This window comes from Anabrus simplex, chromosome 2 (assembly GCF_040414725.1).
Source record: "Anabrus simplex isolate iqAnaSimp1 chromosome 2, ASM4041472v1, whole genome shotgun sequence".
NCBI classification, from domain to species: Eukaryota; Metazoa; Arthropoda; class Insecta; order Orthoptera; family Tettigoniidae; genus Anabrus; species Anabrus simplex.
The window spans coordinates 715653594-715797772 of NC_090266.1; the positions used below are offsets into that span (position 1 = coordinate 715653594).

A 144179-nucleotide genomic window follows, 5' to 3' on the forward strand; every position below is an offset into this window, starting at 1 on the left:
AGGTGCAGCGACGTTGTGATGTTGAGATGGAAGATGCTAAGGCTAGTAGGATTTCAAGCATCGAAAGTGGATAGTGGATGTAACTAAGTGGGGGAAAGGTGGACTGACGAATGGGCGAGGTTGAAAAGAAGTGACTGGCCGGGTGCGACGATGAGAATTGTTGTTGGGATGGCGAACAGGTTGGGGTGGAGAGATGGAGGGTTCCACTTTATGGCGATGACGATAGATGTAAACGCCGTTGTTACTTAGGTGCTGGGCATCGGCGGCTCTCGGGACGTGTAGACAAACCATATAGGTTGGGCCGGATGCGTTCTTAATTCGGAAGACGCGACGAACTGGGACGCCTTCAGCTTGGAGGTGATGAAGAATGGCCCGTTCTAAGAGGGCAGGATCCACACCGCGGAACACACAGCTGGACATGGTGTGACAAGTTGAAAAAGGCTGCGTCAGCGGTGGTGGTGCGGAGGCTGCTAGTTCATCGGCAGGTGAAGATAACGAAGACGGTGCTGCGTTTGTAGACCCCGATGATTCAGCTGGTAGGTACTGATGCGGGGGTTGTTCCGAAATGGGGGAGGGATGGAGGGAAGAACTCATGAGTGGGGAAGGATGGTAGGTGGCAACAGTTGTAATTGGAACATAGGAAGGAAGAAAGAGGGGTGGATGTTGTGGTGGTCGTAGTAACGGCAGTGGTGATGGTGGTGGCGGTAGGAGGGGAGAAAGAGAACAATAACGGTTGTTGGGATGACTGTGATGTGGTTGCTGCGTCGTCAACATACGGAAGAATTGGTTCCACTCGGTGGTGCTGGCCGTTGAGGTAGACTCCGTTGGCGAGGATGCGTTGAAGGTGGCCTGGCCTGTAGAGTTGAACAAAAACACGACGTGCGGGAACGTTGTCTTGCAGTATTCGGGAGACGGTGTCAGCTGCGACGCCTTTCCATTGGAGTTGTGGTAGGATGGCGTGGTCTTGGAGAGCAGGGTCAACGTCAAGCATCACACAGTTATCCATGATGTCGGGGAGGCCGACTTCCAACTTGGTGTCTAGCCAATATGCTTTATTGGGTCGGCTGGGTGCGGTGTTAGAGTTGCGGCGTCACCCGGCCGAATCAAAAATAATTTGGGTTGAGGTAAGGAGTATACAGTCCACTGTAGAGACAGACGATGTGTGCCATTCTGTGTTCCTGTGCTCGTATCATGTCTGCACCTTATTACTCAAATTATTCTTATTCAAACAGTTATTTCATTCCTGTCCGGTAAGGGGCAGGCGGGCCACCAGCTAAACATGTAGCTCTTTGGCCGGTGAATGTTTCGCGAAATTATAGTCAGTAAACTTTTAAGGCTAGCGGCCTGGCAGGTGGTATCATAACAAGCTGGCAAAGTATGCAACTCCTCACATAATCTGATCTGATTCTAAATGCATCCTCCCCTGTGAACCATGTGGTCTTGCCGCGGTGAGGAGGCTTGCGTGTCCCAATGAAGCAGGTAGCCGAGCCGTAGGTGCAACCATATCGGATGGGTATGTGTCAAGAGACCAGACTAACGAATGGTACTGGCCTTCGGTTCGGAGGGTCTCGGGTTCGATTCCCGGCCGGGTCGGGGATTTTAACCTTCATTGGTTAATTCCAATGGCCCGGGGGCTGGGTGTTTGTGCTGTCCCCTACATCCCTGCAACTCGCACACCGCACATCACACTACTCTCCACCACAACAACACGCAGTTACCTACACATGGCAGATGCCGCCCACCCTCATCGGAGGGTCTGCCTTACAAGGGATGCACTCGGCTAGAAATAGCCATACGAAATTATTATTATCTCCTTGCATTCCTCCCTTTCTTCAATTTCTTCAACTTGAGATGGCATTTCGTGACCAACAGGTTGTGGTCAGAGTACTCGTCTGCTCATGGGAAAGTTTTGCAATAAAACACCTGGTTTCTAAATCTCTGCCTAATCATAATTACGTTTATTTTATACCTTCCAGTGTCTCCAGGTCTCGTTCATGTATGCAGCCGTCGTTTGTGGTGTTTGAATCAAGTGTTAGTCAAGACTAAATTGTGATTGGTGCAAAATTCAACCAGCCGGCTTCCTCTTCGATTCCTTTGTCCCAATCCGAATTCTCCTACTGTATTACCATCTCTTCCTTGGCCTAGCACTACATTCCAGTCTCCCATCACAATTAGATTCTCATCACCTTTTACATACTGTATTATATCTTCTTTCCCTTCATATATTCTTTCGATTTCTTCATCATCCGCTGAACTAGTAGGCATATAGTCCTGTACTATTGTGGTGGGCATTGGCTTGGTATCAGTCTTGACCACAATAATCCTTTCACTATGCTGGTCATAGTAGCGTACCCGCTGCCCTATTTTCTTATTCATTATTAAACCTACTTCTGTTTTACCCTGTTTGATTTTGTGTTGATAATTCTGTAGTCACCTGACCAGAAATCCTGTTCTTCCTGCCAACGTACGGAGCTCGATATCTGCAGTCGCTTAAGTGCGGCCAGTATCCAGTATTCGGGATATAGTGGTTTGAACCCCACTGTCGGCAGCCCTGAAGATGGTTTTCCGTGGTTTCCCATTTTCACACCAGGCAAATGCTGGGGCTGTACCTTAATTAATGCCACGGCCGTTTCATTCCTATTCCTAGGCCTTTCCTATCCCATCGTCGCTATCTGTGTCGGTGCGACGTAAAACAAATAGCAAAAAAAACTGCCAACGTACTTCAGTTAGTCCAACTACATCTAACTTCAGTCTATCCATCTTCCTTTTCAGATTCTCTAACCTACCACAGCGATTCAAACTTCTAACATTCCACGCTCCGACTCGCAGAATGTCAGTATCCATCTTCCTGATGATTGCCCCCTCTCGTTTAGTCCCCACCCGGAGATCCGAATGTGGGATTATTTTACCTCCGGAATATTTTACCTGGGAGGAAGCCATCATCAGTACATCATTCATACAGAGAGAGCTGCATGTCCTCGGGAGTTGGTTACGGCTGTAGTTTCCCGTTGCTGTCAGCCGTGTAGCAGTTAAGCCATCTTAAGTAGTATTATAAGACCATATCAGTCAATCAACTAGACTGCGCCCTTGCAACTTCCGAAAGTCTGCTACCCCCTTTTCGGTGAACCATTCGTTAGTCTTGTGATAGTACATATATCACACCCCCGAATTATATGTAGAAGTTATAGATATTATTGTCAGTATTCGATTTATTATTATTATTATTATTATTATTATTATTATTATTATTATTATTATTATTATTATTATTATTATTATTATCAGTATTTCATTTGTATATTTTGCCATTTATATTGGTAAGCTGGAAGATATCCACATATGTAGGTATGAGTAATTTGTTTTGCACGAGTGGGAAAACATTGCTTTAATAACTCTGGTAATTTGAATGAGTCATATGGCTACCCCAGTGTTTGTTGTGATGTACTTGTGTCGGGAAATTCATGAGTCATGTATATATCCCAGCCTGATGAGATGAGCTTGTTGTTGTATTAGGAAAGTTCGTTGACTCATCCGAGGCAAACCCCAGAGTTTGTTATTGTCTTGGGAGGAAGAATTAGTTCAGGGCTTGGTCTTGACTAGAGATCACTCATGATTGGTGGGCAAGCACCAATCCAGACGTATCATCTGAGAGGAGGGGGATGTTGATGTCTATAAAGGTTGATCATACGGCGGCAACCAGAGACATTGTAAGGGTGATTGTAAAGGTGAAGGTATGAAGGAACGACAACTGGCACACTGTACGGGAAGGAAGTGTTGCTGATACACGGTACTGGAGTGACACGGCTGCAATGGACTGGACTTCAAACGTTCGTGGAGCGTAGTCTTGTTATGTTCGTGGAAAGTGGCTGATTGTGGAGAGTGCTTGCGCATCAAGTATGGTAGCACTTGTGGCGGCCTAGCATTATATGTTGGTGAAAGCTATCTCAGACTTTCCATAAATTTATGTTGAGGATCGACAGACGTGTGTATATATCTTTACAACAAGTGTTAAAATATGTGAACACAGTAGTACAAGGTACAGTACCTGTGTGATGTGATAACTGCCGATTATGAGAATCGGTAAGTCGAATTGATATAGAGACAGTGAAGGGTATTTATCTTCATACATGTACATTGTTCATCGGACCATCTACAAATGGTAGCTTAGTTCTCGCTTTCGTTTTCCCACGATTTTCTTTATTATTGTTGTTGTTGTAAATAGGGAGTCTTCCAGCAATATTTTATGTGTGTATTATATGTATAATGTTGTATGTTGATGAGGTGCTCATGCACGGAATTTGTTAAGAATATAGTTAGCTATTTTAGAATCAGTGTTATTGATGAACCTAGGTGCAATTCCTACCTAATTAGTCGTTTTCAGGAGGTTAGGTAAGGCCTGCAGCAGATGTACCAGTACGCAGCATTATGTACACGCCCTGGGATATACAGTTTATCATGCTCTTATCTAAATTCGAGGGATCCATTCTGGTGAACTCTGGCGCCCATACTATGGACATTTTGGTTAATTATGCTTATTAATTTTATTACGTTTTTGAGTAATTTTATTTATATATTTTTATTCATGATTTTATTTATTATGGTAGCTATCAAAAAAAGTTACAGTCTGGTCTCTTGACACATACCCATCCGATATGGTTGCACCTACGGCTCGGCTACCTGCTTCATTGGGACACGCAAGCCTCCTCACCGCGGCAAGGCCACATGGTTCACAGGGGAGGATGCATTTAGAATCAGATCAGATTATGTGAGGAGTTGCATACTTTGCCAGCTTGTTATGATACCACCTGCCAGGCCGCTAGCCTTAAAAGTTTACTGACTATAATTTCGCGAATCTAGAAGCAAGACATAAACATCTCACTTTGGATAGTATTCAAATCCCTATCTGTTACCACGTAGAAAACGATGGAGAAAGCCCAAATAAGTCTTTTCAGCGCTTTAGCCCATTGAAATCCTTTACACTTTTAACCTTTAGCCCTATAGGCTATTGCAGCCCTTCAGCCCTTTAGTGTCCTTTAGCCATTTAGCCCATTAGAGGTCTTTAGATCTTTAGCACTCTTTAGCCTGTTAGTGCCATTTAGACCATTAGAGCCGTTTAGCCCTTTATCACCCTTTATCCCGTTATAGTCCTTTAGCCCTTTAGATTATTAGAACGCTTTAGCGCTTAAGTGCGTTTTAGCCCGTTGCAGTACTTTAGGCCATCTTTGCCCTTTAGCCATTTAGCTCAAATAATCTTGTCTAGTGGTCTTTGCATCAGCTCCCCAGGGTTAGTCCGATAAGACCAATAAGTCCTAAGTTACATGTTTGAGCCCCTGAGGTAGCTCGCCAGAGCAATATATAGCAGCCATCTTGCCCAGTAGCCCTTGCGTCATCTCCTCAAAATTAGTCCGTAAGACTAATAAGTTGTAAGTTAAAAGTTGTAAGCCCCTGAGGTAGCTCTCCAAATTTAGCCACATAATCGCAATATATAGCAGCCATCTTACCCAACAGCTCTTGCGTAGCTCCCCAAAGTTTGTCCGATAAGACTAATAGGTCCTAAGCTACAAGTTGTGAATCCATGAGGTAGCTCTCTAAATTTAGTCCCGTAAGAGCAACGTATAGCAGCTATCTTGCCTAGTATAGCAGCCTGGGATCGAATGTAAATCTGTAAGGTTAAGCTTGCAATCTTACGCCGTTGGCCCAGGCATCGAACTTTTTACTCCCCTGTGAGTTTAAGCCTGGGGTAAAATTCAAGCCTGTATATTTAATATTGTACATGTAGTCATCGTTAGGTTATGACGTCATGTGAGGTTAAGCAAGCACTCATAGCCTAGCCTCTGCGCTAGCTCCCGAGAGTTAGTCCCATAAAACTAATGTATAGCGTCCATCTTATGCCTTAGCCTTTGCGCCAGAAGCTCTATTTAATAACTATTAACATCGCTTAATACAAATGCAACGCTCCCCTGTGACGTGATAAGGCGATGAGCAGAGGCTGCCGCTGGCTGGTTTAGAACCTTCCCGTTTTAACTAACGGTGTTAAGTTGAGTATGCCGTACAAGAGCTAAAACAATGCAGGCTAGTGGAAAGCGCATGGAGAAAATGCTTTTAGGCATGCGTGAGGAAACGATGTCGTCATGGCTGAAATTTGACTCTGTATCAGGTGTTCACATATATTTTTGCCAGTTTTTGTGGTAAAGAAAACACTTAATTTTCGAGGGAACGTCATTTTTGTTTATTCAAAATATTGGCCACCGGCTTCTACACACTTCGCCCATCTTTCAGGTAAGTTATGAATACCATGGCAGAAAAAATGCTTGTCTTTTGCGGAAAATTACTCGTCGACCCATCTTGCAACTTCCTCGAAATTGCTGAAGTGCTGCTCTGCGAGCGAGTGCCCCATTGATGCGAAGAGGTGATAGTCAGATGGCGCCAGGTCGGGGCAGTACGGCGGGTGCGGAAGGATGTCCCATTCAAGCGATTTCAAGGTGCCTTTCACTGGTTTGGCCGTGTGAGACGGAGCATTGTCGTGTAACAAAATCACTTTGTCATGTCTTCTGGCCCATTCCGATGTTCTTTCGATCAATACGAGATTTAAATTAATCATTTGTTGGCGGTAGCGTTGTGCATTAACGGTTTCGCCGGGTTTCAAGAGTTCATAATACACAATACCGCTCTGGTTCTATCAGACACAAAGCATGGTCTTTTTGCCGAAGCGATTTGGTCTTCGTGTTGAAGGACAAGCTTCGCCAGGTGACAGACATGATTTTCTCCGCTTCGGGTTTTCGAAATAAGTCCATTTTTCGTCACCCGTTACAATTCGGTACAGAAATAATTTTCTTTCGTGGCGTTGAAGCAGCATATCTGAAGTGACTTTGCGATTTTACATTTGCGTTCATTCAGATCGTGTGGGACCGATTTACCGAGTTCATTGATCTTCCCCATTGCTCGTAAACGCCTGCCGATTGTTTCTTGTGACACATTTAATGGTTGTGCCAATTGCTGTTGATTTTTAGTTGGGTCATCATCCAGAGCGCGCCCTGCCTTTCACATTGAAATCACCACGTTTACATTGTCAAAACCATGTCCCACATGTTCTAATCGATGAAGCGTGTTCATCATATATTTCTACCAGCAAACGATGACTTTCTACAACCTTTCTTTTTTGATTAAGGAAGAAAAGCCATGCTTTTCACAAATGTTCTTTTCCAGACACAAACGTCGACATGATCACTCAACGATACAACACAGACGCTAGTGTTTGGCGAACTCAACTTGTGTGTGTTTGTAGGTTAATGTCAAACGAACAAACTGACGTATGTGTCAAATTCACACGCTGCGTACTGTTCGGTGTCGCTATTACTTAGTGAAACCGGAAAAGGCTTATGCATACTCCTGGTAACAGCTGAGATGCTCGTCGTTCTTTGGTAGAAGATTGTGTTGTAAGGTAAGAGGTGTGAAATTCACGTGCGTGTCTTAACATTCTTAAGCTGTGTTGTTACATCTTGGTGAACACATTGGAAAGCGAACTAAAGAGGTCTTTTACTGTTAGAACTCCGGAGGAAGAAAAAATAAAACAGCCTGGCAGGCCTACTGCAGATTAAGTGAGTATTATATTTATATTGCTATTTATTATATCCCATTATTATATTCCGATTTGTGCTTTTCTCTTACCCCTTAGTCCGGATATTTACGAAATAATGCAGTTCACAACTGATTTCTTGCACAAGCCGCCATGATCCTAATAGGCAATTTTCCGTTATCCTCCGACAGCCAATCTTACATTCTGCTTTGAATGTTTTAGGAATAATCTAATTGTTTGACACTATGTAGTATACAATCGGTGGATCTTACTATTAATAGTCACTGCTGAAATACTAACTAACAACATATACTAATAACATGCTCCCATTTACATTTGACTTTGACTTCTATTACAGTTTTGTGCTGGTTTGTCTTTTAGTGAGAGTAAGTGAAATTTAATATTTGTACAGATCTTGCCAATCCCTGATCAAACGCGTGTTGTTCATATTAGTTTAATATGAAGTCGATGTTATTGGTTCTCAGTGTTTGATAAGTTATAGGGTTAAAGATTTTGCTTACCTGACAGTTTCACAATTAGAACGCATCCATCAAATAATAATCGTTGGGAAAGTCAAATTATGCCTTATTGTGACGAATCATGTGTTTGTATGTTCACAGACCGCTGGATTTCAAAAACTACTTCATCACAATCATAATCATCATTCAGTGCGGTATCCTATAATACCGTACGATGTGACCCAAATGAACCTATGCACTCCTAAAATAACTTGAATTGTACGATTTTGATAAGATATTACAATAAAAGTCGTGGCAGTAAAAGAACGGTTTATTGCTTCAGAGTTATTTAAGTACAGGCATATACATCATTCAAATACGTATGTGGAAAGTGGACAGGAAATCAGGAGCTCTGGTTATAACGTGTTCAAATTCCATGAAGGAAAGCTTTCCATCCCCATCCACGTCAGATTCTTCCACCACTTTCTCACATACTTGGAGCATTTCTTCTGGAGTCAATTCATTGTGAGTTAAGAGACGCAATGTTTGCTCTAGGTCGTTAGGTCCCAAATGCTGGTCTCCATCGAAATCTACAGATAAGAATAAAATATATCACTGACAGCATTCATATATAAATTACATTCCACATCCGTGCTTGACGGTGTGATAGTTTTCTATGGATTATTTATTCAAAATATTATATGCATATTTAGGCATCAAGGGCTTAGGCAAATAGCATAATTAACACTGTAAATATTTATACTTAAACTATGGATACTAAATAGGTTGTGTAAAATCTTTGAACCATTGAAATATATATATAATATTTTCAGGTGTTTATAAAACATACTCATACTCATTCGGGTGTATGCGTAACTGGTTTGGGGAGTGAGAAGTAAGCTACGGACTTTGCTATCACAGTATACAGTAGGTGTCCAAGTGTGTAGTGGTTCGAATAGTTCTAATCGAGGAAAACAATGATATGACTACAGAGGGTAAACAGAATAACGCAAACACCCGGTAATGAGGAACATATTTATTTTACTATATCTATCTATCTATATATATAGACAGATAGTGTAGACCCACCCTAATTATTGAACGCAGCTTGAATTTGTGGAAAAATGAAACTGTTTTGGGTTGGTCGAGAAGATCTGACTGGCTCTCAGACATGTTTGTTTGAGCTTTATGTTTGAAATCGCACACACTGGTATGAAATTCATGTCGAAGTCACTTGCAAAGTGGGATTTGATTCCGTGTTTCTGTAAAATTTAGTCTCAGTCAATCGAATATGGGTTTTATTGCGTTTTCGTTATGAATGCGCAAAGGTCGAATTTTTTGCTTGGGTTCCTATACTGTAACGTTGGAAACGCTTCTAACACCTATAAAGTCATTTGAAGTTTTGTCACGAAGGTGTTTTTCGTGAATCAAAGACTAGGAGGTGGTTTGCAAAATCCAGAAGTTAGCATATCAGCTTATAAGACGTTGATATATTTTACAGTACACAACTCAGGAGTTAGACGAGACAGAAAATTCCGTAAGTAAGTTACTATTCATGAGGACTTGAATGACGCAAAACATGAGAAGAAATTGCATATGAAGCAAACATGTCTGTATCTTCGGTGTTCAGAATCATAACCGAGAAACTAAAACAAAAGTCGCTGCAAAATGGGTTCGTCATCATCTGTGTGAAGATCAAAAAGCAAATCGCAAGAGAATCGCACACTTACTTGAGCGCTATGAGACAGAGGAAGATCAGTTTTAAACAGGATATTTGCCATAGATGAAACATGGATTCGAGATTTTGTGCCAGAACTGAAGTCGCAGTCCTCCCATTGAAATCATTCTAACACTCCTCGGCCAAAAAAATGCCGTCGCCAACAGTCCAAGGTCATGTTGCTGATGATTATGGCTTATGACAAGAATGGAGTGAAGGCCACAGATAGAGTGCCCCAGGAAGCCGCTGTAGCAGGACGATACTACACGGACTTTCTGCGAAATGTTTTGCGATCAAAAATGAGCATTTGCGGTGCACACTCTGCATGTTAAGGCACGACCGCATGATGCCAAACCAATACGCAGAAGTTTGGAAAATTATTACGAATGGGAAATCCTTCCCCATCCACCCTACAGTCCTGACATGCTCCCACCCACCAGACATTGATTTGTTTCCAAAACTCAAGAAATGACTCCGAGGGGAAATGTTTGCAAACCATCGAGGAGACTTCTGATGCAATGACCTGAAATCAGACAGATCAAGAGAGATAGCGTTCTAACGGGAATATAAGACTTGCCGAAACGCTGGGCCGCTGTTATTGAGAAGAATTGAGATTACACCGAAGGTCTGTAAAGTAATTTTGTGAAATAAAACAAGTTTTGAACCATAATTTTACGGTGTGCTGAATTTTTAAAATGGCCTTCGTATATTCACAAGATACACGTCATCTAATTACCGCATACGATATATCATATATTAAGTAATTTTATTCGAGTAGCGTTCATATAAATATGTGACGAAGGTAATGTGTTGTCACAAGAATGCTATTCCGGATGAATTACATACCGAAATAACAGTATGGTTACCAATTGCAGTTCCCTTTGCGATTTTATATTTATTCTTCTTCCCGACTGTAACCGCTTTTATTTCTATAAAATGCACAGAATAGCTGGACGTACTATGGGTAACTGTTACGGACTAACCGTTTAACGGAATGTATTCCATATACCAAAAGAAAAAATGCATTGTGATAAATCGTAATAAAATTTCACGAGAAAGAGGTTATATTTCCATTATTTCGTCCATTATTTATGACTTCATTTGTTCATAAAAGTTTCCTGTCTTGAGCCTCGAAATTAAATGTAACCACATGAGAGGGGTATTAATATTGATTTCTACGTATCTATGGTATAATGTTGACGGGTATCGGAGGGCTAGCTCTACTTGCTGGATACACACAGGTCCTAAATTCGATGGTAGTTAACAATTTTTTGAGAGGTATACAATCAGCAGGAATGGTTTTGTCCAAATAAACCACATTTGACAGGACGTAATTTGCTTTTGGAGAATAAAAATGTGTCAGCACTAATATGATACTAACTGTTATTGTCAGGTAAGCTCGTTTGTGCAGGTTGGAACATCTTAGTCATCTTGTGCATGTGAGGTCTGTCTGGATATCGGGATTGTCAACATATCAAACCATCCGTGCATTGCTTATTTTGCTAGAACTCCAGTCACTTACACAGTTGTTTTCTCTTTTCAGTTTACATACTCCGAGACAATCTGATAATTGGAAGAGTTTTAGTTAGTAATACGCCAGTAAAGCGGAAGAGAGGAGAGTTCAATGAGGAATTGCTTTTCTCATTTGATACCAGAATCCAAGCATGCTATTTTTAGTTATGGTCTTTATTATTTTTTATTATTTAGTTATTTATTTGGAATAATGTGAATTGTTCCGTGTATTTCCGTGGTCCAGTAAGGGAAATAAGCGTAAGCGGCGATTGGATGGACAAAACATGAATCAATGTTTAAGTTTTGATAAGAAAACCTATTGAACATTTCTTTCTTTTCTTACCTTTTCGAACCAAAAAACAACAACAACGATATGACAAGAGGGAATATTGACAATAAATACAGGGATGATTATTAGCTATAGATAATTTACAATAAGGGGAGCAGGACCCCCATATTCATATGGCATTTAGTCTCACAAAAGATTAAGTCGTTGGCATTAAACAGGATAGAGAGGCACTAGCCCTTAAAAACTGAATTCTCCGACAGAGAGAATGTACAATCTTACATGATTCAGAGAAAGAAAGAAGCCGTAGATTCTAGTGCAAAGTTCCAACGAGGGAAATCGAGCCTTTAATATAACGTAAATGTTGTCAAAATATCAAAATGTCAAAATATCAAACCATCTGAGCATTGTTTATTATGTTATAACACCAGTCCCTTGCAGAGTTGATTCTTTTCAGTTTACATACTCCCAGGCAATCTTGTAACTGGAAGAGGTTTAGTTATTAATGCGCCAGTAAAGCGCTCTTAGTGCATAAGGCCCAAAGACGTAGTGGATAAGCCATACTACGTTGTGACTAAGAAAGAAATAAAGTCCAAGAAGAGGGTACAAATATTTAGAAATGAAAACTTAGTCACCAGAAAACAAGGTGAAGAAAGGTCTAGAACCCTGACGACAATTTACACATTACAAACGCCTTTCTTATGGGCCAGGAAATTACATTAATGTTCAGTGTCAAATACCTCTAAAACCTAAAGCAGACAATACTTTCTGGTCTGAAGACTATAGCAGCCATTATACTCGCTACTCATATAAAATAGGGGAGCCACATTCGGAGGAAGGATCGAAAGATGCAGAAAGTTTAAATGAGCCGAAACCCATACCACACGGCCATGAAACGGGGAAAAGAATGCAAAGGTAGATTAGGAAGTCCGAGAATAAAATGAAAATGGAGGCTGAAAATTCACAAGCACTCCAAGGGCACAAGGCCCAAAGAAGCAGCCATGCTACTTGGTGACTAAGGAAGAATGAAATAAAATCCCAAAGGAGGGTAGGGATAATTAGAATTTAAAACTTAGTCCACCAGAAAACAATGTGAAGAAGGGGAACGAGGGTACACACTTGTGCGTCCTTACATTTTATAAAGTCCCCATCAGGGGTGATTATCTAAAGTAGAAAGACTGCCTAGAAAAACCTACATTTAAAATTCACACGTAGAAAAATAATACACTAAATTAGAGTAAACCCAGTTCAACCTAACCGTTACATGCTAAGGGGGAAATCTGGAATCTTCCCTTTATTATACGTAGATTAATTTCACTTGGTTAGATGAAAGATCTGCCTTTACCTTATGCCACCTTTTTACGCCATCCCCGACTCTGCATCTCCCGAGGGAGACCTCCTCAGCCTAGATGAAAATTGACAAATTAGGATCTAAATTCACAGACGTTATAGTGAAATGAAATGGCTTATGGCTTTTAGTGGCGGGAGATCCCAGGACGGGTTCAGCTCGCCAGGTGCAGGTCTTTTGACTTGACTCCCGTAGGCGACCTGCGCGTCGTGATGAGGATGAAATGATGATGAAGACAACACATACACCCAGCTCCCGTGCCTGGGATATTAACCAATTATGGTTAAAATTCCCAACCCTGCCGAGAATCGAACTCGGGACCCCTGTAACCAAAGGCCAGCACGCTAACCATTTAGCCATGGAGCCGGACAGACTTTATGGTGAGGCTGGCTGACAATTCTAGAACAATGACGTAATATGTTTTCCCATTGGTGGAAACAAAAGTCATAAGGCATATTCTTATTGGCTGATAAACAATATAACAGTGGTGACAAATCCAGCGTAACAAATAAACAAATGAAGAGTGATAAGGATACCAAACTTCCGAACATAAACATTCTAGGTAAATTAGTCACAGTACACAACAATGGGTAGCACTAGAAATCGCCAGTAGATACATCTTTTTTAAATATAGTGAACTTCGTGGACATGGAGGTTTGATCAAACTCGGTTTGAGAGCAACATAATGACTTGGAATAGCGGCAGTTCAAACTCAGGGAGAGGTCTACTACTGGCACATGAATAACTGAAGATAGACGATAATGTGTTGTGAAAATTAAAATGATATATTGTACATAATGATGGAATGTTTCTTTAAAAAAAAAATTGAAAACATGGACACAAATAAGGCTAGTGAAGATCGTATTTTCAAGAATGCTGCATCATTAGGTTTAGATCACGACTAATCAATCAATCAATCAATCAATCAATCAATCAATCAATCAATCAATCAATCAATCAATCAATCAATCAATCAATCAATCAATCAATCAATCAATCAATCAATCAATCAATCAATCAATCAATCAATCAATCAATCAATCAATCAATCAATCAATCAATCAATCAATCAATCAATCAATCAATCAATCAATCAATCAATCAATTCTGATCTGCATTTAGGACAGTCGCCCAGGTGGCAGATTCCCTATCTGTTGTTTTCCTAGCCTTTTCTTAAATTATTTCAAAGAAATTGGAAATTTATTGAAATCTCCCTCGGTATGTTATTCCAATTCCTAACTCCCCTTCCTATAAACGAATATTTGCCACAATTTGTCCCCTTGAATTCCAACTTTATCTTCATATCGTGATCTTTCCTACTTTTAAAGACATCACTCGAACTTATTCGTCTACTAGTGTCATTCCACGCCATCTCCCCCCTGACAGCTCGGAACATACCACAAAGTCGAGCAGCTCACCTCCTTTCTCCCGTCTTCCCAGCCCAAACTTTGCAACAATTTTTAACGCTTCTCTTTTGTCGGAAATCACCCAGAACAAATGGAGCTGATTTCCTTTGTTTTTTTTTCAGTTCTTTAATCAAGTAATCCTGGTGAGGGTCCCATACACTGGAACCATACTCTGATTGCGGTCTTACCAGAGACTTATATGGTCTCTCCAATCCTTACTATGATGTTATATATGCACCAGGAATTCAAGGAGTCGACAGGATGGGCTTTGTATAAACGCCATCAAGCGATATTCAATCACATCTGAGAAACGTCTGTTCACCGAGTGTGTTGGTCGTGCGGTTAGAGTGGCGCAGCTGTAAGCTTGCATTCGGGAGCTAGGTGGGTTCGAACCCTACTATCGACAGCCCTGAAGACGATTTTTCCGTGGTTTCCCATTTTTACACCAGACAAATGCTGGGGCTGTACACTATTTAAGGCCAAGGTTGCTTCCTTCTCACTTCCAGCCTTTTTCTATCCCATCGACGCCGTAAGACCTATCTGGTCGATGCGATGTAAATGAAATTGAAAAACACTCCGTTCAAAGTTAACTTTATGTTTACGTATTATAAAAAGCACCTGTTTCAGAAACAAAACATTGCATATACTGAGTTGTTTCGCCATTATACATTACTTGAAACATTCCTCTCTCTTCACAGTCTCATCAACAAAAAGGTCTGTGGGTACTCTTTATATGACTTCAAGATATATATCTTAAAAAAAAGAACCATCTACGGTTTGACATGTGTTTACTTGTATGTTTACATATGAATTGGTGAAGATAGAATACATGCATAATATGTGCTCTTTTAATTGTTAGATATGAGAAGCTAATGAGTGCAGCTTTTGAAGCAATGTATAATATTATATTACCATTCATTCTTAATCCGTTGCGAAGTTCGCGGTATCTCCAAAGCTACCTATTATTGTTACGCTAGGAGCTTTACGTCGCACCGACACAGATAGGTCTTATGGCGACGATGGGATAGGAAAGGCCTAGGAGTTGGAAGGAAGCGGCCGTGGCCTTAATTAAGGTACAGCCCCAGCATTTGCCTGGTGTGAAAATGGGAAACCACGGAAAACCATCTTCAGGGCTGCCGATAGTGGGATTCGAACCTACTATCTCCCGGATGCAAGCTCACAGCCGCGCGCCTTTACGCGCACGGCCAACTCGCCCGGTTTATTGTTACGCGTTGGCGGGTTAGGTAAATAAACACAGAATACTGGCATTGTTAAACTTCTAAAATTTATTATCTTACTACCTAACTACTTACACACTAACACACAGGCATACGAGGACAACTTACACGGCACAGTACAGAACACAAATGACGTAAGTTAGTGCTTTTTCTTATTCCCATTGTTCCGTCACGCTAAAGGACTTTCAGCCTTTGTTCGCTAACACCTACAGTCTCACCCAGTCCCACAGTTACTCTCGCTGCCGCTATCGTAGTCCTCAGTCCACAGTTCGCACACGAGAACCTGACAGCTCGGTATGACGTACGCTGTCCGTTCTCCAGTAGAACTACGTTCACTGACCCATGCCCAGACCCAGTGATCTCCACCACGCTGCACCAGAGACACTACGGTCACTCACAGCCGCTGGCCCTGAGACTCACTTTCACGGTGGCAGACAGGCAGAACGAACACTCAGTTCCACGGACAGAACACTCTACAGACTGCCTCCTCAACTTCAGGCTGTCAACGTCCACAGCGACGCTCACTCAAACTCAAGTCTCCTCTCCAACTGGACTGAACTGAACCAACCCATGGCTTTTTTGGGGTGGTGGGGGAGGCGAAGCCCTTTTCCCCTGTGGTGATCAGCACAATCTTCATCGCCTCCGTCATGCTGTTAATTCTAAGAAGAGGAGGAGACAGCGAGGAGGATTGGGGTAATTGTTACTGTGGAAGTACCGACCTGTTAAATATGTTACGAGGCAGATTAGGTATTGCGTTGTGTGGTACTGGAGGTTGGTAGTAAGGGCCAGGAGAAAACCCCATAGGCGGAAATAAAAGTCTAAATGTAAAACGTGGTATGCAAAGGATATGGTCTGCAAAAGACCAGATAATGTTGAATGGGAACAGGTACCATGCACAAGTCATTATCCCGTTCCTTGCCAATCTCGTTATTCAGGGGATCAGTCCTCATAGGCACTTCTGCGACTAACGTGGGCCTTGTCAGTTATCAAGCCATGCTGCGAGAATTCCTAAGACCTGCTGCACAGATTGATCCCCTTGGGGTCCACGAGGCCACGTCTACCGAGGCGGGGACCTGCTGGATGGTTGTGTCTCACGACGCCAGGCCTTCTTATTCTCCGCCCAAGCCATGGCCCTGTATACCAGGCAACTGCGATAAGAGGCCGGATGGCACCCCGCGCATTTGGCGCACATCGCCCCTCCCTAGGAGCGGTGCAAGCTGTATGGTGGTGGACACCAGCACAGCGATTGCAGCGCACTCGAAGCTCACAACTAAGCTGACGGTGGCCCCACCTCATACAGAGGAAATACTGCAAGAGCTGTTGATGGGGCGTACAGATCTCACCTGACTGAAGCTTCCTGCTGAGGTTCTCTCCTGATTTGTCCCTTTTCACTTCCTCCCTGCGTGTATTCGCGGGTTGCGGCTGGGTGGCCTTCTCCAGGTGGGCCGAAGTCGTCTTCTTCCTGGTGCGGGCGCCTGCTTCCTGTCACCTGTCTCTTCTCGGTAGGGGAGTAGGCCGCGTCTTAGTAGCAGCGGTCCTCCAGGCGTGACCATGTGGGCGCTGGCTGCCCCGCTGTAGCTCCGTATTCTCCTTTCCGGTAGGCGCCGGCAGCGTGTGCTGGGTGGTTACGGTTCCTGGTGTGAGGCCTTAGCCTGCGTCGACTTGGCGAAACAGGGTCGCAAGACCTGAGCTGCACAGTGGCGACGCCAGGAGGCGTCCCCCTCCACCTCCGTGTTGGCTTCTTTGGCCTCTGTCTGAGCAATGGGAAACAAGACGTTACCAACCAACTTCTTTCTTCTGTTCCTTGTCCCTCCTGGGTGTCTGCGTGAAGACTGCTCTCTTTTGTTGGCCTCTTGACGGCACCGGCGTTGGTTCCAGGTACACCGTCCATATCTGGTGGATGCACAACCTGAAATATAATGGAGAGTTCGACCGCGATGTCGTCCAGACACTCCTGTTCATGAGACCTTATAATAGAGCCTCCCACTAGGAAGCTCTCTTGAAGTTCCCGGCGACCTTCTCTTTCCAATGAGAGGGGGGTGGCGCATAAAATCCAGGACTAAGTCCCTTTCATTATCTTCGCGGTACTGCAGCCTGTAGTAAACGATCAGCGCTTGGTTCGCCGGCTCGGTGTAGTCCGTGGAGAACACAAAGTCCACCTCGTACTCCTCCGTTCTTGTCATGGCTCCTCCGGAAATATATGCCCTGGAAGAGAAGCTGATAATGTGTACTTAAAAGGACACTACTTCAAACACACCTATTTTGACAATTGCCCTAGCTGTAATTAAAAGTACGGGAAGCTCTGCAAGGAAATTGACTAAGCTGAAAGCATGTACATCCTTCCGCTATCACGGTCAGTTTGCTCCTCCCAAACGCTGGCAAGTCCCGCGTGTCTGTTTACATACCTGGGCCGCCCTTCGAGATACATCGGGCACCAGAAGCCCACGGAAGCCTACGGAGACGGAAGGCTCTCTGTTCAACAGATCTCTTCGTTCCTCGTCATCACTAGCGGCTACAGAGACACACTAGATCTTTTCATCACTTGAATGCAATCTTTCAAGAATTACAGTCATTATTAGTTATTTAGTGTAGATTTCATATCACTAAAATCAGAATCGTCTTCAAGGTAACTGTGACGTGAAGTGATGTGCTTCATTGTCAAATAATACGAAATTCTGTATCAATATTCCCTCCTCAACAGTTGTGTGATTTATATCGTTAAAACCGAGCTCGATAGCTGCAGTCGCTTAAGTGAGGCCAGTATCCACTATTAGGGAGATAGTGGGTTCGAACTCAACTGTCGGCAGCCCTGAAGATCGTTTTCCGTGGTTTCCCATTTTCACACCAGGCAAATGCTGGGGCTGTACCTTAATTAAGGCCACGGCTGCTTCCTTCCCACTCCTAGCCCTTTCCTGTCCCATCGTCGCAATAAGACCTATCTGTGTCGGTGCGACGCAAAGCAACTTGCAAAATATATATATCGTGAAAAATAACTAAGTGACCCTTCATAATTTTATCTGGAGAAATTCAAGTTACGCCTTTCCTGACAGTTCCTCGAGGCCGAAATGTAAACTTTTTTCATTCGTCAATACTAACATACGACTTCCACTGATTATGACCGATGGTATGTGAAAGACCAACTCAGAAGCCACCTTCCAATTGGTTAGAGTATCCTGAATCTTCAGACAGTACGACTGCATACGTAAAATTCCATCACACATCTATCAAAGTCGACCTGAATCTTTCGAACAACTCACTATTTTGGACATTGCAAAACCATAGTTTGTCTTGAAATATCCAAGTTCGTTCAGTTTGTTACTCGTTCAGAAAACTGGCAGTGAAATAAAAATATAGGGTTAAGCATATTAGGGAAATTTTGTTAGTTGAAATTTCTTGTTGTCGCCTCTGTGGCATAGTGGTTAGTGTGATTATCTGCCACCCACCTCTCCTCCAGGTAAATGCCGGGATAGTACCTAACTTAAGGCCACGGCCGCTTTCTTCCCTCTTCCTTGTCTATCCCCTCCAATCTTCCCATCCCCCTCAAGGTCCGTGTTCAGCATAGCAGGTGAGGCCGCCTGGGCGAGGTACTGGTCATCCTCCCCAGCTGTATCCCCCTACCCAGAGTCTGAAGCTCCAGGACACTGCCCTTGAGGCGGTAGAGGTGGGATCCCTCACCGAGTCTGAGGGAAAAACGGATCCTGGAGGTTAAACAGAAAAAGAAGAAGAACAAGGAATTACACCGACAATACTAATATATTACAACAGTAGTTGCATGATTTCTTTGGAGCACTTTCAACTACATTATGAACGATCATCCACAGCATGATGCTGAGATTAATGTTCAATAAATTACCTCTTAAAATGTGGTTGAAAATATTCCAGCCTGAACATTAATTTACTATTATAAGACGGTCGTTAAGTTGATATAATTCCTTGTACTGTTATCATCACAACGCAGTGGACAGTAAGACTGAAAATTATATTATTAGCAGTTTTAGAACATACTAGAAATGTTGTCATTGTTCAGTTAATATCCTTTTGACCAGTCTATTGTGATTACTGCACACGTGGTATTTGAATAATGATCCATGGTTAACCCTTTGTTTACTGAATTATTATTTGTTATTACTTTTTGGACAAAAATTATAATACGGTTTACTGATACGTAGATTTAGAAATACAAACATGTATGAAACAATAAATACGTGAAATATTAGTAATTTGGGACTAAATGTAACTTGTGAATTTATAGTCCCGACGGGATTGACAGTAATATTCTCAAGGTGCATATGAATAACAAACAACTTTACTATCATGGTAGCCAAAAAGGAATTGTAAGCTTAAAAATTAGTAAATTTCATCTGACAGTAGAGTCCGGCTCCATGGCTAAAAATTGATTAGCACGCCAGCCGTTGATCGAATGAGTTCCAGGTTCACTTCCCGAGAAAGTCGGTGATTTTAACTTCCTCTTGCTTGGGGTATGGGTATTTGTGCCATCTTCATCATTAGAATTTATTTCAGGTAGAGTCCTATCCTCACGGACACGCAGGTCGTCTATAGGGCGTCAGCTCGAAAGACAAGCACCAGACCTCTGCTGAGGCCATGCGCCATTACAATTCTTCTTCTTCTTCTTCTTCTTTCTCTTCTTTCCGGTGAGGTCTGCTAAGGAGCACGTGCCAATTTCTATTCAATTCTTCATAATTTGTTGTTCTCTCTTCCGTTCCTTCCAATATTCCTTCATCTTTTAACTATGCTGTTTATTTCTACCCTTGGACCACTTAGCACCAGGTTTCTTGTTCAGTCTTCCTTGCAATCCTTCCATAGTTACTACTCTCTTTCCAAATATTTCTTTGTCCATAATTTCTTCTTCTCTTATATTATTTGTTTCTAAATCTTTCTTTACTCCTTGAATCCAGCTAGTTGTTGCCTTTTTGTCCCAAAAATACTTGAAAATCCTTTTTGTTATCTGGAATCATCCATTGTATAAATTTGTCCAGAAAGTTTAATCTTTTTTTTCTTATGTTCTCTGCTATGCTTTGTATGTTCCTGTATAGTTTTTGTCATTACATCTTAATTTCCATACTTCTGTTGTTTTCGCAGAGCCTAAGATTTTCTCATGATTCTCCTTTCTAGTACCTCAATTTTATCTAATCTCTAGTTTAGTACCAGGAATTTACTTGCTTATAGGCATTCTGGTTTCACCACTGTAGTGTAGAGCCTTTTTTAAGATTTTTAGATAGACACTTTTTGTTATAAAAACTCTTTGTGATACCATAGGCCTATGCTTTTTCCATCTTGTGTACCCTTTTTTCTAGTGCAGATTTGTCTAAACCATATTCTTGAATTATTTCTCCCAGATATTTGAATTTCGTAACTCCTTCCACTAAACCAATATCTGTTGCCAAAAATTTTGGGGCGTTCTTGGTGTTTGTAGTAAATTTTGCTTTTCTACGGAGATTCTCAAACCTGTCTTGTTGGTTATTGATTTGTGTTATTAAACGTGTTAGATTTGCTGACAATATAGCAGAATCGTCTGCTAATGCTAGGCAATATTTTCCAATGCCTTTGTTTCTTCTCTCCAAAGTTTCCGGCAAAATGTTACGTTCTTTAAGCTTTACATTCCAAATTCTTACAATTTTCTCTAGAACACAGTTGAATAGAAGGGGTGACCTCGCCGTACCCATGTATTGATCTTAATAGGTTTTGATATCTCATCCATAAATTTCACCTTTGAAATTTGTGTCAGTAAGTGTTTCAGGTATTAGGTTTGCCAATTTAGTTTTCCCTCCAAGTCCACGAATTGTTTTATCTATGGTTTCTCTATCAACCAAGTCAGAGGCCTTTTTAAAATCTAAAAAAGTCACAACAATTTCCTTTGAATTCATTATCCTATGGCGAATTATGGATTTTAAGTTAAATATTTGTTCTGAACAAGATCTACCTTTTCGAAATCCAGCTTGATACTCACCCAGTTGCTTGTTAAGTGATGTTTCCACTCTATTCACCAATATTTCTGAGAATACCTTGCATGCAACTTGCAGAAGAGAGATGCCTATCTAGTTATTAATCTTTTTTGTACCCTTTTGTACCCATTGGGCGTATTAGAGCCACTTTCCTTTCTTCTGAAATACTCCCTGTTCTCCAAATATCTTCAAAGATTAAATGCAGCTCTTCAATGATTTTTAATTGAGACAATTTTAAAAGTTCAGCTGTTATAGATCTTCTCCACTAGCTTTATTATTTTTCACATTGTTAATTACTTCTTTAATTTCTTCAGCAGTGGGTGGCATATCTTCTTCCAGAATCTTAGTTGTTTGAGATAATTTCAACTTATGGTCGCGTTCAAAGCAGTTTAGAAGTTGATCAAAGTGCTTCGCAATTATTTCACAATTCTCAGTATTTGCTTAGGCCAAGTTTACCGTTTTCATCTTTCAAGCATACGCTAGGCGCTTGATACCCCCTTTAATTGACTCTTGAAAGTCTGGTAGAAGTTTCGAGAGTTATTTTAAGAAAGCTGTCTTGGAGGTACCGTAATAAGTTGTGATTTTTCAAAAGATCTTTTAAACTCCCCTTATTATTCTACCAGTACCTTTCCTTTGCTGTTTGAATTGGTCATAGTGCCAGTCTTTCCAGAGGATTTCCACTTCTTCCATCGTTGAATCCGGAAGTGTCGCGTATTGTCTCTACTGATTTGGTTATAATAACAAAGCGACGGCTGGTACAGAGGTCGACAAAAGTATTCGAATCACATAATATTTTACGTTGTATGTACTGTATTATAAACAACGTAATATTTATTTAGCAGCATTGAATAAAAACATATAAACATTAACATTCTGGGTCTCGGAATCGAATCGTGCTCTCCCATATCATAACGATGCTTACGACTCAATTGTTGTAGCGTGTCGAGACCTTCCTAGAATGACTTTGATAATGCTTACTAAATGTGAGACATCTGCCGGTAGCGTTTCAGTACTTCCTTAACGCAACGAACAATTTCAAACCTTAGGCGAACGGTGTGAGAATTGTGAAATTTCACGTTACATTATTGCCTATCGAGTACAACAAACATAATTAATGGTGAGAAAAATTGTCCTTGTTACTGATATAAAGAAAATGGGTTGGACTGCACCATAATGATTTATTCTCCTGTTTACGCACATAGCTATACACATATAGTTATAACAAATATATAGGCTTAAATAATGTACACTCGAATGGTTGAACTGGGCGGAATGGGTCGATCACTCGATCAGATACAAAGCCATCGTTGACGCATGTATCTAACGTGCTCATCTGTTGGCTATGTTATTTTTGTAAGTTCCTCTGGAACTGTGTAGCAATTAACAATAATTTAGAACTATAAACGCTTAAAAGTAGTGATGTGCTTCAGCCCGTCTCGAGCTGCTCGAACAGATGACGCCAGAATTCGAGGAAGCTCGAGCTTTTGTACGCGCCGCAACCTAGCGCCTTGCTCTTATTAACACCCAGCAAACTTGAGAGGGATATGTAAGAGTATTGTGCTGGACAGTACCGGTACGTCCTCTTTACTGTTACTTCGATGTCTTTTGTAGATAATAAAATTTCGATCCATACCTATATGTCCGCCTCTGTGGTGTAGTGGTTAGCGTGATTAGCTGCCACACCCGGAGGCCCGGGTTCGATTCCCGGCTCTGCCACGAAATTTGAAAAGTGGTATGAGGGCTGGAACGGGGTCCACTCAGCCTCGGGAGGTCAACTGAGTAGAGGTGGGTTCGATTCCCACCTCAGCCATCCTGGAAGTGGTTTTCTGTGGTTTCCCACTTCTCCTCCAGGCGAATGCCGGGATGGTACCTACCATAAGGCCACGGCCGCTTCCTTCCCTCTTCCTGGCCTATCCCTCCCAATCTTCACATCCCTCCACAAGGCCCCTGTTCAGCATAGCAGGTGAGGCCGCCTGGGCGAGTTACTGGTCATTCTCCCCAGTTGTATCCCCCGACCAAGAGTCTGAAGCTCCAGGACACTGCCCTTGAGGCGGTAGAGGTGGGATCCCTCGCTGTGTCCGAGGGAAAAGCCGACCCTGGAGGGTAAACAAATGATGATGATGACGTATATATTGGAGACAATAAAAATTTGTGTTTGTGCGATGATTCGTTACAAATGCCTCCATCCGAATAAACCAACTGTCTACAAAAATATGTTGTTTGGGCCGTATAACCATTACACGTGTCGTAATAGTTACATATTTGAATGGTCCCGGGTTCGATACCCGGCGACGTCAGGGTTTTTAACACCATAAGATGTTGTCTTGTTTTATTTTTTCCAGATGGGCTCGAAAACTACTGGACCGATTGACCTGAATTATGGTAAAGGATTTAGCTTGAAATCTCGAGTCAATAGGCACGAAATTAGCAGAAGGAAACACGCTTAAAGCGAGTGCGCGAAAGGCATGGCTTTATGTGGGACGTTTATACCGTACTACCTGGCTCAGTTCGGTGGTATTTGAAGGTGCTCTAATACGACAGCCTCGTGTCGGTAGATTTACTGGCACGTAAAAGAACTCCTGCCGGCACCTCGGCGTCTCCGAAGACCGAAATAGTAGTTAGTGGGACATAAAGCAAATAACATTATTATTATTATTATTATTATTATTATTATTATTATTATTATTATTATTATTATCATCATCATCATCATCATCTGTTTACCCTCCAGGTTCGGCTTTTCCCTCGGACTTAGCGAGGTATCCCACCCATACCGCCTCAAGGGCAGTGTCCTGGAGGTTCAGACTCTTGGTCGGGAGATACAACTGGGGAGAATGACCAGTACCTCGCCCAGGCTGCCTCACCTGCTATGCTGAACAGGGGCCTTGTGGAGGGATGGGAAGATTGGAAGGGATAGACAAGGAAGGGGGAAGGAAGCGGCCGTGGCCTTAAGTTAGGTACCATCCCGGCATTCGCCTGGAGGAGAAGTGGGAAACCACGGAAAACCACTTCGAGGACGGCTGAGGTGGGAATCGAACCCACCTCTACTCAGTTGACCTCCCGAGGCTGAGCGGACAACGCTCCAGCCCTCGTACCACTTTTCAAACTTTCGTTGCAGAGCCGGGAATCGAACCCGGACCTCCGGGGGTGGCAGCTAATCACGCTAACCACTACACCACAGAGGCGGACTATTATTATTATTATTATTATTATTATTATTATTATTATTATTATTATTAAGTTGCTAAAACTGCACAGTGCACCATAATGGGGGTAGGGTATACTATTCACCAGACACCCACGAGAGGACTATTATAGAGGAATGCAGCACCGCCTTCCTTTATATAAACAAGAACGAGCCTCTCATACTAGCCGGTGATATGAACTGCAGGTTAGATCGTGAGTCCACAAAGACGAAACTCGTACTGGATTTTCTGGAAGCAGAGGGTTTATCCCTTCTCAATGATCCAGACAAACACGCATACTTCTCACATAATGGGAGCAGTACAAAAGATCTTGTCTTTTGAAACTTGAAGGGACTTCACGTCATGAAACAGATAGTGCTTCAAGATGTAATTATCAGAAAGCACTTACCAGTCGAGACGACTTTCCTGATGGACGTAAGAAACAATGTAGACTTCCACCCACAACGAGAGACAAATACCAGGACGATTGATAGTGACCGTCTAGTAGAGGAAGTAGCAAAAGCACCGGATCTACTAAACATGATACGACATGGAGATTTGAACGAAGTAATACGTAAAATGGAAAACTAGTTACAAAATTCAAACGAATTAGCAAGATCACATAAACGCACAGCTAAACCATGTTTTAATGCTACTTGCTATGAGGCAAGAAGAAATGCCATTGATGCTCTTCACGTGGTGACTCGTACAAAAACTGACACAAACGTACAGAAGTGTTCGACATTAAGGAGATTTTACAAGAAGATAGTTAAGGAAGCTAAGGAAGCGTATCAGCGTCAAATGGAAATCCAATTGGTAGAAAAGGCAGATGAAAACCCATATAAGGCTCTGTAACCGAGGCAACCAAATTTTCCTAGGCACATGGCAATGGAGACATGGACATCACATTTTGGCAAGGTACTGCAAGCAAGGGACTCCCGACCGATTAAGAAAAATATTAATGAAACAGATTTAAATATCCAGTTGTTCACAGAGGACGAAGTAGAAGCGGCCATTCTACAGAGTAAAGATGGAAAGGCTTTTGGTCCAGATAACATATTCAATGAACACCTTAAACAGAGCTTAACAGTGTTCAAAGCGGTTTGGACAGCCATTATGAATCAGTGCCTCATACGAGGATCCATTCCTGACAGATGGAGGTACGCCACTCTAAAGATGTTTTACAAAGGGAAAGGAAATACTGGAGACGCCGATGCTTATCGGGGTATCGCTTTAGAATGCATTCCGTTCAAGATACTGACAAAGCTTTTCGCAAATGGATTGACTGACCTCGTGGGCTGTAAAATACCTGAGGAGCAATTTGGGTTTCACAAGGGAAGATCTACTCTACAAGCAGTTAAGTGACTACAAGATGACATACAGGAAACGACGAGAAACCCAAAAGGAAAATTATATGTAGCTTTCACAGACTTTTCAAAGGGCTTTGACTCAATCAACAGATTGTTACTGTTGGAAAGACTAGAGCATGTCTTGGAAAGTGATTCACCTCTCTTAGTTCTGATACGAAACATACTCGAAGAAAACTACGTACAGATTGATGAAAATCTGACAAAATCTATCCCAATAGAGCAAACGACTGGAGTGCTTCAGGGGGACCCACTGAGTCCCATCCTGTTTAACATAGCGACCATGGACGCAATAACAACAGTAAATTCCAGGAATGTAAAAATATACGTTTACGCGGATGACATGGCGATTGCGTCATCATCTTATGCAGATCTGCAAGCACCGTTCAATAGATTAGTGGAATGGGCCGGCAGAAACAACCTCCAGCTGAATGCAAATAAGACAGTAGTTATAACATTCAGACGAGGGGGAAGAATTGCATCACATGATACAATATATTATGAGAACGAAAGATTAACGAAGGTCGCATCCTTTAAATACCTCGGAATGACGCTAATGCCTACAGGAAACACATTCACATTTCACATCAAGGACAAGGTCGCAACTGCGATAATAGCAATGCACGACATCTTACACATAAGGAACCTCTCAGTGGATACAGCGATAACGCTATTCAGAGTGAAGATCTCACCTATTGTGAGTTGCGGATTACATCTAATATGGGACCACCTTACTAAGAGCAATCTTCTGGAATTGGAGAAGATCAAGGCAATTTATCTAAAAAGAGTTCTCAGCGTATCTAAATTTACCCCCTCACGGTTGGTATATGAGCTGGTGAGAGAAAGGTTCTTTATATAGTATCTTCGAGAATGGATGCTATTACATTCTACACCTGTGTGTCAGAGTGCGTTAAAAGAACTACACGACAAGAAGAAAGAAATATGGAGCACGTTTTACACCACGGATGCTATGATGACTCAAGATTGGCAACGTCCAAATTACGACCTGCGACATATCATGACGCGATTCGCAGTGTATGGATTCCATCACAAAATATGCGATAAGACAAGACATCACGATCCTACTAATGACTGTGCTTGCAAATTGTGCAAGGAACAATGTGATCGGTACCATCTTCGAGAGTGTACGGAAAGAACAACGTCGTTGACTTCATTTTATAGTGAATGAGCAATGTAAGATATTGTATTTATTTCTTGGCCATTGGCTGCATTAAATTCTATTATTACTCTCTCTTGTAAGGCATCTTCACATATTTGATTCCACCAAGGTTTCCTTTTAGATTTGACTAGTCCAAATATTTTCTGGGCTGCATAGGTTATTTCTTTAGATAAATCTTGCCACTTCCCATGATGAGATACTTTTATTTCTTCTTGAAATGCTTCCAATGTTTCTTGTGTATCTGAAGTCTATTTGTGTTATATTTGTTTACTCTTTCCCCTCTTCTGTGTTTTCTGTTAGGTAAGAATTTTAGTTTGATTTGAGACAAGTAGTGATCGGAATAAAATTATCTGCTTCTTACTACCTTGACACTCATCATTTCTTTCATGTTTCTTATGGATATAGACATATGATCCAGTTGAAATTACCTAGTAATGGATATGGAGAAATCCATGTTTTAGCTTTTCTTGGCAGTTGTTTCAAGAAAGTTGGCATTACCTTCAACTGAAAGTTTTTACAGATTAGTAATTAATCTCGTTCCATTGATGTTTGTTTTTTGGTGTGCGGCGTATTCTCCCATTATTGGTCTATGAATTCTCTCTCTTCCTACTTGGGCATTGAAATTTCCAAGTAATATCAACACATTTGATTTTGGAATATTAGATAATTCATCATCCAGGAGTGTCCAGAATTCCTCTTCTTTATTTTTGTTCTTTTTGTTGTCTTCATTTATTGGTGCACGACAGTTAATAAAAGTCAATTTTTTATTTTTGCCTTTAATTGTTAAAAGAGATATCCTTTCTGAGCGGGGTATGAATTCAATTACATTGTCTAATAATTTTTTATGGACGTAAAAGTCTGTTCCCAAAAGTGGCATTCCTTTCAAAATTTTAATCACGAGCTGCCCCGCTGTAGCTCCGTTTTCTCCTTTCTGGTAGGCGTCGGCAGCGTGTGCTGGGTGGTTACGGTTCCTGGTGTGAGGCCTTAGTCTGCGTCGACTTGGCGAAACAGGGTCGCAAGACCTGTTTTGCACTGTGGCGACTCCAGTGTGCGTCCCTCTCCACCTCCTTGATGGTTTCTTGGCCTCTGTCTGAGCAATGGGAGACAAGACGTTACCAACCAACTTCTTTCTTCAGTTTCTTGTCCCTCCTGGGTGTCGGCGTGAAGACCGTTCTCTTTTGTTGGTCTCTTGACGGCGCCAGCGTTGGTTCCAGGTACACCTTCCATCCCTGGTGGATGCACAACCTGAAATATAACGGAGGGTTCGAACGCGATGTCGTCCAGACACTCCTGTTCATGAGACCTTATAATCAAGCCTCCAACTAGGAAGCTCTCTATGGAAGTTCCCGGCGACATTCTCTTTCCACTGAGAGGGGGGGGGGGGGTGGCGCATAATATGCAGGACTAAGTCCCTTTCATTATCTTCGCGGTACTGCAGCCTGTAGTACACGATCAGCGCTTGGTTCGCCGGCTCGGTGTAGTCCGCGGGGAACACAAAGTCCACCTCGTACTCCTCCGTTGTTGTCATGGCTCCTCCTGAAATATATGCCCTAGAAGAGAAGCTGATAGTGTGTACTTAAAAGGACACTACTTCAAACACACCTATTTTGACAATTGCACTAGCTGTAATTAAAAGTACGGGAAGCTCTGCAAGGAAATTGACTAAGCTGAAAGCACGTACATCCTTCCGCTATCACGGTCAGCTTGCTCCTCCCAAACGCTGGCAAGTCCCGCGTGTCTGTTTACATACCTGGGCCGCCCTTCGAGATACATCGGGCACCAGAAGCCCACGGAAGCCTCCGGAGAAGGAAGGCTCTCGGTTCAACAGTTTTCTTCGTTCCTGGTCATTACTAGCGGCTACAGAGACGCACTAGAGGGAGACCGGCACATCCCACTACAAGACTCTCCTTCCTGAGTAAAGGCGTAGACGGCTGCCAAAAGCCCAGCAGTGAGATCAATCGCTATCCAGTCCAGGATCGGCTGCTCCTCCCCATGGCCTATGAGAAAATGGTGGATGCGGAGGCTTTCCGCAATGCCAGACATCCTTGAGTATAAGATGATGAATATATTCAACATCCTTTTTCTTGCTTATAGACACTCCTTCAGGCCATAGTGAAATTAACTTTGCCGTATGAATGCTGTTTGATGGTCTTCTATGCTGTTTGCTCTGAATATTATGAACTTGAGTGAAATCTGTTTGTGAAAGGCTATTCTTCATCTAAAGTGCAAACGGTTTGGTCCTCTCCACTTTAATCTCACGAACTGTGAGTAAGTTGATTTTGTTCCCCTCTGTGTTGATCTTACTGATGGTGATCACTTGTTCATCATCGCCTAACATCGAACAGCGAGGCTTGGCGACGTACCAGCAGCGAAGCTGCAGCATAAACGTACCCTTATATATCCGGGCACCAGAAGATCGCGGAAGCCTCCGGAGACGGAAGGCTCTCTGTTCAACAGACCTCTTCGTTCCTGGTCATCACTAGCGGCTACAGAGACACACTTCATTTTTCCATCACTTGAATGCAATCGTTCAAAAAGTACAGTCATTATTACTTATTTAGTGTAGATTCATATCACTAAAATCAGAATCGTCTTCAAGGTAACTGTGACGTGAAGTGATGTGCTTCATTGTCAAATAATACGAAATTCTGTATCAATATTCCCTCCTCAACAGTAGTGTGATTTATATCGTGAAAACCGAGCTAGATAGCTGCAGTCGCTTAAGTGTGGCCAGTATCCGCTATTAGGGAGATAGTGGGTTCGAACTCAACTGTCGGCAGCCCTGGTTCGAACTCAACTGTCGGCAGCCCTGAAGATGGTTTTCCGTGGTTTCCCATTTTCACACCAGGCAAATGCTGGGGCTGTACCTTAATTAAGGCCACGGCTGCTTCCTTCCCACTCCTAGCCCTTTCCTGTCCCATCGTCGCATTAAGACATATCTGTGTCGGTGTGACGCAAAGCAACTTGCAATATATATATATTGTGAAAAATAACTAAGTGACCCTTCATAATTTTATCTGGAGAAATTCAAGTTACGCCTTTCCTGACAGTTCCTCGAGGCCGAATATGTAACCTTTTCTCATTCGTCAATACTAGCATACGACTTCCACTGATTATGACCGATGGTATGTGAAAGACCAACTCAGAAGCCACCTTCCAGTTGGTTAGAGCATCCTGAATCTTCAGACAGTACGACTGCATACGTAAAATTCCATCACACATCTATCAAAGACGACCTGAATCTTTCGAACAACTCACTATTTTGGACATTGCAAAACCATAGTTTGTCTTGAAATATCCAAGTTCGTTCAGTTTGTTACTCGTTCAGAAAACTGGCAGTGAAATAAAAATATAGGGTTAAGCATATTAGGGAAATTTTGTTAGTTGAAATTTCTTGTTGTCGCCTCTGTGGTGTAGTGGTTAGTGTGATTATCTGCCACCCCCGGAGGCCCGGGTTCAATTCCCGGCTCTGCCACGAAATTTGAAAAGTGGTACGAAGGCTGGAACGGGGTCCACTCAGCCTAGGAATGTCAACTGAGTAGAGGTGAGTTCGATTCCCACCACAGCCATCCTGGAAGAGGTTTTTTGTGATTTCCCACCTCTCCTCCAGGCAAATGCCGGTATAGTACCTAACTTAAGGCCACGGCCGCTTCCTTCCCTCTTCCTTGTCTATCTCCTCCAGTCTTCCCATCCCCCTCAAGGTCCCTGTTCAGCATAGCAGGTGGGGCCGCCTGGGCGAGGTACTGGTCATCCTCCCCAGCTGTATCCCCCTACCGAGAGTCTGAAGCTCCAGTACACTGCCCTTGAGGCGGTAGAGGTGGGATCCCTCACCGAGTCTGAGGGAAAAACGGATCCTGGAGGTTAAACAGAAAAAGAAGAAGAACAAGGAATTACACCGACAATACTAATATATTACAACAGTAGTTGCATGATTTCTTTGGAGCACTTTCAACTACATTATGAACGATCATCCACAGCATGATGCTGAGATTAATGTTCAATAAATTACCTCTTAAAATGTGGTTGAAAATATTCCAGCCTGAACATTAATTTACTATTATAAGACGGTCGTTAAGTTGATATAATTCCTTGTACTGTTATCATCACAACGCAGTGGACAGTAAGACTGAAAATTATATTATTAGCAGTTTTAGAACATACTAGAAATGTTGTCATTGTTCAGTTAATATCCTTTTGACCAGTCTATTGTGATTACTGCACACGTGGTATTTGAATAATGATCCATGGTTAACCCTTTGTTTACTGAATTATTAATTTTTATTACTTTTTGGACAAAAATTATAACACGGTTTACTGATACGTAGATTTAGAAATACAAACATGTATGAAACAATAAATACGTGAAATATTAGTAATTTGGGACTAAATGTAACTTGAGAATTTATAGTCCCGACAGGATTGACAGTAATATTCTCAAGGTGCATATGAATGACAAACTACTTTACTATCATGGTAGACAAAAAGGAATTGTAAGCTTAGAAATTAGTAAATTTCATCTGACAGTAGAGTCCGGCTCCATGGCTAAAAATTGATTAGCACGCCAGCCGTTGATCGAATGAGTTCCAGGTTCAATTCCCGAGAAAGTCGGTGATTTTAACTTCCTCTTGCTTGGGGTCTGGGTATTTGTGCCATTTTCATCATTAGAATTTATTTCAGGTAGAGTCCTATCCTCACGGACACGCAGGTCGTCTATAGGGCGTCAGCTCGAAAGACAAGCACCAGACCTCTGCTGAGGCCATGCGCCATTACAATTCTTCTTCTTCTTCTTCTTCTTCTTTCTCTTCTTTCCGGTGAGGTCTGCTAAGGAGCACGTGCCAATTTCTATTCAATTCTTCATAATTTGTTGTTCTCTCTTCCGTTCCTTCCAATATTCCTTCATCTTTTCACTATGCTGTTTATTTCTACCCTTGGACCACTTAGCACCATGTTTCTTGTTCAGTCTTCCTTGCAATCCTTCCATAGTTACTACTCTCTTTCCAAATATTTCTTTGTCCATAATTTCTTCTTCTCTTATATTATTTGTTTCTAAATCTTTCTTTACTCCTTGAATCCAGCTAGTTGTTGCCTTTTTGTCCCAAAAATACTTGAAAATCCTTTTTGTTATCTGGAATCATCCATTGTATAAATTTGTCCAGAAAGTTTAATCTTTTTTTTCTTATGTTCTCTGCTATGCTTTGTATGTTCCTGTATAGTTTTTGTCATTACATCTTAATTTCCATACTTCTGTTGTTTTCGCAGAGCCTAAGATTTTCTCATGATTCTCCTTTCTAGTACCTCAATTTTATCTAATCTCTAGTTTAGTACCAGGCATTTACTAGCGTATAGGCATTCTGGTTTCACCACTGTAGTGTAGAGCCTTTTTCTAAGATTTTTAGATAGACACTTTTTGTTATAAAAACTCTTTGTGATACCATATGCTTTTTCCATCTTGTGTACCCTTTTTTCTAGTGCAGATTTGTCAAAACCATTTTCTTGAATTATTTCTCCCAGATATTTGAATTTCGTAACTCCTTCCACTAAACCAATATCTGATGCCAAAAATTTTGGGGCGTTCTTGGTGTTTGTAGTAAATTTTGCTTTTCTACGGAGATTCTCAAACCTGTGTTGTTGGTTATTGATTTTTGTTATTAAACGTGTTAGATTTTCTGACAATATAGCAAAATCGTCTGCAAATGCTAGGCAATATATTCCAAAGCCTTTGTTACTTCTCTCCAAAGTTTCCAGCAAAATGTTACGTTCTTTAAGCTTTACATTCCAAATTCTTACAATTTTCTCTAGAACACAGTTGAATAGAAAGGGTGACCTCGCCGTGCCCATGTATTTATCTTAATAGGTTTTGATATCTCATCCATAAATTTCACCTTTCAAATTTGTGTCAGAAAAGAGAAAGTGAGACCATTAAAGAAAGTGTGTATTGTACATACCGTAAAGGAGAATATGAAAGAATTGTCGCATGGGGACCGGGACAACAAGTCGGGACCCAGGGGAGACCCGCAAAGCACCCCGCACGAAGCAAACCCCCTCGAATACCAGGGAAACATGAGACAAGGAGATTATCCTTTGCAACGTATCCCGGGCGCGTATGTGAAAGAAGATATTACAGAGTTGTACAAAGAGTGATACGGCATATATTACAAATAGTGAGTAGCAGGAAGTGACGGGTTCAGTGAAAAGTGGGAGGAAGGAACGGGATAATATTGTAGAAGGAAGTAGTATAGATTGTAGACAGGTTAATGACAGATGTGGCCAGTAGACGAAGAAGGTCCAGTATCGGAAGAGGCGGCAGAGTAAAGGTAGTGTACGAAGTAGGGGCAGTGGTGTGTTGCGGTGGAGGGGTGGGTGGGGGAAGCGGGGAGGGCGAGAAGAAGTGGTGGTGGGAGAAGAACGGACAGGAGAGGGTTGTGAAGAAGATGGAGGACGTGAGGAACGGACGAGCCGCGGCGGGCAACGAGAGGGCTCCACACGGTGGGTTCGCCCTCGAAAGTGGACGCCGGAGGTGATAAGATGATCGACATCAGCAAAGGAAGAAAGTCTTAGGCGAACCATGAAGGTCGGACCATCTATGTTGAAGATTCTGAAGACCCGGCTGACGGGGATGCCCTCCATTTGCAGTTCACGCAGAATGTCCTGGTCGGTGACGGCAGGGTCAATCCCACGGATGACGCAGCTCGGTGATGAAAACTGTTGATTATCCGAGGGAGAAGAGTCTCCGTTGCGGCGGGAGATGGGCGGAGCTGCGACTGCGGGATTCATCAGATCAGCAGGGGGCAGGGGAGGACAGGGGACAAGCGAAGGTAGTGAAGTAGGTATGGCCGTAATAGGCGAGGAGTGACTATACGTAACAGTGGAGGAAGAAGAAAACTGGGATAGGTAGGTAGAGGTATAGATGGTGGCGGTAGTAGTAGTAAGAGTGGGCGAGGTGTGACTGATACTAGGAGTGAAGGGGAAGTCGGGAAGGGAAAACATTTGTTGTAGCAGATGCTCCGGAGTAGGGACCGCTTCTTGGGAGACATCAAAAAGACAGATGCCGTTGGAGATGATTCCTTCTAGCGGTCCTGGATAACGGAAGAAGGCCACGACGTCGGGAGAAGGTTGACCGGAGTGGCCATCCTGAAGGCGAAGATCTGCTTCAGCGTAGGCTCCGCGGCGTATTTCATCACGGATGGCAGTTGGAGAATGAGATGTGTCTACGTTCTTGATGAGACACGTATACATTGTGTTGGAGGGAGGCGACAGCCAACTAGGCGTCTGCCCTTGCGATTGTTCTTAGGCCGACTGAGCAGGAGCTGAGAAGAGCGCCAACCAGCCGAAAAAATGCGTGGACATACGTAGGACGAGGGATTCAAGCATACGCTAGGCGCTTGATACCCCCTGTAATTGACTGTTGAAAGTCTGGTAGAAGTTTCGAGAGTTATTTTAAGAAAGCTGTCTTGGAGGTACCGTAATAAGTTGTGATTTTTCAAAAGATCTTTTAAACTCCCCTTATTATTCGACCAGTACCTTTCCTTTGCTGTTTGAATTGGTCATAGTGCCCAGTCGTTCCAGACGATTTCCACTTGTTCCATCGTTTTACTAAATCCGGAAGTGTCGCGTATTGTCTCTTCTGATTTGGTTATAATAACAAAGCGACGGCTGGTACAGAGGCCGACAAAAGTATTCGAATCATATAATATTTTACGTTGTATGTACTGTATTATAAACAACGTAATATTTATTTAGCAGCATTGAATAAAAACATATAAACATTAACATTCTGGGTCTCGGAATCGCATCGGGCTCGCCCATATCATAACGATGCCTACGACTCAATTGTGGTAGCGTGTCGAGACCTTCCTAGAATGACTTTGATAATGCTTACTACTTGTGAGACATCTGCCGGTAGCGTTTCAGTACTTCCTTAACGCAACGAACAATTTCAATCCTTAGACGAACGGTGTGAGAATTGTGAAATTTCACGTTATATTATTGCCTATCGAGTACAACAAACATAATTAATGGCGAGAAAAATTGTCCTTGTTACTGAGATAAAGAAAATGGGTTGGACTGCACCATAATGATTTATTCTCCTGTTTACGCACATAGCTACACACATATAATTATAACAAATATATAGGCTTAAATAATGTACACTCGAATGGTTGAGCTGGGCGGAATGGGTCGATTACTCGATCATGTACAAAGCCATCGTTGATGCATGTATCTAACGTGCTCATCTGTTGGCTATGTAATTTTTGCAAGTTCCTCCGGAACTGTGTAGCAATTAACAATAATTTAGAACTATAAACGCTTCAAAGTAGTGATGTAGCTTGAGCCCGGCTCGAGCTGCTCGAACAGATGACGCCAGAATTCGAGGAAGTTCGAGCTTTGCTCGAGCTTTTGTACGCGCCGCAACCTAGCGCCTTGCTGTTACTAACACTAGTGATGGGCTAGCGACGGAATCGAGTAGAATCGAGTAATGTGCTCTTTGAATCGGTATACTCGACTCCAGACTCGAGTCCAAGCATACTAGTGTCGCTATCTGTGGACATATCTTAGAACTATAATCTATTGTACTGGATTGCACGGCATTCAGGGTCACCCACATAATATTTTTGTGATGTAGATTGCAATATGTTTACTGCTGATGATTGGTTTTATTGAGTCATCGGTCGTCAATAATTTGATTGTTACGATAATTATTATCATCATAGGCAAAATATTTATGACTTACTAACAGACCGTCAACTTGAAAGATAGACACGTAGGACCGAATATGAGCGTAGGATGGGGACAATTTCCACACTGTGGTGGGGACCTTTTCTAATGTCGATAACAGCAGCGTTCTATTATTATTGATATTATTATTACTTATATTACTGTGCAGCCTGGAAGTAGCCACCAGGGATTTGTTGATAGCTATGAAATATTATTCCCGCGACGTCCTTGTAGGAAAACGTGTAATAATATTGTGCGAAATAATGACAATATTACTACCAGAGAATTTATTGCAAAGATACATGTGTAGGGCGTTCAGAAACATACAAATGCTGTAGTATCGCTCATTGTTATTGTCTAACTCGTTGGCTGAATGGACAGAGTACCAGCCTTCGGGACAGAAGATCCCGGGTTCGATTCCCGTCCGGTTCGGGAATTTTAATCGCTTCTGATTAATTCTCCTGGCTCGGGGACTGGTTCTTTTTGTCCGTCCCAACACTCTCCTATTCATATTCACACAACACACTACACTACAAATCACCACAGAAACACAAAGTTCGGTTAGGGGCGCGCGGCTGTGAGCTTGCATCCAGGAGATAGTGGATTCGAATCCCGCTGTCGGCAGCTCTGAAGATGGCTTTCCGTGAGTTCCCATTTTCACACCAGGCAATTGCCTGGGCTGTGTCTTAAATAAGGCCACAGCCGCTTCCTTTCACTTCCTAGGCCATTCCTATCCCATCGTCGCCGTATGACCTATCTGTGTCGGTGCGACGTAAAGCAAATAGCAAAAAAAAAAAAAAAAAAAACAAAAAAAACCTGCTTATATCCCGCCGCTATATTTCGACCTTCGCTCAACTTCTAAAGACTACACTCGGTTTTGTTCCTTTGCACAGTCATGTGTTGCAATGATAAACGTCAAAACGGAGGGTGTATTTTGTTCATTGCGTTCATTGTTTAGCTAGAACAGAACCACATTCTGTCTGATGATTTGCTTCGTGTACATACATCACATTCCGGACGCCTAATCTTAATACCCTACATTATATCTGCCGAAAGTATGATGTAAGTATAACCTATTCACCTGTCCCCCCGGATGATTGTAGACAGTGAAAAAAATGAAATGGCGTATGGCTTTTAGTGCCGGGAGATCCCAGGAGGGGTTCGGCTCGCCAGGTGCAGGTCTTTTGATTTGACACTCGTAGGCGACCTGCGCGTCGTGATGAGGATGAAATGATGATGAAGCAACACATACACCCATCACCCATGCCAGGGAAATTAACGAATGATGGTTAAAATTCTCGACCCCGCCGGGAATCGAACCCAGGACCCTGTTACCAAAGGCCAGCACTCTAACCATTTAGCCATGGAGCAGGACACCGCGACAGTGATTTTAAATAATAATAATGTTATGAGTTTTACGTCCAACTACGTACATTTTTATGCCGAGGTGCCGGAATTTAGTCACTCAGGAGTTCTTTCATGTGCCAGCAATTCTCCCGATACGAGGCTGACGTATCTGAGCACCTTCAAATATCATCGGACTAAACCAGTATCGAACCTGCCAAGTTGGGCTCAGAAGTCCAGATAACTATGCTATCATTATTAGAATAGATGGCATATTCAGTAGAGTGGGTGAGAGGCACCGTGAACGGATATTTTCATACTTTATTATGCGTGTATAGTTGTAGTATTATCTTTCGCAAGTCATCATCAAATTCAGATTATTTATTTTGCTCACTCATTAAGAATATTTATATCGTACTGGTCTATCGCAGTCCCATAAAACCTCGGCGACCACCTGTACATTATGCTCCATCCATCCAACAGCGGGCGAGAGAGCGAACGTGTGACCTCATGCTGTCGTCGAGTCTTCGCAAGCGAAACGAGCCCGAGCCTGGACTCGAAAGAGTCGAGTACCGCGATTCCAGGCATCACTCGCGCACATCACTAACACCCAGCAAACTTGAGAGGGATATGTATGAGTATTGTGCTGGACAGTACGACTCTCAAGACTCTATATTGACAGATGGGGTGTCGTTAGCACATACTCTTCCACGCTCTTTTTTCGGCTGGGTAGCCTATCTCATCACTGACTCAGCCGGCCCAATCAACAATAATTAGGCAGACGCCTCGTTGGCTGTCGCCTTCCCTACCTCACTATGTATGTTATCCTGGTTAAGGGCGTGGACGTCAACTTCTCGGATTCCTTCATTCTCCAAGAACTAGATATTGGTGCCTCCTCCATACGTGACGTTGTTCGCCTCCAAGATCGCTCTTCAGGTCAGCCCTCTCCGAATATCCTGGTCTTCTACAAGGACTGGCGTGAGGCCCTGGATCGGACGAATGACGGTGCCTACATCAATGGTCGTCGACATAATGTGGGCTATCCTCCAGACGAAATAATGGCAAACTATCGTACTCTCCCTGAACCACTCCAACCAATTCCAACCCTTCCTTCTCAAGAAGCTACGCAGTCCTCCTCACTCTCCGTCTCCTCTACGTCTAATCCCGTGACCACCAGCATGCCTACCACTATTACTACTCCTACTATTACCACCACCACAACTACTGTTGCTGTCTGCTCCACATCCGTCTCCCTTCCAGGGACAACTACAATTGTTCTCTCTACCACTTGTCACCCGTCTCCTATTATGTCTACTACTACCACCTCCCCTCCTTTCTCCCTCCCTAATCCTTCGTTGCCAGCTGCCAGTTTTACTGATACTTCGGTTCTTGCTTCGCCAGGTCAGACTGCTGCTTCTCCCACTCCCCAACAGTCTACTACTCACAGTTGTGTCATACGTGGCCTGGACCCTACCATCTCTGACCAGTTTCTCCTGCAAGAACTACGTCTGGCTGGCGTCTCTGTTCAACGGGCGTTTCGGATTTACAATGAAGATGGCCCGACCTATATGGTTCGCCTTCAACTCACCACAGCAGCTGAAGTGGACCGTCTCGTCACCGATGGAGTTCTCTTCCGAAGGAGGACATATCGTGTGGAACATTCCCGTTCCCCTCCCCGTCCTATCCTTCCACCACCACCTGATCCTTTGCCCGACAGTCCCCGACCCCCCCTCACCCCCCCCCTTCGCCAGCAGTTAATCTCTTTGCCTCACACCCAAACATCATACTCCCGCCTCTCCAGATCATCGAACTTCTTCGTCTCTATGCAACTTCCCTCACCAATATGACTACTGCCCTCTATTACCTTCTCTTACAGCATTACCCTAATCCGTCCCCACCTCTCTTCTTCCACCCTCCCAATCTACCGTCTCCATTCATGTAATCTACTAACATGTTCCTGTAATTGTATTCTGTACATCTTGTATATCTATGTATTTCCTTTTCTCATCTGCGCGCCCGATATACGTCGTCATGTTAATAAAATTCTCCTCCCGTTTCCTCAGGTATTTGTAGGGGTCTTGCCTGGGAGGGATGCTTTGCGGGTCGCTCCTGGGCCCGGCTTGCTGTCACGGTCTCCTCGAGCCTCTTCCATTACAGTTTTCTTTTTCGGTATGTACGACACATACAACTCTAATGTAATTTTCTCACTTTCTTCCTTTCCACTTGGCCTAAGAGCTACTAGTTTAGCTGTGGCCCGCGCACCTCAATTGCAGGTGGGAATGAAATAACTTTTTGATGATGATGATGGACTGTACCGGTACTGAAATCTCTCTATTAAATATAAATATAAATAATAATGACTAATGGAATTTGGGAGCCATAAATATACAAATAAATAATTCTTAAACTTTGCCGGCTGTTGAAACTCATCTTCAGGGTCGTTGCCTTGTGACAAGGAGATCTGAATCACTTGATACCTAAAAAATTAATATTGGAAAAGGAGTCCATCTGGTAATTTCCCCCACCCATAGAAATTAAACAGAATATATATAAATCTCATACAATTTACTTAGTCAATTAAACCTGTATTTACCTAGAAATCCGAGCAGAGCTCGTCGTGATACACCCTTGAACATATATAACAAAATAAAGAGAATATTGATATAAATAATAAATGTCTTAATTTATGAAATAACACTCTCTCAATAACTGGTACTCAGTTTATTCCGCAACGCAAAATATTCACACGCAGTCATGACTCATTTTTCAAGAATGGACTCCACTTTGCTGATGGCGTTGGTATAGTTTGAAAAGGCCCAACACGTTACCTTACGTAGACTCTCCGTAGAATTATATATGGCTAACATTCATAACCATAGAATGTTGTTACACTCCAGCATCTTTCTCCCTGGTTCCTTCAACAGCAGATCTCGAACTCCCAACATGGCATGGGACATCTTCCCACAACTCGTACAAAACACCTCTCAGATTACCACCAGTATCACCTCTGCACACTGCCAGCTGCAACTTCCAACTACTGACGCGTGCTTGCACCACACTAGCCCAAGCCAACACAACAGCATCTTAAAATAGCCCAGTTCCTGGAATTTTCCACCTCAGCTCCGTCAACACGTAAACCCCCGCTCGGAGACTCGTCACGTACACAACCGGGAGATAAACTGAGTGATCGAAACACACTAGTCCCAAATAAAATATAGAGAGTATCCATAATAACGAGAGTTCCAAAAAGAGTTACTAAGCCGCGACGGCTAAATACACACATAATTGAAATATACACATGAATAAATAATAATAATAATAATAATAATAATAATAATAATAATAATAATAATGACAATAATAATAATAATAATATCTGACCGGGGTTTGTCAGGTTACAGTACGTCCTCTTTACTGTTACTTCCGTGTCTTTTGTAGATAATAAAATTTCGACCCATACCTATATATTGGAGACAATAAAAATTTGTGTTTGTGCGATGATTCGTTACAAATGCCTCCATCCGAATAAACCAACTGTCTACAAAAATGTGTTGTTTGGGCCGTATAAATACAGGAAAAGGAAACCATTACACGTGTCGTAATAGTTACATATTTGAATGGTTATAAGACTAAAAATGTATGATATCTTATCTTCAGTTGTTAAGACATTCCTCGCTCGGCTGCATGGTGCAATGCTTAGCGTGTTGGTCTTTGATCCCAGGGATTCCGGGTTCGATACCCGGCGACGTCAGGGTTTTTAACACCATAAGATGTCTTGTTTTATTTTTCCAGATGGGCTCGAAAACTACTGGACCGATTGACCTGAATTATGGTAAAGGATTTAGCTTGAAATCTCGAGTCAATAGGCACGAAATTAGCAGAAGGAAACACGCTTAAAGCGAGTGCGCGAAAGGCATGGCTTTATGTGGGACGTTTATACCGTACTACCTGGCTCAGTTCGGTGGTATTTGAAGGTGCTCAAATACGACAGCCTCGTGTCGGTAGATTTACTGGCACGTAAAAGAACTCCTGCGGGACTAAATTCCGGCACCTCAGCGTCTCCGATGACCGAAATAGTAGTTAGTGGGACGTAAAGCAAATAACATTATTATTATTATTATTATTATTATTATTATTATTATTATTATTATTAAGTTGCTAAAACTGCACAGTGCACCATAATGGGGGTAGGGTATACTATTCACCAGACACCCACGAGAGGACTATTATAGAGGAATGCAGCACCGCCTTCCTTTATATAAACAAGAACGAGCCTCTCATACTAGCCGGTGATATGAACTGCAGGTTAGATCGTGAGTCCACAAAGACGAAACTCGTACTGGATTTTCTGGAAGCAGAGGGTTTATCCCTTCTCAATGATCCAGACAAACACGCATACTTCTCACATAATGGGAGCAGTACAAAAGATCTTGTCTTTTGAAACTTGAAGGGACTTCACGTCATGAAACAGATAGTGCTTCAAGATGTAATTATCAGAAAGCACTTACCAGTCGAGACGACTTTCCTGATGGACGTAAGAAACAATGTAGACTTCCACCCACAACGAGAGACAAATACCAGGACGATTGATAGTGACCGTCTAGTAGAGGAAGTAGCAAAAGCACCGGATCTACTAAACATGATACGACATGGAGATTTGAACGAAGTAATACGTAAAATGGAAAACTAGTTACAAAATTCAAACGAATTAGCAAGATCACATAAAATCACAGCTAAACCATGTTTTAATGCTACTTGCTATGAGGCAAGAAGAAATGCCATTGATGCTCTTCACGTGGTGACTCGTACAAAAACTGACACAAACGTACAGAAGTGTTCGACATTAAGGAGATTTTACAAGAAGATAGTTAAGGAAGCTAAGGAAGCGTATCAGCGTCAAATGGAAATCCAATTGGTAGAAAAGGCAGAAGGAAACCCATATAAGGCTCTGTAACCGAGGCAACCAAATTTTCCTAGGCACATGGCAATGGAGACATGGACATCACATTTTGGCAAGGTACTGCAAGCAAGAGACTCCCGACCGATTAAGAAAAATACTAATGAAACAGATTTAAATATCCAGTTGTTCACAGAGGACGAAGTAGAAGCGGCCATTCTACAGAGTAAAGATGGAAAGGCTTTTGGTCCAGATAACATATTCAATGAACACCTTAAACAGAGCTTAACAGTGTTCAAAGCGGTTTGGACAGCCATTATGAATCAGTGCCTCATACGAGGATCCATTCCTGACAGATGGATGTACGCCACTCTAAAGATGTTTTTCAAAGGGAAAGGAAATACTGGAGACGCCGATGCTTATCGGGGTATCGCTTTAGAATGCATTCCGTTCTAGATACTGAGAAAGCTTATCGCAAATGGATTGACTGACCTCGTGGGCTGTAAAATACCTGAGGAGCAATTTGGGTTTCACAAGGGAAGATCTACTCTACAAGCAGTTAAGTGACTACAAGATGACATACAGGAAACGACGAGAAACCCAAAAGGAAAATTATATGTAGCTTTCATAGACTTTTCAAAGGCCTTTGACTCAATCAACAGATTGTTACTGTTGGAAAGACTAGAGCATGTCTTGGAAAGTGATACACCTCTCTTAATTCTGATACGAAACATACTCGCAGAAAACTACGTACAGATTGATGAAAATCTGACAAAATCTATCCCAATAGAGCAAACGACTGGAGTGCTTCAGGGGGACCCACTGAGTCCCACCCTGTTTAACATAGCGACCATGGACGCAATAACAACAGTAAATTCCAGGAATGTAAAAATATAGGTTAACGCGGATGACATGGCGATTGCGTCATCATCTTATGCAGATCTGCAAGCACCCTTCAATAGATTAGTGGAATGGGCCGGCAGAAATAACCTACAGCTGAATGCAAAGACTACAGTAGTTATAACTAGAGCTGGGATTTCTATGTAATTACATATTTTGTTCCTTGCTATTTAGGTGCTGGGAAAAGTCATATGTTCACGAAACACTATATTAGGGTTATTATTACTGAATTTCATTTTACATATTTTTTTATGTTTGTGGGTATTCTACATATTCTTAGTGATACTACATAAAATTACATATTTTAGCGTTTTCCTGTTTTCATATATAATAAATTGCTGAATTTAAGTTTCACACTTAATGTGGGGCTGTTGTCTGTTCTCTCAACAGGGTGATTATGGTAATTATGAGCGACAGGTATTTGAGAGGATGATAGGTGCAGGTAGAGACCCTTGCGAAATAGGTTATTCTAAAGGTTCCAATTAGCTGCAGGAAAACTGTTACTTTACATGTGCCAGTCTTAAATCTTTCGTCCCTTTTAGAGTTAATTGCTTTACAACTAGCCACTTTCATGTTGGAGTTTCCAGGAATATTTTTCTAAGCACATTTCTGTGACCTCTTTGTTATGTACTTAGGAATTTCCAAATCTGTTGTTAGAGCTGTCTTCCTTTGAAATGTCTCAATTAGGTTTTAGTTTCTTTTGAACAGCTGAAGAACATACTGTAGTTGATGAACATCAGTTTCCTCTAGAGTCAATATGGCACCAGTAGCGTCATCGCTGGCTTCAAAGTTAAAATCATGGATTGCAGTTGACGAGTCCTTTGCAACTGATGGCAAAGTAGTGATTTGCCAAGCATGCAACAAACATATCGCATGTTCCATGAAATCCCAGCTTGAGCAACATGCACGAAGTGCTCTGCATAGAAAAAACCAACAGTTAGGTCTACAAAAGAAACAAATCCTTTTAACACAGATGCAGCCTTCACCTTCAAGTAACCCTTTTTATAAAGACTTAACGCAGTGCAATGATTGCAGCCAATATTCCATGGTATAAACTTGAAGTGCCTGAATTCACATCTTTTCTGGAAAAATACAGCAAGCAATATGTTCCTAACCAATCAACACTACGCAAGAATTATCTTCAAGTCTGCTACGACGAGGTAATGAACAACATAATACAGCATATAGGAAATTCTTTCATATGGGTTGCTGTTGATGAAACAACAGATGCTAAGGGTAGATTTATTGCAAATCTTGTGGTGGCGAAGCTACAACCTGACAGCGCCTCAAAACCATGTTTGATCTACTGTAAAGAGCTAGACTATACAAATCACTCAACTATTGCGAGAGCTCTGTGGCTGACTGAGATGAAAGAGGAAAAGGTATTAGTGATGTATTCTGATGATGCAGCATATATGCTTAAGGCTGCAACTGCTTTGAAGGTGTTTTATCCCAATATGCTCCATTTTACATGCTTGGCTCATGGACTGCAACGTGTTGCCGAAGATATTAGAGCTAAGTTTCCACAAGTGGATAGATTCATTTTCAGCAACAAAAAAGGTTTTTCTAAAAGCTCCACGAGTGCTATCTTACAAACAACAATTGTCAGAGATACCACTGCCGCCGGAACCAGTGTTAACGAGGTGGGGCACATGGATAGAAGCAGTTAAATTCTATAGCGAGCATCTAAATGCTATAAAGACTGTGGTAGATTCTTTTTATCCTGAAAATGCTGTATTAGTGAATCACAAACTGCCTTTAGTGACTCCAAAGTGGTCTCCTCAATCACCTACATCAGGGGCAACTTCTGCTGGCTTCCAGAAACCATCAAACGTCTAGAAACATTAGGACTGCCACTGCAAGATTCTATTGCCATCATAGAGGATGCTATTGAAAAACTAAGTGCTGTGCATGGGGAAACTGGTGCAAGTGTATTGAGTAAATTGCAAAACGTGTTGAAGAGAAATCCTGGTTATTCAACATTTCACAGTGTGTGCCGAATTCTAAATGGAGATGACGTTGATCCTCCCGAGGACATTTCTCCAGCGAAAATTCCTCTCCTAAAATTTGCCACAGTTACATCGTGTGATGTTAAAAGATCTTTATCTGCATATAAGAACATCCTAAGTGACAAACGCCTTTCCATGACCCCAGAGAACATCGAAAAATACTTAATAGTTCACTGTGCTACAAAATTTAAGGAATAAACGTGCTTAAAGTGTTGAAAATAATAAGTTTCTATTGAATATGTGTGTGATATATTCATATAATATGACTCCAAAGAACACTGAAAAATATTTAATTGTTCACTGTGCTGCAAAATGTAATATAAAGCGTGTTTAGTGTGTTGCAACTGACAAAATGGCAAGTTTATATTAATTATATGATATTACATATTTTGCCCATTCTACATATTTTGCTACATATTCTGGTGCTTTTTGCTACATATTTATGTACATATTATGCCACTTGATACTACATAAAAATCCCAGCTCTAGTTATAACATTCAGCGAGGGGGAAGAATTGCATCACATGATACAATTTATTATGAGAACGAAAGATTAACGAAGGTCGCATCCTTTAAATACCTCGGAATGACGCTACAGCCTACAGGAAACACATTCATATTTCACATCAAGGACAAGGTCGCAACTGCGATAATAGCAATGCACGACATCTTACACATAAGGAACCTCTCAGTGGATACAGCGATAACTCTATTCAGAGTGAAGATCTCACCTATTGTGAGTTGCGGATTACATCTAATATGGGACCACCTTACTAAGAGCAATCTTCTGGAATTGGAGAAGATCAAGGCAATTTATCTAAAAAGAGTTCTCAGCGTATCTAAATTTACCCCCTCACGGTTGGTATATGAGCTGGTGAGAGAAAGATTCTTTATATAGTATCTTCGAGAATGGATGCTATTACATTCTACAACTGTGTGTCAGAGTGCGTTAAAAGAACTACACGACAAGAAGAAAGAAATATGGAGCACGTTTTACACCACGGATGCTATGATGACTCAAGATTGGCAACGTCCAAATTACGACCTGCGACATATCATGACGCGATTCGCAGTGTATGGATTCCATCACAAAATATGCGACAAGACATCATGACCCTACTAATGACTGTACTTGCAAATTGTGCAAGAAACAATGTGATCGGTACCATCTTCGAGAGTGTACGGATAGAACAACGTCGTTGACTTCATTTTATAGTGAATGAGCAATGTAAGATATTGTATTTATTTCTTGGCCAATGGCTGCATTAAATTCTATTATTACTCTCTCTTGTAAGGCATCTTCACATATTTGATTCCAAGGTTTCTTTTTAGATTTGACTAGTCGAAATATTTTCTGGGCTGCATAGGTTATTTCTTTAGATAAATCTTGCCACTTCCCATGATGAGATACATTTATTTCTTCTTGAAATGCTTCCAATGTTTCTTGCGTAATTGAAGTCTATTTGTTTTATATTTGTTTACTCTTTCCCCTCTTCTGTGATTTCTTTTAGGTAAGAATTTTAGTTTGATTTGAGACAAGTAGTGATCGGAATGAAATTATCTGCTTCTTACTACCTTGACATTCATCATTTCTTTCATGTTTCTTATGGATATAGACATATGATCCAGTTGAAATTAACCTAGTAATGGATATGGAGAAATCCATGTTTTAGCTTTTCTTGGCAGTTGCTTCAAGATAGTTAACTTCAGCTGAACGTTTTTACAGATTAGTAATTAATCTCATTTCATTGATGTTTGTTTTTTGGTGTGCGGCGTATTCTCCCATTATTGGTCTATGAATTCTCTCTCTTCCTACTTGGGCATTGAAATCTCCAAGTAATATCAACACATTTGATTTTGGAATTTTAGATAATTCATCATCCAGGAGTGTCCAGAATTCCTCTACATTATTTTTGTTCTTTTTGTTGTCTTCATTTATTGGTGCATGACAGTTAATAAAAGTCATTTTTTTTATTTTTGCCGGTAATTGTTAAAAGAGATATCCTTTCTGAGCGGGATATGAATTCAATTACATTGTCTAATAATCTATTATGGACGTAAAAAGCTGTTCCCAAGAGTGGCATTCCTTTCAAAATTTTAATCGCGGGTTTACCTTTAAAGATTCGATAATCTTTCTTTTCTGTCATATTCTCATCCAGAAATCTCGTCTCTTGTACTGCTAAAATTTGAATTTCATTGCAATCTAAAAGTAGTTCTAATTCCTTCTGTTTACCAACCTTCAACAAAGAATTTACATTCAAAGTGCCTGCAAAGAACTTCTGTTTAAACTTAAGTCTGTATAAATTCCAAGGATGCTCCGACCCATCCTTATTGCAGAAGTTGGGACTCCCGAGAACCCTAGGTCCCCATGCATTGCATAACGCAATGGTAGATTTCTCCTCCGAGCTGCCAACTGAGGTAGTGCTTTCTTTCAGCGGCTTTTCCATTCTGAAATTGAAATTGTGTGTTTCAAGGGAAGGAATAACATTCCAAAGTAAAATCAGATTGTTAGTCTGAAATGATATTTTATTCGTGGTTGACCTCACTAGGTTTTTCCGCCCTGTCTGTCGTTGAGAAATGAGATTCTTCTTCCGCATTTGAGACCGTTGACCGTCTTTCCCTTGACCTCAGTTGAGCCGCGAGTGCTTATTTGGCAATGCCTTGTTCACACCTGTCCTGCATATCTACAGGAACTTCCCCTATCTATCAGCCATATGGGACGCGCCGCGCCGTGTCGGGGTCGAGGCCCCCACCCCAGTGTCTTATACAGGGTTACATTTAGCCCCTACGCAATTCAGAGCCAAACTCTCACACAAGCTAACCAGGCACGGGATTATTATTATTATTATTATTATTATTATTATTATTATTATTATTATTATTATTATTATTATTATTATTATTATCTAACTGTGGTAGTAACAGTACTTGTAACTGTAGTAGTAATTATTTAGTCTTATTTCAGCAACTGATTGATTAAGTATAGATTGCCATTCTTACGAAATCTGCAGTAAAAATCCTTTCTTGCTTTTCATCATTATGGATCTCTACAGAAAACGCCACCTCACTATCATTACTAAATTCACTAGGAGTACCTACGTCCTTTGGTATATTTTCCAGCTCATATGCTATATCAGTTACTTAGTTACAGTGGTAATAAATATATCTAAACACTCAACTGCTGCAATAAAGTAAAAGAGTAAATTGTATTTGGCACTAATGCCATTTACCATGAATAGGATGTCCAACAACCTAGGAATACTAATGTAGTTAGCAAATTTCAAACATAATTGTTACGGAGATATCCGTGGTAGTTAGAGGTGAAAGAAGGTGCGGGCTGGAATAGGTCTCAACTATAAAATTAAAGTTAATTAAAAACTTTAACAAATGTTATATTTTCTTTTCAAAATCAACAAATAACAGAGTATAACAGGTACCAAGTAGCAGATCAACAAATTAACAAATTACAGTTCGTTACCAGATTTGGGCTTCGAGCCCCAAGTTTAATTTCTGAGCTCTCAGCTCACAACCACAATCGCTAAAGGGCAGAAAACCCCTAAGTACAAGGAGCAATTGCTCCTAATTACAATGTTAAGGAAAAGAGCAGACCCCCTCTCAATTTTACAAGCCTATCGAGGGCTACAACAAACTTCACTTCTATCTGCCCTTGAGGCACACAAGGAAACAGGGGTAATTAATACCCAACCTACGGGGCCTTCGCATGAAGAAAACAAAACATCAGGTTAAGTTACTGGCCCAAAGTACAGAAGGGATTGGAGGCGTGAACTTGCACTCCTAAATACACTTTTAAAACCTAAGTGGCTCTAGGCCGAAACACAGGGGCTAATCCCAAGCTAAGGAGGTGACCCGTATGAGAAACTTTAATATTTTAAGGAAGAGAAGAAACGGTTATGAAAACGTAGTCACCTCAATTTCCAAATGAAGGGGAGTTCGAGAGGGTAAAGCACTCTCTATCCCCGCTTTACAGTAAAAGAAATTTATAGGTTTTACATAGACAGAAAATAAATTACATTTTAAAAAGGTAGGTTACATACTAAAGGTTTTGAACCCTCCCCGAGAGTTAAACTGCTGAGCTAGCAAGAAATGAAGATGTTAACAGGCCATTACCTTGTAGAAGAACTGTTGCTTGAAGATAGAGGCGCTTCCCGCCCCCTGCTACATTTCCATACACACACTAAGTTAGATGTTACTGAAGTGGCACCGAGACAAGAAAATCAGCAGTTTTTATACTCTCGTGGAACATTCGAGACCTTTCAGGAATGAGTAGACACACCCTTTCGCTTTTATTGGATAGCTTAGAGCAACATACCTATGTCGAAGAAGACGTACATGATTGGTTGGAAATAAATTAAAGTAATTTGGGATTGGCTAAATTCAAAACAAGCGGAAAGAAAGGATAACTGTTGCCAACCCACAAACCACAGAACAAAATTTCGTAAAAACAAAACTTGGAAATACAATCTTTCTTCAGGAGAGTACATTCCTTTACACCAGAGTGCGTTATCATAGTTTTTGGTCGAGACATCTGTTAGAGAATGTCCAAACTTCTTGATACGGGGCAAACAAACACAAATCGAAATAGACACAGTTCAGAACACTTCAAAATTGCCAAATTTACAGTAGTGACATCTTCCGAGAAACCGTTGAGTTAATACCGTTTGTTAAAGTTCAGGATTTCTCCTGTAGAGGAGTTTCAACTGGCGCAATATTTGAACAAGCGGCGTGGAGGGGTACCGCCCGGTACAATAATCTCAGCCACTAATTGTTGTCTCTGGTACCTGACGGGACTTTGATGTCCCCAGTATTTCATAACACCAGAATTGCACAATGCTACATAAAGACTAAGTTCATAGAGAATAATTTGTAAGTTTACGTATTCCTTTAGTGGGAAAAATGTTAGCTTGTCAATTGAGCGGTATAAATCATATTAAAAATCAAATATTCTTTGCACTCCAGCATTCACCAAAATGGCTCCACCACTACTGCACATGCCACACATTTCAGCTAGATAACTGCTGTATATCATTCGTGAACGATGCTGCCTTCTGTTACTACATTCCTACACTATCTCTAAAGAAAACTGATAAGTCCCGTCAGGTTTCCAGGCAACGTGCAGTTTCTGCAGTGACTTTTAAAAGGTGGGGCTTTAAAGTCCCGTCAGTAAACAAAAGTTTAAAGTGGTTTTCGAGCAAGCCATGAAGGACCTCAGATGGGTGGAAGGTAAAGGTTTCCACTGTCCGTAACTGCGGCCGCAAGTTAATTACAGTGTTCAGCGCTATGCCAGTCATCCTTGCCCTCAGATACTAAACTGGGACTCCGTTTTGGTGTTTATAACTATTAGGTTATTCCTTCTGTTGAAACTAACTTATGAATAAATGAACGTAGAAACTACCTGAAAAAAACCCACATGAAAACAGAATTATACCTGAAAAAGGAACAACTTCATTGGTGTGGGCTAAGTGAACTTCAGGGCCATGTGTCTCCCAAGAAGAGGAAATCTCGTTTCTAATTTTTCGACTACATAAAAGGGAACCGAACCTACGTCCTTTCGGGTGAACCGAGCGTGCCTTGACTGCCTCGGCTGGGCAGCCCCTAACGATCGATGTTATTGTGATGTTTTCTTAGTGGTGGCTGGTTTAAATTTAGATGATAGTGACACTACTACTACTGCTACTACTGTTACTTTTATCGACCCCTCTATAAGGTACGGTATACATGGAAGGCAGAAAGTTGGACGTTTCTCTTTGGAGACACAATCATTTGTTCTTCTTATACACTTCTAGGATTAATTTGGGTTCCCTGCCCACTTCGTTTATCGTTGGTTGTACGTCTTTCTGGTATTAGAATCGGCACTAATATGGATGTGGCCCAGTTTTACGTCCAGATGCCCTTACTGCCGCCAACGCTACGTGCAGGGTTATATTGCGTGTTCATCTGGTAGTTACTAGAGTGGTGAGTTGTGTGAATATGAGGAGAAGTGTGTGGAGATAAACAGAAATATCCAACTCCGAACCAGGGGAATTCACCATAGAAAGTTGAAAATCCTCCATCTGGCCGGGAATCGAATCCTGGGACCTCTGAACCGAAGACCAGTACACTGACAATTCAGTCAAGGAGGTGGACTTCGTTGATTATACACTATATTGTATTCCATTCTGACATGGATGTGCTTTAATTTAAATAATTCCTATAAGTTAATGTCAGCAGTTGAGTTCTGAAGAGATCACCCAGCTTCTTTATTTACCAAAAGAGCAGCCCAGTATTCTCTGAACATTCTTCAACAAATTGCATGGGCTCAAAACGTGACAAACCGTGTTTACAATATTGTGATCCACATAATTTTCTACGGGACCATGTACGGATATTAAGTCTTTTGCATTATGAAGGTTTATCTTATCCCAGGCAATTCCAACTCAGCGTCTGAGGGCGAGAAAGCCCTACGATACTGCCCTATGTCAGCTCAGGGCTGATTCACCTCTCCCCCGACCCCCTTATGTTCTCTGTCGTTGTAATAATGGTGTTATAAGAATGGACGCGTTGGATTGCTTGTTTTGCCTTTTTTAGCCGACATAAAAAACATTTGAGTGATTTAAATGTTTCTTCGCAAAGCAAAAGATGTGTTGATTGGTGATTTCTGGGATAGAGTTCGTGATTTTAAGATAAAACTTTAATTAGGCCTATTCGATAGACAGTTACAGGAGAAATGTTTTGAAGAACTTCCATCTGTCATTTGTCCTATTGTAACACTGATAGTTAGTATGAAGCCCTTAGTCAACTCGACGATAGTTTTTTACCAGAATTAAATATGTTATGACCCCCTTTTCCGTAAATTTTGTGCTGGCTCCAGTCACATTTCCAACATAACTCATAAGGCTTCAAAGTAGTACAGTTTTCAAAGATAGGTACTATATAATCAAGGCAATTTGGTGGATTTCATAAAATCTTGGAACAAAAAGAATTTTCGCGTACCCACGCATTGTCATGCAAATGAGTTATTATGTTTGATACTACATATCTTTGCAAAAACATATTCTCAGTCTTGAACTTGGATATTACGATCGAAGCTGGGTCACGCATTTATCCTGCTCAAACAGTTTTCTCTGACATAATTAAGTTGGTAATGATAATTTCCTGTGGTTTTTGCTAGCCCGGTGGAGTCTCTGTAAGGCAGACCCTCTGAAGAAAGTAGGCGGAATATGCCATGTATGGTAAACTGAACGTTGTTCTGGTGGATGGCAGTGTTGTGTGTGCCGAATGAGGGATGTAGAGGATAGCTTAACCATCCAGGCAACGAGCCAAGGGAATGAACAATTTAAGATTAAAATCCTCAACACGACCGGGAATCAAACCGGGGGCCCTCTGAAACGAAGACCACTACGCTGGCCATTCAGCCAAGGACCCGGCCACTAAGTTAGTGAAATCAAAGAAATGTTAAGTGCCGTCATAAATGCAGAAAAAAGAGGGCAGTTATATTTTGTTGCATTCTTTCTTTAAAGGCGGATTTTTGTAATTCTGGAATTCTTTCTATGTACATAAAATATGCCATCCATACACCCCACTCCCCTCCAACTCACTCGCTATCTGTCTCCTTCGGGGCTCACTCTCAGCCCTGAGAGCTCGAGAACCCTTAGCTAAGAAATGGGCTGCCCACTTGGAATATCATGTTTTAGTCGGCCGCGATGGCCCTGTTACAAATAACATACTGTTTAATTTTATTGTTTTAGCGATCCAGTTTAATGCAGGACAACGCAATTAGCACACACACACATACACACACACACACACACGCACATATGTATGTCTCAAAAGCAAAGAATAACGGCCGAGTGGACTCGTCGTGCTGACCACACGACACTTCATAATCTGCAGGGCCTGCGGGCTGAGCAGCAGTCACTTGGTAGGCCATGGCCCTTCGGGATGTTGAGCCATGGGATTTGGTTTATATATGTGTTACTGTAAAAGTAAGAAGATTGGTAAATCCTAGAATTTACCGGTAAAACCGAATATTTACCATCGCAGTGTGGTAACAGTCCGAGATTTCTTATGATATGCATAGATTTCGAACTTTTTTCAAGAGTCGTTGGTAAATCATAGGATTTACTCGTGTGAACTGGTAAAAGTTGCATCGAAGATTCCCACCTCCGACGTGCAGGTTTCTTTGTTGAAAATTTGTTGTTCTCAGTCCGCTCACCGCTGCGTAGCTTCGGTCTGTGTCGAGAATCTTGCGTGCGTATACGGTCATCTTAGCGACTCGTATGTCCGACTCGTTGGCTGAATGGTCAGCGTACTGGTCTTCGATTCAGAGGGTCCCGGGTTCGATTCCAGGCCGGGTCGGGGATTTTAACCTTCATTGGTTAATTCCAGTGGCCCGGGGGCTGGGTGTTTGTGCTGTCCTCAACATCCCTGCAACTCTCACACCACACATAACACTATCCTCCACCACAATAAACACGCAGTTACCTACACTTGGCAGATGCCGCCCACCCTCATCGGAGGGTCTGCCTTACAAGGTCTGCACTCGGCTAGAAATAGCCACACGAAATTATTAAAATTATATAGCGACTCGTATTAGTAGTGTTGTTTTCTGTGTAGCTTTGGATCAGAATGAGTGATGTTATGCGTAAGATATTTTGTGAATTTTAAGTGAATCTGTGATTAAGAAGGATAACAATTTTTATGTAACTGCTCAGTGATATAATATTCTGTTAAGTGAACTAAAAATTGCAAAACCCGTTGCCAATAAAAATTCTGTTCACTACAGACGTTTGAAGCGATATGATGTTCTCAACATCGGAGGTGAAGAGAAACTCATAGTACCAGCGTCTGCTGTAAAGGAAGACATTCGTTATTACGTTCGTTTTGATGAACAGTTTAACGTAATAAACGAGATTCACATTGTTATAGGCCATTTCGGCCGAACTCGGATGATTATGGAACTGAATCGTAAGTACAGGAATGTGACTGTTGAGGCAATCGTTACTTATTTGGGGTTACGTGAACCATGTCAGAAAAAAAAAACACTGGAAAAGGGTGTTGTAGTGAAAACTGTCATACACAGCAGTGGCGATTTCTGGTATAGCGCAATGGAGCAATGAATCTCCAGTTTATATCAATTTGTACCCAACTACGTAATTTTCATAACTCCCTTGTCAATCTCGAAGCTCTTGCTACGTTCATCTATCCGTAATATACTCGTACTGGCTTTCAGTTCATGCGAGCTGCGCAAAGTCCGTGGCTGGATACTCGTCTGGAATGAACCCCCTTGCAAGGCGATCTCTCCGTCCGTACTTGGGCGAAGGGAGTGGCGAGGTGCTGGGGGGCGTCGGTCAGCACTAAAGCAAGACCAGGATATCGCAGAAACGGATATCTGTGCTTTACGCATGCGCAATATGCCACTCTCTCAAGTCCCTCCAAGTCGTGTTGTTGGGGTATGTGCCTGTCATCTGTTGCCCTTACGGGAGTTTAACTAAACAGCAGAGAATAGTGCATGCAACTAGCGCTAGTGTTGAAAAGCATCATTACTGCCAAAGGTCACATTAAACTGCCAAATTCCAATCATATCTTGTCCCAAATATATCAATATCTACTAAACATATATTCATTTACCTTCTTTGGAATAAAACTTAAAAATCATTGAGGCAAAGAATAGCTGCAAGATAATACCAAAGAAAACTTTTAAATATAGTTATTACTATTCCCGTGACAACATCGGAAGCAGAAAGGTGTTTCTCAACCCTGAAGAGAATAAAGACTTTCTTGCGCAGCACGATGATCGAGGATAGACTTAATGCTCTTGATATGTTGTCAATTGAAAGGGACTTGGTTGGTGACTCTGAGGACTTCAATGAAGCAGTTTGCGTCCTCCAAGGAGCGCAGGATGGATTTTTTGTATAAGCTGTCTGCATAGGGTAAGTTGATTGTGAAACATTTCTTATTTTGCATCTGATCAATTTCGGCATGTATTGTCTGATTCCCTCGTACGGTATTTGATTTTAGAAGGTTACGGCCCACGACGGAAGAGGTAGGGGGGAGAGGGGGGAGAGGAGAGGTTGGGGGCAACATTTTTCCTTCTGTTGAACCCCCATTGATGAATGTCGCGCGCCGCCACTGATACACAGTGAAATGAATTCACGATGCCAAATCAACTTAATCGACATGCAGGCAGTACCAGACAGTAAGTCGAAGTTCATACTTGTATACCAGGATCATTTGACAAAATTTGTTATCCTCCAAGCACAACTTCGAAAAGGGCTGATGAAGTACAATTTCAACTTTTGGATATTGTCACCACCTTCGGTGCCCCAAATATCCTTCATTCTGATAATGGTAGAGAGTTTGGTAACAAAGTCATCCAAAGTTTATGTGGGATGTGGAATGATATAATGATAGTCCATAGGAAGCCGAGGAACAATCAGTCTCAGGGATCAGTCGAAAGAGCAAATCAAGACATTGAAAATATGTTATCAACGTGGATGGAAACAAATAAAACTTCAAAATGGTCTGAAGGGTTAAGGTTTGTGCAAGCTATGAAAAATAGGGCTTATCATGAAGGGATCAGATGTTCACCAATTGAAGCCATGTTTGGTGTACCAGTGAAAATGGGCATTGCCATATCAGTTGTTCCACGTGATGTAATTAAAAATATATGCACTGAAGAAGATTTAGAAACAATGTTAAACACTACAACGACTGACTCACAAGAAAGGGAAGATGGCGGTCAAGAAATTGATTCCAGTGAATCAAATGCTGGAACAGAAAGAATGCAGGTAGAAAGTGCGGTTGCAGCAGGTGAAGAAGCACCAGAGAGACAGGATTTGACGACAGTTCGCCGAGACACCGGCACCAACTGATGGTTGTGACGAGACGCTGAGAACTTCCAACAGTGTTAATAAATTGGAGCGGGTCCGAGAGGCTGACAAAGAAGGTCTTCAATTGCTAGCAAAGAAAGTGAAGAACCCTCATGTAACAACATTCCAAAACCTTCAGTCGGACAGAATGTGAGAATTAAAGTACTCGATGTAGGCCGGACAAAAATTGATGCAAAATCAATAATAGCAGTGGTGATAAATATTCAGGATGACGAATTTTATAAACTTGGTACCAAAGCTGGCAAACTGAAGTCATTGTACACTAGGAACCAATTTACATTGCGCAAGGAAAACTTTATCAGCGTCGAAGAAGTAGGGAGAGAAGAAATTAGTGTACCGGAAGTGGTTGTCAAACTATCTTTTGTTGGAGTATAAGCTGGACAATGGTTTCAAAAGTGCGATTGTTTAAAAAGTTTTCAAGTAAACACTGCTTGTGCTAATCATCTTCCATGTTATGTAATTCTAAATGCACAGCAACAGTCAACCTTGCTATAACAAAAACATTCACAAGGTAACATTTTAAAAAGTATAATTATAATATTTTTCCTAATTTTAATACGGAATTTTGTTCATAAACATCACATTGGAATGTAAGAATATTTATGTAATCTGTACAAACTATTTCAATGATTGCTAAGGTGATTTGCTGTCCGACGCGTTGGCTGTATGGTCAGCGTACTGGCCTTCGGTACAGCGGGTTCCGGGTTCTATTCCCGGCCGAGTCGGGGATTTTAATCGCTTCTGATTCATTCTTCTGGCTCAGGGACTAGGTGTATGTGTCCGTCCCAACACTTTCGTCATCATATTCAGACAACATACTACACTATCAACCACCGCAGAAACACGCAATAGTGAAAACATCCCTCCATAAAGGGTTGTCGTCAGGAAGGGCATCCGGCCGTAAAACAGGGCCAAAACCATATTTGCGACGCAGTTCGCACGCGCGACTCCACAGGTGTGGGAAAAACGGTAGGATAATAAATAAACAAACAAATAAATAAATAAATAAATAAATAAATAAATAAAGCTAAGGTGATTTGCTATTAGCCTTTTTAAATAGATCCAAAACCAAAAATGAAAAAAATGAGTTAACATGCACGTGTAAAAGTGAAGAATATATAAAGAATGACAAATTTTAATAAAATAGTGGTTTTTAATGAATATGGTTATACCATTTCGCATGGGTAAATCCTTAGATTTTCAAACGTCTCGTGGTAAAAGTTCGAAATATGTGCATATCATAAGAAATTTCGGACTGTTAGCACACCGCGATTGTAAATGTTCGGTTTTACAGGTAAATTACCAGTCTTCTTACTTTTACAGTAACATATACACACATACAATCATTCTAGGGAATGGATGACAGCAGTTCCCTAACTAGTGGCTATTTACAATATCTCTGTCCTCCTCACAGGAGGTAGTCCGGCTCGCCGGTGTACCTGGGATGGGCGATAATCCTGATTGACAGGCCTCACATTCATTTCGCATCGCACGCTCAGCCGCTTCATACAACAGCTGCACGCAGTCATGTTCGAACACACCGTCTGTTAGGAATCACATCGCACGACGACCGTTCCTTGTCTCTGGTAACTTACGCAATCAACACAGTGAACGTGGCTGCTCCACACAGTGAACCACTCAACAATGACAACTAAACAGCGGTCACATAAAAGCAACAACTCAACAGTGCCAACCAGCACTACAATATTCCTCACGAAAACGACAGTTAACACTGCTCCCTTTCTACTCACACCAACTGTTCCTCACACTGGCACCACGTCGGTACACACACAGTACAGTACTTCACGGCAGTACATTCCAACACTCTGACACTGACTCCGGAGGGACACCCAACACACCACTTCCAACAATAGCGATCTCATACAACTGCTGTCCAAATACCCTACACTCACTGTCTGTTCGCGGTGAACCTGTTTTATGTCTCCAGTGATGAGAATATTCTTGTTACACCTTCCAGAAGATCCAAGAGAAACAAGGCGAAGAGAACAATAGATTGGAGAGGCCATCACTATGCCCTCCGGCTGGGAGCTCCCAGCTAACTCATTAGTTCCTTGCTGGAAATACGAAAGGGTGGACGGGTACAGACAGAGGGCTGTCACATATTGGCCTATTCAAGAGCTGATCGTCACGATCAGTTACCTTCTCAGCTGTTCCGCGATAAGGTGCCAATCGGTCGTAGCGTACCACCTTCATCTTGAATCTTGGCATACGTAGTATCCAATAGACGACGTCATTTATTCCCTTCAGAACGCGGTAAGAGCCTTCGTGCGCCTTCTGGAGCTTAAAAGACAAGCCTCTCTCCCTAGGTCGTTCTGATGATTTCTGGTAGTGTCCGCTCGTCGGTCATACCTTAATTCGGTCGCTTTCCATTCTCGAACTCTTCGGAACAGCGGCGTGTACATCTTCCAGTCTATTTGTCAGATCAAAGCAGTTCTGGTCGGTTGCGCCAGTTGGTCATCAGGTCGGCTGAACGCCAAATCCACCGGGAGGCAGTTCTCTCCTTCAAACGGCATTCTTCCGGGTGTCCACCCCGTTGTCTCGTGGTCTGTAGACAGGTGTGGCAGGGAGAACAGGGGAAGATTGCCATCTCAGTCCGTCTGCACTTTCTTCACGGCTTCAGTTTCCCTCGAACTTCACGGTGGTCCTTTGACAAGGAGCTTCGTGCTCATCCTCCGTCTCGGAGCAGAATTGGTTGTCTTTTGGACATGGTCTTCGGAACAGAGCGTTGATCTGAGGATTGCGCTTTATATCGTGGAGATCTTCCGCAATCTTTCTCGGTACGGCTTCTGTCTTCTTGTGGCTTTCTTCCGTCTTCTTCTGACCATCTTCTGGCCATATTCCATCTTCCTTCCATCTTCCATCTTCTGGTTTTCCTCCATCTTCTTATGACCTTGTTTCATCTTTTTGGCCATCTTCCTCCCTCTACTGGCCGTTTTATGTCTTCTGCTGGACTCCTTCCATCTTCTTCACGTTCTTCATCACCCCAAAGGGCGCATTTAATTGAGCCTCTGTTTCTCTTTGTCTGGTTTCTGGTCTCAATGGGCATGCAATACTTACCACAAGAAAAAACCTAACGATTTATATATATGTGTACTCATTACTCACTGGAATACTCCCAGTGGTGGTAGAATCCAACAGTATGTGGACCTCTGTTTCACGTCGACTGCAACGATGTGTCACACAGGGGGTCTATCTCACTTCTGCTACTACTCTTGTTACGAATAACACGCTGCCTATTTTATAGATCTAATCTAATGTAGGTAGACCCAATTAATACACGCACACACATACACGCGCGCGCGCATATACCAGGTGGCTCGCGAGCGCCGTACTTTCTACTTATAAATGTCGCGCATGCAAAAATGATGAATGGGATGTCTATTAACTGATTTTCACAGGGGCACTACTGCCAGCAGGCAGTTTACGTCGGGATATGAAGAGATAACAACCGGACGGTCGCTCGCAGCATGTTCCTCAGCGCTATCTGTCTAATGCAACCCCTTGGATGAGTAAACCTCGTTTACGATCGCATTGTAGTAGGCTGGTGTATGTACTAGTGTACAGCAGCACTATATTTGTTGTCTGCATATCGGCAATGACTAGTCTGTTCAGCAACGACGAACACACAGACATCATTTTAATCTGTGGAGAATCTGGTGAAAATGCAGCCGAAGTTCCAAACAGATGTCTGCCTTCTCCATGCGCATTTCGCTGAACAGTATTAGTTTTTGTTTCATACAAACAACTCTTTTATAGAGTGGAATGTCTACACGTGTATAAATTAATAAGTTATTCAATTTTGTTTTCTGCACCTTTGGCGCATTTACAAATGCACCCTGTTTTGGAACGTGTACAGTAAAATGACTATTTGTTTCACAACATCCAAAATACAGCACGTTGTAGTACTCCTTCTAAAACAAGTGATTAGGCATCCCATGCATCACTAGTGCATGCGGGACAGTCGTAAGTAGAAAGAACGGCGCCCGCGAGCCGCCTGGTACGTATAGTCTATATACAGGGCGTGTCTAAAACGTACTGTGAATGGGCCGATATCGCAATGGCAACGTGTGGTGACACTGTGTACATACGCGTGTGAATTGACAGACATCTCGAGAAGCCCACATAGCGTTAAACACACGGAGCTGAAGCAGGTTGGTCTGCTGCGGCTAGTCGAACGTAGTTAGTGTGAATATTCTTGTCATAGTGCAATGGAGCAAAGCATGTTGTAAATGGGGAAGAACAGCGATGGTAGACGCATGCATCCGTACTGAACATAAGCTGTAGGCAGAAAGTGTGTTTACGACTGGTTCAAACGCTTTCAGGGATTGACAGGAATCTCTTAATGATGAGCCACGTTCTCGAACATCCACAGTACTTCCCGCATCTGGTGACTATATATTTCTTTTTGTTTCCCCGTCTCAAGGGAATCCCGAAAGGCGCACATTGTGCTGACATACCAGACATCCAAAGACGTGTGGCATCAGTGATGATACACCGGGCGAGTTGTAGCGGGGCGCAGCTGTAAGATAGTGGGTTCGAACCCCACTCTTAGCAGCTCGGAAGATGGTTTTCTGTGGTTTCCCATTTTCACACCAGGCAAATGCTGTGGCTGTTCCTTAGTTAAGGCCACGGCTGCTTCTTTCCCATTCCTAGGCCTTTCCTATCCCATCGTCACCGTAAGACCTATCTGTGTTGGTGTGACGAAAAGAAAATTGTAAAAAGAATCAGTGATTCGATCGATTCCATAAAAGGTTTTCGTTGCCAGTTTCCATCTGCTGTATACACGTTGCCAAAAGTGTACTGTGACCAATGGAGAGTACTTTAAAGGCGACTATAGGTATTTTGTTTCTAACCTGTTTCCTTTGTATTATGGTATCATTCACGGTCATTTGTAGATGCACATTTTATATGCACACAATTGTATTAGAGAATGGATGAAAACAGCCCTAACTAGTGGTCATTTACAAAGTCATTATCATCTTCACAGCAGGTAGTCCGGCTCACTGGTATACCTGGGACGGGCGATAATCATTATTGACAGGCCCTACATTCACTTGGCTTCGCACAACAGCCGTACGCAGACATGATCAAACACACCGCCTGTTAGCAATCACATAGCACAACGACCGTTCCTTTACTCGACTTAAGATGAGTCCCGTAATTTACGCAATCAGCAGAGGCAACTCCATTAATTCACAGTCAACGTAACTACTCCACACAGTGAACTACTCAATTCTGACAACTAAACAGCGGTCACATATCAGCGACAACACAAAAGTGCTAACCAGCATTACACTACTCCTCACGACAACGACAATTAACACTTCTTCAACTCTACTCACATTAACTATTCCACACACTGACAAGCGCGTTGGTACACACACAGCACTCAGTACTCCATGGAAGTACACTCCAGCACTGACTCCGGAGGGACATCCATCTCACCAGCTTCGACGATAGCGACCACATATAACTGGTGCCCAACGCCCCTACACTCACTGTCCGTTCGTTGCGAGCCTGTTTTATATCCCCGGATGATAAAGATCCAGACTTTGCGGGGTACGGTCGGAATGAGAACATTCTGATGAAGCCTTCCAGGAAATCCAAGAGAAAGAAGGCGAAGAAAACAATTGAGTGGAGTGACCATCACTGTGCCCTCGGGCTGGGAGCTCCCAGCTGACTCACTAGTTCCTTCCAGGAAATACCGAAGGGGACTAGAGATTGAGGGCTGGTACGTAACATTCTCCACAGGAATAAATTCAGACAGTTACTTTTCCGACCTCAGTGACACAGTCGGTTAGTTGTCCTTTTGTTCCCGAGTTACTAAGGTCAGTGGCGTTTAAGGAAGTATACATGTGACAATAGGGTGTCGTTGGCTTCCAGCCCTTTAAAGTCCACCTCCATGGCTAAATGGTTAACGTGATGGTCTTTGGTCCAAGCGGTCCCAGGTTCGACACCTGGCCGGGAGAGGATTTTAACCTTCATTGGTTTATTCCGATGTTTCGGGGGTGAGTATGTATTGTGGTCTTCAGCATTAGAATTCGTCATTGGTAGAGTCCACTCTCAAAGACGCACAAGTCGGAAGACCTGTACTAGGGGTCTCTGCGGAAGCCGCACGCCGTTATTATTATTATTGATTAATAAAGAATTCATAATTCTTCATATGCATTAAATACCTTGGGTATGCCCGGACGAGCACTGCCCAAATATATGACCCACAGATATTAAAATGCTAAATGATCAGCGTGGTGACTTCCTCAGCCGTAGTGCTTAGCCCTCAAGAGCTGAGTCACTGCCTCTCATAAGAGTCAGCACCTCAACTGACATCACGAGGCTGAACTGACATTGTTCTAACACTCAGAAAAAAATATAAAATCCTCTAATGTGTTGAGAATCGAACCAGAGCCCTCCAAATAAGAGACACAGGAATTACCCATACGACATCGGGGCGGTGGTGATTCAACGCAGAAAAATAATTCGGAATTAAAACCATATTTTCTTTCATAGTACTTTCTTCTGAAAACAAATTTTCATCTGTGTCACAGATAACAGAAGGAAACAAGGCTGCATAATTATTGCTTACCATAAATCTTGAAGGCGTAGAATACTTTAATGTCCCTTGGAGCTTGCTCACTGAACACAGATAGCAAATCCAGGAAATCTTCGAAGCTCAAGTTTCCTTTACCGTCCCGAGAAAATACTTCACATATTCTTTGCCGGAATGGATTTTCCTGTCAACAAACACAATTTAACCAACAAGAACCTCAAAATAATAATAATAATAATAATAATAATAATAATAATAATAATAATAATAATAATAATAATAATAATAATAATCACATCATCATCACCATCATTATCATCATTATCATCATCACCACAAACACAATCCGACGCATGAGTTATGCAAGTGTTACGTAAGGTTATATTAACAAATAACGAGCCCTTTCATTTATTAGTTTTCTTTTTGTTTACACCTCTGAAAAGTGACATTTTAAAAGACGATCCTGTAATTTTGCCATATGTCGATGCTTCTGTTTCAAATTTAAATGATGTCAGAATGTCTGAAGAGTAAGGAGTGTGATCATAGTACACGTTGCAGATAGTCATGAGGGCAATGTGATAAAGGTTACTGAGACAAATCAATAAAAGCTTGGTCTGGCCGGAGGGAAGCTATTAACAGCCACTTCGTTTCGGACAGACTGTAGGAAAGCAGATCAGTGCATTCGAATACAGTAATTCTTGACATTCTGATCACACGGGGATTCATGTAAATACTGCTGTTTGCAGAATCCTAATGTAACGGGGGGCGTACTGTGTAGGCTATTACAGAAATTGGGATTTCACGGAACTCAGGGAAAACGCCTCACATTCCACAAACATTTGAGTTCTTAAAGAGAGAGGAAGTACATTTTACAGGCAACTGAAAGTTACGTCAGAAAATAATTTCATTGGTATCTTTCTGATCAACGAGAGTAACTTAGATCACTAAATCGTTTTGATTTTCAACATCTGTTTATAGTTTGAGCCCACTCTTTGCACTCTTTAACAGTAGAGTAGCCAGGATCGGCCGATGGGGGTTCATAGTTACAAAATGATGAAATAACACAATGAAGGTGCGTGTGCGGTGCACGCATGATTGGTTTGTCATTACAAGGACACTGACAAGTGAATTCTGTTGATATTTAGACTGCAGTACACTACAAAATCTTACTTTAAAATACAGAATAAGAACAATACGATTAAGGTCAACAGGCATGTTTAATAATAATGACAATAATGTTATTTGCTTTACGTCCCACTAACTACGTTTACGGTTTTCGGAGATGCCGGAATTTTGTCCCGCAGGAGTTCTTTTACTTGCCAATAAATCTACCGACACGAGGCTGACGTATTTGAGCACCTTCGAATACCACCAGACTGAAGCAGGATCGAACCCGCCAAGTTGGGGTCAGAAGGCCAGCGCCTCAACTGTCTGAGCCACTCCGCCCAGCAAATGTCCGACTCGTTGGCTGAACGATCAGCGTACTGGCCTTCGGTTCAGAAGGTCCCGGGTTCGATTCCCGGCCGAGTAAGGGATTTTAACCTTAATGGATTAATTCCAATGGCACGGGGGCTGGGTGTATGTGTTGTCTTCATCATTATTTCATCCTCATCACGACGCGCAGATCGCCTACGGGAGTCAAATAGAAAGACCTGCACGTGGCGAGCAGAACCCGTCCTGGAACATCCCGACACTAAAAGCCACACGACATTTCATTTCAGCCCAGCAATGGTATGTTTAGTTTACGATCGAAAATCCAAATTTAGAGGCTTCTTAGATAGAAGCTTCAACATATCTGTTGGTTCTACAATTTTATGTCTCTGAATGTTTATTTAGGTTAATTTTTATTGTCAGTTTATTTACTTCTTTTGTAAAGTTTCCACGAAGGGGTATTACCTCCAGTAACTCCCCTCGGCTACATCCCTGCTCCTTGGACATAATTCACTCTGCATAGCCTAGGTACATAATCCCGTATTTTTCATTACAACACATGCAGAAGGTTTCATCATCTGTTTCATTTGCAATGTTTTCCTGATGTTCATGTCACTACTTAGTTTCAGAAGTACCGGGCTTGTCAAAACTGAGTTTCCGCAAGGTAGATCTATGGATTTTTATTTTATTTTGAGCACCTTCTTTGCTTTCCTGAACTAATTTGTAGGAGTGGCAGTGATTTCTGCGGAACTACTTTTTTTAAACCATTTCTAAAAGCAGGTATTTTCTTGTGTCTGATAAACGGGTGTTCTAAATTATTTGGTTCAGCGATTTCAAAGGGTAGTCTTCGGACTTCAATGCCTGAAATTCCATGTACCATCTCTAACAATACTGCATTTTCTCCGAGCCTTTGTCTCCAATTCTGGCGTGAAAATTCGCTGACATCGGCCTTTGTTTCAGACAACTGGCCGTGGAAGGTATTTGCTTACACGTTATTGGAGAGTTGTGCTAGATTTTCCATATTTCTTTGTCACAGACATAATTTTTTTTTCCTTTTATTCTCAAATGGCATTTTTTAGTGTAACCTGACTAAATCTTTCATGGGTTTTCCTTCTGTATACACGGACCATTGTAGCATATAGAAAAAAGCAGAGCAATCTCCGTACAGCCATGAAGGCCCTTGGATGGGAGGAAGGTAAAGGCTTTCACTATCCGTAACCTCGGCACTTGATGGGGTAGAGTGCTTAGCTCTACGCCCGACCGCCTTTGTCCCCATTACTCATTTATTGTATAGGCTGAGTGACCCTCAAGGCAATGTCCACTTCCGGAAGTGGAAATCTCGTTTCTTAAGTGTTTAGATTTCCTGACGGGGAATCGAGCCTACTTCGTTCTGAGTGAACCCAGCATGCTTTTACCGCCTCGGCCAGGCAGCCCTTACTGTAGCCTATACCTAACCGAAATAAAAACATGTAGGCGGTATTTTTTAAAATCGCCGAGTAAGAATATTCAAGCAGAACACTTCGCTCGGAAGATACACATTGTAGGCTATATTGTAACAATCGCGACTTTACTGAGGAGCAAGTTCGGCACCAAGTTACGACCATGCCCCGAGCAGGATTGAGAACTGTAACTGTTGTCCTTGAGAAGAGACTAAAATCTACATAATGAAATACATAGTTACGTAAGGTGTAACTCTCTCTGTACGCTGACACCAACAACCAGAAAAAACTATTGTTTTTGAAATGAAAAGTTTAACTTGCTTGACAAAAGTACTAGTACTGGAAGAGGGTGTGTTCTGTTCGACACAACAAGTGGCCACATTCTCGCAACTGGCTAGACCCAGTTTATTCAGGGTTCTCAAGATAATGCCCATAACCAATTTTCCTCTTAAGCCGAAGATGTCTCTGCCTCCATTACCTATAAACTCGAGAGGCAGGATTGTTCATTTCCTTCCGTTGGCAAACTTTGAAATGGTTTTGCATTTAGATTTGATGATAACAATGCGACAGTGATTTACGCAGTCGCGACCGATTACTTCTCAAAATCCCAGCCCCATTTAATACTGATTACACACAAACGAGAAAATACCACAGTAATAAAATGCTTTCAGGCAAAATTATTTTATACACGTTGCTGATGACCATGACTTCCAAAACCCCTAAAAATCAAACTACAACAGCAGTGATTTTCTTATGAACTACGTTAAAACTGGAGAAGATGAACTCTGGAAATTGTATGAAATAATATGTCCGTACTGATGATGATAATAATAATAATAATAATAGTAATAATAATAATAATAATAATAATAATAATAATAATAATAATAATAATATATTCTAGTAGGCCTACGTTAATTTCTGAAACAGTTTCCATAGTGATTTTCATTATTAATATATTAATCTGTGGAGGCATACTATCGGAATTACTACAGAGTGCGTCCTTACACGTAGTTCAGGAAGCATCTCGATCTTCTCACGAGGTACGTGGATTGTTACAGGTTCATTACCCGTCATGCACTTGGGTACCAGCTCCGGACTCACCTCTCGGAATCGCTTATGCACCCTGAAGAAGAAAAATGGTTAGGTAAATATGTATGGAGAACCTCTATGATCACAAATCACCCTGTAACGGAATGATAGTAAACAAATAGTCTCTTTATTTTTTGTGCACATTAATAAAGCAGTAAGGAAATGAGGTACTTCATTTTTTATATCATCTTTGTCTAAAATCTATAGGCCAATGAAGGATAACGGGACAGAGATTCGAGTTTGAGTGAAATTTTCTAGGTTAAGGTAAACATATCTGACAGCTGTTGATGACGTCAGTTTAGTAAAATTGCTAAAGAAGGGATACTGCACATCATGTTAGAGAATAATGGTCTACTTGGAAAGTAAACACGAAAACTAAATCCGTGACCAAAACTATCATTAAGGCCCTTGGTCTATCAAGATAACTGCTACGTTTCTAGATGGCCCACAGATATTGGGGTGTCACGTGATTGGCATGATGACTTCTGCAGCAGAATTACTTGGATTTCTTGTCTGAGATCACTGCTACTCAACCCGCTTCCGCAGTTTAGCTATTAGCCGCCGTCATCGGAAGCCCGCATTCGATTCCCGGTACTGTCAGAGATTTAAAGATAGCAGGAGAGCTGGTATGTGGCTAAAATGTCACGTGCGGCTCACCTCCATTGTGAGGGTTGGTGGGGGGGTGTCTGAAAAGAGCTGCAACACCTCGGGACGAGGGCACAAGTCTACTTTACAGCCCCTCACATCAAACTAACTTCGATGTGAGTTGATCACATAAGGCTGAGTGAACTCTGTCCAGACCAGAATACATATTCCTGACCGAGTAGACAATTTAAACCTGGGGCTTCTCCGGAGAGTCTACCCGTAGTATGGACTAGTTAGGTGAAAATGAAGTAAACACAAATAAAATATGAAGATAGCCTAAAGTTGGAATACAAGAGGACAAATTGGGGCAAATATTCATTTATAGGAAGGGGAGTTAGGGATTGGAATAACTTACCAAGGGAGATGTTCAATAAATTTCCAATATTATTGAAATCATTTAAGATAAGGCTAGGAAAACAACAGATAGGGAATCTGCTACCTGAGCGACTGCCCTAAATGCAGATCAGTATTGAATGATTGATTGAAAATTTACTCGTAGATCATAATAGCCTATATCTCCTGTCCCCATTTGATACAGACTTCTTCGGGAGCAGCACGCTTTTATCAACAATTGACATGTGTTCCGTTTATGATACTGGAAAGCGCTTGTCTTCCTTATAACAGGAAAGTCCCGAATCATTTCTGTTCCTAAAGATTTAAAAATAAATGTCTTATTACAATTTGCTTTACGTCGCAAAGACGATGGGGTAGGAAAAGGCTAGGAATTGGAAGGAAGCGATCATGGTCGTAATTAAGGTACATGCCCCGGCATTTGCCTGGTGTGAAAATAGAAAACCACGGAAAACCATCTTCAGGGCTACTGACAGTGGGGTTCGAACCCGCTATCTCCCGAATGCAAGCTGATAGCTACATGACTTCCACTGCACAGCCACTTGCTAGGTATTCTAAATATCATATTTCCTTAGATTATTTTCCATATCGATGGCTTTCTTTTCAAACCTCGTATTTCCCAATGCTCTTCCTACCCATTATATTCATTAATACTGGTCACGCCTCCCAGTCACAAATTTATATGCAGTTCATCAGAATAATTTTCGTTGTCTTCATTTTCCTATGCTAATGTGTAAAGGAAAATGAACGTAGCTACTGCTGAAGTGCATAAGTTCGCCATGAAAACAACAACCCTACAGTACGGTATGGTAAGGTCCATGTACTTGATGAATTATTCTTTCCGGATAAGGCCAAAACTCTGTGTTCGTGCCTATCCTAGTACATTCATCAATTACTATACCTTTTGAGGAAAAAAGTGAGGTTATAAAAAAGTGATAACGCTATTTCTTTTATCTGTGAATGAAGATATATTCTCTTTGTTAAATTAGAGGACAAGGTATCAACTGATATACTGTACTTTCACTTAACAGTACGTATTTACGTTGCAACGATTTGGGTGTTGAAGTGCTTTATACGAAAATGCATATGACACCAGAGAACTTCAAATCGATTCTCCTATTGATTATCTGAAGTGAAAGAGATGTAGTATAGCAGTTTGGCGAATCATTATCAGAATCATTGTTATGAGAGTTGAAATTCGTGACAAGTTTATGTTTCTACATTTCTTGAACGAGATACCGGGTAGGCTATTATATTTAAAAGTGTATGGTAACAGAAAGGTCATTCAAATAAAGGTATTTCTAAAACAAGTATTGATTTACGGGAATAAGAATTACCTCCTGGAATAATTTACTATATCTACACTAATTCGATAAATTTCCAACTTCTTTGTAATCATTGAAGACTAGGTAAACAATTGATACGTAATCTGCCACTTGGACGATGGTCCTAAATTCAGGTCATTGGTGATCGATCGAATGATTGATTGATTGATTGATTGATTGATTGATTGATTGATTGATTGATTTACCGACTGTTATTTTAGAATGTAATCCTGTATGTATGTTAAGTGCTCAGCCCGGAGGCTGGTTTGATCCTCAAGAGTTCCATTATCAGCTGTCCTAGTTGGCATAGGTATCACTGAAGAGGCGTACTAGGGAAATGAGAAGTGAGGTAGTTTCACGTTGCATTCCTCACTGAGCCAGATGTTGCTATTATATATCAGTCTACCTAGTCCACTAAAATGAACGCACCAACTGACCCTATGAGCAATATATTCACCCCATCCATGACAGGGACTGGCTGCATAAGGAATGGCATTACTAGCATCACTCATACCTCGGTCACTTTCATGTTGTCAAAGCCAAGGATGAGACTGAGACAGGTTAATGAAAGTAACAAAATTGCTCCAACCCATGCCCGAATATATAGTGCACTGGGAACACTAGGTCTTGCCAGCAAAGGCAATCCTATATTAGCTATTTCCTGGACCATACTAGTTCATACAAAAGACATATTTTGAATTTTCCACATATTGTTTATCTAAATATGGGCAATTTCTAGATAGTGTTGGTCTATTACCCAAATTAAAGTATTATGTTCGTTATTACTGACAACTTAGCAATTCAATACGATAATCAGAAGGTTAAGTTTATATATCACAAGTTTGTTTACATTCAGCAATCTAACGGGAACATTTGGAATTGCTTCTCGATAGGGGACTTGCTTGTCTCGTGCAACTCCCTGAGACTGATACTAGCGGGCGTGCTACATGATGCTATACACCAGAGGTGCTCAGCTAGGCGCCCGCTGAGGCTAGCCCAGTGCGGCCAGGCTGGCGAGACGTAAATGCGGGCAGCTTACATAGTAAGCATACGTCGCAGGGAAGCGAGAGAGCGAACACGCTTTGCAGGAAAGCGAGGGAGCATTGAAATTCGATTGTGATTACGAAGCTCTTCTCCACTACTCACTGAAGTGCTGATTGGGATACATCATTTAAAATAAAACTCTATTATCGAAACGGAAAACTGACCTTTTCAAGATATTCCGGTTTAATTTATACTGCACTCGATATAAACCGTCAGATTTATTTTCTTGTGTTTATTCATTCAAAGAAAACTGACACGTTGTAATGTTTGGGTTACCATCTTCAAAGGTACAGGGTTTAAACGTACAAGCTACGATTTACAATTCATTGCACGGGAATGACAGTATTTCCATTAAAAAAGTAAAATTCTTGTTATTCATTAAGCAAAAATTAACGTAATTGCATAATGCAACAATTTCTTTTGCACAGTGTTGTAGTGTTGTATGATTCTCTGTACACCGAATTCCTGAAAATAGTATTTGAAATTTAACAGGCGGCCGGCGATAATAGCCAGTCTCTAAATAGTGAGAGGGAATTTCATCACGAGTGAGGACACAGATATTTACTATACAAGATTAAAGTACCGGTACAACAACAACAACAGAAACATATCTACCAGGTAGATGTACGGTATGCCTTCAAATAAGTAGCCTCATTGATGTTATTCCCGGTAAGCATGATTGGATTGTTGGTGAGTTTATCAGATAATTTAAGCCCAAACAACCACAAGCCACAGCTTATGCACCTTAACTCCGTATTATATCAAAACTGTTTCTAAAGCAGCTCTTAAAGAGTAATAGTGAAAATTGTAATTCATTACGTACATTATACAAATATTTGAGGTTGTAGGCCTAACTCTTTACTGCATCCGGTCAAAATACATAAACTGCAATGAACATACAGTAAATAACTTTTTTCTTAAAACATAAATTGAAAATGACGTGGTTTTCTGCCCTTTTTTTCATTATTTTCTGCCTCCATTTCAAACTCGGGTATCGCATCAGTGATCTAGAGTGACTTGGAAAACTTCGCCCAACCTTCACGGCCTGTGACATAGCCACAACGTCACTGTGGATAAATAGCATACGCTGCGCTCATCGCCTGCCAGCCCGCCCAAAGGGACGGAATACACAGAGTGAACACCTCTGCTATACACCGTGGACAGGCTTAGGCTCGTCCAAGACTGAAACTACATTGCGGCGCGCTGTGCGCCAGAGTTGCCGTAGTAAAGCAAACCCCCTGAGTTTGATTCGAAGACGGCAGAGTTTATTGGTCCGTTACGAAGCGTTAATACATCGAACGGCCAAAGATGGTTGGTTTTAACACATTTTAGAGTATATGTTAGGTTTATTAAACTACAAAATGGGAAGAAATGGCGATAAATGAAGTTTAAAATTATTGGAGTTGTGCAACACTGCAACAATACCACGCACCGCCCTGGGTAAAATCTAGTCTTCACCTTAACCGTTTCAAGAATATGTTTAGAGAAGTTTGACAAACATGGTACTCGCGGCCACATTCTCCATTCACTGGCGGTGATGTGAGGTTTTCCTCAAGATATGTCTCCAGAGTATTGTGTGTCCAAGACGGAAGGTCGTCCTCTGGTTTTGTCATTTGTAGGCTTATGCCTTCTAATGTATTTTTAAAAATAACCAACAATGATGTGTTCAGATGTTGCTTTTATATGGCCTCAAAGCATGCCTTGAACAACATCCATAGATATCCCCGCTATTTGGTTACTCTGTTTTCATGTGTACATGCTTGTGGCCAGAAGATATTCAAAAAGTAGTCGGAAAATTCCATCAAAATGATAAACTGTTCTATGAATAGAAGGATGTTATAGCAGGAATAGTCCCGTTTTTCAAATTCATGAACTTGAAAGGAAATTGTAAAAATGAAGCCAGTCAGTGCAACAACGTATACAATATTTCCTGTTATAAATTATATTTTGTTGGTTAGTTTGTTGTAAGATTTGGATTATAATTGCAGTGTTTAATTCCATTGAAATATTCTTCCTTTCTTTAAAATGTGTTATTTCTCGTGTGAAACATATTGTTATCCATAATCCTTTATTTCTTGCCATACAATTGGTCATTCCATACCTTAACTTTGCATCTGGTCTTATCATTAATTGAAATATAAGCAATTATGCAAAATTACCACTTCATATGGATTACTCTGCATCAGTATTTTGATCACATAAAGCTTATAATAGAATTGTTAGGCCATTAAATCATACGCACGTACATTCCTACTAACGCGCACATACCACCTTTAAAGAGTTTTATGAATTTTCCGGCGTCGTAACGTCTCCGAAACAGTGTTTCTTCTTACAAACTATGAAAAATGATGCAAAATATAGATCAGCAAATGTTAGGGCGCATTACGAAAAATTTGTACTGCTTATGATCCTGTTTGAACTAAAGGGTATTGTTTGGACCGCTCTCATACGGTAATCGATAACTCAACTCAACATATGACGATGAGATTCCATGGCTGTGATCAGGCTGATATGGTGTAAGGAAGGTATATTTAGACTATCTGAATAATAGCCAATATTTTTTGAAATACCTGGTGTTTGTGCAGTTATTTTAGAAATATAGTAGACAGAAGCTCAGTGGTAGTGCGTGGGCGCCTGGACCCGAGATGGTAGATACCTGCCACAGACCTGCTCGGATTTTTGGAGGGATCTCTTGAGACACAGTTAGTGTTTATCCGGTAAAATTCAAATGAAATGAAATGAAATCAAATCAAATCAAATCAAATCAAATCAAATCAAATCAAATCAAATCAAATCAAATCAAATCAAATCAAATCAAATCAAATCAAATCAAATCAAATCAAATCAAATCAAATCAAATCAAATCAAATCAAATCAAATCAAATCAAATCAAATCAAATCAAATCAAATCAAATCAAATCAAATCAAATCAAATCAAATCAAATCAAATCAAATCAAATCAAATCAAATCAAATCAAATCAAATCAAAATGTCTGCAACAGGGTAACTTTCCGTAGTTTCCCATTTTCACACCAGGAAAATGCTGAGGCTGTACCTTAAGTAAGGCCACGGCTGCATCCTTCCCACTCCTAGCCCTTTCCTGTCCCATCGTCGCCGTAAGACCTATCTATGTCGGTGCGACGTAAAGCAACTTGTAAATAAAATAAAAATAACTCGGTAACTGAAGACACAGATTATTGTTTTTCTTATTATTATTCGCAATGAAGAGATTTTTTTTTTTTTGCTAGTTGCTTTACGTCGCACCGACACAGATAGGTCTTATGGCGACGATGGGACAAGGAAGGGCTAGGAGTGGGAAGGAAGCGGCCGTGGCCTTAATTAAGGTATAGCCCCAGCATTTGCCTGGTGTGAAAATGGGAAACCACTTTCACACCAGGCAAATGCTGGGGCTATACCTCAATTAAGGCCACGGAATGAAGAGATAAAGGCTAAGATAGGAACGAACTTGAAGGATGAAGGTGTATTATACGCCTTTGGGAGTGGGAACATGTTAAGCGAATGGAGGAAGAAAGGCTAAAAGGAATGGATTCGGCCATAAAGTGCAAGAGAAACAGAGGGAGATCAAGGCGACGATGGTTAGACTAAGTCTTTAATGATTTAATAAGAGGTGTGGAACTACAGGAGGCCACATAACTAGTTGAAAATAGATTATTGTGGAGCACGTACTTAATTCACAGATGCTAGCAGACTGAACGCTGAAAGACATGAGTCTATAATGAATATGTATGTTTATTGTTATTATTAGGCACAAAAGAGTTATAGTCGTAAATACAACTTAATAATAATAATAATACATATGTTTCTAGCGTTTAACGTCGCACTAACACATCGAAGGTTTCCGTCGACGCAAAGGTGGGAAAGGCAAGGTAGCGGCCGTGTCATCAATTAAGGTACAGCCCCAGCATTTTCCTGGTGTGAAAATGCGAAACCACGGAAATCTATCTTTAGGGCTGTCGACTTGACGGTGGGATTCGAACCCTCCATCTCCCGAATACAAATTAATAATAACAGATAGTGTTGAAAGTCCCTTCAGCAGCTATTTATCTCTAGAGATGCTGGAGTGGAGGGATTTTGACCAGTAAGTAAATGAAGTAGACTCATGCTCACGTCCCGAGGTTCGTGGAGCTGTTTTCAGGCATACATCCAATGGAGGTGAGTTGCATGTACTGTAATTTAGCCACATACCATCCCTTCTGCCGCTCTTCAATACCGGAATCGAACCCAGGGCTCCGAGGAAGCAGTTAACAGAACAAACCGTGGAGGCAGACTACATTTAAATATAGTACTGGGATTCGATTTCGCAACTGCGATCATAGCAGGCGTTGCTGTGTTATATAAATGGAACATTACATACAAAAATACAAACAAGGGAAAGAATTCTACTTTTTATACAACAGAGATTTTATACGTTAAGTGTTTTTTCTCAAATGTTTTGTCCTGTAACTTATCATTAAAATATAAACACGAGCAATTATATTTTTGAATTATCCAGGTACAAAATATATTGTTAAATTTTAATGTGGGAGACGCAGTTACAGTGAGGTAGGAGTAGATAATGTGTCCTGGACCCTGACTGAGAAGAAGGGTGGTTATGTAAAACAAAACAAAAATCCACAGCATGTTTCCAGTCATTTGACCGGGTCAGGAATGGAATGAATGAAACCCCCATCTAGCGGCGAGGATAGGAATTGTGCTGGCTGTCGAAGCCTGTCGCACTTCTCTGGGGCCATTGAGAATGGTATTTATTTATTTATTGTATAACTTTTAGTGCCTAGGGTATGCGAGGACATATTCGGCTCACCTGATGCAAGTCTTGACGCCCATGGGCATTTTGAGCGTTTGGATGTGGAATGATACTGATGATAATGAGGTAGGGAGGGGGGCGAAACCCGGTGTCGGCACATAGCCTTCTCCTGTCGAATAACTCCAAGGGGTCTGCTCAAGGCTTCATGTCACCTTCCGACTTACGAATCCCCATATGCACTCACTCCATATGAACACTGCGGAAAGGTTTGGAATTGAATCCAGGCTTTTGGCACGCAATTGTATACCACCACCTCTCCTACCCCGCCGGCCAACATTCTCCTAGTAGGGTGAACGTGAAGTTGTTCAATCAAGATGTCACTACCTCAGATTTAACCGTTACTTTGTTATTATGTCGATGAGCAGCACTCCTTTAGTATTTGGAATTGAATAAATGTACCGATCCAGATTATTTACTGATATCAAAGTGGATGTCCTTACATTAAGAAAATTTTTGAGAGAAGTTTAATATGACTATCTTTAGCTAAAGCAAGTGATTGACTCAAAATGATCCCTGCTCCACAAATGGCGACGGTACAACGGTTAGTTTTATAGTATTATAACGTTATTAATAGGTGATCTTTGATTAATAGAAGCTGTATTATCGCTAAATTATCTGTTTTCTTCTGTCTTGAGGCATGACATAAGATACTTGGGTCTTTCGTTCTTTCCGCAAAGTGTGAGGCGGCAAGTGTCTGATGTCACAGGGATATCACTATCTGGTAATATTACTCCTTTTTGTTCAGTTCTGATATGTATATACAGGGTTCATCAGAACTATACTTACAAAATATCAGGGATGCCCTTCGTGTTATGTTAAGAAAGATGGTGCAATTATTGGATTGGTGGAGAAAATAGTTCTTTTCTAGAAAATGAGGTTACTTTGTTATTGACGAACTTGCCGTATTTTCTATGCCAGAGAGCCAGGTGCTGCCTGCTGCTGTGCGTCAGAGGTGGGAAGGGATGGTAAGGGAAGGGAAGGGAAGGGAAGGGAAGGGAAGGGAAGGGAGGGGAAGTGGGAAGTGGAAGACAGAGATAATGTTCGATGCGAATGCACAAGTTTCCCATTCGTAAAGAGCCAGCCGCTGCCTCCAGCTGTGCTTCAGAGTTGGGAAGGGAAAGGAGAGGAAGTGGGAAGTGGGAGACAATAATGCTGGGTGGGAATGCACAAGTTTCTCGTTCGTTTCGTGTAGTCGCTTCCCAGCTCTAGTAGGCTCAAGTAGACTGCTATACGAACCCCATAGAAAGAGGAGATGAACTTGTACCAGGAATACAGGTAGCTTTTCAGGTCATTTTCGACACACCACACAGCTTTAACATAGTTCAAATGTCACTACTAGACCGTTGTGAACTGTGCATCGAAGTGGGCAGGGGGCATGTTGAACATGCACTGTAATCAAACCATTGGGAGTTTTGTTTCCTTCGTTCAGTTTTTCATTCCGCTTACAATGTTGTGTGTGAAGGAATACACAATCGTGGGGTGGTAGCGTTGTGTCTTCGATCATGTTAAAATAATAAAGAACTTTACTGCGACCAACAGACGAGAGAAGAAACGATCTGGTGCATTCCTTGACTGACAAGTGTGTCTTAATTACAGTGTGTTCTTGTACTGTGTGTGCAGTTATGGCTGTTTAATAAACGAACTGTGGATATTGCCTGTAATAGGCAGGCGAGTCGAACGAGGAAATTTGTGCATACGCGAGGAGCATTACCTCCGTCTCCATCATACACCCCACTTCACCTCCCTCGCCTTCTCTTCCCTGGAGCACGGTAGCGGCTTGTGCTCTGGCATAACAAATACGATGAGTTCTTCAAATTTGAATCGCGCGTCTGGAAATAACAAAGTAACTTCATTTTCTGCCAACGGCCGTAGCCGTGTTGAAACACCGGATCACGTGAGATCTCCGAAGTTAAGCAACAGTGGGCGTGGTCAGGAGTTGGATGGGTTGCCACGAACTGTTGGTGGGGGGTCATGGAATGGAGGAGCGGAAAGGAACTGGCCACCCTACCGCACGTAAACTCCGGCTCAGGAACACCTCTGCGGAGGTTCGGACCTGCCTTCGGGCAGAATAACCCTTACCTTACCTCCATTTTCTCGAAAAGAAACATTTTCTCCGCCAATCCGATTGCACTATCTTTTTTAACATAACACGAAGAACATCTCCTATTTTTTTTTGTCGGTATAGTTCTGATACACTCTGTATATCTGATATCTAACTTTTCTAAAAAAATAAACGGAGCAACTAATAACGAAATCATGCATGATAAACCTTAACATCATGAAGAAATATGTCCGCGTTTTCTGCTTAACACTGAAGAGGCTATTCAGGTGTCTAGCATGACGAGGAAGTCACGGTCGAGCACAAAGTGTTAAATAATGATACTGAACATTCCTGTATGGAACAATATGTACAAATAATTTTATAACTGATGAATAATTTAAATACGGTAATCTATGCCTATTATACCCCCTTTTTGCATCACGTCTGATCTAAACCGAAAAATTGAAATTTATTGTTACAAGGAGTCCTCAACTTATTATGATTCTTATAATAAAAATATTTTTAGCATCATGGAAGAAAATTAGGAGGAAAGGGAACTATTTCTACAGTTACTCTACTTGGACCATTACATTTTTATTTCAATGCACGTTTCTGAAAGTGATATTTTTATTTTCTAAAATAAATTAAATGTTTAAAAGGATCGTAATGAATCTATCTTTTAATTATACAGTTCCTTACGTTCTCTGGCAACAAGAAAAATAGTGGTTAAAAGTGTCGGAAGTAGATAATGGGGCATGTACAGTCACTCAAAAAAGGAACGAGCGCGTGGTACTGTATAAATTCCTCGCAAGTACACTTTTCACAGAAACAAGTGAACCTATAGATATAATGTTGGGGTATCCATAGGGTTTGTGTCGCCATGGGAGGTGAACTATAATTTGATAATAATTACAACTGAATCTGATAAAATATTTGATGTGAAAAACATGCAATTGGCATGAGCTCATTCCTTTGTTGACCGACTATACATTCGCACACGATAGGGTTTATTAGAAGATATTTATAACTCCCATGGCTATTACAATATTTCGGCTGACAGGGTCCTTCGTTATTTAAAAATCATTTGCTATATCTTACTGAGATGGTGTTAGTACTGTTGTAACTGCAATGTAATTATTGGGACAGGATTAGGTTAGGTACTGTATTCTGAAACTTGAAATAAGGCACTCTCACAGCAAGCCGCATAACGGAACTACAGTACTTATAGAGCCATCAGACACTAGATAACCATGGATCACGCAGTAACAATTAAGGAAGTCATTTTCTTACCTCAGAATTTCCTTTCGAGTGAAAAATGTGCAATCCTGAAAGACAAATATCAGTATCAAAAATTATATTTTAATAAGGTATAAATATATATTTTACAACATTTATATCCAATAAAATATTGCTGAAAATTGAACCCTATTAAAAATATATTGAATAGAAAATAATTGTTGGTAGCCTCTCCTTAGTTACTACTGGCTTATAGACTAAGAAATATGGGAATAAAATCTTCCGACATTGGGTTTGGAAGGGGATGTGGACGTGGTGCCAACAACTATGGTGTCAGATTGGAGAAAAAATTTGCAAATTACAATGTTTAGGATCAACTACCTATAGCACATGGGTATATTCAAAGCATTTTGCATTACGGGCAAAGAAACGGGAAGGATGATTGTGAACATTTTCTATCGTCATTACTTACTTTTTATTTACAGTATGGCTTACACTTTATAATTAAAATTGTAGGGGTCCGCTGCCTGTAATTCCATTTAATTTGCCTTATATTGATATATTTATCCGTTTTAGGTCAACTCAAGACCGTATCAGTGGTTTTTAGCTTTCGTGCCTGTTTGTTCTACCATCACGGGGTAACGGCTGGATTTTGTCTCAACCAAATTTTGTATTTAGAGTCAATTAATTCAGGAGCAGGTTTTGATATGCATGCCATTTAAAAATCACGGAATATACTGGAGGTTTATAGAAAGACCAGAAGAGATATTTCTCAATGAGCTTTTACATTATTGGTTATAGGCCCTATCTTGACCAATCTTCATATTCATAGTCTACCCATCCAGGAGCAGGTTTTGATATGCGTATCATTTAAAAATCGCTGAAGGAATACCGGAACAGTTTTTGTTCAATTTTCTCTTACACAATTGATTATATGTTAAATCTGTGAACTATGTGTGAAACACCCCTTCATTTTCAATTTTTTTTCAAGTAGCATTACGTCGCACCGACACAGATAGGTCTTATGGCGACAATGGGACAGGAAAGGGCTAGGAATGGGAAGGAAGCAGCCGTGGCCTTAATTAAGGTGCAGCCCCAGCATTTGCCTGGTGTGAAACTGGGAAACCACGGAAAACCATCTTCAGGGCTGCCGACAGTGGGGTTCGAACCCACTATCTCCCGAATACTGCATACTGGCCGCACTTAAGCGACTGCAGCTATCCAGCTCGGTCCTTCATTTTCCTTACCACAGTATTGTAGGGATGTTGCTTGCATGGTGAATTTACTCATCCTACAGTTTTATGTATTTAAGGTTCATTTTTCTTTACACATCAGAATAGGAAAATTAACACAACGAAAGTTATTCTGCTCCGCCTCTGTGGTGTAGTGGTTAGTATGGTTATCTGCCATCCCCGGAGGCCCGGGTTCGATTCCTAGCTCTGCCACGAACTTTGGAAAGTGGTACGAGGGCTGGAACGGGGTCCACTCAGCCTCGGGAGGTCAAATGAGTGGAGGTGCGTTCGATTCCCACCTCAGCCATCCTGGATGTGGTTTTCCGTGGTTTCCCACTTCTCCTCCAGGCAAATGCCGGGATGGTACCTAACTTAAAGTCACGGCCGCTTCCTTCCCTCTTTCTTGTCTATCCCTTCCAATCTTCCCATCCCCCCGCAAGGCCCCTGTTCAGCATAGCAGGTGAGGCCGCTGGGCGAGGTACTGGTCATCCTCCACAGTTTTATTCCCGACCCAGTGTCTGAAGCTCCAGGACACTGCCCTTGAGGCGGTAGAGGTGGGATCCCTCGCACAGTCCGAGGGAAAAACCGACCCTGGAGGGTAAACAGATAAAGAAGAAGAAGAAGTTATTCTGATGGACTGAATATGTGGCTGGGAGGCATGACCAGTCTTAAGGAATATCATGGGTAGGGAGACCATTTGGACATACGTGGTTTTAAACGAAAGTCATCACTATACATATCCTGTCAGAAAAAGTAAGATCGATCCCAAGAAGTACCTTACTGCAGCTGGTAATGAAATACACAGTTCCACAGTGTAACGTAGGCTTTTAGAGGCAGGTCGAAAACCTAGTAGACCTGTAAAGACAACTTTTGGCACCAACAACGATTAAATAAAAGCAACTGGAATTGACAAAACAGTATAGAAAATAGGCTATTCAGGGCAGGTGAAAGGTTGTTTTGCCCGAAAAACCTCAATCTTTGTGTAGGAGATCAGAGAACAGCACGTGTGAAGGTCTCACAATGTAAAGCTCTCGCCTAGACACATACATCAGACAGTGAAACATCCAGACCAGAAAATGCTCTGGGGGTGTTTCTCTTATAAGATGGTTTTACGTGGTTTTCCACTTTCACACCAGGCAAATGCTGGGACTGTACTTTAATTAAGGTCACGGCCGCTTACTTCCCATTCTCAGGCCTTCCCTGTCCCATGGTCGCCATAAGACCTATCTGTGTCGGAGCGACGTAAAGCAAAAAAAAAAAAAGAAGTAGACAAAAACAGGAAAAATGGATATTGTTGTGTTTTCTGACTTGACTAATTGTTGTTTATTTGTTTAAGAGACCAGGGACACCTCTGACAGTCAGTCTCATGTCAGGTAGTCAGTTACTCAAGATGGTAGGCCTACATGTTAAATACATTCTAAATTTGTGAAGGGCGTTGGTTCGTTGTTCCTTTCCCAAGGAATTGTGAACAGTGATGGACATATAGAAATACTGCTAAGGAAAGCGTTGCCAGAGCTGCAGAAATTATGTTTTGAAGGAAATGAAATGAAATGGCGTATGGCTTTTAGTGCCGGGAGTGTCCGAGGACATGTTCGGCTCGCCAGATGCAGGTCTTTTGATTTGACCCCCGTAGGCGACCTGCGCGTTGTGATGAGGATGAAATAATGATGAAGACGACACACACACCCAGTCCCCGTACCAGAGAAATTAACCAATTAAGGTTAAAATTCCCGACCCTGACGGGAATCGAACCCGGGACCCCTGTGACCAAAGGCCAGCGAGCTAACTATTTAGCCATGGAGCCGTACGTTTTGAAGGTGAGGACATTTTACAGCAGGACTGTGCCAGCTGTTAGGTTTCCAGCAAGGTCATGACATTCATCGAGGAATTTCTGAGTCAAGTACTGTATTTGCATTGGCCGTGGAACTCCCCCGACATGAATCCGATCGAGAACTTTTGGAGCATATGCAAAGGCAGGCTGAGAAAAATGGATTGCTCAACAAAGAAAAACTGCTTTGTAACCTAGTTAATGTGTGTTACTATGACAAAAAAAAATGAATAAAAATGCGATGTGTTGATGGACTCAATGCCTTAAAGATTAGAAATTATTTCTGAAGCAAAAGAAGGTCATACGAAGTATTAAGGAGGGTTGGTTTCTTTAAAATTTTATTGATTCAGTAATTAAAGCGGCCTCCTTAAAGAAATCGTTCTGTCCATATTAACTCACACAATGGGGTATTATGATGATGATGTGTTCTTTAAGTACAGTATACGCGATAGGTTAAGTCACATTCTACTAATTACGTTAATGACGTTTTTATTTTTATGTAGTACGAAATAATATAGCAACATGGATTTATTTATGAGTATATACTTGTATAAACAACCGAGCGCTATCGCCACTGGCTTTTCACCAAGACGGCCGCGGTTCGAATCCCGGATAATGTGGGATTTAAAAAATGAAATGTCACGTGTTCATCGTGTCGACTTTATGTAAACTGGATGTCCTAAAGCTATACTCACGACATCAACAGTCATGTAAAATTACAAACTTTCTTCATCATCATCATCATCATCTGTTTACCCTCCAGGTTCGGTTTTTCCCTCGGACTGAGCGAGGGATCCCACCTCTACCGCCTCAAGGGCAGTGTCCTGGAGCTTCAGACTCTCGGTCGGGGGATACAACTGGGGAGTATGACCAGTACCTCGCCCAGGCGGCCTCACCTGCTATGCTGAACAGGGGCCTTGTGGAGGGAGGGGAAGATTGGAAGGGATAGGCAAGGAAGAGGGAAGGAAGCGGCCGTGGCCTTACGTTAGGTACCATCCCGGCATTCGCCTGGAGGAGAAGTGGGAAACCACGGAAAACCACTTCCAGGATGGCTGAGGTGGGAATCGAACCCACCTCTACTCAGTTGACCTCCCGAGGCTGAGTGGACCCCGTTCCAGCCCTCGTACCACTTTTCAAATTTCGTGGCAGAGCCGGGAATCGAACCCGGGCCTCTGGGGGTGGCAGCTAATCACGCTAACCACTACACCACAGAGGCGGACACAAACTTTCTTGCTTTCTTTTATTCTTTAGTGCATTGGATTAATTTCCTCAGTAGGCCCTTTGGAAGTCTCGGGAGATACTGTAGAGTCACAACGAGAGGGTGGCTCAAACAATTTCAGGAATCATGCTTTATGCAGTGCGTAGTTATTACATTTTTTTTGCTAGGGGCTTTACGTCGCACCGACACAGATGCGTCTTATGGCGACGATGGGATAGGATAGGCCTAGGCGTTGGAAGGAATCGGCCGTGGCCTTAATTAAGGTACAGCCCCAACATTTGCCTGGTGTGAAAATGGGAAACAACGGAAAACCATCTTCAGGGCTGGCGACAGTTGGGTTCGAACCTACTATCTCCCGAATACTGGATACTGGCCGCACTTAAGCGACTGCAGCTATCGAGCTCGGTCGTAGTTATTACAAAAGAAGAGAATTCACATTATGGAGTTGTGGTTAGAATTAGTCGAAAACAGGAAAAATGGATATTGTTGTGTTTTCTGACTTGACTGATTGTTATTTATTTGCTTAAGAGACCAGGGACACCTCTGACAGTCAGTCTCATGTCAGATAGTCAGTTACTCAAGATGGTACAATTCTAAATTTGTGAAGAAGGAATATCCCATCTCCAGTCATTTCATTAAAAGCAAAGCTATGTGTTGTGTGCAGAGGCGGCTCATGAAGTATCAATTTTTAAACATTTATAACATTAATATACAGTAGCATTTTTCATGGATAATTATAACTCGTTCTAAGATAAAATATTAACAAATCAGACCATGAGAATAACATCGTCACACATCTATGCCCCCAAAAATGTGGAAGTCGATGGTGTTGCTGCTAATTTTTGCAGTGAAAATAAATTAGAGGCTTGTATACTCTAAGAGAATTTACCTTTACAAGATCGGTCCTGAGAAATGTACAGAAGTGGAAGTGGCCTTCACAAAGCCTGGGTTTCAAGTTTATGATAATAATACTGTTACTGGCTTTACTGCTTTTACGGTTTTCGGAGACGTCGAAGTGCCGGATTTTACTCCCTCAGGAGTTTTTTACGTGCCAGTAATCTATCGACACGAGGCCGACCTTCAACAAAGAAAAACACCTTTGTAACCTAGTTAATGTGTGTTACTATGAAAAAAAAATTAATAAAAGTGCGATGTGTTGATAAACTCAATGCCTTAAAGGTTAGAAATACCACTGGACTGAGCCAGGTTCGAACCTGCCACGTTGGGGTCAAAAGACAAGCGCCTCATCCGTCTGAGCCACCCTACCCGCCTCTCTTTTTTCTAATGGATGACTAGATAAGTAAGTTTCCTGGGAAACACGAACGCAGTTTTCCACCACTATAAAACACATGTTTTAGGCTGATATTCGCAACAGCACATGTTTTCTCGAGTAAACAGAAATCTGCATGAGTCGAAAGCAACCTTGCAACTACGCGCGAGAACAATTTTCTCAGAAATGCATCAGCCAAACATTCCCCGCCCGCCTTTTTCTTAAGTGTTAGCAAAACTAAAAGCTACCGGGCTTTTGTTGCACTGTTTCGAGACCAGTTTGGAGAGATGGGGATAGTACTGTTTGAGTGAGAAATAACGGTTGTGACAGAGACGAGAAGTATATGAGCGACAAATTTCTTTGGCGAATACTGTGTTTTTAAACACGTTTTCCTGTACCTCTTAACATTTGTACTCTCCACCTAGGACTATTTTAGAGGCTTTTACTGGTCCATCCGCCAGAATGAACGAAACGGCAGAGCAGACTAGAGCTATGCTCTAAACGACAAAACAGAATAACCAGTAGTATCCTTCCCAGTTTTACGCTCAGGAAAAGAATAATTTGGAAATAAGAGTCCGCCTCTGTGGTGTAGTGGTTAGCGTGATTAGCTGCCACCCCCGGAGGCCCGGGTTCGATTCCCGGCTCTGCCACGAAATTTGAAAAGTGGTACGAGGGCTGGAACGGGGTCCACTCAGCCTCGGGAGGTCAACTGAGTAGAGGTGGGTTCGATTCCCACCTCAGCCATCCTGGAGGTGGTTTTCCGTGGTTTCTCACTTCTCCTCCAGGCGAATGCCGGGATGGTACCTAACTTAAGGCCACGGCCGCTTCCTTCCCTCTTCATTACCTATCCCTTCCAATATTCCCATCCCTTCACAAGGCCCCTGTTCAGCATAGCAGGTGAGGCCGCCTGGGTGAGGTACTGGTCATACTCCCCAGTTGTATCCCCCGACCAAGAGTCTGAAGCTCCAGGACACTGCCCTTGAGGCGGTAGAGGTGGGATCCCTCGCTAAGTCCGAGGGAAAAACCGAACCTGGAGGGTAAACAGATGATGATGATGGTAAATAATCGAAGCCAATGAGTAGCCGCGCCTGGCACTACGTGAAAATGTGATTAAGATATTCTTATTAGGGTTTACTGTGGAAAAATACTTACGTTTATTTTTAATTGATTAAGATTACTAAGTTATGGAGGATCAAAGTAGCTGATTACAGGACCGCACGGTGACGTATCGTAAAGACGAGCAGCACAGAGCTGGGATATTCCACATGGTTAGCGAAGTTCTGGTCCATCCTCACCTGCATTCACTAGTTTTGACGTACCTGATAATCTTCAAACTGTTCTTCTGTGAATGTTACCAATTTATTCCCCATGCTAGCTGAATCTGTGTACTGTCGAGCGATACGTCCCTCACTGTGCAGGGCAGTTAGTAGTAGACGGGCTGGCGATGGGCCACGCCCTGTCTCCATGGATACTGGGTGTGTCTCTGTTGAGTGTTTGAGGAACTCACTGGATTTCTTCAGCAAGTACAGACTACATTTTCACCCTCATGAGATGTGTACAACTGTTTATTGACGAGATTTCTGGATACTGTGAGGTTCCTTATTTCTCGTTCCTCAGAATCGATGGCTGATTTTCCCTTTCAGGGTATTATTTACTGGCTGCGCTGGCTTTCAGTGCCCAAGTTAGCGGGTTCGATCCTGAATCGGTCCGGTGATATTTGAAGATGCTGCAATACACCATCCTCGTGTTGGTGGATTTACCAGCACGCAAATGAAGTCGTGCAAGGACAAAATCTGGCATCTAGGCGTCTCCAGTAAGCATAAAAGTAGTTAGTGGCATATTATTATTCTTCTTCTCCTTCTTAATCTGCTTACCCTTCAGGGTTGGTTTTTCCCTCGGACTCAGCGAGGGATCCCACCTCTACCGCCTCAAGGGCAGTGTCCTGGAGCGGGACGCATTGGGTCGGGGATACAACTGTGGAGGAGGACCAGTACCTCGCCCAGGCGGCCTCACTTGCTATGCTGAACAGGGGCCTTGGTGGGGGGTGGGAAGATTGGAAGGAATAGACAAGGAAGAAGGAAGGAAGCGGCCGTGGCCTTAGGTTAGGTACCATCCCGGCATTTTCCCGGAGGAGAAGTGGGAAACCACGGAAAACAACTTCCAGGATGGCTGAGGTGGGAATCGAACCCACCTCTACTCAGCTGACCTCCCGAGGCTGAGTGGACCCCGTTCCAGCCCTCATACCACTTTTCAAATTTCGTGGCAGAGCGGGGATTCGAACAACGAGATATCATATGTCCAAATCTTTGGTATTGGTAGCACCGCATAGGAGGCGGGATGTACGGCCTCACATCGCAACGACCGGTTCTACATTGACTTTATCTGGTAACACTGGCAGCTTGAAGGTGACAATGATGGGCCTAGGGATAAGAATTTCTCCCGTTCGAGAGTCTCAAGACACACAGCCAAAATCTCGAGAATCTCACAAAGCTTCTCGAGAGAAAATGAATAATGGTGTACTCTCTTGAGGACATGCGAATTACAACGATATGCCAGCGCGACATACGATTTATTACAAACGACCGCATTTTTCGTTGATCTGCCATGAAACACGCGGAATATTCGCTTTGACCTTATATTTAAGTTCATATGAACACAACTGCTTACGGTATTTACAAAGGAATGAAGCAGAACACAACTTAGTATAGATGGTCATAAAAGAAACACAATAAACATCGAATCAAACTGTTATTTCATTCCCAACCCTCTTAGATGATTAAATGGACCATCGCCTGAACAAAGTAGATCTTCGGCCGTGGAATATCGAAACATTATTTTTAAGGACCTAATATTTATTATGAAGTATGTCTAGTTAATATATGTAATAGGAATAGCTTCGTAATGTGTTTCTGGCGCAGAAGTCACCGAATCAAATGTCCGTTCTGCACTCGCTCGAACAGACTTCCGCTATCGCCCGTTTATTCTAAATAATACATTTACAGATTTGTACGTCCGCCTCTGTGGTGTAGTGGTTAGTGTGATTAGCTGCCACCCCCAGAGGCCCGGGTTCAGTTCTCGTCTCTGCCACGAAATTTGAAATGTGGTACGAGGGCTGGAACGGGGTCCACTCAGCCTCGGGAGGTCAACCCTCCTCAGCCATCCTGGAAGTGGTTTTCCGTGGTTTCCCACTTCTCCTCCAGGCAAATGCCGGGATGGCACCTAACTTAAGGCCACGGCCGCTACCTTCCCTCTTCCTTGTCTATCCCTTCCAATCTTCCCATCCCCCCCGCAAGGCCCCTGTTCAGCATAGCAGGTGAGGCCGCCTGGGCGAGGTACTGGTCACCCTCCCCAGTTGTATTCCCCCGACCCAGAGTCTGAAGCTCCAGGACACTGCCCTTGAGGCGGTATAGGTGGGATCCCTCGCTGAGTCCGAGGGAAAACCAACTCTGGAGGGTAAACAGATTGAGAAAGAAAGTGAAAGAAATAACTTACACTTTTTAAAACACTTGGTCTTGAAAACATGGAAGAAATTGCGTTGGCACGTATTTAAACTAGCATGACTTTGACACTGGGCATTAAAACGACACTAAATCATTCTGTGCCGGAGTGTTTATTACACTTATTTAATAACTACTGCACAACAACAACAACAACAAACAAAGTAATTTATTGTTTTCCATTGAATAAAGTCGTCTGTTGTCCTTCCCTTTAACTAACCTATGATTTATCTTGTCTTTCTTAAAAAGTTCGTATACCGGGTGAGTCAGCGGCGCCTGATGTTTTTACTTTTAGGCATCCCGACGAACGTCAGTGGAGTGATAGTCGATTATTCCTTGCCGTACACCAAGCTACAATCGCCTTTACAACACTAACTGCGTTATCACTGCACGACTTCTGCAAAAAGATGTATGCGACAGGTATTCACTCAATACATCAAACTGTCATACGGTTATGTAGAATTTACGTGCCAATTATAAGCTTCCGATTGGTTATGAAATGATCGCTAAAAGCGATGCGATGGCATACTGATAGACAATGTGTGAGTTTTTGTGAAGCGGGACGTAGTTTAATACCAAGTAAGTTTTCTGATAATCTTGGGGCGAAAGTCACCGTGCAGTAGCGTGCTGAACACAGTCATGTTGAAGCATTTTGCGTGGGTAGGTGGGTTCGAATCCCAGAAGCGATATCTAATTTTACTGACATTTTAAAATTTGAGGATCAAACAAGAGGCATTTCGTGCCACAGTCGACCAATAGCATGCATGTTGAATGTGTAGTAGCCTGACACTTGGAGTAGCCTGGCAGTCCTGGTCATTTCTTCGCTATGTATTCAACAGATGAGTATGTTGACATGCAAGACAGAATTTACAGGAAGCACAGCGCCTGTACCAGGAAAGATTTCCTCATAGACAACATGTTAGGTACCATCCCGGCATTCGCCTGGAGGAGAAGTGGGAAACCACGGAAAACCACTTCCAGGATGGCTGAGGTGGGAATCGAACCCACCTCTACTCAGTTGGCCTCCCGAGGCTGAGTGGACCCCGTTCCAGCCCTCATACCACTTTTCAAATTTCGTGGCAGAGCCGGGAATCGAACCCGGGCCTCCGGGGGTGGCAGCTAATCACGCTAACCACTACACCACAGAGGCGGACCTCATAGACAACAACCAAACGCAAATACGTTTGGGAGGGTGGAACGACGCTTGCGTATAACTTCGTCACTTTCGCGAACAGGTCCTGTTAGAGTGGCACCAGTTACGTTCGACGAAACTGCTGAGATGGTTTTGGACACTTTCGGGGAGAATCCTTACACGAGTGCCCGGGCAGTAGCACAACAGTCCAACATCAGCCAGTCATCTGTTGTAAGGATACTGTATTCCAGTTTTTTCGTCCGTATCACCTGCAACTACAGTATATCAAGAACTCCACGGACGAGATTTCGAAACTCGTGTTGATTTTTTGTGCGTCGATACTGACGCAAGTGGAAACTCTCCAGGGTTTGCATCGCGCATTTTATTTTCGGACGAGGCACGATTTCATAATAATGGCTGTGTAAATCGTCATAATATGCACTACTGGAGTGATAAAAATCCCCACTGGGTAAGACAGGCAGCATTTCAGGCACGATGGGGAGTAAATATCTGGTGTGGTATTCTGGGCGATCACCTAATTTGACCAAATTTTTTGAGGATCATTTAACAAGAGTCCAGTACCAACAGTTTCTTTAAGACCAAATACCATTGCTGCTAGAGGATGTGCCCCTGGGTGAGCGTTTAACCGTGTGGTATCAACACGACGGAGGTCCCCTCACATGTCTGCAGATGTTCGCAACTGCCTCAATGTTACACATCCCGGCTGATGGATAGTGTTACGGGGATACCCGTGGAGCAGAAAGAGGTTAAAGAAGGTGTCGGAGTGAATGGGTCTATCTACAATATCAAAATTAATTTAAAACTTGAACTGATAGTTATATTTCTTTTAGAACTTCAAACTTAACAATTTTTCATAACAATGAAACATCAGGTACAATGACAATTTCATAAATTGGAAAAATCAAGATTCAGACATTGACAATTCTGGGCTACAAGCCCCTAGGTTACAAATTTTCAATTGGAAGTGCTGTTATTTAGTTAAGGGCAGAAATCCCCTAATTCAAGAGCACTTCCTCCCTAAATCACAATATCTAGCCTCCCAAAGGCCCGCTTTACTGTTACAAAATTTTGAAAAAGAGCTAACAGGCTCTCAGTTTTCCCAGTGTACTCAAGGCAACATTACATGAAAATCTGACAATCTCTGGCCTCTAAAGGCACTATTTACAAATTGAAATATTATTACACAGAGGTGTCTAGTACCCAACCTACAGGGCCTTTGCGAAAAAAGAACAGGATAAATAAACGGCCCGAACACAAACTGAATGGAGACAAACATTGCGCTCCAGATCATGAAATATTAAAACCTATACGGCTCTCGGCCGATGAAACAGGGGCTATTCCCAAACTACTGCGGTGGCTCGCATGGAAATTACTTTAACACATTACAGGAGAACACAGTTACGAAAACGTAGTCACCTCAAACCAAGATGAAGGGGAGTTCGAGAGGGTCACTCACTCTCTATTCCCGATTTACAGTTAAAGATTTTATGAAGTTTTTATATTAGCCGAAAGAGAAGTTACATTTTAGAAAAGTATTGTTACATAATTAAAGATTCGGACCTTCCCCTGGAATAAAGCTGCGGAGGTAGCAAGAAAGATAGATTTTACGTGGCCTTTACCTTAAAGATATTCTGCTGACCGAAGAAAGAGGCGGCCCCGCCTCTTGCCTTAACGCACACACAGAAATACGATGATCCATTGACAAGGAAACATGAAAAGCCGCAGTTTATATACCCTCAGGGAAGGTTCGAGATCATTCAAGACTAATCAGGACACACCCTCTTAATTGTTATCGGCAGATTCAAGGTGAACAAGAAATGCGGGATTGGTCGAAAAATAATTACAAAAATTTATGATTGGTCCGATTCAAAACTGGCGGAAATAAAAGGAAGTGTTGACAATCCAAAAAAGGCGCTTATCTGGAATGCGCGGCATTGAGGTGTACCTCCCGGTACAGATAGGAAGGGCAGGACCTGTACCTGGCCTGCTAGATCTCCCGATTTGATGCCACTGGACTTCTTTTTATGGGGCTATTTGAAGGATGTAGTGTACACTCAGCAGCCGGACAATCCTGAAAGCCTTCGAAATCTTATTACGGAAGCCTGTGAATCTGTGATCTTAGAGTATCAAGGGAAATAAATCACTATCTGAGTAATAACCAGTAATACGGGACACCTTGTAGTGTCAGAACATTTGTATGTTAATTATGTTAAGATTTAATAATTTGAAGGAAGAAGAAGCTTTTCAGTGAAGTTACAAGTAGTGGAGAGCATTAGTCAGGCAGAGAGCTTGTGAAACGCGCCTTCAATAACTTGTTTGCAGCAGAGGATGTTTGCTTCTTTGTTTATTGACAAGCAGAGTCTAATAGTCGGTACTGGAGCACGCGGCTCGCCGACAAAGTGATCAAAGCCATTACAGTTGTACTCTAGTAAAGACAAGGAAACAAAAGTGCAAGGAGGACAGGGACAGTAGTGCCCAGAGAGCAGCACCTACTGGGACAATTGCCACCAGTTAGTTGCTTTACGTCGCACCGACACCGATAGGTCTTATGGCGACGATGGGACAGGAAAGGGCTAGGAGTTTGAAGGAAGCGGCCGTGGACTTAATTAAGGTACAGCCCCAGCATTTGCCTGGTGTGAAAATGGGAAACCACGGAAAACCATTTTCAGGGCTGCCGACAGTGGGATTCGAACCTACTATCTCCCGAATACTGGATACTGGCCGCACTTAAGCGACTGCAGCTATCGAGCTCGGTGACTGGGACAATTAGTTCATAATAATAATTGAGGGCGCCACCTAAGAAGGCGATCAGCCAGGTAACGCCCATGGGTCCAACCACTAAGGTAGTGGGAAAGGACCGACCTTTACTTCTAGGAGAGCAGATATAACCCTAAGTCAAGGTGGCGCGGGACTCTCTCTCGACCAGTAATTCGTACTCTTAGGACCGGGCTCCTTCGAGCAGTCAGTCGTGACAGTGAAGATGTACATAAGTGCCGCAGGGCAGAATTCGGACTTAGAGCGTAGCCGTAGGCAAGGCTCGTGAAGCAAGCTCTCGTCAGACCAACATACTCAGAACCTGTAAGTATATTTTTATATAGTGTACATAGTCGTCCTAAGTAATAAAGTACAGTGATTTTTTACTTCATCTATTATTTCGGGAGTTGCGGGACAGAGTGCGCACCTACAATTTACCTCCCTACAGAACCGCTTGGCAGGACAGGTAACACATCAACATCAACATCAACGGTCGGTGACCAACCTACTAGAACGTCTCGCAGGACAGGTAGATCACGACAAATCCGTAACACCCACAATGCTACAAAGAGGCCGAATGGCAGTTCGGCGGCGTGCAGAAACGTGCATTACTTCAGAAGGCCATCTATTCGAACCCTTACTGTGCTAAGAGGCTGTTGACCGGCCGAGTTGGCCGTGCTGTTAGGGGCGCGGGGTTGTGAGCTTGCATCCGGAGGATAGTGGGTTCGAATCCCACTGTCGGCAGCCCTGAAGATTTATTTCCGTGGTTTCCCATTTTCACACCAGGCAAATGCTGGGGCTGTACTTTCATTAAGGCCATGGTCGCTTCCTTCCAAATCCTAGGCCTTTCCTATCCCATCGTCGCCATAAGTCCTATCTATGCCGGTGCGACGTAAAGCCACTAGCAAAAAAAAAAAGGCTGTTGCTCAGTCAAGAGGATTCAAACCCCCAATCATTCTATCCTTGTCCAGCCCTCTTTATAAAACATCCACATAAGCAGTCCTAACGGCCTAGAGCAGTGCCAAAATAAATAAATAAATAAATAAATAAATAAATAAATAAATAAATAAATAAATAAATAAATAAATAAATAAATAAATAAATAAGTAAGTAAATAAATAAATAAGTCCGCCTCTGTGGTGTAGTGGTTAGTGTGATTATCTGCCAAACCCGGAAGCACGGGTTCGATTCCCGGCTCTGCCACGAAATTTGAAAGTGGTACGAGGGCTGGAACGTGGTTCATTCAGCCTCGGGAGGTCAACTGAGTAGAGGTGGGTTCGATTCCCACCTCAGCCTTCCTGGAAGTGGTTTTCCGTGGTTTCCCACTTCTCCTCCAGGCTAATGCCGGTATGGTACCTAACGTAAGGCCACGGCCGTTTCCTTCCCTCTTCCTTATCTATCTATTCCAATCTTCCCATCCCCAGCAAGGCCCCTGTTCAGCATAGCAGGTGAGGCCGCCTGGGCGGTACTGGTCATCATCCCCAGTGTTATCCCCCGACCCACATTCTGAAGCTCCAGGACACTGCCCATGTGGCGGTAGAGGTGGGATCCCTCGCTGAGTCCGAGGGAAAAGCCGACCCTGGAGGGTAAACAGATAAAGAAGAGAAGAAGAGGAATAAATAAATAAATAAATAAATAAATAAATAAATAAATAAATAAATAAATAAATAAATAAATGAAGTAAATAGATAAATTATTTAATTCTTCTTCTTAAGATGCATACCCTTCAAGTTTGGTTTTTCCCCGCCTGAAGGGCAGCGTCCTGGAGCTTCAGACTCTGGGTCGGGGTATACAACTGGGGAGGATGACCAGTACCTCACCCTAGCGGCCCAGCAGCTTTGCTGAACAGGGGCTTTGTGGGGAGATGTGAAGATTGGAATGGATAGACAAGGAAGAGCGAAGGAAGCGGTCGAGGCCTTACGTTAGGTACCATACCGGCATTAGCCTGGAGGAGAAGTGGGAAACCACGGAAAACCACTTCCAGGAAGGCTGAGGTGGGAATCGAACCCACCTCTACTCAAATGACCTCTCGAGGCTGAGTGGAACCCGTTCCAGCCCTCGTACCACTTTTCAAATTTCGTGGCAGAGCCGGGAATCGAATCCGGGCCTCTAGGTGTTGCAGCTTATCATACTAACCACTAGACCACAGAGGCGGACATAAATAAATAAGTTAATTAAATAACCCACGACGTGAGGTCATTCGGATACATTTGCTCTGTGGATGATTCTCGAAGTTCAAAATGCGAATAGAATTTATAGGCTGATGTACGATGCGAACCCACCTACCAACCGCATCTGTATTAATAGCACCAGACTTAATCTACGCCACCACGGCGACTCCAGCGAGTATGATTCCAGAAATCTTACTAGATGGACTACTACTTTCGCTTCACAAATGCGCACACGTTTTCCAACGGTATGCTATCGCTTTTAGAGTTCATTTCAAGCCCTACTGAAAGCTCATAATTGGCACGTACTGGTTACATAACCGTATGACAGTTTGATGCATTGTGTAAGTGCCTGTCGCATACGGTTTTTGCAAAGGAAATGGTGCAGTGAGTGATTAAATGCGATTGTTGCTTGGTATGCGGGAAAGGAGAATAGACCGTAACAACAGCAGTGACGTTCGGTGGGCTGACTCACGCGGTACACTATTGTAACTACTTAGCTGGAAAAAAAGAAAGAAAAATACATGATTATTAACTTTACGTCCGCCTCTGTGGTGTAGTGGTTAGCGTGATTAGCTGCCACCCCCGGAGGCCCGGGTTCGATTCCCCGCTCTGCCACGAAATTTGAAAAGTGGTACGAGGGCTGGAACGGGGTCCACTCAGCCTCGAGAGGTCAACTGAGTAGAGGTGGGCTTGATTCCCACCTCAGCCATCCTGGAAGTGGTTTTCCGTGGTTTCCCACTTCTCCTCCAGGCGAATGCCGGGATGGTACCTAACATAAGGCCACGGCCGCTTCCTTCCCTCTTCCTTGCCTATCCCTTCCAATCTTCCCATCCCTCCACAAGGCCCCTGTTCAGCATAGCAGGTGAGGCAGCCTGTGCGAGGTACTGGTCATACTCCCCGGTTGTATCCCCCGACCAAGAGTCTGAAGCTCCAGGACACTGCCCTTGAGGCGGTAGAGGTGGGATCCCTCGCTAAGTCCGAAGGAAAAACCGAACCTGGAGGGTAAACAGATGATGATGATGATGATTAACTTTACACTTATCTTACATATAACAGCTTATTCGCAGAAACGACAAAATGGAACAATAATATACCGGGAATACGCTTACATCAAGTATTTCTCACGCTAATTAGAATTTAGGTGCCATCTGTGGTGTAGTGGTTAATGTGATTAGCTGCCACCGGAGGCCCGGGTTCGATTCCCGGCTCTGCCACGAAATTTGAAAAGTGGTGCGAGGGCTGGAACGGGGTCCACTCAGCCTCGGGAGTTCAACAGAGTAGAGGTGTGTTCAATTCCCACCTCAGCCATCCTCGAAGTAGTTTTCCGTGGTTTTCCCACTTCTCCTCCAGGCAAATGCCGGGATGGTACCTAACTGAAGGCCATGGCCGCTTTCTTCCATCTTCCTTGTCTATCCCTTCCAATCTTCCCCCCGGGCGAGTTGGCCGTGTGGTTAAAAGCGCGCAGCTGTGAGCTTGCATCCGGGAGATAGTGGGTTCGAATCCCACTGTCGGCAGCCCTGGAGATGGTTTTCCGTGGTTTCGCATTTTCACACCAGGCAAATGCTGGGGCTGTACCTCAATTAAGGCCACGGCCGCTTCCTTCCCATTTCTAGGCCTTTCCTATCCCATCGTCGCCATAAGACCTATCAGTGTTGGTGCGACGTTAAGCAAAATAGCAACAAACAACCAATCTTAAGTAAGTTCGTTCGTTCGTAATCTGTTGCATGCATGTTGCATGTTTTTTTAAGGGGCCTAACATCGAAGGTCATCGGTCCCGTAATCTGTTTACCCTTCAAGGTCGGTTTTTCCCTCGGACTCAGCGAGAGATCCCACCTCAACCACCTCAAAGGCAGTGTCCTGGAGCTTCAGACTCTGTGTCGGGGGATACAACTGGGAGGATGACCAGTAACTCGCCCAGGCGGTCTCACCTGCTATGCTGAATAGGGGCCTTGTGAGGGGAGGGGAAGTTTGGTGATGATGATGATGCTTGTTGTTTTAAAGGGCCTAACATCGAAGGTCATCGGTCCCTAATGGTACGAAATGAAAGAACAAAAATTGCAAAGGCATCCACTGACCGAAATAAAAATAAAATATGGCATGAAGAATGAATGGATGGACAGGAACTCAACAAAACACAAAACAAACAAAAACCAGTGGATCGGACTCAATACAGATCGAAAATAACATTATTACCGACCAAGGAACCACTTATAAAGCACAATGATGCTTGGTGTCTAAAGGGGGTGCAAAATCCACGTCTAAGGCCCCACAGAATGGTACATGTCGCGAGTAAAATAGAATCATGGTATGTGCCATGTTGGGCTATTAATCAGAAGTAGCGAAGACTCACGGTGTTCCACAAAAGATGGTACTACTCACAAGTATTGCAATACGTACAAGTCTCACACAATGGCCCAACTCAGAGTCAACGCAAACCGAGAAGGTTCCCCACCTAGGTGTACTAAACACGTGCGCCGGTATTCCAGTGATGTTCCTCACATAGTGGGTACTAATCACAGGCAACGCAGACCCACGGTGCTGCTCATATAGTGGTACAACTCACAGGCTACGCCCAGACCCGCGGTGTTGCACACATGGGTACGACGCACGGGTACTGGAATCCACCATGCCAGGCTTTAACTGCTACTAATCACAAACCTATTTCGTACCGAATTTAGTGGTACTACTCGCAAGTACAGGCAACCTATGGTGTTCCCCGCGTGATGGTACGATTCAAAATTAGTTTCATGGTTCTAATTCAGTCAGCCCTTGGTCGCCCCTTTTAGTCGCCTCTTACGACAGACAGGGGATACCGCGGGTGTATTCTACATGTGCGTCCCCCAGGTAGTGTGTTTGGTCCGCGAGAGGTATTTTATTTCCCTCAAGTCCGCCGGCAAGCCGGTTAGGACCCCCCTATCCGCCACCTGGGACGCGCCACGTGGGAGTATCACCTCTCCCCCTGCTACGCCTGCGTAGCAGGTTCGTGGGGGGAAGTTTGGAAGGGATAGACAAGGAAGAGGGAAGGAAGCGGCCGTGGCCTTAAGTTAGGTACCATCCCGGAGTTTGCCTGGAGGAGAAGTGGGAAACCACGGAAAACCACTTCCAGGATGGCTGAAGAGGGAATCGAACCCTCCTCTCCTCAGTTGACCTCCCGAGGCTGAGTGGACCCCGTTCCAGCCCTCGTACCACTTTTCAAATTTCGTGGCAGAGCCGGGAATCGAACCCGGTCCTCTGGGGGTGGCAGCCAATCACACTAACCACTACAGCAGGGAGGCGGTCAGATTAAGTAAGTACCGGTATGTAATTAGAAGTTGGACGCGAAGGAAATGAACAACTCACTCCAGCTCGCCTCAGCGCCAAGTCTGACGGGTTTGGTTAGTCTACCCACCACAGCAACAGCCGCTACAAGCCGGATCACGGCCAAGGCAGAAAAATTGAAAAAGTTCAGTAAGAAGTATCGTAGAGAAACATGACTGTGATCGCCACATCTCAAACGTCTCCTGGCCTGAACTTTAAGAAAATCCCTCCAAGGAATCAAACGTTATTCAACTTAAAAGAATCGGGACCAGTACAAAGGGCCTCACTTCAGCCTGATAGTTACCATCAGCAATTGGTGGCCCGTACCAGTTGGACCTGCCGCGAGATAAGCGGAGATTCTGCTCAATGTACTTAAACTCTGCACGAGTGACTACGGAAATACGAGTGTGATAGACCTACAAATCGCAAGTGTGAAAGCGAACTTAGAAATAATTCAAGTGTTTGAATTATTATGGTCGATACGAGGACTTGTGATATTAACTATCGAGTGTTTCAAATGCAATAGGAAATACTTCGATGCGAACTTTCAACAATTCATGTACCTTAGTGCATAATTATCTCAGTGTCTTAAGTACTAGAGATATTTCTCAAATGAAACTTTTAATATTCCTCATACTACACGTGAATAATTAACTTTAACGTTTGCTCTTTCGAGTATTACAAACGGAACAGACGTTTTCCAATGAAACTTCAGAATATCTCATAAGATTTAGTGACCGCATAACTTTGTAAATATTGCTAAAGAACGGTGACAGAATAAACAAGTGTCTTAGGAGCATTTATTTTGTGTTCACGAACATTGAAGGCACAACGGTTGCGCTTAACTCGAACATATTAGTCGAGTGCCCTTCATATTTTTTGAGTGATTTATATCATTTCCGTAGATTAAGAACTGTGATCAAACAATTCTACGAACTCTTCTTTTATATTAAAACTGTGTAGTAGATACAGTGACCGAACAATGTCGAATAACCGGGCGAGTTGGCCGTGCGGTTAGGAGCGTGCAGCTGTGAGCTCGCATCCGGGAGATAGTGGGTTCGAATCTCACTGTCGGCAGCCCTGAAGATAGTTTTCCGTGGTTTCCCATTTTCACACCAGGCAAATGCTGGGGCTGTACCTTAATTAAAGCCACGGCCGCTTCCTTCCCATTCCAAGGCCTTTCCCGTCCCATCGTTGCCATAAAACTTATCTGTGTTGGTGAGAACTTAAAGCAAAATAGCAATGTCGAATCACGCGAATTAACTTTTAAAATTCAAATAAGTAGTTTTCTTGTGGAAAGATGAACTCTTATATCCTATAGTAATTTTCCATGGCAAACATTATCCGTTTCCAGAACTTTCCAAACTTTATTCTTTACTTAAAGGTGATAAGCAAACGCCAACAATTTATTTCATTTTAATTAGCCACTCCACTTCAACAAGTATGTTTTCAGTTAAGCCATTGGTCTGAACTATAATACACCGGGCGACTTCGCCGTGCGGTTAGAGGCGCGCGGTTGTGAGCTTGCATCCGGGAGATTTTGGGTTCGAATCCCACTGTCGGCAGCCTTGTAGATGGTTCTCCGTGAGTTTCCCATTTTCACACCAGGCAAATTAATTAAGGCCACGGCCGCTTCCTTCCAACTCCTAGGCCTTTCCTATCCCCTCGTCGCCATAAGAGCTATCTGTGTCGGTGCGACGTAAAGCCACTAGCAAAAGAAACTATAACAAACTGTTAACAAGTGCTGACAGGGCTTACAAATAAAAAGTGTACGTGTTAATATCAATTCGGCTGACTCTATAATGTGGAAACTCGTACAAATCAAATCACCCGTGAAGTGACCTCGCTACTAAAATATCCAGAACATCCGATCGACGAGGGATCGTGGCAGCCTACGTAGATCTTGATTCTAAGGGGAATGCAGCTGCGTTTCATTGTGGTTCCATGATAGACGACGGCGCCTGAAAACCCAGCTACCAGACATTGAAGACATCATATAAACTGTACACAAGGTGATATGAATATTTTTGTCATGAACATTTTCTTTTGCCGGAATTTCAGTAAATTCAGTTCAGAAGAAACTGTAACTTTTTGTAGTTAGGACCTCTCCCTATGACATATTGCTCCAGTAAAGAATCCAGCAACGCCCAGTGTTAACTTAATGCTCTCAAATAAACTTTTGATCTATTTGGGCAAATGCACTGGTACAATAACGACCTTGCAGTTTATTTTCTGGGACATCCGTGAAATATTCCCAGGCCCATGATTTCTTCTTCGTAGACATCAATATGCACTAAAATCACTGTATTTCATCCATGACAGTAAAATGATTAGGTTGAAATAAAATTATGTAATTTTCCTCGTGGGTTGAGTGTGATGTTGCAGAACTTCTTCTAGCTTCTTCGTGTATTAATCCTCGCAAATAGAAGGCCAAACGTCCGTTGGTAACTCAGTTCTCTCATTGGGCAAGATGTCAAAGCCTGTTGTTCTCACAAGGGAACATCGGCAATGATCAAGTCGCCGATCGCGATGAAACTTGGAAAACACATTAATGTACACGTAAAAAGGATGTCGGCATAAATTTTAGGTGCCAGCATTCATTAGGGCGTTAACTACGTGGCCTAAAAGTTGCGACATTTCAAATTCCGCGCGATCAGCTGGCCAATGCTAAGCTGGCACACTGCATACCTGGAGACAGGCCTCTGCACCTAGCTCCCCCCCCCTCCAACTGGTTCACCACCGCACGCTTCCCTTCTCCCCGCGCTTGCCGGCTGCTTAGCTGTTCAACGGGACCGGCTCTGTACTTTGCTTCTTTTCGTACTATAATTATTGAAATTCTTTAAATAAAGTTCCGTTTCACACATATTGATAATAAATAACCTACACTAATATACCCATATTTTATTCAAATGTTATATTTTCATTCCTGCTAATTCCGATGAGTTGTCACATTCGTGGGTACAACTCCGAGTTAAGTACCACCGGGCGTGGTCAAACGTGGGATGGGGTATCGCGTCCTACCTACGCTTAAATTATTATTTACTTCTAAAACGCCTTAAAGCTGTCGGTGGTGTCCTTTAGAGTGGACATACATATGGAACTAAATTCAATCACCCACCACTAAATAAATCTCCCACCTTTAAACAACGTTAAATACCTTTTTATGTACAAAAATTACGTGCCCGGGTGGAGAATCTCAATGAATGTAATGAGATTCGGTACCTCGGGATATCAAAACCTGGTTATAGGTCCATATCCTCTTTTTATGTCCCCTTCCCCCACCCATTTTGTGTACGTTATCAGTTGTGTCATAACGAAACGACATCGCTGACGACAACAACAACAATTATAAACTCTGAGTTTGAAACTACTAGTATTTTCCGTATTGTGTACTCTGGTATAAGGAATAGGCCTATAGGTAGAATGTTTTTATTTGTGCTTGTACTGAACGGTTTATTTATGTTTTGCAGCGACAGGCACAACACATTTCAATTGCAGCAATGGTTGTCGAACATAAATAAATTTAATGCATAGGCAACTTTGATATGAGTATGACATGGAATGTAGTAAAGTTTGACGTAATAAGAAATGCCTTGAAAAATAAAAAGAGATGTGCATTTATATTGTACCGGTAACGGCGGTACAAACTAAGTCCCCGTCATAAAAATCTTAAACTTACGTGTTATGCTCCGGACCGCTTACGAAGGACTGACTAGGCAGCGAGCAACAGCTGTGCGCGTGTGACGTAGTGAGCGGGTGACGTCACAGCATGCCTCGCCGCACTACAGAGCCTGGACTGATGTAGAATGTTCTACGAGTTTCGACGGGTAATAACTTTTCCCACGATAATAATTTAACAAATTGAACTACATCACCATATAACTTAATCCTTTAGCTATGTTCCTGCCAAATTTCACGTGAATCTGACTTGGGACTATAAAGTTATGGAACAAGAAGTGGAGGCCCGGATCAGATATAAATACGTACTGCTTCTGCTCAGCAGATCAGTGTGTGTTCCAGCAGGTTACAGTATGTTGCCTGAGTGTGATACCAGTGTGTGGCCGGAATTTCTATGTGCACACTAGACTGTAGTATTCGCACAGTCAGTTCACGAGTACCGTGATCGAGCGTGAAGCCGCTATTAAGTTTCAAGTTCGTGGACTTCAATCTAATTGTGTTGGATATGGACTTATGCAGATTTCTTTATATTGTGACAACTTTTTACTCCGATAGGACGTGAGATGAATTGTGTATCGTCTGGACATTATCTATTGACTGTTACTCTATACGAGTGTCTACGACCCGCAAACGTTTTCGAGTGCTCAAAATTGAAATTTTATGTCATGGACAGGACTTAGAACTGATTATTCCTTGCCGAGTACTAAATACCTTGAGTTATAAAACTGTGTTTGAATCCAAATTTAATTTACCAATCCATACACTGTGTCGACATTTTAGGTCATGAACTGTGAGCTGTGCATGTGTGAACAGTGCATTTCTATTCTAATAAACAGTGCATTTCAATTCTGTGAACATTTAGTTTACGAACAGTCGAACCAAGGACTGTCAGTACACAATTAATTTCGTCTTTTGATTTCATGTTATTTTCAATACGTGAATGAGTTCTGATTCACGAGTGGAACATCTTTAAGTTAATAAATTATATTGAACAGTGCTTCAAAGAAATAAGTCATGCGACATTACTTTACGTTGTACTAGGTGCACAAACTTTAAGTGACTCTGTTAAACTCGACAATCAGTTCCGAGTGGACTTTATTTTATGAATATTTCTTTCACTTGGCACGTGACAAAATTAAGTGTCATTTCACCGTGATAAAGAGACATTTGTGTTTAAACTTTGTTAAAAGCATTTATAAACGCTCCTCTCATTTGTGCAGAAGCAGCCTTGCATTAACTCGCCCCAGAGCTTAACGATGTTCAATCATGTTCACCATTTACAAGGACTACCTCAACGCCATGGATCTTCAAGACACCGAATAGATCTTCTAGAACTTCCATCGGGGGACGAATGGTGGTTCGCTGCTATGGAAAATGGAGCTGCCGGAATCCAAGGACATCGCCAGCCATAGGACGAGGAACATTTTCGACTGTATACGCTGTACAGAGGTGATATTAATTTCAATTTTTTAATAAACTCTGAAAAAAAAAGTTTTTAGGATTTCTTTTAAACAAACCCTCTTCCTCTGTATGCACTTCAGCGACTGGTACACGCCCTGCGTCTCATCTCTACCGAAGTACCAAATTTACTGTTACAATATATGCAGTAGATATACAGTAATCACAGGCAGACCTGCAGTCTTACAGTACCGGCACTTTTGCGTTATAGCTGACGAAGGTCTATGTATTCAACAAGTACCGATATTAAAGTATCACACTACAGTCTTCTGGGTATAATGGCAGTTAGATACGCAAAAAGTTAAATGGCTATTGTACGAAGTGGTACAACAACAAACAATTACAAGGCAACACAATAAATGACTCCGTATGCATTACATCGGGCAATCTCTCAATCAGTAACTGATAGTAAACAAAAGCAATCTTTGGTCTATTCGAAACATTAAAAAGTAGTGAAAAGAAAACCGAAACAAAACACAATTAACAACAGGCACCATACTTATTTTGCTAATTGCTTTACGTCGCACCGACACAGATAGGTCTTATGGCGACGATGGGATAGGAAAGGCCTAGGAGTTGGAAGGAAGCGGCCGTGGCCTTAATTAAGGTACAACCCCAACATTTGCCTGGTGTGAAAATGGGAAACCACGGAAAACCATCTTCAGGGCTGCCGACAGTGGGATTCGAACCTACTATCTCCCTGATCCAAGCTCACAGCCACGCGCCTCTAACCGCACGGCCAACTCGCCCGGTGCAAACGTTTTCATAAACATTTCAGAAAACGTAAACTAATACAATGTGGAAATTACAAAGGAGAGAGATGAGGAAGGCTGAAGAGTACGCAAAGTGTAGCACCGGTTCTTTTTGACAGCTAAGAAGACGGCAGGCGCGGGGAGGAGGGAAATGTCCGGTGACGAACCAGAAGGAGGGGCGGAGGTGCGTCTCGAAGCACGCAGTGTGCCGGCTTAGCATTGGCCAGCAGGTATTCATCGCTGATCGCGCGGAATTTGAAATGTCGCAAATTTTAGGCCCCGTAGTGAACGCCCTAATGAATGCTGGCACCCAAATTTGATGCCGACATCGTTTCTACGTGTACTTCAATGTGTTTTCCAAGTCTCATCGCGATCGGCAACTTAACCATTGCCGATGTTCCCTTGTCAGTGTCCTGCGTAACCGTGACGTAAGAAGCGTGCTTATGCTCCGATCGTTTCATGAGGCATGCATTTATAAAAAATTATTGAGTTCTCGCCATTCTCGAAACATGCGTTTTTATTTACCATCCCTAGAAAGCATCGATGGCAACTTCTTCACCATCCACTTTGCGCGTAATCCGCCGGACGTGTGTTACGTCACGGTTCTTCATGTCTTCCATCAGCTCACCGTCAGTGTTCAAAATGCGGTCGCAGTGGAAGATGACTCCGCGTCTTCAAAAACAAACTACCGTTGCGCATTTTCTTATGGTCTTCCGGTTCAACGTAGTCACCTTCGATGTGTCTACTGAACAAAATAGATTTTGCCAGCTTGAAATCTTGCCCACCGGTTCTGGTAGGAACCAGGAACGTAAAGTAAATGGGTCTCGTGTTTTCACGCTGTACTTGTTCCCAGGGGGTTGTCCATCCTGGACAGGCTGTAGATGTTTCGAAGCCATGCCCGAAATCATCCTCTCGTAATGCCACCCACTCCGGTCACGGGCCTCTGAAGAAGAACCAAGCAGCCAAAGTAATACCCACGTGGTCGTACCAGGTATTGGCCTGGGTCCGATGTTCAACAATGCCTTATATGGTCTGACCGAGGCAACGAGAACCAGGGCGCCCTTCCTCAAATCACCCGCTATAGCATGTACCCAATGGCGTATACAGAGTAATAAATGTAGATGAAAGTGAAATAATGTTCTTCTGGCATTCGGCTGTGCAGGGACCTGCGTTGTCAGGCGGATCGTCGTGTTACTTAGTGTGTGTGTGTTAAGAAAGGAGGCGGAGGCCTCATCCATCGGCAAGCAGAATATCACCTAAGGTAACGGCCACCATTTTTCTAACTCTGTAGGTATCTCTGCAAGCTAATTCAGGGGGAAGGTTTCCAATCTTTAATAATGTAACTGTAAAATTCCGAAGATGTAAATTTTTCTTTCTTCTCATGTAAAAGTTCAACTAGTCTATAGCACCTAACTAAAAACCGGGGATAGAGAGTGCGTTACCTTCTCGAATTCCCCTTCAATTTAATCTTGAGGTGACCACGATTTTGTAACTGATTTCAATATTGTAAATTGTAACCTAACTTGTCCACCTAGCCACCTCAGTTGTTTGGGATTAGCCTCTGTGTCGTCGGGCCACGAGCTCAAGTAGGGTTTTAAGCGCATGTTCCGCCTCCATACATTTTTTTGAATTTTGGCCAGTAATTGAACCTGTTATTTTCCCCAAAGGCCCGGTAGAATGGGTACTCGATACCCCGTGTATTATTTCCTCCATGTAAACTCAAAAAGACAACTAATACTGTCTTGTAGATTGTAGGTTGTCCCTAGAGAGGCCTGAAGGCGTAAATTTTATTGAGCAAGGACGCTCTAATCACAAGTGTAAAAGTTATAAGCTGTTAGGGTTTGGGAGCGCAGTCTCCTTGGTAGAATTATACAGTATAGAGGCTCTTTCTTGTAAGGTAAAATATATTTGTGTAAATATTGAATTGTGCCTTTGGAAGGGCGTAACTTGTAATCTTTGGAGCAAAAGGTAATCAAGAAAATTGTGTGATTTAAATATCCTGTAAAAGAAATTGGGAGACTTGTCTCCTTGACTATCTAACTAAACGCAACAGTAGTGATGTATGGACTTTTATAAATTGGGAGCTTGAAGCTCAAAATTTGTAACTAACCTTACTGGGTTTTCTGTTTTTTCCTACTTTGTACCAAACTAGCTCTGTACATGAAATCTTGTGATTTTGCCAAGCGAATAGTTTTGTTAAAATGTAATATCTGAGAAGAAATATGACCTTTAATTTTAAAGTTTTAAATTTATCTTTGACTGTCGTAGATAGACCCATTCAAGCCAGCACCTTATTTCACCTCTCTCTGTTCCACGCAAACACGGTAATAATAATAATAATAATAATAATAATAATAATAATAATAATAATAATAATAATAATTACAATTATTACAATTTACAATAGTAAAAACAGATACAAAATCGTAGTCACCTCAAGATTAAATTAAAGGGGATTTGGAGAGGGTAATGCACTCTCTATCCCCGGTTTTTAGTTAACTGCTATAGCCTAGTTGAACTTTCACATGTGAAGAAAGAAAAATTTACATCTTCGGAATTTTACAGTTATATTATTAAATACTGGAAACCTCCCCCTTGAATTAGCTTGCAGAGATACCTACAGAGTTAGAAAAACGGTGGTCGTTACCTTAGGTGATGTTCTGCTTGCCGATGGATGAGGCCTCCGCCTCCTTTCTTAACACACACACTCAGTAACACGACGATCAATAAGACAAGTTAGCTCGAAAAGGCATCAGCTTTTATACCCGAGAGGAAGGTTCGAGAAGGCTTTGGACTAAGTCCAGGCACACCCTCTACTTTTTATTGGACAAACGAAAAGTTACAAGAAGCACGTGATTGGCTGAAAATTAAATACACAAAATTTTTGATTGGCCAGACTCCAAAGCTGGCGGGATGAGTTACAAGTTTGTAAACTTTGAAATGTCAAAAACAAAGAATAATTGATTCAGTTTAGAATACGTATAAATAAAACAAATTCTTGAAATTTTTAGTAGTTCCAATTACCATCAGAGTGAATGACATTAGCTTTTTTATAGAGACATCCATGGAGAAAAGTCCGAATTTCTTGAAATAGCTGTTGCAAACTTTATGCGTTAGATAGCGTTCTTCAAGGCGCTTCATTTAAATGCACGGGGTTGAGGTGTACCTTCCGGTACAATTATTATTTCACAGATCCTATCCTAAACTAATACAGATGCCCTTTTCATTCTGTCATGATAGGAAATAAAAATCCCTTGACACTACTAGCTATTTCAGTCCCCACGTATTCAAATATGCCAAAGATGGCGGAAATACTCTTGAATATTAAATTAACAACATGCATTCTTTTTCTACACATAAATATGGCTATAACTTACATGTTCGGTGGCGTAGAAATTCATGTGGGAGGGGTCATTCCTTCTAGATTGGCTAGGCAACCGTTGTGCCTACTCTTCTCGATTTAACCTGGAAATCTTCTATTTGTCTTCTTACATATTTTTTCCACATGAATTTTTACACGCGATTTACAGGGGAAAATACACACCAAGACAAACACCGCCTAGATCACAGCTTCTTCACAATTAATATTTAATTTAATTCAAATGTGACCCTTACGGCCAGGATAAAAGAAATACCAACACTTCTACTTTCGATATGCTGCCTCTTCTACACGCTGTGAATGGTTCCGGACAAATACGACACGAACGACTTGTACATTCCCGCGCGAGGCAATAGCTAGGCATGCATTTACTACGAGTACTATTCAAACTTAATCTCTTGCTAGTTCACCAAACTCGCAGTAGGCCTGCTATTAATCAACATATGGATTCATGGTTTAGGTTTAAACTGCTTGGTCACATGCCAAATCGAACCAAGCGTAAAAATCGGATATTTTCGTAAACTGGTATAAAATGAATACAGATAAGTGATATCTTCCTTATGCCAAAGTGGTCAAAAGTTGCCATGAACCAGGAAGAAGTGACATCACAAAGTTTTTGTGGCATAAGGTTGGTTACACTGATTTCATTCTGCCAGAGTGAACCAAACACCGAAAGAAGAAGGCTCCGGATGGATGTGGTCCACGAGCTAGGCATTTAATTTTATCCAAAAACATCGCAGAAATAACAGCAGATATCCAGAGTGACTACAGTTCTGGCTCCTCAGACTTGTTTGACCCTGAGGAATGGGAAGAATTTACGAGTAGAGGCAAGTTTTGCAACTATTTTACAGTAAGTATTAGTTTATTTTGAGGTTAGTAAGAACAGCTATTATTTTGCCGAAACGGACCATGCTTATCGCGCGTTTATACTGTAGAGTCATAGCTACTCTTTTGTTCTGAGAGCCAGCGTTACCGTACTCGATTCATTGTATCCAAAGAATAAATAGTTTAGTTTCATTAGTTGCGCGAGTTCACGAATAGAGATCGTAGTGGTACTGTTTTTTGTTGATTCACTTTGGCATATGTTTCCAATGGTCGTTGTGATGTTGTATTTGGTTAATATTTCCAATGCAAAATTGAATCGTGATTTGCTAAAAGGCCAGTCCACATTTTGGTGGTTTTCACTTATATATACGAATCTCTTCCGCTGGGATGCACCCATCCTTTAGTGTTAAACGGCGTTAAATCCGGGACGATCTCGAGTTTATTCGGGGTAGTCATTTCTTTCATGGAGTGTTAATCCTGCTGTTCTGTTCGGGTCTAAATGACCCGAAATGAATATACATGACATTTTTCATATTTTAAAAACCAATTTATGTTTATGAAACTCGATGACTTTGTCTGAAAATAGAAGAGCAGCACATGTTTGAAAAGGTGTTTAAACAGTTTATGTAGTTTCGGCATAAACTGTATTAGTTACATATATAACGTTCGGGTCATTATGACCCGACACAAATGTTATTACTGTTATTCGGATTTATTTTTTAAAGAATGGAAATGTTGAACTTTGTTTTTCATATTTTATGGGAATAGTGATTTTTATCACTCCAACTTACTCTCAACAATCAACTAGGCCTCCATGCGTTTACAACAACGGGCTTGTTTCTTGCTCTTCCTAGGAAATCATAATTAGCAGCTTTCAACAATCGGAATGCTTTGTTTCTGCTCAGATAGAATTATGACACCATGGCGATTAGACCATTGGCTGATGATGAGTTGGAAGAATTATCGTAAGTGCCTAGGCAGGAGAATCACTTTCTGAGTTCGAAGATCATGTCAGTAATTCATCTGAAAGAGTGTGTTCTAATGACAATTATAACAGTCCACATCCTGTACAAAATAGTGTAGAGACTTATCTTTCTAAAAATGGGAATATAAAATGGCATTTGCATCCACCAGCACAACAACGCTACTCACCAGCTTCGGACATCATCAAGAGTACCGTACCCCTGGAGTTAGAAGGCAATCGTACTTGCACCAGAAGGGAATGGGGGAATGAGGGTAGTATCTGATCTCACTTTTGAGCTACATGGTTAGAATATCATTTGTGACAACATTTTTACGTCATACAATTTTAGACAGCTGCTTCTGAAAAGGAAATTGATTATGTTGGGAACTATACGGAAAATAACCCGGAGTTTCCACATAAAATGACCTACAAGGAGGTACTAGCTCTTCATTTTATTTCACAAATGTCATTACTGTGGGCAATTATATTCCTAAAAGAAATAAGAATGTTGTACGTATGAGTACTCTCCACTATGATGAGGAAATCAGTGACAGAGCTGATAAGAAGCCAAGAAGGATTTTGGACTATAATTCAACCAATGGGGCTATAGTAGACATGCTTAATCAGCTATCAGGTACATATACATACAAACGAAAACCAAAAGGTGGCCAATGATATTTTTCTACAATTTTCTTGATGTTTTTGATTATAGTGCATATCTTGTGAACTTGATTCATCCTAAATGGAATACGAGCAAACTGACTAGAAGGAGAATATTCTTGGAAGAACTTGGAAAGTCACTGATAAGAGAACACGTTGCGTCAAGAATGAATTTTCCAAGAACAGAAGATTCCTTGAGAATGATCAGAAGCAACCACAAGCCTAAAGATGTGACTGGTGAGTCAGAGTCAGTAACAACAAGAAAATCTACGAAATGTGCACGCTGTAAGTTCTGTCCATCAAGCAATTACAATAAAACAAACACGCTGTGGAGAAAATGTAGTAAACATATTTGCAAAACGCATGTCACCTACTTGTGTCCACACTGCAATCACTAAGAGGAAAAGTAAGAAAAGAATTGTAGTGATTTCGAAGATACTTATACTGAAAACTGTCCGTTACTTCAAATTTACGTGATTATTTAAATAGGAAATGTACTTTAATAATGCTTTGTGTACGACGATTATTATTATTATTATTATTATTATTATTATTATTATTATTATTATTATTATTATTACTCTTATTATTATTATTATTATTATTATTATTATTATTATTATTATTATTATTATTATTATTATTATTATTATTATTATCAACAAGGTATTCGAATAGAACAACAATGTCGATAGCTAACAACTGTACACAAATGTATGTTTTTACAAGATTTCTACAGCGTTTCGGTATGTCGGGTCATATTGACCCGAACAGTAAATTCGTCAGGTAAAAGTGAACAGAACAGCAGGGTTAAAAGGTAGTAAGTCCTGGACTCACTCCCTTTTACCACTGCACTTCCGTGTGTAGTCGTATTAGCCGTGGAAGATACAATAGTTGTCCGTGCTATGATCCACTAATTTCTACTCTCAGGTTTGTCACTCGTGATTGTGAATAGGACTGCTGTGAGTGCAGATGAAACTGTGTATGTAATACAAGCGAATATGCACGTAATGAGATAAAGCATGCACGTCTAACAGGCAAACCATAGACAAAAGCATTTACCGCAAGAAAAACTGGAGAGAAGTGTAGATAAGTGCAAATGTTAGGTTATGGGGGTATTACTTCATTGACATGCATGTGATCACTTGTGTAAACATAGTGTATACGTTTATACGGAGCAGAAAATTTATGTGATTTATGTTGAGAAAAGTTTAATAACATGGACGCATTGAGTGTTGCAGCTGCAGACTGCAGTGCTATATGAAACTGAAGGAAGACAAGCAGATAAACATCCTCACCCACTTCAATAATGACTTTACGAGTAAGGACTCCCAAGATGTGCATCTGCAGCGTTTAATGGAAATGTCCCGTGTTGTCCGTAGACGGCAGTGAAAAGATCGGCAGTTTTACTTACCATGTGATGTGCTATGGTTTGTTAGAAAGCCTTTATTAGTTTACATGGGATATCAGAGAAGCGAGTTCAACGTTTTAGAAACCTTCTATGAAAAGGTATGTCTCCAAGGGATCAACGTGGAAAGCATCCGAATCACAACGCAGTAGCAGTGATAGAGAAAAATAAGATACATGTACATATTTTGTCATATCCAGTGAAAGAGAGTCATTATGCAGGAAAAGCATACCAGTTTCTTGATGCTCGACTAGCAATAAAAGTAACGTAAAATATCACTACTATAGGCAATATTTAAACGAAAATTTTGATCTTTCTTTCGGCCGCCCGCAGATCGACAGCTGCATAATGTGTGAAGAACTGAAACTGAAAATTAAAAGCCCCCATCTCAATGATGTGGCTAAAAGAGTTGCTGAAGCTGAGTTGTTGGTACATAGCAAACGTGCAAAGAAATTCTACAAGCATCTTCAAGATTCGGAGAAGAAGTGTGAGAAAAATAGTAACATATGTGCTATTGCAGCTGACTTTATGCAAAATCACCTTCTGCTTCACATTCCCGTTTGGAGTGTATTCTATTTGCGACGAGTGTGGAGGAATGTGTTTTGCACTTATGAAATGAAGGAGGAAAAAGCTAAATTCTTTGTGTATCATTAAAGTATTGCCAAAAAGGGCACCATGAACTGTCATCCTTCATAATATCTTATATTAATGAAAATACCTTCAAATGTGATGAAATTATATGTTTATTCTGATGGATGTGGGGAAAGAATAAGAACCGTACTGTTGTGCACATGCTGCTATCATTGACCGACACGGGTAGATTTAACATAGTAATACATATGTTTCCTATCCGTGGTTATTCCTATTTGCCTTGCGATAGGGTATTTGGACTTGTGAAAAGAAAGTTGAAGAAGGTAGATAGAGTGTACCTTCCTTTAGGCTACACAGCATTAATACTACACAGTTCTGCAAAATGCATCAACACTGTAATAGTGGTTCACTCCGGTGATATTTGGAATTGGAATGCCCAGTGGCTACAGTATTGCAATAAAACGACACTTTCAATGGAAACAATGTGTTTTCCGGTGGCACGTTGTGAAAATGCGAGTTTCAAACCCACGAAGTATATGGAATTTAGATACTCTGCACAAAACAAAGGATGTGCTATTGTTTCTCCCTACATTGGGAGTTTTGTGAAACACATGTTTAAGCTGATTCAGCCAGATGTAGGAGACATTACAACTCCATATAACTTGGCCTACCCTGAGGTTTCTGTTCCCGTACACACTAAAATGTTGAAGGATAATACATTCCGCGGGATAAGGAAGAAGATGATTTTTATGAGTATATTCTAAAACGGAACAATGTGGATGGTTTGGAGGATGAGGGTGATGAAGACTGATTATACTATCCAGGGTTTTAATGGTCAGTTTAAAAAAAGTAAATAGGGTAACACTAAACAACGTTCTGTATTGATATTAAGGAGGATTGGCTTATGTAAATATTTCTTGATTTCTTTCTATCTCTTCTGGTGATATTTTAGTATTAGTTTGTGATAATGTAAACTCTTATTGGCTTAGATAAACTTTATACTTTCAAAAATAATTTGATGTTAATAATTTTCAGGTACTGACTGTGTTTCTATTAACGTAAACGCATTATGTACGGCAACTGCCAAAAAATACACTGTTTAATATCTTAAATAAAGGCAATTTTCAAAGAATGGCAGTTTTAAATGCAAATGCAATAGACAGAACTGAATGAATTTCTAAATGGACTTTAGTCAATGCACTTTAAACATAACCAAAATGAACCAAATCGATCAGAAGTAGCCAAACTTATTACAAGAGTTTTTATGCTTCCGTAACGCAATAATGCAGGATACGAACAGTTTTCTCAGAACTACGTTCAATGGACTTACGAACTTAAACAATTCATGATTCAATTATATCGCTTACACATATTTTCTATAACTTTTTCAGAGCCAAATACTGGTGCAGGACAACAATGTAGCAGAAACAAGAAAAAGGAAATTATGCACCAGAAAAAGGGAAAATCGAACAGAAAATGAAGGACAAAAAGGAGAAAAGAATGGAGCATCCACATTCAGTCCCATTTAAAAGATGGAAGGGTACCCTACAAAGTGGAGAAAACCGTTATGAAAGTCAACAGAACCAGAGGAAAGGCATAAACAACTGTGAAAGGAAGGCTAGTTCCTGAAAAACACTTCATAGATTATGAATATAAATGATTAAAGAAGTGTCATATTATAGTTTCGAAAGACGATAGGAGAGCATTTTTGGTCAGTTTTAAAATTCTGATTCTTGGGCTTCACAAACAGCACTGATTATTGGCTCTGTAAAATGCCAAAGTGTTAGCCGCAGGCGAGAGAAAAATGTAGGCATTTCTTCAAGAAATCTCAGCCGAAAATACTTCATACGTTCATCTATAGATAGGGACACTCAGGTATGCAAAAACATGTTTATGAAGATATTGCAAGTAAGTAGTGCTAAAATTCATAGGGCACTGCTGAAGGCCAAGACAGGTACAATAAAAATCCAACGAGGGGTGCATGAACCAAATAATAAAAGTTTTTCCTGTACTGTAGACCTTATTAGAAAACACATTGAAAGCTTCCCTACAGTTTATAACCACTACATCAGGAAATATTCAAATAAAAAGTACTTGAATACTAATCTAAATTTGAGTTTAGTGTACAGGCTATATGTTTAAACAAGAAGGTTGTGTTCAGAATGTGCCTTGTCAGTCGCTGTATGGAACAGTCTTCAGGCTTGATTTTAATATAAGCGTCCATCCCCACAAAAGGACACATACCACACATGTGATTCCGTGAAAATTCAGATTCAGTCAGCTGAAGCCAGTAATCTTTCTGAAAATGTGACACAGTTGAAGGCAAAGCTAGAACTTCATCACCGCAAAGCAGAGTGTGCAAGATACACCATGAAGAACGATGAATTGAAGAGCAAATCTGTGGATGGACCCAGCGTGATATCATTCGACATGCAGACGGTACCAGTAATGTCTTTACCTCGCTTAAACACTAACGAAGTCTTCTACAAAGACAGGTTTCTTGTTTCAATGTAGGAATCCAAGATTTTTGCTCAAATAAAGGCACTATACACCTTTGGAATGAGAATGTGCCATCCAGAGGTGCACACGAGATAGGATCTTGTATCGTAATATACCTGAAGAGTCATGGAACTAAAGAAAACCTAATAGCATGGTCAGGCAGCTGCGATGGTCAGAATATAAATTTTATGGTGGCTTGTTTCAGGATGTTTGTGGTCCAGTCTTCAGAGATAAACATTAAAGAAGTTATCCACAAGTTCGCTGAACCAGGTCGTTCTTACCATCTTAACAGTGAGTTTGGAGGTATAAAGAGGTCTATGATATCTATGCTCCATCACAGTGGCATGACCTACTTTCACGTACAAGAGTAAGGAAAATAGTTTTGAAATAAGTGTAATGGAAACAGAAGACTTTAAAACCATTGAAATTCTGCAGCAACATCTTGTTAACCGTAAAAAGTATGGCTCAGAGGAAAAAGTTGAATGGCTTAAGATCAAAGAAATGAGATTTACGAAAGGAAACCCTGGCGTAATGGATTATAAATACACTCACAACGAGGACTATGAATACTTTTCAGTGAACTTCAATAAGATAGTAAAGTGCAGACGAACAAACCTTGGTGAACTTGTTCTTCCAGTATTCTACGCGAAGGGTAGACCTCTGAGTGAAGACAAGCTTAAAGACGTGAAAAGTCTACTGAAATAGTCCCTCCAGTATACCATTCATTTGATGAAATGATCACAAGTGCTAGTGTACAAAACATCACTACTTTTTAACATGACTGCTCTGAAAATACCTGTGAGGAAGTCGGTACTGAATGTGCATGAAGTATGATTTTCAAGGATATTCTAATGCAATTTAATTTGAAAGGGTGCTGGTACATGGATTTTATTTTACCAGGCATATCAGTTGTATATGTTTATTTGTTCATTCATCTTTGTTTGTAATATCTAAATGTGAATTAAGAATAAAACAAAGTATTTCGTATGCCAAAATGTACCGTATTCCAAACATCTGGAAAAAGTAATATAAGTCAGGATGGAAATGTGCTGCATGGTTCCTGAAAGTATAAAAAAGAAAAGTATAAGTGTGTAAAGTCGGTACAAAATATTAGAAACCAAAGTCAACAGCAGATCTTTAAATTTAAGTCTTAATTTCTCAGAATGGTTCTTTTTGGCACTTAGTTCGGACCATCCAACTATAGTCTACTTTTGAACATTTGTTGAAATGCTCACCTTTTATCAAATAGACTCGGCAGACAAAAGTATTCAAACCTCGTCGCGAAATAAACCGGCACAGTGAGTGCTCAGTTAGCACTTCAAGAAAGAGCAACTTACTGGGGACGGGAGCCAATATTTATGCGTTCATCAATCCCACGCAAAATAATACAGTGGTGCCGTATGATTCAGGAGCATTTATGATCAATTACTTAAACTACCAGGAACTGAGACATTCCTCCACTCTACTACTGTTCATTTAGCTAACCCCAGATGTGACACAGGGTAATTCTGGCATTTTGACCATGTGAAATTACGCAATTCAGACATTTTACCGTACGCTGCAATACATTTCCAGGCCCGAAAAACACCTTCCCTACTCCACAAGGAGAAATGCTGCAATGTTGTGTCCTTACCAACAAACACTTACCCTCACATGGGCATTTCTTTCATACAAAGCCATTTGTGTCAAAAATAGAGTCAATTTTTACATCACATTTACACCATAGAACATTGCTAGTAAAATAGTAAATAAGCAGACTACTCGCATAACTTTCTGACGGTTGTCCATTGCTTGATCAAAGTTTGACATTACAAGCAAAGGGATTGGTGATTTGGAACACGGAGAGAATCTAAATATGGAATGGTACACTAAGATGAAACACAACTCTTAATGAAATGCAATCCACACTTCCTCCACGGGTTCAGACAGGTATGTATGTATGTATGTATGTATGTATGTATGTATGTATGTATGTATGTATGTATGTATGTATGTACGTTTAATCCCCAACCCAAAGGCAGCTTGGATCCCCAACTGTTTGATATTGTCAAAGTCGAAGGCACGGCGGAGTCAGATACACAATAACAAATTTTGTTCTAGCACTTATTAGATGGCACAGGGCACTGTAAGAACTATACCTCGAACTAGCCTCAATATGTATGCTTTTGTAGTACGCTATCTGAAGCCCGCCCCATGGTGTACGTGTAGTATGCCTGCCTCTTACCCGGAGGCCCCGGATTCGATTCCCGGCCGGACCAGGAATTTTTTTCCTGGATCTGAGGGCTGGTTCAGGTCCACTCAACTTACGTGATATCAATTGAGGAGCTCTCTGACGGTGACATAGCGGCCTCGGTCTAGAAAGCCGATAATAACGGCCGAGAGGATTCGTCGTGCCGACCACACGACGCCTAGTAATCTACAGGCCTTCGGGCTGAGCATTGGTTGCTTCGTAGGCCAAGGTTGTTCGGGGCTGCTGCACCATGCTAAGGAAATGTACACTATCTGATCCGTGTGTCTGGACACCTATCCGAAACCGTAATAACTGGTGATGTGTTTCGCTGTAATAAGTAACAAAGTTATCTTTTTAGTTCATTTCAAAAGTGATTCAAGTTGAAAGCTTTGGGCTGACCGTCTATTTGCGAATTCATGACGTCAGAAGATAATTCTGGAATACACTTGCTCTATGGTACGGAATATTATAATGGCGATGATAGAGACAGTCCTGCACTGTACACAACTCATCAACATGTTTTTTATTGTAGCTTTCAGCATTAGATTTCCATGTAATATTAGAGAGAAGGGCAAGTCTAACACCTTGGCTGAAAGGTCAGTGTCGCGGCCTTCGATCAGAGGGCCCGCGTTTGATTATCGGCCGGGTCGGGGATTTTTATCACGCCCGGGTAATTCCTCTGACTACGGGACTGGGTATTTTTGTCTCAATACACTTTGTTTCATTAACACACAACACACTACCAACCACAGCAGAAACACCCAATTATCCATAAATCTCTTCAAATAGGGTTCATGTCAGGAAGGGCATCCAGTCGTAAAACTTGATCACGTCAACATGTGCGACACAGTCTGTACCCGCGACCCCACCAAGGTGTGGGAAAAGTGAAAGAAGAAGAATAGGAAGATAAAAGAGAGACGGCCGAGTTAATTCCACGGAAAACACCCCAGTGTACACCTTTACCTCCTCCGCTAAAGGTACTGACACGCTTCGTTTCCAGGCATTCTCCGCACCCAAACCCTCCCATTAAATTGTCACGTAATAGAGTGTGATTCATGAATTCAAATTACACGTTTCTTCAACGCTTGACATTCCCTGTCTGTCATTAAACACGACCTACTTTGTCTTGACATTATTGTGACTGTGCCTTTACGTTTCCACTACACAACGACTTCACCAACAGTGGATGTGGGAAAAATCTGGGTGGTTTAATGTCCCTGAAAGATTTATTACTGATGTAGCGCTAAATCTACCGACACGAAACTGACGTATTTGAGCAATTTCAAATACCCCTGGACTGAATAGGGATCGAAACCGCCAACCTGGGCTCAGAAAGCTACAGTCTGAGCCACTCAGCCCAATAATAATAATAATAATAATAATAATAATAATAATAATAATAATAATAATAATAATAATAATATGCCAGGCCCAAAGCCATTAATAGGATATAGCCCACTGGTTAGCTTGATGGTTCGTTTAACTTCCTATCAACAACTTCAATCTTAAGAGATACCGGACTGCTGGAATTTCACCCTAAAGGGACTGTTCAAAGTGCCAGTAAATCTACCGACAAGGGGCTCTGTATTTTACTAAGTACAGAAAGTATGCACACATATAGTTTTCATGTGAATATTGGTATAATCATAACCAGAGGACCTCCAGTTTTACATGGAATCCGAACCAAGGGATGTGATTTTCATTTCAAAAATACCGCATTTATTGAACGGTTTTCGAACCGCATTTGCGTTAGTGAGAAGCCAGTGACGATTCCACCAAACTATCACGACCCCGTTCAAAACCAAGTCATCGGATTGTATCATAACGTTAATGATAACTTTTGTGACAAACTTCTAAGGTAACCACTTCGTGTATCCAGTCTGATGCACTCATTGGCTCGTGTACATAGTAGCCTAGTTAGTTACTTGGGTGGTTTAAGTTTTCCTCTGAAAGAAAAGGAATTGAAATTAAATATCAGCAATCACTTTGAATAATGATCTTAGAAGGGAACTTTGAGAGTTCAGTTGCTAGTTACGGTAACTGGATGACGCATTAGTTGACAAGCTAAACATGACGTCGCGGACCTGTGTGGTACAATCGATTAGTCGTTGTTCTGTTCTCAAGAACTATAATTAATATTCACATGAGTCTGTACCAAACCAAACCAAACCCCATGGCACTACAGCCCTTGAAGGGCCTTGGCCTACCAAGCGACCGCTGCTCAGCCCGAAAGCCTGCAGATTACGAGGTGTCGTGTGGTCAACACGACGAATCCTCTCGGCCGTTATTCTTGGCTTTCTAGACCGGGGCCGCTATCTCACCGTCAGATAGCTCATCAATTCTAATCACGTAGGCTGAGTAGACCTCGAACCAGCCCTCAGGTCCAGGTAAAAATCCCTGACCTGGCCGGGAATCGAACCCGGGGCCTCCGGGTAAGAGGCGGGCACGCTACCCCTACACCACGGGGGCCGGCCACATGAGTCTGTGGCATATACAAAACCAAACCCCATAACTCAATAGCCCCGAAGAACCATGGCGTAAGGAGCGACCGATGCTCAACCCTAGGTCTGCAGTTTGTGAGGTGTATTGTCCTGTAGTCAGCACGACGAATCCTCTCGGCCGTTATTCTTGGCTTTCTAGACCGGGGCCGCTATCTCACCGTCAGTTAGCTCCTAAATTGTGATCACGTAGGCTGAGTGGTCCTCGAACTAGCCCTCAGATCCAGATAAAAATCCCTGACCTCGCCGGGAATCAAACCCGAGGCCTCCGGATAAGAGGCGGGCACGCTACCCTTACACCGCGGGGCCGGCATTGCTGGCATATAAAGGTGTTTAAATGCAACATCTCCGTATCGTAAACTTCCAGACGTTAGAAAACTCCTGTGGTACAAAATTCTGTCATCTCGACGTCTACTGAAGAAAAGCTATGTTTTATTCAGGCTATTAAGGATCTTGGCTTGCCAAAATGACTGCTGCACAGCCAGATGGCCCGTAAATATTGGAGTTCCACGTGGTCAGCTTGATGACATCTTCAGGAGAATTGCTTGGCTTTCTTGACCGGTTCCACTGCCTTTCACACCTGACAGTCTCTCAGTTGGTCTCACGAGGCGGAGCAAACCCCATTCTAGCGACCAATCCAGGATTTAAATCCTTGGGCTGATCGGAAATCGAACCCGAGTGCCTCCAGTTCAGAAGCTGATGATCTAGCTCAACACCTTATCTTAAAAAGAAAAGCAATTCAACAGACGCCAAAAATTATTATTATTATTGTTATTATTATTATTATTATTATTATTATTATTATTATTATTGCTGTGTGTGTTTTTAACATTCCTTTAACATTGATTTTGGCAATTATGTGTTAGGGAAGGGTTTGGACTGGGTAGATAGCGGTTGAGGTCTTAATTAATGTAGAGCCCCGGTATTTGCCGGGTGTGAAAATGAGAAACCACGGAAAGTTATTTTCAGGCTGCTGATGGTGAGATTCGAACCCGCTATCTCCCGAATGTAAGCATACGATTATATGGCCCACACCACTCAGCAAACTCGTTTGGGCCAACAACAATGACATAGTGTCAAGATTATTGACTGCTCTTCAAATATCGGTTACCTCAGTCAGAATCTAACCCGCGAACGCGAATTTGGTATCATGAGACAGACTCTCTACCACTGATCTTGATCTACCGTCGTATCTAATAATAATAATAATAATAATAATAATAATAATAATAATAATAATAATAATAATAATAATAATAATAATAATAAAATTGACTAATAAGGGAAATTATTGCTTACAGCCTAATTGATAGTGATCTGAATTATTACTTCAGCTGTTTACCCTCCAGGGTTAGTTTTTCCCTCGGACTCAGCGAGGGATCCCACCTCTACCGCCTCAAGGGCAGTGTCCTGGAGAGTGAGACATTTGGTCGGGGGATAAACTGGGAAGAATGACCAGTACCTCGCCCAGGCGGCTTCAACTGCTATGCTGAACTGGAGCCTTGTGGTGGGATGGGAAGATTGGAAGGGATAGACAAGGAAGAGGGAAGGAAGCAGCTGTGGGCTTAAGTTAGGTACCATCCCGGCATTTACCTGGAGGAGAACTGGAAAACCACGGAAAACCACTTCCAGGATGGCTGAGGTGGGAATCGAACCCACCTCCACTCATTTGACCACCCGAGGCTGAGTGGACCCCGTTCCAGCCCTCGTACCACTTTTAAAATATCGCGCAGGGCAGGAAATCGAAGCCGGGCCTCCGGGGGTGGCAGCTAATCACACTAACCACTACACCACAGAGGCAGATGACCTGAATTATTACCAGAGAGAAATAAATCATTTAATTATGTTTGTGAGTTCGTTGAGTCTTTCTGTGCTGGATCACTAGTTCATCTACCTTCCGCCTTGTCAAGATTAATTCTGTGCATGGACTAAATGAATTCTAAAGTAAATTTATTTTATGTAAATTTAACCCGATCATGCCACACGAGGCGATTAGCGAAATTACAACAGCCATGTCCGACCCTGGTCTCCATGGAAACAAGGTGAAGCGCTTGTTTGGTTACTTTCAAGCGAGCGACAGGAGCTGTGATATTATTGAGCCTAGAGGAAAATAATATTTACATACATCCCACAGCTCGTACGTATACCATTTAATAGAACCTTACATTGCATGCTAGAGCACAGTTTAACGTCCTGCACCATAGTCTGTGATATTCAGACTGTTTCATTAATTCTATGTGTGTTCTGTTACCTGGTGACGTCCTTGTAATTCCATTGGACTACTGTATGATTATATACATTTCAGACCCGAGGGTTCCATTTTGGCCAAAAATTGGAGCTCTATATTATTTTATGCCGGAAAGAATTGAAAATTAAACAAGAAAAATGTATATAACTTAAAAACGTCTTTACAGGTATATACGACCTACATATTTATCCGGTCTGTTTCATGTTAATTTTCCTCAATTTCTTATCCTTTATAATAGGTTAATTTTAACTGAAATTACACAATATTTTTACAATTAAATGACACATATTGATTAAATCCTTCAGTTTTAAGTGTGTTACACAAGTTGACTTCAATTCGTGACATTTTCCATATCAGTTTGCACTCTTTTAAAGGCTCACATAGGCCTATACTCTCATTATGCAGATTTTTAAAGACTTAAAATACATGAACATTTGTGTAAATGTTTACATCCCTTGATAGGGAGAGACGCACTTCAGCATATCACGACCAATTGAGACAGCTCCTTGGCGAATGGGGAACATTAACCACTTGAAACAAAGAGAGAAAACAAAGCGCACAGAAACGTGTGGTACAGTACAGGTTTGAACTGTCTAGCGGAGAATATGAAGCCAAAAATAAATATATTGCTGATCTACACATATGTGTGGGCACGGTCTTAAACGGCTATTGTTCTCATCCGTACTTTTAGCAACTCTTCTATTAATGTGCTTACAAGACTAGTGCTACTGGGGAGAGATTACCGAGTGATTTCGCCACTAGTCTCTTAAGACGTCGGTCGTGGTTTGATTCCCGGCTAATGTAAGTGGGATTTTTGAAATGGAAAGTCTTTTGAAAGAGGTTTGGATTACGCGTAGAACTAGAAGTCCCGTGGTTTTAACCACGACATTACCAGCCACGTAGAAATATAAGACTTATACTAGTACTTCTTTCAACAAGTTTTCTACATTTTATGTTACACAAATCTAATTTAAACCGGGTGAGTTGGCCGTGCGGTTAGAGGCGCGCGGCTGTGAGCTTGCATCCGGGAGATAGTGGGTTCGAATCCCACTGTTGGCAGCCCTGAAGATAGTTTTCCGTGGTTTCCCATTTTCACACCAGTCAAATGCTGGGGCTGTACCTTAATTAAGGCCACGGCCACTTCCTTCCAACTCCTAGGCCTTTCCTATCCCATCGTTGCCATAAGACCTATCTGTGTCGGTGCGACGTAAAGCCACTAGAAAAAAATCTAATTTAAGAATTTAATAAATATTTCTCTTATGCTGTTAATAGATTGTACAGTTAACTTATTTACATATCATTCACACTCACCACTCTATAGTATTGAAAAGCAAAGCTAACCCCGTGCAGGCCATGAAGGCCATTGGAGGAGTGGAAGGTACAAACTTCCAATATTCGTAACCTCAGCACTACATGGGATAGATTGGACGTCTTTGTTCCCAGCAGTTAACTTGTTACTCATTTTTAGTTTAAGCTTAGTGAACCTCAGAACCGTGTGCCTCTCCGGAGGTAGAAATCTCGTTTTTAATTTTTCGACTATCTGACAAGGAAACGACCCACGTCCTTCGAGGTGAACCAAGAACGCCTGTTCTGTCTCGAATAGGCAGTTCCTAATGCGTAATATTACATACTTTGTTTTCACTCAAATGATATTTTACACAATTACAATAAGTACAGCCTTTGTGGTGCAGTCTTTCATCGATCCCCCAACAATTGTTTCCTTAGAGGAAGACCTGGGTGTAATGTGGACAACGTGATGTACTATCCCATTTCAGTTAATATCGATATAAGAGACTCTTCACAATTTTCCTTACAAGGCTGAGTGAGTGGCTGGACTAGAGTTGACTCCCAAATCTGTTGGTTGGCTTCCGAAAATTTTTAAGAGACACTCTAGTTGGTTCCCCAATGAACAATATTTTACCTTCCCATTCCTAACAAGGCTATCAATAGGTATGATTACAAATGTTGTTATAGAGTATCAAAATTAATTACCCAGTTTAGAGGTAAAATGAGTTAGACAGAGTGATACAACAAGGTACAGTCAAATTTTGAGGACACATTTCTCACACGTAGAAGAAGAAAACATGTTATGCGGATATGGGTCTGGAACACTTCATTTCCGCGTTAGAACTCATTTTCTACAACTCTTCATAGTATATTAATAACGGGAAATTCACAGAAAGGGAATGCACCATCATACCACATGCAACTCTTTCTTTTTCTTCTCCTTCTTCTTCTTAATCTGTTTTCCCTCCAGGGTTGGTTTTCCCCTCGGACTGAGCGAGGGATCCCACCTCTACCGCCTCAAGGGCAGTATCCTGGAGCGTGAGACATTGGGTCGGGGATACAACTGGGGAGGATGACCAGTACCTCGCCCACGCGGCCTCACCTGCTATGCTGAACAGGGGCCTTGCGGGGGGATGGGAAGATTGGAAAGGATAGACAAGGAAGAGGGAAGGAAGCGGCCGAGGCCTTAAGTTAGGAACCATCCCGGCATTTGGTGGAGAAGTGGGAAACCACGGAAAACCACTCCGAGAATGGCTGAGGAGGGAATCGAATCCCTCACTACTCAGTTGACCTCCCGAGGCTGAGTGGACCCCGTTCCAACCCTCGTACCACTTTTCAAATTTCGTGGCAGAGCCGGGAATCGAACCCGGGCCTCCGGGGGTGGCAGCTAATCACACTAACCACTACACCACATAGGCGGACAACTCTTTCTTACACGACATGTTCAAAATGCCCCACGTTAGTATTGATACATGTATCAAGCCGGCGTCGCATGCGTCGCGGATACGAACTGTGTTGTTGCCATCTATATACTAAGATATTATTTTAAATATTATTAAATATTTACCCCATATTAAATATTATTGCCTAATCTATCTATCTAAATAACTTGTCCTGACTGACTGACTGATTCATCATCGCCGAGCCAAAACTACTGGACAGAAAGAAACGAAATTTTGTGGACACATTCATATTGCAATGTAGGTGCTCACTAAGGGAGGATTTTCGGATATTCTGTCGCTAAGGGGGTGAAAAGGGGGGTGAACTTTAAAATCGTTGTATCTATGTCTCGAAAACCGAACAGTTTAAAGACATGAAAATAGGTATTTGGAAAATCCTTTAAAAATAAAGAAAAACGTATTTTTTGTTTTGGGAAAAACCTGTTAAGCGGGCTGAAAAGATGAAAAGGGGTTGAATACCATTAATGTGAATACTTATATTTCAATAACTGAAGATGTTACAGTCATGAAAATTGGTATTTAGAATCTCCTCTAAAAATAAAGAAACACTTTTTTTATGTTTTTGGAAAATCTGCTTAAGGGGTGGTAAACAGGAGTGACAAATTGGGTGAATTCTTAAAATGGTAATATATCAAAAACGTTACATGTTACAGACGTGAAAATTGGTGTTTGGAATCTCCTGTAAAAGTAAAGGAACACGCATAATTTGTTTTCTGAAAATCTACTTAAGTGAAAGTGTTAAATGGGATAAATTATTAAAATGAGCATATATACAGTATAAATCAAAAACTTCAAAACGTTACAGTCGTGAAAATTGTATTTTTAATCTGTTTTAAAAATAAAAGTAACACGTATTTGTTTGTTTTCGTAAGAAGGACTGAAAAAGGGGTTGAACTTTTTATGTGGAGACATATACCTCAAATATTGAAGATGTAACAGACATGAAAACTGGAAGTTGGAATCTCCGTTAAAAATAAATAAACACGTATACTTTTGTACTTCGAAAATCTACTTAAGGAGTGGTGAACAGGGGTGACAAAGGGGCTGAATTTTTAAAATGAGCATATCTCAAAAACGTAACATATTACAGACGTGAAAATTGGTATTGGAATCTCCTGTAAAAGTAAAGGAACACGCATCATTTGTCTGCTGAAAATCCACTTAAGGGGAAGTTTTAAAGGGGGTAAATTTTTAATGAATATATATACAGTATATATCAAAAACTTAACACGCCACAGACGTGAAAATTGGTATTTTAATCTCTTTTAAAAATGAAAGTAACACGTATTTGTTCGTTTTCGAAAAAAAAACAGTGGGGGGGGGGGGTGTAAAAAGGACTGAAAAAGGAGTTGAATTCTTTTTATGTGGGTACTTATATCTCAAAAACTGAAGATGTTACAGACGTGAAAATTGGTATTTGGAATCTACATTAAAATAAGGAAACACGTACTTTTTGTTTTCGGAAAAATCCCCTTAAGGGTGTGAAAAAAGTACGAAAATGATTGATTACCATTTTGAGGATACTTATATCTCAAAGCTGAAAATGTTGCAGTCATTAAAGGTTTTGTTTGGGATCTCCTTTATAAATAAAGAAACAGGTATATTTTTGCCTTTTGTTTTTTGAAAACCTACTTAAGGGTAGGGGAGTGTTGAACAGGACTGACAAAGGGGGTGCATTTTTAAGATGACTATATCTCAAAAATGCAACATGTAATACACGTGAAAATTTGTATTCTTAATCTCTTTTAAATATAATGTAACACATAGTATTTGTTTTCGGAAAAATCACTTGGGGGGGGGGGGGAGGGTAAAAGGACTGAAAAAGGGGTTAATTTTTTGTATTAAGATGTTGGTATCACAAAATATTAAGATATTACAGACGTAAAAATTGGTAATTGGAATCTCCTTTAAAAATAAAGGAACATGTATTTCTTTGTTTTCGTAAAATCCACTTAACGGAAGTGTAAAAAGGACTGAAAAGGGGTTGAATTCTCTTTCTGAGGATGGTTATTTCTCAAAAACTGAAGATGTTACAGACACGAACATTTGTATTTGGCATTTTCTTTAAAATAAAACACGCATTTTTTGTTTTCGGAAAATCCAATTAAGGGTGGCTGAAATGAATTGAAAAATGGGTTCAATTCTTTCTATGAGGATACTTATATCAAAAAACGAAGGATGTTACGAACGTAAAAATTGGTATTTGGAATCTCCTTTAAAAATAAGGAAACGCGCATTTTTTCTTGGTGGTGGTGGCGGGGATGTATCAACTAAAGTGGGGTGTAAAAGATTTTAATTCTTTTTATGGGGATACAAATAAGAAGTGAACTTGAAACAATACACCCCTAGACTGGGCTTCGACTGGGGGATGAGGAATTATGACAAAAATATGCGTTTATACGTTTATATGAAACCGTTTGTGTTACGAAGTTAAAATGACAAATTATATCCTAGGCGTTAAATCACAGAAGGTTTGAAACAAATTTAACACCTCAGATAGTTAATTGGGGGTTTAGATCTGAAAATAAATATATTAATGCCTTCCTCCGAAATGGTTTAATGTACGAATGAACCCCAGGGAGTTAAATGGGGGTTAAGATCTGAAAACAATATATTAATACATTCCTCCGAAACGGTTTAACGTACGAGGACAAAAAATTCCAAATAGCGGTATATATTTTAAATCCTAATTGTGAAATAGGAAATAATTTGAAACGTTCCACCGCTGAAGTGTCAAATGAGTTTAGCTCCGTAACCTAAATTATTCATCTCTCCAAAATCGTTTGGCGTACAAAGTTGTAATCTTACGAGAAGGGTCTTCTTTTATGTCCTAGGTGTGAAATACTCTATGGTTCAAAATATTTCTTCCCTAAGAAGTTTAGATGGTGGTTGACTCTCAAAAACACAATATCAATTCTTCGGAAACCGCTTCAGGCACGAACATAACTTTTTTTTATGAAGGGTTGTCTTCTATATCCTAGATGTTAATAAATATTTCAGAACATTCACTCCTTAAAAATATCCAATCCCCCATTATTGTTCGACGTACAAAATCAACATTTCACAGGTTGGTCGCTTTTACTTCCTAGATGTTAAATCAGATATGGTTTAAAACATTCAAATGCTTCCGTACGGGTTTCAAGTGGTTGGTAAATTATAAAATAAATAATTATTCCCCAAAACAGTTTGGCGTACGATCAGAGGACGTATTTTACAGGCTCAGCTGACTGGACTTTCCAAAATGTAAAACTTTGGATAATAACTTTCATTTAAAAGCCGCAGCGAAGCGCGGGTATCTTGCTAGTCTATATTTATAAAATAACTTGTCCTGAGTGACTGACTGACTGACTGACCGAGCCAAAACTACTGGACATAAAGCAATGAAATTTTGGGAATAATTCATATTACAATGTAGGTGCTCACTAAGGAAGGATTTTCGGATATGCCGTCGCTAAGGGGGTGAAAAAGGGGGAGGGTGAATTTTTAAAATGAGTGTATCTATATCTCGAAAACCGAACTTTATAAAGACATGAAAATTGATATTTGGAATCTGCTTTAAAAACATAGAAACACAAAAAGAAATTGTTTTCGGATAATGCTTTTGTGGGGGATGAAAAAAGGTGAAAAAGGGATGTTATATGCAGTGAAAAGCAATGAAAAGGCGGTTGTATTGCACTTCGTAACATAGGTAAAAGATTCCATTCCTTAAACCAGTCACCACATGAATTGAGAACAGTCTGTACCTCATCACAGTCAGTGGCGTATGCTGGGATTAAGACATGGGCTACCACTAGACATAGGTTACCTTTTTTCGATGGTTGGTTTAGCGAACGTCAAGCCTTCAGCGTTTTGAGCTGCAGCAAGTAGCCAACGGAGAAGCCTGCTGTGTTGTCAAGGCTGCTGAGTTGCTTCACAAGCTACTGCCCTGGACTCTGCTACTGCTAATGCTCAACCCCTGACCAGTGGAGATGGTAGCCTAAGGTTTAACAAATTAAAGTCCGGCTTTGTGGCTAAATGGATAGAATGCTCGCCTTTGGTCTGATGGCCCCGGTTCAGTTTTCAGAATCAACCCCCTCATACTGTCAATCAATCAATCAATCAATCAATCAATCAATCAATCAATCAATCAATCAATCAATCAATCAATCAATCAATCAATCAATCAATACTGATCTGCATTTAGGGCAGTCGCCAGGTGGCAGATTATATAATTTTCACGACCTTCAGGGTCCTTTCTTTGGCTGATACCCTCATTTTTCGAAATATGGGATCCTTTCCATTTTTCTCTCTGATTAGTGTTATATAGAGGATGGTTGCCTAGTTTTACTTCCTCTTAAAACAATAATCACCACCACCTTTTAGCAAATATTGAAATCTCTGCACTCATCTTTTTCTACCACTTTTTCTCACACCTTGCCCACATGTGGATTTGACCCTGTTTTACGGCCGGATGTCCTTCCCGACGCCAACCCTACGTGGAGGGATGTAATCACTATTGTGTTTCTGTGTTGGTTGGTAGTGTAGTGTGTTGTTTGAATATGATGTGGAGAGTCTTGGGACAAACACAAACAACCAGTCCCTGAGCCAGAAGAATTATTCACATGCGATTAAAATTCCCGATCCGGTTGGAAATCGAGCCCCGGACCCTCTGAACCGAAGGCCTCAACGTTGGCCATTAAGCTAAGGAGTCGGATATTGAAATGTCTGCAATGACATTCGGTTCTTAAATAGCCGGGGAATTTCTGTGGGTCCTTCTTCACTTCCTGGTGTAAATGGTGGAATTCACCGAATTTCTGTCTTTTCTTATTAATTGGATGTGCGCTGTACCTTCTGTCAGAACTTGAAATCACGTACCATTTTCTTGCTACCGTAAGTTCATCATCACTAATACCTACTACTGTATTTAACCATTATGTCCATAGATAACTACGAACATTTGCATAAAAACAAAATTAAATTTAAAGAACACACAAACACGATCTTCTCGCAAATGTTGCACAATTCATAAGTGGATGGAAAACGTTTTCCTTTCCTCGTAATTGAAGAAAGCATGAAGGCCTCACAGCCGTATGTGCGCACTTCGCATGTTCGTGTTCGTACTTTACACAGTCTTAAAATTAGTGATACCGAGCTCGATAGCTGCAGTCGCTTAAGTGCAGCCAATATCCAGTAATCGGGAGATAGTAGGTTCGAACTCCACTGTCGGCAGCCCTGAAAATGGTTTTCCGTGGTTTCCCATTTTCACACCAGGCAAATGCTGGGGCTGTACCTTAATTAAGGCCACGGCCGCTTCCTTCCCTTTCCTTCCTACTTCCTATCGTCGCCATAAGACCTATCTGTGTCGGTGCGACGTAAAGCAACTAGCAAAAAAAAAAAAAAAAAAAAAAATAGTGATGTGCGCGAGTGACGCTTGGACTCGCGAGAATCGAGACTGACGAGACCGAGCGAAATGAAATATCGTATGGCTTTTAGTGCCGGGATATCCCAGGACGGGTTTGGCTCGCCACTTGCAGGTCTTTCAATTTGACTTCCGTAGGCGACCTGCGCGTCGTGATGAGGATGAAATGATGATGAAGACAACACATACACCCAGCCCCCGTGCCATGTGAATTAACCAATTAAGATTAAAATCACCGACCCGGCCGGGAATCGAACCCGAGAGCCTTCGAAACGAAGGCCAGTACGCTAACCGTTCAGCCAACGGGAGTTTAGGAGTAACCCGTGCGAAGTACTTGAGTCTCCACAGTGATGTCACGATCCGTAACTGCGACCTGTTGCCGAGCAGTCGGAATAAATACTCCAATCATCAAGTACTATTACAACAGCTAAGTAAATGATGACCATAACGAGAAACACGCGAATGTAGGACCGTAACATATCATCATCATCATCATCTGTTTACCCTCCAGGTTCGGTTTTTCCCTCGGACATAGCGAGGGATCCCACCTCTACCGCCTCAAGGGCAGTGTCCTGGTGCTTCAGACTCTTGGTCGGGGGATACAACTTGGGAGTATGACCAGTACCTCGCCAAGGCGGCCTCACCTGCTATGCTAAACAGGGGCCTTGTGGAGGGATGGGAAGATTGGAAGGGATAGGCAAGGAAGAGGGAAGGAAGCGGCCGTGGCCTTAAGTTAGGTACCATCCCGGCATTCGCCTGGAGGAGAAGTGGGAAACCACGGAAAACCACTTCCAGGATGGCTGAGGTGGGAATCGAACCCACCTCTACTCAGTTGACCTCCCGAGGCTGAGTGGACCCCGTTCCAGCCCTCGTACCACTTTTCAAATTTCGTGGCAGAGCCGGGAATCGAACCCGGGCCTCCGGGGGTGGCAGCTAATCACGCTAACCACTACACCACAGAGGCGGACCGACCGTAACATATTTGTTTCGAAATGTCATTCGTTTAGTTTGTCACACAATGGCATTCTTTTTTTTCTCCTTCGTCTATATTTAGGTGGGCTCGCCCTTTACAAGTTTTTTGTAGCGTAACGGTTAGCGTTGTTAACTGCCACCCTTGGAGGCCTGAGTTCGATTCCCGGTACCGCCAGAAATTCTAGAATTTCAGGAGGGCTGGTATGTGGTTGAAATAGTACATGCAGCTTACGTGCAATGGGGGTTTTCCTGAAAGGAGCTGCACCACCTCGGGATGAGGACATGAGTTTGCATTTTTGTATTATATCGCCCATTAGGATAGCCTTTAGTAACTTGAGATACGGAGTGAAGATTAGGAACATAATTTCACTATTCATTGTAGGTATTACATACTTCTTCCAGGGCGGTTGGTGGTGGTGGTGGTGGTGGTGATGATTGTTTTAAGAGGAAGTACAACTAGGCAATCATCCTCTATATAACACTAATCAGGGAGAAAAAATGGAAGGGATCCGAAACGTCGACAAATTAAGGTATTGGCCAAAGAAAGTCAAGAGCTTAAAATAATGCCCTTTATAATACTGTAGAAATAGATTAGTCGAAAATGCCTTTTGTCCTGCCTGATCTCTAAAATTTCATACTGTTCACCAGTAAAATGAGATTGCGTATGGCTTTTAGTGCGGGGAGTGTCCGAGGACATGTTCGGCTCGCCAGGTACAGGTCTTTCGATTTGACGTCCGTAGGCGACCTCCGCGTCGCAAAGAGGATGAAATGATGATGAAGACAACACACACAACCAGCCCTCGTGCCAGGAAAATTAACCAATGATGGTTTAAATTCGCGACCCTGTCGCGTATCGAACCCAGGACCCCTGTGACCAAACGCCAGCACGCTAACCATTTAGCCATGGAGCCGGACTGGGCAGCGGTGATATTGCGGTACATAAGCACCTGTGTCCACACGTTTCTTAGTTTTCGTTACAATAAGGTTTTGTTGTGTAGGCATATACATTCATGTAAATATGGCATAATGTACATGTTCGGCTGTATATCTTGTTGTGCAGTAGAACAACGCATGCCCTAGTTCAACGTCCACAACGTTCAATTGATTTAAGGAATGCTCTGGGCATTTGGTGAGGTATCCAAGAATAACATAATTATGTTGTTTCGACCTCCGGTATTTTGTCCAGCCGTATAATATCGTACTTATTTTTTCGGTAAGGTACTGTATGTATGCTTCGGGATTAACGATGTTTCAAAGGGTGACTGTGTGCACACTTCTTTAAAGTGATGTTCATTACTGCATCCCAACATTACTTTGCACATTATATCACTGTGCATTATTGGGAAACGGAATCAATACTAATTGTCCTTGGCCTACCTACAATATTATGCATCGTGTTGTTTCCATACACAGCTCGCAAATAGCGCTGCCAGCGTCCTCGGCCTCGAGTTTTACCGTCCCAGACTCGATTCTTCGCGAATCCATTCGCAGCCCATCACTTCTTAAATTCTCTTACGGTTATTTGAATTTTTAGTTCCCGCAGGAACCTTCAAAAATTGCCGTAGCCAATGGTATTCCACTTTGACTAGGCGGGGTATTGGTATAAGTTTTCAACTAGCAATAATCGCACCTCGGATAAACCTCATTGGTTACGATATTGCCACTGCGCAAAGCTAACCAAAAAATTGGATCTCCAACTATTTAAATGTATATGAGTACTTCATGTCTACGAGTAGTATGTAGTATACTACATTGTTTCAAGAAAATTAACAAACATTATACAAAACGTTATACATTATGCAATAGATAGAAATATTTAACGACAAAACACTTTGAAAATGATTACCGTTTATGTTAAATCGTTGTGGTTATAAGTATATTTTCATCGCTAAGGCCTGGACACCTGGACATTTATGTTAAACAGAAGGAAGAGAAATAACCATGACGTCATTACATCCAGGGGTAACGAAGCCGTCAATATCTCCTGGCTAGGGGACTGGGTGTTATGACGTATTCGCCATTCATTTTATCCCCGTTAGGTCAACACCAAGCCTATACAGATTATTATTATTATTATTCTTTCTTTCTTTCTCAATCTGCTTACCCTCCAGGGTTGGCTTTTCCCTAGGACTCAGCGAGGGATCCCACCTCTACCGACTCAAGGGCAGTGTCCTGGAGCTTCAGACTCTGGGTCGGGGGATACAACTGGGAAGGATGACCAGTACCTCGCCCAGGCGGCCTCACCTGCTATGCTGAACAGGGGTCTTGCGGGGGGATGGGACGATAGAGAAGGAGGAGGGAAGGAAGCGGCCGTGGCCTTAAGTTAGGTACCATCCCGGCATTTGCCTGGAGGAGAAGAGGGAAACCACGGAAAACCACTTCCAGGATGGCTGAGGTGGGAATCGAACCGACCTCTACTCAGTTGACCTCCCGAGGCTGAGTGGATCCCGTTCCAGCCCTCGTACCACTTTTCAAATTTCGTGGCAGAGCCGGGAATCGAACCCGAACTACATTTACGAAATAAAAACAAACATAAGCCTCAACCCAGGATCGACCCCTCGACCTCCTGCATGCTAACCCAAAACTCTATCCACTGCACCAACTGTACAGCACGACAAACATGTGCTGACAGAGGTAGTTACCCTACATGTCGTTACAATGTTGCCAGATTGCCATTCTCCAACGCAGAGTCCTGCAGCCAGACCCACCGCGCAGCACTTCAAACCCACGGGCTCCGGCAGCCCAGCCCGTGCAGTGCCGTTCTCTTCTGACGCGGCAGCGTACTGGCCCACAGCACTGGGCTCATACAGCCCACCGCAGTCCACCGCACTGGGTGGGCTCAGTAGAATAACCTTGAGTACTTCTCCACAATAACATGTGCGCCGTGCACAACGAAATGTTCACGTCACACTACTATTCGGATCATTCTCTCTACGAATTCCCGTACGCTAAGAACATATTTTAAAGTAGGCTAATCGCATTTGGAAATTAAACGGTAGAGATTTCACCTGCACTGTAATCTCTCTTTTTCTCTTTCTTCGTTTCGGCCTGCTGTGGACCACGTTATTTCAACCGTTTGCATCCTTGAGCTTTAATTCTTCCCCATTACTCACGCATTCTCGTTCTGTGAGCCTCCTTTCTTTCATCAGTCCACTTCTTGCCTGTTTTCAACTTTGGCCTTTTTTTGGAACCTCTTGTATCCCTGGAGCTTTTTCTGGAGAGTAGCACGTTTCTGGATGTCTTCGAGTGTGATTCCTATTTCTTGAAGGTCTTTTTCCTGCACTGTAATAATAATAATAATAATAATAATAATAATAATAATAATAATAATAATAATAATAATAATAATAATAATAGAAAACAAACAGAAACTTAATTATAAACTAATATTCGTCTGCAACTGACACCAAATTAACTGAAAATGAATCTAAATAACACGAAGAATATTCATAGGACTTCGTTCGCGTTTACCTCAAAATAAAATACAAACAGAAATGTCGTGCAATATCCCAACAACACAAACAAATCTGAACATAGCTTTTATTTAGTGTGCGTAGTTTATTGGTCATTGTTAATTGTGGTGGAATGGAATTACTGTTAATGAAAAGAAGAGCATCAGCAATCGTCTGGTTGTAGAAGAGAATGAAGCCCGCTGAACTGAAATTTATCTCTGAAGCTGAACTTGATGCTTGCATACATATTACTTTCTTAGCGAGCTGGTGAAATTTTGAATAGTTTTGTCCATTTGTTCTCCAATAGGACGCTATATCCATCTTCTCCCATTGCACAATTTTGCTTTAAATATATTTCCAGCTCATCTGTTGGAATAGGAGCATCATGAACGTCAGTCCACGAAGAAAATTTCATTATTTTGGCAGGTTGTGGCATAGTCGTGGAGTGCAATGACACGAAAACATTAGAATGCTCGTCATTCAAGTACACCTCGTTCAACGTAAGTTTTTTTATCTAATCATAAAAAGACAAAATCAGTCCGACTCCTTTAACCTATACTAATATAATAAAGATAATAATAATAATAATAATAATAATGCTATTTGCTTTTACGTCCCACTAACTACTTTTTTGGTCATCGGAGACATGGAGGTGCCGGAATTCAGTCCCGCAGGAGTTCTTTTACGTGCCAGTAAATCTACCGACACGAGGCTGAAGTATTTGAGCACCTTTAAATATCACCGGACTGAGCCAGGATCGAACCTGCCAAGCTGGGGTCAGAAGGCCAGCGCCTCTACAGTCTGAGCCCTCTCAGCCCGGCATATCTATATATATAAAGTAACTTGTCCTGACTGACTGACTGACTGACTGACTGATTCATCATCGCCGAGCCAAAACTACTGGACATAAATGAATGAAATTTTGAGGATATATTCATATTAAGATGTAGGTGCTCGCTAAGAGAGGATTTTTGGATATTCCGTCGCTAAGGGGGTGAAAAGGGGGTGTGAAATTTTAAAATGAGTGTATCTATATCTCAAAACTTTAAAAGTTTACACATGTGAAAATTGGTATTTAGAATCTTCTTTAAAAATAAGGAAACCCGTATTTTTTTATTTTCAGAAAATCCCAATAGGATGGGTGAAAGAGGGTAAAAAAGGGGTTGAATGCCATTTAATCAGGATACCGGTACTTATATCTCAAAAACCGCAGACATTACAGACCTGAAAATTAGAACTTTTGTTCACTTTTAAAAATTAAGAAACACGTATTTTTTGTTTTTGGATAATCCAATTAATAGGAGGGTGAAAAGGGGGGGTGAATTTTTTAAATGAGTGCATCTATATCTCAAAACTTTTAAAGTTTACAGATGTAAAAATTGGTATTTAGAATGTTCATTAAAAATAAAGAAACACGTATTTCTTTGTTTTCGGAAAATCCCAATAGGAGGGGTAAAAAGAGGTGAAAAAGGGGTTGAATGCCTTTAAAGAGAATGCTTATATCTCAGAAACTGAAGATATTACAGACCTGAAAATTGGTGTTTGGGATCTCCTTTAAAAATAAAGAAACACGTATTTTTTGTTTTTGGAAAATACAATTCATGGTGGGGGTGAAAGGGGGGTGAAATTTTAAAATGAGTGTATCTATATCTCAAAACCTTTAAAGCTTATAGATGTAAAATTTGGTATTTAGAATCTCCTTTAAAAATAAAGAAATACATATTTTTTTTGTTTTCAAAAAATCCCAATAGGAAGGGTGGAAAAGGGTGAAAAATGGGTTGAATGCCTTTAATGTAGCTACTTATATTTCAGAACCTGAAGATATTACAGACCTGAAAACTGGTGTTTGGAATCTCCTTTAAAAATAAAGAAACACGTATTTTTTTTAGTTTCGGAAAATCCAATTAATGGGGGGGGGGGTGAAAAGAGGGCGAATTTTTAAAATGAGTGTATCTATATCTCAAAACGTTTAAAGTTTATAGATGTAAAAATTGGTATTTAGAATCTCCTTTAAAAAAGAAACATGTATTTTTTGTTTTCTTAAAATCCCAATAGGAAGGGTGGAAAAGGGTGAAAAAGAGGTTGAATGCCTTTAATGAGGCTAATTATATATTTCAGAACCTGAAGATATTACAGACCTGAAAATTGGTATTTGGGATCTACTTTAAAACTAAAGAAGCAGGTATTTTTTCGTTTTTGGAAAATCCAAATATGGGGGGTGAAAAGGGGGGGTGAATTTTTAAAATAAGTGTGTCTACATATTAAAACTTTAAAAGTTTACAGATGTAAAAATTGGTATTTAGAATCTCCCTTAAAAATGAAGGAAAACGTATTTTTTCTTTTCTGTAAATCCCAATAGGATGGGTTTAAAAGGGTGAATAATAGGTTGAATACCTTTAATGAGGATACATATATCTCAGAAACCGAAGATATTACAGAACTTAAAATTTGTATATGGGATCTCCTTTAAAAACAAAGACACACGTATTTTTTTGCTTTTGGTAAATCCAATTAATGGCGGTTGAACAGGAGTGACAAATTGGGGTGAATTTTGTGAAAGACTATATCTACAGAATATCTGAGAAACGTAAATTGTTGCAGACGTAAAAAGTGTGTATTTTGAATCTCCTGTAAATGTAAAGAAACGTAGGTGATTTGTATTTGGAAACTCCACTTAAGGGGAACTAAAAGTGGTGAAATTTTAAAATGAGAATTTCTACAGTATATCTCAAAAAAGTTAACATGTTACAGAATTGAAAAATTGTATTTTTTATCTTATTAAAAATAAAGAAACATGTATTTTTAGTTTTCGGAAATACCACTTGGGTGGAGGGGGGGGGTAAAGTTGACTGAAGATAGTGTTGATTTATTTTAATTAGGCTACTGATATCTCAAAAATGAAGATGTTACAGACGTGAAATTTGATGTTTTGAATCTGCTTTAAAAAGTAAAGAAACGCGTAATTTCCGAAAATCCAATGAGGGGGTGGGGTAAAATTATTGAAAAATTAATAGACTTAATTGTATGAGAATACTTACATCTAATAAAAACTATATTTGTTACAGGCGTGAAAATTTGTATTTGGATCTCCTTTAAAATCAAAGAAAAACGCGTTTTTGGGGGGGAATAATCTTGGAGGGGGCGGGAGTGAAAAGGAGTTGAGTTTCTTTCATGAGGACACATAAATCAAAAACTGAAGAAGTTAGAGTCGTGATAATTGGTATTTAGAAGATACTTTACAATTAAAGAAACGAGTTTGTTGCAGGAAAATTCACTTAGGGGAGGGGGGGGAGTGTGAAAGATGTGAAAATAGTGAATTATTTTTATGGGGATACTTATATCTCAAAACTGAAGGTTATAGACGTGAACATTGGAGTTTGGAATCTCTTTTAAACATAAAGAAACACGCCTTCTTTTCTTTTTTGCGGGGGGGGGGAATGAAACTAACGACGGTGGGGTGTAAAAGGAGGTTAGACCAATTGATTTTACTGTATATTCATTCCATTCCTGACCCTGTCGAATGACTGGAAACAGGCTGTGGATTTTCGATGTACTTATTCTGAGCATAAACCGATCATTTTTAATCTTTCCTGGGTTCGTTTTCAAGAGCCATCTTTTCCTTCGGAGAACGTTCTTTGATTACAGTAGATTCTCCTGGCATATAAATAAAAATTAAAAACATTTGAAATAAACGATAGGAATGAGATTGACTGTCCAATTGTTCACCTCTATAATAAGGTCAATAATGCACGGAAGTATGTCATTCGTATCGCCAGAAATTCCGCGTACTTGCCTACGCGCGATAATGGTGCTGGTCACAATGTCAAAAATGTCAATGGCAGCAGATGGAATTTACCGCCAATTAGCGGTCTTGCATCTTGCTGTGGGGTCCAGAACATCTATAATAATAATAATAATAATAATAATAATAATAATAATAATATTCTGGACCGTCGTCAAATGTGCGGACCGCGCTGGAAACGGCTCTGGACGGGTAATGACTACAAATGCAGTCCGGCCGCGGGTTCAGTACTGCCAAGGCACCCAAGAAGACACCACGCCGAATCTCCTCAAGAATTTGATCCATATTAAAAATGCTTATAGGAAAAGATGGCAAACTTTTAGGGACTGAACTGACCGGGTGGAATACATGGTCCTAGCCCGGGAAGTACGAAATCGATTGCTGGAAAGAAAGATTGAAAAATGGGAGGGAACTTGCCGTAATCTCTCAGAAAACGAGTCAGATCTCGAATTTTGACGGATTATATATAAATCGATATCCATTCAATTATAAATTTCAGTATAATACCGTAGCGAAGCACGGGTATCTTGCTAGTCTATATATATAAAATAGCTTGTCCTGACTGACTGACTGACTGATTCATCATCGCCGAGCCAAAACTACTGGACATAATGAAATGAAATTTTGGGGATACATTCATATTAAGATGTAGGTGCTCGCTAAGAGAGGATTTTTGGATATTCCGTCGCTAAGGGGTGAAAAGGGGGGCGAAAATTTAAAATGAGTGAATCTATATCTCAAAACTTTAAAAGTTTACAAATGTAAAAATTGGTATTTAGAATCTTCATTAAAAATAAAGAAACACGTATTTTTTTGTTTTCGGAAAATCCCAATAGAAAAGGTGGAAAGGGGTGAAAAATGGGTTGGATGCATTTAATGAGGATACTTATATCTCAGAAACTGAATATATTACAGACCTGAAAATTTGTATTTAGGATCTACTTTAAAAATAAAGGAACAGGTATTTTTTCGTTTTTGGAAAATCCAAATATGGGGGGTGAAAAGGGGGGTGAATTTTTAAAATGAGTGTATCTACATCTTAAAACTTGAAAAGTTTACAGATGTAAAAAATGGTATTCAAAACCTCCTTTAAAAATAAAGAAACATGTATTTTTTGTTTTCAGAAAATCCCAATAGGAGGGGTGTAAAAGGGTGAATAATGGGTTGAATGCCATTATTTTAATTAAGCTACTAATATCTCAAAAATGAAGATGTTACAGACGTGAAATTTGATATTTGGATTCTGCTTTAAAGTAAAGAAACACGTATTCTCGAAAAATCCAATGAAGGGTGGGGGGGTGAAAGAATTGAAAAATTAATTGACTTAATTGTATGAGAATAATTACGTCTAATAAAAACTAAAGTTGTTACAGACGTGAAAAATGGTATTTGGATCTCCTTTAAAAACAAAGAAAACGCGTTTTCTTTAGGGGGGGGAGGAGTGTGAAAGGAAGTGAAAAAAGTGAATTATTTTTATGGTGATACTTATATCTCAAAACTGAAGGTAACAGACGTGAACATTGGTATTTGGAATCCCCTTTAAACATAAAGAAACATGCCTTTCTGTTATTTTTGTGGGGGGGGGGGTAAATAAACTTAACGGCGGTGGGGTGTAAAAGGTTGTGAGAATAGTTGATTTTACTGTTCATAATGTACTTATAAGGAGCCTCCGTTGCTCAGGTGGCAGCGCGCCTGCCTCTCACAGCTGGGTTATGTGGTTCAAATCCCGGTCATTCCATGAGACATTCGTGCTGGACAAAACGGAGGCGGGACAGGGTTTTCTCCGGATACTCCGGTTTTCCCTGTCATCATTCATTCCAGCAACACTGTCCAATATCATTTCATTTCATTTATCATTCATTATCCATTGCCCCAGACGAGTGCGACAGGGTTCGGCAGCCGGCACAGTTCCTATTGCCGCTGCCAGATGGGGGCTTTATTCATTCCATTCCTGACCCTGTCGAATGACTGGAAACAGGCTGTAGATTTCCGATGTACTTATTCTGATCATAAACCGATCATTTTTTATCTTTCCTGGGTTCGTTTTCAAGAGCCATTTTATTCTTCGGAGAACGTTCTTAGATTACAGTACATTCTCATGGCATATAAATACAAATTTAAACACCTTTGAAACAAACGATAGGAATGAGATTGACCGTCCAATTGTTCACCTTTATAATAAGGTATTAATGCACGGAATATGTCATTCGTATCACCAGAAATCCCGCACACTTGGCTACGCGCGACAATGGTGCTGGTCACAACAATGACAGTGGCAGCAGATGTAATTTACCGCCAAGTAGCGGTCTTGCACCTTGCTGTGGGGTCCAGAACATCTATAATAATAATAATAATAATAATAATAATAATAATAATAATAATAATAATAATAATAATAATAATAATAATGACCGGGCGAGTTGGCCGTGTGCGTAGAGGCGCGCGGCTGTGAGCTTGCATCCGGGAGATAGTAGGTTCGAATCCCACTATCGGCAGCCCTGAAGATGGTTTTCCGTGGTTTCCCATTTTCACACCAGGCAAATGCTGGGGCTGTACCTTAATTAAGGCCACGGCCGCTTCCTTCCAACTCCTAGCCCTTTCCTATCCCATCGTCGCCATAAGACCTATCTGTGTCGGTGCGACGTAAAGCCCCTAGCAAAAAAAAAAAAAAAATAATAATAATGTTCTGGAACGTCGTCAAATGTGCAGACCGCGCTGGAAACGGGTCCTGGACGGGTAATGACTAAGAATGCAGTCCAGCCGCGGGTTCAGTACCGCCAAGGCACCCAAGAGGACACCACGCCGGATCTCCTCAAGGATTTGATCCATATTAAAAATTCTTATAGGAAAAGATGGCAAAGATTTAGGGACCCAACTGACCGGGTGGAATACCTCGACCTAGCCCGGGAAGTACGAAATCGATTGCTGGAAAGAAAGATTGTAAAATGGGAGGGAACTTGCCGTAATCTATTAAAAAACGAGTCAGATCGCGAATTTTGGCGGATTCTCTCAGATAACCAGTCAGATCGCGAATTTCGGCGGATTATATATAAAACAATAAGCATTCAATTATAAATTTCAGTATAACACCGTAGCGAAGCACGGGTATCTTGCTAGTCTATATATATAAAATAGCTTGTCCTGACTGACTGACTGACTGACTGATTCATCATCGCCGAGCCAAAACTACTGGACATAAAGAAATGAAATTTTGAGGATATATTCATATTAAGATGTAGGTGCTCGCTAAGAGAGGGTTTTTGGATATTCCGTCGCTAAGGGGGTAAAAAAGGGGGTGAAATTTTAAAATGAGTGTATCTATATCACAAAACTTTAAAAGTTTACAGATGTAAAATTGGTATTTAGAATCTTCATTAAAAATAAGGAAACACGTATTTTTTTGTATTCAGAAAATCCCAATAGGAGGGGTGAAAAAGGGTGAAAAATTGGTCGAATGCCTTTAATCAGGATTCCGGTTCTTATATCTCAGAAACTGAAGATATTACAGACCTGAAAATTGGTACTTTTGATCTCTTTTAAAAATAAAGAAACACGTATTTTTTTGTTTTTGGGAAAACCAATTAAAGGGAAGGTGAAAAGGAGGTGGAAGTTTTAAAATGAGTGCATCTATATCTCAAAACTTTAAAGTTTACAGATGTAAAAATTGGTATCTAGAATCTTCATTAAAAATTAAGGAACACGTATTTTTTTGTTTTCGGAAAATCCCAATAGGTTGGGTGAAAAAGGGTGAAAAATTGGTCGAATGCCTTTAATCAGGATTCCGGTTCTTATATCTCAGAACCTGAAGATATTACAGACCTGAAAATTGGTATTTGGGATCTACATTAAAAATTAAGAAACAGGTATTTTTTCGTTTTTGGAAAATCCAAATAATGGGGGGTGAAAAGGGGGTGAATTTTTAAAATGAGTGTGTCTACATCTTAAAACTTTAAAAGTTTACAGATGTAAAAAATTGGTATTTAGAATCTCCTTCAAAAATAAAGAACATGTATTCTTTGTTTTTGGAAAATCCAATTAATAACGGTTAAACAGGAGTGACAAATTGGGTGAATTTTTTGAAAAACTATATCTACAGAATATCTGAGAAACGTAAAATGTTACAGACGTAAAACGTGTGTATTTGGAATCTCCTGTAAATGTAAAGAAACATAGGTGATTTATTTTTGGAAACTCCATTTAAGGGGAACTAAAAAGGGGTGAAATTTTAAAATGAGAATTTCTACAGTATCTCAAAAAACTCAACACGTTACAGAAGTAAAAAATGGTATTTTTAAATCTCTATTAAAAATAAAGAAACGTGTATTTTTAGTTTTCGGAAATACAACTTGGGTGGAGGGGGGGGGTAAAAGTGACTGAAAATAGTGTTGAATTCTTTTAATTAGGCTACTGATACCTCAAAAATGAAGATGTTACAGATGTGAAATTTGATATTTGGAATCTGCTTTAAAAGTAAACACGTATTCTCGGAAAATCCAATGAAGAGGGAGGGGGGGGGGGTGAAAGAATTGAAAAATTAATTGACTTAATTGTATGAGAATACATACATCTAATAAAAACTAAAGTTGTTACAGACGTGACCATTGGTATTTGGATCTCCTTTAAAAACAAAGAAAACGCGTTTTGGGGGGGACCCATCTTGGGGGGCGGGAGTAAAAAATATTGAATTCCTTTCATGAGGACACATAAATAAAAAACTGAAGAAGTTATAGTCTTGATAATTGGCATTTATAATATCCTTTACTATTAAAGAAAAAGTATTTTTGCCGGATTATTCACTTGGTGGGGGGGGGGGGGGGGGGAAGGAGTGTGAAAGAAAGTGAACTATTTTTATGGGGATACTTATATCTCAAAACTGAAGGTAATAGACGTGAACATTGGTGTTTGGAATCTCCTTTAAACATAAAGAAACACGCCTTCTTTTGATTTTTTTTTGGGGGGGGGGTTGTTATTAAACTTAACGGCGGTGCGGTGTAAAAGGAGGTGAGACCAATTGATTTTACTGTTCATAATGTACTTATGAGGAGCCTCCGTTGCTCAGGCGGCAGCGCCCCGGCCTCTCACAGCTGGGTTCCGTGGTTCAAATCCCGGTCACTCCATGTGACATTCGTGCTGGACAAAGCGGAGTCGGGACAGGTTTTTCTCCGTTTACTCCGATTTTTCCTATCATCATTCATTCCAGCAACACTGTCCAATATTTCATTTCATTTGTCATTCATCGATCATTGCCTCAGAGGAGTGCTCCGGCAGCCGGCACAATTCCTATTGTCACCGCTAGATGGGGCTTTATTCATTCCATTCCTGACCCTGTCGAATGACTGGAAATAGGCTGTAGATTTTCGATGTACTCATTCTGATCATAAATCGATCATTTTTAATCGTTCCTGGGTTCGTTTTCAACAGCCATCTTTTCCTTCGGAGAACGTTCTTAGATTGCAGTAGATTCTCCTGGCATATAAATAAAAATTTAAACACATTTGAAATAAACGATAGGAATACGATTGACCGTCAAATTGTTCACCTCTATAATAACGTCAATAATGCACGGAAGTCAGTCATTCGTATCGTCAGAAAACCCGCACACTTGCCTACCCACGACAATGGTGCTGGTGACATTGTCAACAATGACAATGGCAGCAGATGTAATTTAACGCCAAGTAGCGGTCTTGCATCTTGCTGTGGGGTCCAGAACGTCTAATAATAATAATAATAATTATTATTATTATTATAATTATGTTCTGGACTGTCGTCAAATGTGCGGACCGCGCTGGAAACGGGTCCTGGACGGGTAGTGACTAAGAATGCAGCCCGGCGGCGGGTTCAGTACCGCCAAGGCACCCAAGACAACACCACGCCGGATCTCCTGAAGGATTTGATCCATATTAAAAATGCTTATGCTTGCCGTAACCTATTAGAAAACGAGTCAGATTGCGAATTTTGGCGGATTCTCGCAGAAAACGAGTCGGATCGCGAATTTCGGCGGATTATATATCTAAAACTATAAGCATTCAATTGTAAATTTCAGTATAATACCGTAGCGAAGCACGGGTATCTTGCTAGTCTATATATAAAAAATAACTTGTCCTGACTGACTGACTGACTGACTGACTGACTGATTCATCATCGCCGAGCCAAAACTACTGGACATAAAGAAATGAAATTTTGGGGATATATTCATATTAAGATGTAGGTGCTCGCTAAGAGAGGATTTTTGGATATTCCGTCGCTAAGGGGGTGAAAAGGGGGGTGAAATTTTAAAATGAGTGTATCCATATATTAAAACTTTAAAAGTTTACACATGTAAAAATTGGTATTTAGAATCTTCTTTAAAATTAAAGAAGCACGTATTTTTTGTTTTCAGAAAATCCCAATAGGAGGGGTGAAAAAGGGTGAAAATGGGGGAAAATGGGTTGAATGCCTTTAATCAGGTTGCCGGTACTTATATCTCAGAAACTGAAGATATTACAGACCTGAAAATTGGTGTTTGGGATCTCCTTTAAAAATAAAGAAACACGTATTTTTTGTTTCTGGAAAACCCAATTAAGGGGGGTGAAAAGGGGGTAATATTTTAAAATGAGTGTATCTACATCTCAAAACTTTTAAAGGTTATAGATGTAAAAATTGGTATTTAGAATTTCCTTTAAAAATAAAGAAACACGTATGTTTTGTTTTCGGAAAATCCTAATGAAAAGGTTGAAAAAGGGGTCGAATGCATTTCATGAGTCTACTTATATTTCAGAACCTGAAGATATTACAGACCTGAAAATTGGTGTTTGGGATCTCCTTTAAAAATAAAGAAACACATATTTTTGTTTGTGGAAAATCCAATTAATGGGGGGTGGGATGAAAAGGGGGTGATTTTTTAAAATGGGTGTATCTATATCTCAAAAATTTTAAAGTTTATAGATGTAAAAATTGGTATTTAGAATCTCCTTTAAAAATAAAGAAACACGTATTTTTTTTTCGGAAAATCCCAATAGGAAGGGTGTAAAAGGGTTAATAATGGGTTGAATGCCTTTAATGAGGCTACTTATATTTCAGAACGTGAAGATATTACAGACCTGAAAATTGGTATTTTGGATCTTTTTTAAAAGTAAAGAAACACGTATTTTTGTCGTTTTTGGAAAATCCAAATATTGGAGGGTGAAAGGGGGGTGAATTTTTTAAAATGAGTGTGTCTACAACTTAAAACTTTAAAATTTACAGATGTAAAAATTGGTAGTTCGAATCTCCTCTAAAAATAAAGGAACATGTATTTTTTGTTTCCTGTAAATCCTAATAGGAGGGGTGTAAAAGGGTGAAAAATGGGTTGAATGCCTTTAATGAGGATACACATATCTCATAAACGAAAGATATTACAGAACTGATAATTTGCATATGGGATCTCCTTTAAAAATAAAGAAACACGTATGTTTTAGTTTTTGGAAAAGCCAATTAATGGCGGTTAAACAGGAGTGACAATTTGGGGTGAATTTTTTGAAAGACTATATCTACAGAATATCTTGGAAACGTAAAATGTTACAGACGTAAAGAGTGGGTGTAAATCTCCTGTAAATGTAAAGAAATATAGGTGATTTGTTTTTGGAAACTCCGCTTAAGGGGAACTCAAAAGGGGTGAAATTTTAAAATGAGAATTTTTACAGTATATCTAAAAAAACTTAACATGTTACAGAAGTGAAAAATGGTATTTTTTATCTGTATTAAACATAAAGAAATGTGTATTTTTAGTTTTCGGAAATACCACTCGGGTGGAAGGGGGGGTAAAAGTGACTGAAAATGGTGTTGAATTATTTTAATTAGGCTACTGATATCTCAAAAATGACGATGTTACAGACGTGAAATTTGATATTTGCAATCTGCTTTAAAAGTAAAGAAACACGTATTCTCGGAAAATCACTTGAAGGCGTGGGGGTGGGGGGGTGAAAGAATTGAAAAATTAATTGACTTAATTCTATGAGAATACATACATCTAATAAATATAGTTGCAGACGTGAAAATTCGTATTTGGATCTCCTTTAAAAACAAAGAAAAACGCATTTGGTGGGGAAACCATCTTGGAGGGCGGGAGTGTAAAGGAGTTGAATTCCTTTCATGAGGACACATAAATCAAAAACTCTGAAGAAGTTAGAGTCGTGATAATTGGTATTTAGAAGATCCTTTACTATTAAAGAAACAAGTATTTTTTGAGGGGA

At 41.3% G+C, this 144179-nt stretch overlaps 1 protein-coding gene and 1 non-coding gene across 2 annotated transcripts; both read right to left on the reverse strand.

Moving 5' to 3' along the window:
* Window positions 1-8406: 8406 nt before the first annotated feature.
* Window positions 8407-84930, reverse strand: Cib2 (Calcium and integrin binding family member 2). Its single transcript, XM_067139392.2, has 5 exons — window positions 84856-84930; window positions 78042-78076; window positions 66437-66554; window positions 62595-62742; window positions 8407-8624 (listed from the first exon to the last, which is right to left on the reverse strand). The coding sequence occupies exons 1-5, from the start codon at window positions 84904-84906 to the stop codon at window positions 8407-8409; spliced, it is 570 nt and encodes a 189-aa protein (XP_066995493.1). The 5' UTR covers window positions 84907-84930.
* Window positions 84931-130249: 45319 nt separating this feature from the next.
* Window positions 130250-130390, reverse strand: LOC136865040 (U4 spliceosomal RNA). Its single transcript, XR_010859431.2, has one exon. It is a non-coding gene; the product is annotated as a U4 spliceosomal RNA (small nuclear RNA).
* Between the last annotated feature and the right edge of the window lie 13789 nt (window positions 130391-144179).

Coding starts and splice junctions, on each gene's coding strand:
- Cib2 (XM_067139392.2), bottom strand. CDS start 84,906: ATGGGGAATAAATTGGTAACATTCACAGAAGAACAGTTTGAAGATTAT. Junction 62,743..66,436: donor AGATGCTTCCTGAACTACGT/GTAAGGACGCAC, acceptor GTTTGTTGACAG/GAAAATCCATTCCGGCAAAG. Junction 8,625..62,594: donor CTACGCCTTCAAGATTTATG/GTAAGCAATAAT, acceptor TCTTATCTGTAG/ATTTCGATGGAGACCAGCAT.